The 144,179-nt window shown below is 40.3% G+C and overlaps 4 protein-coding genes across 12 annotated transcripts in view; 1 reads left to right on the top strand and 3 right to left on the bottom strand.

The window, feature by feature from the left end:
- Positions 1-6,616: 6,616 nt before the first annotated feature.
- EBAG9 (estrogen receptor binding site associated antigen 9) lies at positions 6,617-30,568 on the bottom strand. Of its 6 annotated transcripts, XM_075743467.1 has the most exons (9): positions 30,368-30,518; positions 29,327-29,421; positions 24,174-24,349; positions 23,152-23,249; positions 19,130-19,208; positions 18,767-18,925; positions 15,543-15,650; positions 14,474-14,565; positions 6,617-7,159 (listed from the first exon to the last, which is right to left on the bottom strand). In XM_075743467.1, exons 4-9 carry the CDS (start codon positions 23,232-23,234, stop codon positions 7,039-7,041), a joined length of 642 nt encoding a protein of 213 aa, XP_075599582.1. In that variant the 5' UTR covers positions 23,235-23,249; positions 24,174-24,349; positions 29,327-29,421; positions 30,368-30,518; the 3' UTR covers positions 6,617-7,038. The 6 variants fall into 6 exon arrangements, with proteins under 6 accessions (XP_075599582.1, XP_075599581.1, XP_075599584.1 ...); XM_075743466.1 differs by lacking the exon at positions 29,327-29,421 and having other exon boundaries at positions 30,368-30,557; XM_075743469.1 differs by lacking the exon at positions 24,174-24,349 and having other exon boundaries at positions 30,368-30,519.
- An 11,720-nt stretch (positions 30,569-42,288) lies between these two features.
- Positions 42,289-47,598, bottom strand: ENY2 (ENY2 transcription and export complex 2 subunit). Its single transcript, XM_010300894.2, has 5 exons — positions 47,555-47,598; positions 47,359-47,452; positions 45,440-45,510; positions 43,471-43,545; positions 42,289-42,548 (listed from the first exon to the last, which is right to left on the bottom strand). Exons 2-5 carry the CDS (start codon positions 47,424-47,426, stop codon positions 42,472-42,474), a joined length of 291 nt encoding a protein of 96 aa, XP_010299196.1. The 5' UTR covers positions 47,427-47,452; positions 47,555-47,598; the 3' UTR covers positions 42,289-42,471.
- Positions 47,599-48,049: 451 nt separating this feature from the next.
- On the top strand, positions 48,050-93,961 carry NUDCD1 (NudC domain containing 1). 3 transcript variants are annotated; one of them, XM_075743482.1, is made up of 11 exons: positions 48,077-48,272; positions 54,282-54,405; positions 57,009-57,163; positions 65,987-66,172; positions 69,743-69,926; positions 72,918-73,103; positions 74,231-74,438; positions 81,334-81,478; positions 83,689-83,814; positions 86,998-87,157; positions 90,894-93,961. In XM_075743482.1, the coding sequence occupies exons 3-11, from the start codon at positions 57,056-57,058 to the stop codon at positions 91,184-91,186; spliced, it is 1,596 nt and encodes a 531-aa protein (XP_075599597.1). In that variant the 5' UTR covers positions 48,077-48,272; positions 54,282-54,405; positions 57,009-57,055; the 3' UTR covers positions 91,187-93,961. The 3 variants fall into 3 exon arrangements, with proteins under 3 accessions (XP_075599596.1, XP_075599597.1, XP_075599599.1); XM_075743484.1 differs by having other exon boundaries at positions 48,144-48,272; positions 54,312-54,405; XM_075743481.1 differs by lacking the exon at positions 54,282-54,405 and having other exon boundaries at positions 48,050-48,272.
- A 46,433-nt stretch (positions 93,962-140,394) lies between these two features.
- The window catches only part of TRHR (thyrotropin releasing hormone receptor), an 18,984-nt gene continuing 15,199 nt past the window's right edge, over positions 140,395-144,179 (bottom strand). Inside the window, exons 2-3 of one of the 2 annotated variants that reach the window (XM_075747084.1) lie at positions 141,359-141,745; positions 140,395-140,516 (exon numbers count right to left, since the gene is read on the bottom strand). In XM_075747084.1, the coding sequence (XP_075603199.1) occupies positions 140,511-140,516; positions 141,359-141,745 (393 nt within the window). In that variant the 3' untranslated portion in view covers positions 140,395-140,510. Of the gene's footprint in view, positions 140,517-141,337; positions 141,746-144,179 lie in introns of those variants that run through there. The other variant, XM_075747083.1, reaches the window with a different exon arrangement.

The raw sequence follows: 144,179 nt of genomic DNA on the forward strand, positions 1-144,179 counted from the left end.
GGTTCTGAATCATCTATGTTTGCAACAAAGATTCAGGAGGATTCATTAAGCGTTACATTAAGGAAGAGAAATTGAACAGACAATGCGATGCAACATAGTCCCCAAGAGTTCACAAAGATGGCCATGAGAGCATCTTGCGTTCTTTGCCAGTAACGTCCTCTTCCGTGCTCTCCTGCCGCCTGGGGTTCCTGCAGGCCAGCTGGCTTGCCTTGTGACACTGCCACAGTACAAGGGTCACTTGCAAAAGCTTTTTAATGCCATGGACACTAGGGCCAAAATTAATAGTTGGCATGGTTAATGTAAATTTTACACAACCATGGAATTTCATCATTCCTAGACATCATTGGGGTGGAAGGGTACAGGCTCTTTAGGAAACACAGACAGGGCAGATGAGGAGGGGGTGTCACCCTCTATGTCAATGACCAGCTGGAGTGCATGGAGCTCCACCTGGGGATGGAGGAGGAGCCCACTGAGAGCCTATGGGTCAGGATTAAAGGGAGCACTGGGGCAGGGGACACCATAGTGGGGGTCTGCTACAGGCCACCTGACCAGAGAGACCGAGCAGATGAAGCCCTCTATAGGCAGATAGGAGCAGCCTCACATTCACAGGCCCTGGTCCTTATGGGGGGACTTCAACCACCCTGACATCTGCTGGAGGAACAATGCAGCTGAGTGCAAGCAATCCAGGAAGTTCCTGGGATGTGTCGATAACAAATTTTTCCTCCAAGTAATAGAGGAGTCCACAAGGAGAGGTGCCATGCTGGACCTTATTCTCACCAATAAGGAGGGCCTGGTAAGGGATGTGAAGCTCAAGGGCAGCCTTGGCTGCAGTGACCACAAAATGGTGGAATTCAGGATCCTCAGGGCAGTGAGGAGGGCACTCAGCAAGCTCACTACCCTGGACTTCGGGAGAGCAGACTTTGGCCTCTTCAGGGATCTGCTTGGTAGAATACCATGAGACAAAGCCCTGGAAGGAAGAGGGACCCAAGACGGCTAATATTCAAGGGTCACCTCCTCCAAGCTCAGGAGCGATGCATCCCAGGAAAGAGGAAGTCAAGCAAAACCACCAAGAGGCCCCCGTGGATGAACAAGGAGCTCCTGGGCAAAGTCAAACAAAAAAAGGAAGCCTACAGAGGGCGGAAGCAAGGGCAGGTAGCCTGGGAGGAATACAGAGACACTGTCTGAGCAGCCAGGGAGCAGGTTAGGAAAGCCAAAGCCCTGAGAGAAATTAGTCTGGCCAGGGATGTCAAGGACAACAAGAAAAGCTTCTATAGGTATGTCAGTGATAAAAGGAGGATGAGGGAAAATGTGGGTCCCCGCCGGAATGAAATGGGTGACCTGGCTACCCAGGATATGGAGAAGGCTCCTCAACGACTTCTTTGCCTCAGTCTTCCCTGGCAAGTGCTTGAGCCACACTGCCCAGGTCACAGAAGGCAGGGACTGGGAGAATGCAGAACCGCCCACTGTAGGAGAAGATCAGGTTTGAGAATATCTAAGGAACCCGAAGGTGCCCAAGTCCATGGGACCTGATGAGTTGCATCCGCAGGTCTTGAGGGAAGTGGCGGATGAAGTGGCCAGGCCACTCGCCATCATATTTGAGAAGTCCTGGCAGTCTGGCAAAGTTCCCGCCGACTGGAAAAGGGGAAACGTAACCCCCATTTTTAAGAAGGGTAAAAAGGAAGACCCAGGGAACTACAGGCCGGTCAGTCTCACCTCTGTGCCTGGCAAGATCATGGAGCAGACCCTCCTGGAGACTATGCTCAGGCACATGGAAAACAAGGAGGTGACTGGTGACAGCCAACTCGGCTTCACTAAGGGCAAATCGTGCCTGACAAACTTGCTGGCCTTCTGTGACGGGGTTACAGTGTCGGTGGATAAGGGAAGGGCAACAGACGTCATCTACCTGGACTTGTGCAAGGCATTGGACACTTTCCCGCACAACATCCTTGTCTCTCCAATTTAGAGACATGGATTCGATGGAATGACCATTCGGTGGATAAGGAATTGGCTGGATGGTCGCACTCAAAGAGTTGTGGTCAACGGCTCAATGTCCAAGTGGAGAACGGTGATGAGTGGTGTTCCTCAGGGGTCCATACTGGGACCAGCACTGTCCAACATGTCAGTGACATGGACAGTGGGAGCGAGTGCACCCTCAGCAAGTTTGCTGATGACACCAAGCTGTGTGGTGCGGTTGACACGCTGGAGGGAAGGGATGCCATCCAGAGGGACCTTGACAGGCTGGAGAGGTGGGACCATGCGAACCGCATGAAGTTCAACAAGGCCAAGTGCAAGGTCCTGCACGTGGGTCAGCGCAATCCCGAGCATGACTACAGGCTGGGCAGAGAATGGATTGAAAGCAGCCCCGAGGAGAAGGACTTGGGGGTATTGATTGATGAGAAGCTCAACATGAGCCAGCAGAGTGCACTTGGAGCCCAGAAAGCCAACCGTGTCCTGGGCTGCATCAAAAACATCATGACCAGCAGGTCGAGGAAGGTGATCCTGCCCCTCTACTCTGCTCTGGTGAGACCCCACCTGGAGTACTGCATCCAGCTCTGGGGGCCCCAGTACAAGAAAGACATGGAGCTGTTGGAGCAAGTCCAGAGGAGGTCCACAAAGCTGATTGGAGGGATGGAGCACGTCTCCTGTGAGGACAGGCTGAGAGAGTTGGGGTAGTTCAGCCTGGAGAAGAGAAGGCTCCGGGGAGATCTAATTGCAGCTTACCAGTACCTGAAGGGGCCTACAGGAAAGCTGGTGAGGGACTGTTTATGAGGGAGTGCAGTGACAGGACAAGGGGTAATGGGTTTAAGCTGAAGGAGGGTCGATTTAGATTAGATGTTGGAAAAAAATTCTTTACTGTTAGAGTGGTGAGGCACTGGCACAGGTTGCCCAGAGAGGTTGTGGATGCCCCCTCCCTGGAAGTGTTCAAGGCCAGGTTGGACGAGGCTTTGGGCAATGTGGTCCAGTGGAGGGTGTCCCTGCCCATGGCAGGGGGGTTGGAACTAGATGGTCTTTAAGGTCCCTTCCAACCCAAACCATTCTATGATTCTATGATCTCCTCTTCGGACTGGAACATGTTACAGAAAATGCCTTATTCCTACTTCAAAGTATGTCTGTTCAAGGCCAGGAGAGCAACAATTTATACCCGATGTTTTACTAACGTTATTACAATTTTGGATTTCTCTTTAACAGCCACTATTAAGTGATTTTCACTTTAAGTGGTGGTGAAACGGAGCATGATTTAGAAAAAAGGTATCTGCAATTCTAGGAGAGACATTCATCTGTGACTACAGGGGTTTCTTTTGCAGCAAGAGGCAACAAAGTAGCACAAATCTATACTTAACATTTAAAATTTCAATTCTAAATTTCACTTCAATCCATGTTTCCAGCAGGCTCCATTTAGCAGCAGTGTGTTTAAACTTATGTTTAAGACATAAGGCGCTAACACCAGAGTAACATCAAAGTTGCTTCCTGCCCTTAAAAATCTGTCTACTCCACTCTTGTAAGACATTTAACTATGCTCAGTGAGAGGTGACAGAGTTCCCATCACGCTCCTGATTACAGTCCTTGCTCTGATCTCTACCCAAAGTTCAGCTCGCTTCCAGGCCACCACCTTTCCTCCTCCATACCACAAGGGTGTAGACAGCTCAAAGGGGCCCTTTGTGAGAAGAGGCTTGAAGTACGATGATAAATGCTCCAGGCTTTGGAGGACTGGCCTTTGTTCCCCAGTCCACAGAGGATATGCCAGTTGTTGCTACAACCATCTTAGGTTTTTCCTCTAATACTTTGCTTGGTTATGTCTCACCTGGATCCTGCTAGTGCTGTACAGAGTAGCTAGGGGAGGCCATCAGCCTCCAAACAGTTCAATAAAAACTCCTCTCCTTTTTTTCTGAGTTTAGAAAATGCTCATACCCGTACCAACACCCCACTAGAACGTCTTGATTCAAAGCGTGCAGGTGAGGAGGACAAGCAGCTCGTGGGCTAGGTGTCTGCTGGAGTTCAGGCTTATAGCATAGGAACCAAGCCAGCTCCTTCCCGGGCTGAAGCAACACCTGTTGATAATCCCACTACACGTTTTTCTTTCCAGCCCAGGAACAAAAAAGCTGCTCTTTACTATTCAGCTGAAGAGGTACCTGACATGCCCATAAGCTGCTGAAAACGCTGAGGCACAGGCGCTGCCCGCCTCCCCACCAGACATTCACCTGCACCCTTACTTACGTCCACCCTCTCACACGGCTGGTCTTGACTTCTGCTTACTTACCCATTTCTCCTTCCTTTCCCCTCATATCTACCATCTCTCCTAAATCCCAACCTCTAGAAACATACTAAAATAAGAGCGCTGTTTTATATATGTCCAACATGAGAACAAGTGAGCGTTTTGCTCCAAAACCCTTCAGACAAATGAACACAGGACATTGCAAACATGAACAGCTATGGCACAGTCAAGGAAAGGATGATTTGTCAGTCATCCTGGCACATCAACCCTCCATAGTCAAAAATAACAGTGAATGCAATAAAGTCTAGCTTTCAGTAAAGAAAAAAAAAAAAAAAAAGACATGGCCAAAAGATCAAGCATGAGAGGGAAAAGGAGGAGCCTATAGCAGCAGGAAGGAAACAAAACAAGTGCATACAGTGGGTGTGCAAGATCCCTCAAGGAACTCAAACCAATGGAAAAGATAATCATGGAGCAGCAGCTATACAAAAGGTTTAGCAAAAGCATTTTCACATTTGTTGATGATAAAAAAAAATCAAGATATAGGAAGGCGAAAAGAAGATATAGCACAGGAAAAAGATGAAACACATTGCCTACAAGAGCACTGCATCCTTACTAGCTTTACATCAGCAAAGAGTAGGGGAGACAGGAGTAACCGCTGGAGCAGCTGTGCTCAAGTATGGGCAGGGAGATGGAAGGAAGAGCCACAAAACAGCGCGAGTAGGCAGCAGGAGATGGAAAAGTGATGCAAAAGGGCTGATGTGCAAGAAGGAGGCAGCACCTAAGGGGCTTTAAAATGACAGAAAGCTCAAAACCACATATGCTCTCATGATGTATTCACGAGCTTTGTTTCTAGCTTTTTATTAACTAGCCCATGTTTTGTTATTTTTAATAACTAGTATTTATTTGCATCTATTTTACATTGACTCAAAAATAGCAATACTATGCCCTGATTTTTTTTAAAGATGAGACGTAGCTTCCAACAGGTTTTACCTTAAACAGGTGATACTAGGTTTCCCTGCCCTTTGTCAGCAATAGTGAAAAAATTATGACTTGTACCTCCTCGCTTCATCAGTGCGGTTACAAAGGACAGTTACTAAAGCTCTTTCACAGACTTTCTCCTTATCTCCCATCCACTGTCAGATAGTTTAGAGGTGTGTACTAGCAGCCAACTTGCTTGCCATACCATGGGTCTGTAGTCATCCGGTTTACTCCGGATAGAACACTTCTGCAGAAAATATGCACAAAAGTGCATATTGTTGCCTTCTAAAATGTATTTTAAAAATTAACATTTCTCAAGGACTTCTTTCATATCTAAAAATTGCTGTCAAATCTCTTGTTGACTTGTGCAAGATTTTAAGCAACATGACAAGTAAACTAAACATTTTTAAAATCTTTTCTCCATGACTAAGGCTATTAAAAAGGTAATTCTTACTGTCTTGTTTTCTCACTTACTTATCTTTTAAGCAAAAACTTGTGTCAGAACCTACTACACCTTAGTTAAAACTATTTTCTAGGCAGTCAACTAGGCCCCCAGCCCTTTTCCATTCTTTTATAACTTCAGTGTTCCTGGTAAGCACAGGGAACAAGTCTCAGGCACAGAATTTTTTGTCCTCACTCCTCTGTGGTAAGGTGAGAAATCCACAACTCATGAATTCAGGGGTAATAGCATCCGCACAGCAGAAGATGGAAAAGGCATTCACTGAAGCTCTGAGCTGGACAGAAGGAGCACACAGACTCCCCTCCTCCCATACACCTTTCCTTCCAGCAGACTTTAAACTTTTCTTCTTCAAAGCACTGTTGTCTTCTACTACATATTTAGCATGCACGCTTCACCAGAGAAATTCCAGTGAAAAATATACACTAAGTGTACGAAGAAATGGAATTTGAGAAGTGCTGGTAACTGAACTGAGAATTTTCACACTGGCTTTTTTTAACAGAATACCTTTTTTTTTTTTCAATTACACTACCTATGCAACAAGTATAAGGTATGAGGATTTTTTTTTTCCTAACTGTAGGAAGTAAAATAATTTCTGCTAGAAATACAAATTTTCCAATACAAGTGATTAAATTGCTCCCCTATGTTCACAACATCAGCCTTCAGAAGAAAGGAGCAGGGTGCACCACTGCTGTGTAGCTATTGCAGTGTTGCATGTAAATGGGCACGGCAGCACAGGAAGCTGCAAGGGACAAAGTGACAAGAAACCCACTTTACTATTCAGCTTGACTTGTGTTCTACCATAGGGTACTCTACCAGGAGTACATTTAGAGTTGCAGGTCATCCATAACAAGTCATTTTCTTCTGCACAGCTCAATATGATCTCCCCTGGAAAACAATGAGGTATTTATAAATACTTTTATAAAAAGGCAAAAGTAGACATTCTTTATCAAACAGGAAGCAAAGGGTTCTTTAAAACTGTTTAATTATATGTTTCAGGTAAGCACAGACAATACAATAGATTTCCCATCACTGAATATTTACATTCTTTTCTCTAGGTTTGAGCTGTTCATTAAGAGTGTCTTTCAATCAACATCCTTGTTCAATCGCTTTTGCTGCAAAGAAGGGTGCTGGAATAGAACTATTGCAGGAAACATCATTCCATCAAGGCATGATTTTCTGGTTTGTTTTTTTTTTTTCTCCTTTAAGAACCACTTACTCGTAGTTCCAAGATATTTGGGAGAATCCTGGCTTCCAAGATGACCTGAAGAATGCATTGAAACCAAGCAGTGTGTTGAAGTCCTAGAAATACTTAAATCATTACCAATACGTATGTTGTAGAGCTGAAATTCTCTTTTTCACTGGCACTGCCACTGATGCCTGGTTTCTGTTAGGACAGTTTTACACCAATTTTGTTTTGTTCCTTTTTCATTAGCCTTTGGGCCTCTTTCTCCATTTTCTTTCGTTGTTGTTCTGCTGCTCTTTTTTCTCTTTCTGCTATCTTCTGTTGTCTGTAAGTAAAGAAAACAGGAATTACTAAACAACAGGAATCCAATTTTCAGCATGGTCATACCTTAAGTTCCTGTCAATAAACAGGTTATTATAACTAATAAAATCAGAGCTTCAGTCTACTGTAGTTAGGCTTAGAACAGTTATTCTTCTATTGTGCTCAAGTCCTTTTTTTCAGATTAATCTAGTCTTAGGCAGTAATATTTGTTCAATTATCTTACAATCTAAAAGCCACTCAATTTTCAAAGATTCAGAATAAGTGAATCAGTGAAAGTGTACAAGTTAAAAGGCCTAGAGCTATTTAGGAGGGAAAAAAAAATTCTATCTAATGCTTTGAGCAGCAAGATTACCTGTCTTTTCAAATTTAGACCAAAACAGTTTGACTTGTCTAGAATGCTGACTTGCGTCCCTCCTTTCTGTCAGCAGAGACATCAGTAGTTATCCTCTTTGTAATGCAAACACTACAAACATTTTCCTCATGATCAGATGAGATGAGAACTTCTAATACTCCCTTTCACATGTTCAGGATCTGTGTCGTACTCTATTATTCAGTACAAATATAAAAAAATAGCCTTTAAGGAAATAAAAAAAAAGCCTTCAGTTGCGTGTCGTTTTAGCATTATTTCTTGTCATTGCTATAAAACCCCACACATCACTATCTGCTAACTCAAAGAATCTGTCTACAGAAATAGGTTTCCAATTTCAACAAATACATAGCTGAGTAGAGCAAAGGGAAAAAAACCAACACAAAAATCCACTCATTTTATTCCCCTACTTCAGCTAGAACACATCACTGAGTGGTGCAAGGGCAGCAACTAGATCTATACTCCAAGCGGCACACTACAGCTCTCTTGTACTGCATAAGTAGTAACAGAGTGGCATAAGGAGGTCACTCCTGCTTTGGATTCAGTTTATTAGATATGAAAAATTTGCTAAGTTGTTTGCAAGAGGACTTTAAAAATAAAAATGAAGCTTCATCAACTTGAAAAGGTGAAATTGAACACAGATTCAGTAAGCATAATGGCTTATTAAAATAGAATAAAGAATTCTAACTGACAAGGCAGTAAGGAGTTAACTTTCAATGTATCTAAATTACTTGTGCATATCCACTTAAGTGTGTAAAACAGAATTAAAAACTATCATCACCTGAAGCAACCTTCTCCAGTAGATTCCGGCTATGGACCAACTGGGCACACAAAACAAATATTTCAGGTACAAAGACTACATATTATCTTTGTATTGGACAGAAGAGGGACTGCGCTTATTAAATACCTTCATGGTTTCCCTTGATTGATTATTAATGGCTAGAAGTTTTCCTCTACTCTATTAAGCTGCTCTGTTGTCTCTCATGGAAGAATGAAATGAGTGATTCATATCAGGATCTACCTCCCCAGTTAATGGAAGCCCAAACTTTTTTTTGAGATCATGACCTGCTATTCTACATTCCACCAGAAAGCCGGACAGTTAACAGTACTGTCAGTCTAACATATGCAGAATAATAACATTTGCCACTTTACAGCAGCAGATTTTTTTATATTCCCCACATCTCTGAACTGATGCAGAAGGGAAGAAGCTATACGTACACCAGCCAGTGTTTAAAGACAGTAAAGTTCCAAAAAGCCACAGGAGGTGTTAAGCAATGCTGCTATTCATTTGCAATTCGGAAGTGAGGAAAGTCATAGCAGATCATGTTTCTTTTCCCTCCTATAAACTGCACGACACGAACTCCTCTGCACAGAGGAGTGGTTTCCATGCCCTCTGCTGGCTGAGTAATTTTATTGGACTTCAGTTACGCCCAAATGAGAAGAGACCTTCGCATCACTTCAGATAGAGGAACTGAAGTCACAAAAAAATATAAACAAGTAGCTCACCTTAAAGCAATTATCTTTCCACTGCTCTTTTACTTGGTCATTATTCCAAACATTGATCTCTATTCCAAACTTCCTGCATGTTTTCAACATAAAGTTACTACCTTTCAGGCTCAGAAAGGTTTCATTTCTCAATAAAGGAAGAGCCTATGACGAACTGCAGTCATATCTGACTCACTTTTTCTGGGTTCCAAAGCAAGGAGTTCAGCAGAGTTTGGATGGAATGATACAAGTTGCTTAAACCAGCAAAGTATTCATTTCTGATATCAACTTTGCTTTGCATTCCTAATGCAAGTTATATCCAAAAAACCCCTAAACTTCTCTCATTGGTCAGCAGAACACAAATTATAATCAGAACACTGTTAGCAGACATTTTAATTCCAGTATGTTTTTATTTGCTGTATACTTTCTGAATAACTGTAATAAGAATGATTTCATATCATTCGGTCTTTCACTTCAACACAATGAAAAATGCATCAGCATTTATCTTAACTGTTCCCATGGCGGGGGGGAATCATTGGTATTAGAAAGTCTAAACATGCAGATAGATATCTACAATTTGCAGAAGAAACCAAGTTCTAAATAACGTCAATTAACTGAAAACCCAGTTTATCATCCACTATGCTGATTCATCACTGACTGGAAAATTTCAGTGCATCCCAGCCCAGAACCTGCTGGGGAGTGGGGGAAAAAAAAAGAAGAAAAACAACCCACCAGACTTCAGGAACTTCTCGGGCTCTAGCAGCCTACTCCTCAGGACTTTCAGCATGCTTTGATTACAGGAAGCATTTGGCTTACTATACATGCTTATTTCAACTGTTACATATATGTATTAAGTTACCAGAGAGGCTACAGGATAGATTTCTCTGCTATTTAGCAGGCCGCAGCCTGTTTTTGCATGATTGATCAGCACGCCACCACTACACAAAAATTATTCCAGTCCAAGATACTTCTGAGTGCTAACTGAGCACCGACAGGTACCCAGCCACAGCTTGCTAAGGGAGATCCTTACTATTTCTGCACACATTTCATTCTCAGCAAGCACTGCTGGCGTACAGTCAACATTAACACTCTGGAGGGTTAGGGGGACTTTGTCCCCCATTCAACAGTCTGAAATCTTCAGGTCATTTTGTAGACCAATATGCAGTCTTCAAGCATTGAGAAGAGACTCCAGATCACTTCCTCACCACAGTCTGTTGGAAACAGAGCCAGGTCTGTGAAGTACTATACTTAAGTTCTATGTTAAATGTCAGATGTTAATTACACCACAGATGTCTACTGCAAGAGGAACTGTACATGCAGAAGGTATTTCCTATCAATCTTGCTAAAAATCAGCCAGCACTTTCCTCAATTATAGAAAGACATTGTAATTTGATGTGTCATGAATAAAACATAGGTTTTGCTTCACACAGCTGGGATACAGCTTACACAATGACCAGTTGTACTGAGGTGGTCATTCATAGCTGGCCAAGCGGTATATAATACAGGCAGTTACAGTTCTGATCATGTTCTTTCTATTTACTTGAAATATTTGGTCACATACACATCCCTTCTAAAACAAGTAAAGTTTGATACGTTTTAGTGGGGCCAGGGAGTAATTCGATGAAAATTAACCACTTGAGCTGAAGCATTTCAATAGTAAAGATGCCAGGCTGAAGTCTTTAGAACAGCTTCAACCAAATAAGATGACACTTTGCAAAAGAGTTTGTGGGGAAACCCCACTGCTATCGCCACATAAGAGATCTCTCTTACTAAGTATTGTAGAGCACAAGCCTGACAATTGGTAGACAATATACCTCTGACCATTCCAGAAATATCCACTACACAAATTTTACACTCCAGAAATAAACTGGCATATGCACACAACAGATTATTTTTAGTAGCTAATTTGTATATAACAAGTTTCTGCTTCGGAGAGTTTGAGTAACTCTTTTCATAGTCCTAAAAACATCTGTAATGGAATGTGGCAAGGGTTAAGTAAAGTACAACGTGGCCTCTGCAGTTAGAAAGAGTACTTGTTGCATTTCTCAGTTCAAAAAAAAATAATATTTTTCATTGTCTTCCATTTTCTTTGTCTGGTGAATCATAGATTAAGTCTCAGTAGACTGCACTTCAGAGATTAAACATCTTACTGATCTATTATTTTTCTTTACAGGAAAAGGTACTATCCTTGGAACAAAAACAGCCCAAAGATACATCATTCATATCACAAAACTTGTATTTCTGTGATACATTAGTGAAAGACAAGACCTGAAACAGGTTCAGTACTTCAGTTAAAAAACACCCAAAATATTAACCAGAATATACACAAAGGTATCTGATTAAGTTTACAAAGATATCTGCATTACAACTCTATTCTCACATGCTAAGCTGCTGCACAGCGAGATTGACAGAATTAGAATTGACTGAATTTATTATCTATCATTAACGTATCAAAAGTGTGCTGATGACTTCCATCTTGTCTTGTTCTACTGGTTGAAAAAAGTAAATTTTCCGAAAATATGATAATAAATACCTGACCAGAATCCTTTTTTTGCAAAAATACATTTTTTCCTTTAAAGATTCAAAGTTCTAGAATGATTTTATTTAATGAATCATGTCCTTATTTCATATTTCCTCCAAGCTCAGGAGCGATGCCTCCCAACAAAGAGGAAGTCAAGCAAAACCACCAAGAGGCCCCCGTGGATGAACAAGGAGCTCCTGGGCAAAGTCAAACAAAAAAAGGAAGCCTACAGAGGGTGGAAGCAAGGGCAGGTAGCCTGGGAAGAATACAGAGACACTGTCCGAGGAGCCAGGGATCAGGCTGGGAAAGCCAAAGCCCTGAGAGAAATTAGTCTGGCCAGGGATGTCAAGAACAACAAGAAAAGCTTCTATAGGTATGTCAGTGATAAAAGGAGGACGAGGGAAAATGTGGGTCCCCGCCGGAATGAAACGGGTGACCTGGCTACCCAGGATATGGAGAAGGCTCCTCAACGACTTCTTTGCCTCAGTCTTCCCTGGCAAGTGCTTGAGCCACACTGCCCAGGTCACAGAAGGCAGGGACTGGGAGAATGCAGAACCGCCCACTGTAGGAGAAGATCAGGTTTGAGAATATCTAAGGAACCCGAAGGTGCCCAAGTCCATGGGACCTGATGAGATGCATCCGCGGGTCTTGAGGGAAGTGGCGGATGAAGTGGCCAGGCCACTCGCCATCATATTTGAGAAGTCCTGGCAGTCTGGTGAAGTTCCCGTCGACTGGAAAAGGGGAAACGTAACCCCCATTTTTAAGAAGGGTAAAAAGGAAGACCCAGGGAACTACAGGCCGGTCAGTCTCACCTCTGTGCCTGGCAAGATCATGGAGCAAGATCTCTCCTCCTGGAGACTATGCTCAGGCACATGGAAAACAAGGAGGTGACTGGTGACAGCCAACTCGACTTCACTAAGGGCAAATCGTGCCTGACAAACTTGCTGGCCTTCTGTGACGGGGTTACAGTGTCGGTGGATAAGGGAAGGGCAACAGACGTCATCTACCTGGACTTGTGCAAGGCATTGGACACTTTCCCGCACAACATCCTTGTCTCTCCAATTTAGAGACATGGATTCGATGGAATGACCATTCGGTGGATAAGGAGTTGGCTGGATGGTCGCACTCAAAGAGTTGTGGTCAACGGCTCAATGTCCAAGTGGAGAACGGTGATGAGTGGAGTTTCCTCAGGGGTCCATACTGGGACCAGCACTGTCCAACATCTGTCAGCGACATGGACAGTGGGAGCGAGTGCACCCTCAGCAAGTTTGCTGATGACACCAAGCTGTGTGGTGCGGTCGACACGCTGGAGAGAAGGGATGCCATCCAGAGAGACCTTGACAGGCTGGAGAGGTGGGACCGTGCAAACCGCATGAAGTTCAACAAGGCCAAGTGCAAGGTCCTGCACGTGGGTCGGCGCAATCCCAAGCACGACTACAGGCTGGGCGAGGAATGGATTGAAAGCAGCCCCGAGGAGAACAACTTGGGGGTATTGACTGATGAGAAGCTCAACATGAGCCAGCAGTGTGCGCTTGCAGCCCAGAGAGCCAACCGTGTCCTGGGCTGCATCAAAAGAGGTGTGACCAGCAGGTCGAGGGAGGTGATCCTGCCCCTCTACTCTGCTCTGGTGAGACCCCACCTGGAGTACTGCATCCAGCTCTGGGGGCCCCAGTACAGGAGAGACATGGAGCTGTTGGAGACAGCCCAGAGGAGGCCACAAAGCTGATCAGAGGGCTGGAGCACCTCTCCTATGAGGACAGGCTGACAGAGTTGGGGTTGTTCAGCCTGGAGAAGAGAAGGCTCCAGGGAGATCTAATTGCGGCTTTCCAGTACCTGAAGGGGGCCTACAGTTTATGAGGGAGTGTAGTGACAGGACAAGGGGTAATGGGTTTAAGCTGAAGGAGGGTCGATTTAGATTAGATGTTAGAAAGAAATTCTTCTCTATGAGAGTGGTGAGGCACTGGCACAGGTTGCCCAGAGAGGTTGTGGATGCCCCATCCCTGGAAGTGTTTAAGACCAGGCTGGATGAGGCTTTGGGCAACGTGGTCCAGTGGAGGGTGTCCCTGCCCATGGCAGGGGGGTTGGAACTAAATGATCTTTGAGGTCCCTTCCAACCCAAACCATTCTATGATTATTGCTATTGTCCCACTGAAACTATGTATTTGTGATTTTGTGAGCAGAACGAGAGCAGTTTAGAAAGCTAGAGCCATCTGAGGCAGGTTACCTGATGATGTAGCAAGCAATTAAAGTTTGATAAAACCTTGAAATGAAACAGGTTAACGCAAGTCACTGCCAATTCAAATCACTCCATGTGACTAACTTAAACTCAATCTGCATTTCTTTAACCTTCATACTTCTTCCACATGTTCTTAAGAGAAAAAAAAAAACCACGAATGGAATGCTATTCTTTGTAGTATTCACGCTAACTTTGTGCAAGACACTGATTTTACATTCAAGCCTTATCAGCTAGTTTAGTTCAGTTAGCCAGCAAAACATAGCTCCTACAGGGATTCCAAGAACATACCTATCACTTAATCTTCTATCCTGAACTATTTTTACTTGACAGCACATGATTATGATCCTTTTTATAAGGACACCCAGTGGTATTTTACTTAGTTGAAACATATTATTTGTGCATAATAAATTGTTGGAGTTGGGGTAAGCGTTGTTGGTTTGGGGTTTGAGGGTTTTTTTGGGGGGAGGGTGTTAATGTGTTGTTCCAATGTTCTAGTGATTCTCAGATTTCCCCCATCTCATCTACTAAATTAATTAAATCCAAAATGTATTCTGCTAGTTATAAAGAGATTAGATGCACAAAAATAATTTGTCTTAAGAATTGTTTAACAATTCTTAGCACTTATCAGAAAGGTGTTACAACAAACAAACCTGTATTATATTCCTTTACATGTAAAAGGCTTACATGGTTTTACACTATTTTCAGTTACCTAAGAACTTCTTCTGCCTGCCAGGCAGCATCTTCCTCTTCTTCCCAGGCATTAGTATTTTCTTGCCAAGTATCCAAGTCTCCCAGTTCAGGCTGAAACAAAAGAAGAGAAGCTCTAAGTACATGGAAAAATTAGATAAAACACTTATTTTTAACCTTGATGCTTCAGACTTCCAGAAATATTTGGGATATGACAGTACTTCTCAGCTTACTGTCTACATGTTTTCCTCTGCTCTAATACTGACTTTTTCCACTTAATTGTAGGAGGTTTTTTTGGATTCTCTTGGTAGGTTAACGAAGGAAGGAAGGAAGTACTGGAGTGCATTTGTAGGAAGGAGAAGGTAAGTTGAGCAGATGACATGAGTAGATAGTGTAAAAGATTTCTGGAAGTTGCATGGACAAATGAACATGCACATCCACATGTTTGTGTCTCCAATATCACCTGAGTGCTGCTTTTACTGACTAGAAGTCCTTTCCTGAATTATTTTCATTATGGACAGCTAAGGAAGTGGTATGACCATTCTGTACTGCTTTCTGCCTAGACCCTTTTGTGGGCTATGTTAATCAAAGCAGCAGCACTGTTAAAAAAGGCAAAGGGGAAAGGAGGGAGAGCATCTCCCTGTAAACTGCCAGGCTATTAGGTAACTACACTATTTTTTTTGAAAGCTAAAGACCACAAGTTAGGAGACTGTTAGAATATCATCCTTACAGAAAGGAAACAATGGTAACCCAGAGACTTTAAAAAAACCACTTCTACTCTTTTGTTAGGAACTTACTGCGTAGAATCCAAGAAAATGTATAGTTTGTTGCTTTAGAAGATTTGCAAGTATACAAGTGTTTGGAAGTTTCTTACCTTTTCATCACTGATCTATTAAGTTTCTCAGTAGAATAAATTAGTTAATTTAACTACTTCATTGCTTTGAACCAAATACTCAATTTTAAAACAATTTACATTATTCCACAACTATTCCTCTTGCTCCCCACAATGCAGACCTTAGGCAGACTACTCCTTCTCCTACAGACAGTCATTTAACTGTCAAATACAAGATCAATATTTAGAGCATACTTACAGACTGGTGAATAAAAGGAATATCTTGTGTAGCTGCTAATCTGCTAGAGAATCCTGTGTTTCCCTCTGGAACCCCAAAATTCAAAGGCTCTCGTTTTTTAACAACTATCTGAAAATATTAAAAAAGAAAAAAAAAAAAGGGAACAAAAAGTGGTAAGTCAAAGCACTGCACAGATTTCTTGGTGATCATTTAACTCTGTGCCTGTGAAGGTACAGCTACACAAACACTTTCAAACCTGCTCAGGTTCTGGAAGCTTTACAGCCAAAGGAACTGTTAAGTGAGAGAAGGTAAATGCAAAAGGCACAAGAACTCCCTCCTCCCCCCATGAGCTTTTGCTTAAGTCACACGGAAACCTATGACTGTATCAAGACAGAGAAAGGGCACAAAGAATTACAGATCAAATAACCACATCTCCCAGTACTGACATAAGCCACCAATTGCATGACATATTCCTTGGAGAAATCCTGCTTCCATGACAGGTCACTGTAAGATACTACTCTTCAAGATAGTGTTGTCTGTACAGCTATAGTGCTTTGGAACATGAGCTCCCTTAGCCACTTCAGTAGCATATCTGTGTAGACAATTTAAGTTTCAATAGTTGCAATGTAATTCACTATTACTTCAACTGTTAAAGCTCTGTACTGATTTGGCTTAAAAACATGCACTAATACTTCTCCTGAAAGGCTTATTAGCAAATTTAACATGGTTGCTCAGATCACATCTCTTACTTGTCTTGACCTCAAGATACGAACTTACTTATTTCGTTTAGCCTACTCTAGGTCTCTGCTGCTTCCAAAAAGCAGTAGAATCACAGCTCCACTGACTGTACAAATGCTAGTACCAATGCAAGAAAGGAAACAGGACTAGACCATCTTATTTCACAACGACACTCTGTTCTTTGACTGAAGTTCCATTTACAGACATTGTAGATATAAGCAGTAACAGCAGTAGATTCTACCTCAGATCTTGGGGTTCATATTGAGACCCGATTTAGTGGAAATACAAATGAAATTCATATTTAAGGGTGGCAAGAATGTTCTTTATGGTGCCTGCAGTCATCCCTAGAGATACATTTAAACTAAACCCAGTATACAGTATGCAAACAGCATGGACTCTGAGTTTTGTTCTGAAACTGAAGCTCATTCAATCAGGCAAAAAATATCATCAGATAGAAAGGAGAAATCTAACTCTCCCCAGTCCTCCTCTGCCCTCCAGATTTTGGGAGATCAAAATCCTCAGAAGAATTTAGTTCACAGAATACTGCAGATCCTGAACGTACAGAAAACTGACCCCAGTATGATCTCCAGTTCATAGGACCACAGGAAGTTGGAGGCTGGAAGGGGCCTCAGGAGGTCTGTAATCCAACCTCCTCCTCAAAACATGGTGAGCTCTGAGGCTGACGAAGGTATTCGGGGCTTATCCACTTGGGTCTTGAAAATTTCCAGAGGTGGAGCCTGCACAATCTCTCTGGTGACTTGCTCCAGTACTTGACTGCCTTTGTTATGAAAAAGGCTAATTGACTCAAAGCTCTGTAAGTACCCAGCTGGAAGATTTCCATATAGAAACAAAACTTGCAATTACCAGAAGTTTAATTTGCATTTATTTACAGTGTTGATGCTCTTGTGGATATGCCCTTATGTCTTGTGTCCACAATAAAAAATGGGTATTTGAAAAGCAAGCTATTTTGAAATATCAGCTAATTCCAGCCTTCCCAATATTACTTGGCAAAACAAGTAACCATTGTTTTCTGAAACCTCCGCACTGCTACCTCAAACTTCAGTAGAGGACGTGGAATGTCCCTGTTTGAATAATGGAAGAGTATGAGCACAATTATCTTAGTGTAGTGATTCCATTTTCAGAATTAAAGTGTCTTGAGGGTTGTCACATTATACCTCCCAGAGTCTTCAGACTACGAAACCTTTCATAAGTTTCCAATAACATTAAGACTAAAGATGTAAACATGAATTAGCATCAGACTTGTTAAGATCTTAAAGATTCAGTATTTTTAATCGGATATAGAATAGAATCATACAATTGCTTAGGTTGGAAAAGACCTTTAAGATCATCAAGTCCAACTGTTAACCTAACACTGCCAAGTCCAACCACTAAACCACGTCCCTAAGTACTACGTCTACGCGTCTTTTAAATACCTCCAGGGATGGTGACTCAACTGCTTCCCTGGGAAGCCTGTTCCAGTGCTTGACAAACCTTTTGGTGAAGAAATTTTTCATAATATCCAATCTAAACCTCCCCTGGCACAACATGAGGCCGTTTCCTCTCATCCTATCACTTGACACTTGGGAGAAGAGACCAACACCCAGCACACTACAACCTGCTTTCAAGTAGTTGCAGGGAGCGATAAAGGTCTCCCCTCAGCCTCCTTTTCTCCAGGCTAAACAACCTCATTTCCCTCAGCCACTCCTCATAAGACTTGTGCTCTAGACCCTTCACCAGCTTCATTGCCCTTCTCTGGGCACGCTCCAGCACCTCAATGTCTTTCTTGTAGTGAGGGGCCCAAAAGTGAACACAGCACTCGAGGTGTGGCCTCACCAGTGTCGAGTACAGGGGGACGATCACTCCCCTAGTCCTGCTGGCCACGCTCTTCCTGATAGAAGCCAGGATGCTGTTGGCCTTCTTGGCCACCTGGGCACACTGCTGGCTCATATTCAGCTGGCTGTCGACCAACACCCTCAGGTCCTTTTCCGCTGGGCAGCTTTCCAGCCACTCTTCCCCAAGCCTGTAGCGTTCCATGGGGTTGTTGTGACCCAAGTGCAGGACCCAGCACTAAGTCTTGTTGAACCTCATACAATTGGCCTCAGCCCTTCGATCCAGCCTGTCCAGATCCGTCTGTAGAGCCTTCCTACCCTCAAGCAGATCAACACTCGCAGCCAACTCTGTGTAGTCTGCAAACTTACTGAGGGTGCACTCAATCCCCTCGCTCAGATAATTGATAAAGATATTAAAGAGAACTGGCCCCAATACTGAGCCCTGGGGAACACCACTGGATTTAACTCAATTCACCACAACTCTTTGGGCCCGGCCATGCAGCCAGTTTTTTCTTATCCAGTGAAGAGTTAGACATATTAGACTACACATCAGCACCTATTCTCATTTCCATAGGACAGCTTAATTTTACCAGCAGCACCTTCTGTAAGTTGCCAATTTACTTATAGCCTATGTTAAAGGACAGAAAACATAAGTACAGTTTAAAGTGCAATACTTACTTTTTGAGTTTTTCTTATAGTTGGTGTCATATCTTTGAAATAATCAGGTTCCATTTGTTCCAAAGGATTTTGCTGAGCAGCCACATTACCATTGCCACCTTCAATCTTTACACTGGTAGGCGCATCCTCATCCCACGAAGACCAGTCTTCTACTTCAGGCTGAATAGAAGTATATGGCACAAGTTAATATTGTCTGCAAGTAAAAACTTGTCTTTTTGTATCTTGCTAAGATATATACTTAATATTATATAGCATATATAATAGTATTATATCTTTCTAAGATATATACCAATCCTGTTGTAGGACTGGTATAAACACTCTTAAGTGATTATCTATTAAGTCACCTACTACTTAAGCAATTACCTGTTTAGGAACAGATGAATAATCCACTGTGGTTGGCAAAGTTATTTGGTCTCCACTTAACTTTCGCCCTCTTCCAGACCTGAAAGAAAAACGTAGGATTCCTCCAAGCTCTGAAAACATGAGCACTAAGTTTAAAAAAAACAAAAAGGAAGTCTGAGAACAGCTCTACTGAAAATAGTCATGGCTAAAACATTAAGTGCTTAAACTACCTTAGTATTAACTACTGCCAGTAAGTGTCTGCTAACAAAGGAATTTCATCATGAATTTAAAGCAGTGTTCACAAGAATTTCAAAGTGCAATTTACTTTTCAAACTGCAGTGGAAATAGAAGAGAAGCAACTAAGAAATATGAAAACGAACAAATTAACTCAGTTATTTGCATACAGTTAGTCACAATTTTTAGATTGTCAGTGCTTCTGAAGCAAACACTATCAATCCACATTTGTTCAAAGATAACCGTTTCTATTGTAAGCCGAGAAATCTTTCCACTTGTCTTAGCTGTTAAACTGTCTAACAAATCACTTTGAGCTGCTTGATTTGAAAGCCCCTCTAATAGACCTTTTTCTTCAAAGTCTAAAGAGAGGTAATGCAAGATTATGGAAGTCAACAGCTTCTGTTCAATACATGCTTCTACTTACTTAAAGAATACTGTTTCAATAAAAGCATTTCAGCAACTATATCAAATAATTTTAACTGAAGACAAACACTAATGCATTGCAAATAAACCACCTAGATATTTAATGACAGCGTTCAAAGATCACAATAATAATTAAGATTCTTAGCCAACACTCACTACATTTTAAAACCTCACAACACAAGAGAATGAAATTCAGGCTCGCACACATTTTCCCCCAGGAGCACAAGCTCCTATAGCAAGACAGACATGCAATTGACCTTATGAACCTTGGAAAAGTTAAGTTTCTTTTATTACTACTGATGAGAACAAAACTGGGAAACAACAATCTGGAGTTCATATCCATTAGTTTTACTATTATAGAATATTCTACCATCAACTCAGAATATCTGAATTGCTTATAATACCACCTCTGCTGCATGCTGGTGAGCGATTAAATATATTTTTCTTGTTTTACACCCAACAGATTCTTCCTTAGGAAAGATCAGGTGCTATCATCAAATTTTCAAGCTTTATATAAAGGAACAGTTTTAAAATAAAATTTAAGCTGAAAAGCAACAGTTTAGGGGTAATGGTAGGTGAAAACACTGTTCCCTCAAACACATTAGTTCTGGCTACCTAGATTTAGTTGATGTCTCTAAAGGAAACCCAACCTTGGAAACATCCTCCTTCAGACCTGTACAACATACATATCTTTAATGCTACTCTAAGCCATCACTTCTGCAATTATATATATTTCCCTATTTATATGATCTAGAAGATTCCAGCAAGCAGCTTATAACAAATATTCATCTAGCCAAAATGATTACACTGACAAGGGTGAAGGTGGAAGGAAACAGCTTCTGTCATACAACATGGAAAAGAATACGCTACACAGGGCAGCAGTGAGGAAAGCTACATATTTCCACTTCCTTGTCTACAAAGGGAACAAGATGCTTATAGGAACAGTTGCTTCAAAACCATCATTAGACAGATATTAATCACTGTTCTGAATGCCAAAAGCCTCAGGAATTCTTGGGTTTGTTTCTCCTTACTAATTAGCAACATTCAGATTTTTCAGCTGGAGAAGACACCTAGAGATTTTAAACAGAATGAAGTTTCATCTCTTTTTATATTTATATCTTTTATTCCCAGGAAACAGTGGATTCAGGCAGATTGTGGTTTATCAAAAAAGTTTTAACTAAAGAGATGACTTGTACTATATGTAGGCTTTATGCTGACTAGAAAGATGAACGATCTCTACAGGCACTTGTTTAAATGAAAAAATAACGTAAACTACATAATCTAAATAAGCTCATATCCCTTGAATTAAAATGCACATTTAATTAAATCACATTTGCTGGTTATCAGGCATCCTCATATGCGAGGGTGCATTACAGGAAAACAAGATTTATCAAGCTATGCTTTGCAGCTGACTTTTAAACAAGAAAAACATCTGTAGTTAATGGACTGAACTAATTTGATCCACTGACTTGCTTATGTGAAAGATTTTAAATTTTCATTCTTTGTTATTCACAGAAGAAAAGTTCTCCTACTTTTTATTCCCAAGCAGTTCCTCAGTTGTTCATTTCAAGGATTTAGTTCCTTCAAAAGTTGAAAAACAGAGGAAAATACTGCCATTACACATACTAAACAATTATCCGCTTATAAAAGCCATCTTAACACTTACAGAGATGAAGGGTCCACGTAATATAGAAGCTATCATCAACTCACTGTTTTGACTTCTTTTAGAACCTCAACAGTAAGTATTCTTAGTTTAATTTTGAATTCAAATCACAGAACTAAGGTTGACATCTATATAGTTGCATGCAGCATTAAAATGTATCCTTTTAATGCCTCACCCAGATCTGTAGTGAATCTACCAAACAGTTGAGAGCTTCCTCTTATTCTTGGAATAAATAAAGATGAACAGGAAACAAACAGTTATTTTCTGTCTACCACATATTCTGCATACGCTTTAACCTCACTGGCAAAGTAGTAGTCATCATACACAAAAGGACAATACATTTCTCTAGATTGCTATTTTTTATGTAAAACAACATTCTGCAAGAGTGGCAAGAAGCAACAGTAGTTCACATGACAGCACAGCGCCAAGATCTACCTCTGGTACTCCGCTACTGTACTACTGAACTCTACTATTATACAACCATAACTCTTGAGGGGGTTTTGAACATTTCTAGGCACTGCACTAACTGCAATGTTCTTGGTCTGCAACTCAAAAGAACACTAAGTATGAATTACAAGAGTAAGCAAAAAACAAGTCATTGTTGTGGTTTATCCCCAGCTGGCAACTAAGCACCACACAGCTGCTCGCTCACTCCCTCCCAGCAGGATGGGGGAAGAGAATCAGAAGAATAAAAGTGAGAAAACTCGTGGGTTGAGATAGGAACAGTTTAATAATTGCAATGAAATATTAAATGTAATGAAAATGAAAATAACAAGAAGAGAGTGAAATAAAATCCAAGCAAAGCAAGTGATGCAAATGAAAAACAATTGCTCACCACCTGCTGCCCAGCCAGTCCCCAAGCAGTGACAGCTGCCTCCCAGTCAACTCCCACCAGCTTTATATGCTGAGCATGATGTCATATGGTATGGAATATTCCTTTGGCCAGTTTGGGTCAGCTGTCCTGGCTGTGACCCTTTCAGCTTCTTGTGCACCCTCACTTACTTGCTGGCAGGGCATGAGAAGCTGAAAAGTCCTTGACTTAGCGTAAGCATTGCTTAGCAACAAGTAGAACATCAGTATGTTATCAACATTATTTCCATCCCAAATCTAAAACACAGCACTATACCAGCTACTAAGAAGAAAATTAACTCTATCCCAGCCAAAACCAGGACTGCCATGTTCATTTAAAACAAACAAAAAATATCAGTTCCTTCAGTTCCCTTGAACTTTAATCACTATCCTTCAAAATTTTTAAAGAATCTTCAATAGGCAGAAGAATCTGAAGCCTCAGACAACTGTTTCTTGACAAAGCAGGATGAGAATCAGATTTATATTGAAAGCCTACTGAATGACTGGGTGGATGCTGCCATTAACTGCATTTCTTCAAAAACAACGTATCGCTTGCCAAGTACTTCTAGAAAATGTGAAGAACAATTTTCCTTAAAGTTTGACACAGGATTGTTATAAAAGGAAATTTTAAAACCCTGTCACAGCTGTTTAGAAAACATTCCTCATTAGAGCTATCATACCACAACTGCACTACACAGACTTTTGAACTCTGAAGGAATATGCGGATTAAAGAATGAATCAGACCTAGTTTTTATCTGCCTTGATTGTTTTGCAATTAGTAAAATTAGAACTGGGAAAAGCAGTGGATGGGTGTTTGGAGAAGGAAAGAACCTGTAATTAAAAAAGAAAAGGTAACCAAATAAGACATGTTTACCTGCATATTAACTTTTTAATGAAAGAAAGCACTGCTGCCAGGCAAGTACAGATTTTAAAGAGTCGAAACTGCGTTATGGCCATGGTGAGAAACCCTTCCTGCAAAAGAAAAAAAGTTAGATGTAGAGGATTATACACCTTTACATAGTTTTAAAGTCAATTTCCTTAGTTGCTGATAAGCAAGGAGCATTCTGTGAAACTATATTAATGCAAGAAAAGAGAGGAGGTACCTGAAGCAAAGACACTACCTGTCTACTATCAGGATATTTCACTGATGTAAAGAATACAAGTACCTAATGTATAAGGCCTTTAAAGAAACAGCACATAATCATAAAGTCACAGTTAAAGACACTGTTAAAGGGGAAGTGTGGGCAATCAGTTGCAGTGATTATACAGCTGATCTGTTTTAGATGCTAACAATGGCACTGAACACTAGCAATGCAAGGAAAACAGAATAATCATCAGGAAGAAGCTCACACTTGCTTGAGCGAGTCTTGCATATACAAATTGTAAATTTAGTTATGAAGTCAAAACTCAAAATTAGCCATTTAAATTTAGTTGCCAATTTGATGGAAATGTATGATGAGAACAAACATCCTTTATTTTAGAACCAGTGTCACTGAAAAATTATCGGCAAAGAAGGACTCTGTCCATCCTCTGTGCACTATAGCACCAGTTAACCCCTAGATCTGTCAATATTCCCATGCCAGACTGGATCAAGCTGCAAACCCAGCCAATAAAAAAAACCCTCATCTTTGGCTGTAGCAACTTATGTTGGTAGCAATTTTTCAGTGTCAATTTGATAATCTAGAAAATTTACTCAGTACATCACATTATTCCAAGAGATCCTCTCAAACAAGTATAGACTGAATCAGAATAATCTGCTGTAACTCAAGGATCCCTTTTCTCTCTTCTACAGGTGAACATTTCAGAGTAAAGAATAAGAGGTTAGGCTTCACAAATAGCTTTTCATTATACACATCTACACTTGTAACAACATTTTCTGTGGCAAGTTTAACATACCTCCTGGTGAGAAGAGAAGGCAGCCCTGTGACATTTTCCTCAGGCCATGAGTATTCCATGGAAGGACAGCTTGATTTCAAATATGCTATGGCATTTAAATCACTTTTTATATTCCAGGCTTTAAGTTAGGAAGAGTCAGGAAGGTGGATCATTAGGTAGGCTGCTCCAATATTGCCCTGAGGATTTTATTAAAAAGTACATAATGGGATTTGTGAGCTTCATGGAGCTTAGATTTATTTTTTATTGGTACTCATTTGCTAGATAATGCAACTAGTATTAAACACTGTAGTAACATAGTACTGGAAATATTGCTTCACATACAGTCCAGATCAGGAATTTCTGCTAGTGAAAAATTATACAGGGTGGCTATTAAACAAATAGGCCCTTTTACTGTAAAATGGAAGGCTTAAGTCAGTAAGTAACCACCAAATTACAGACCACACTACCAAGCTGTAGCTCAGGAAAAAGGCCTCACAGGACCCATTTCACCTCTACATCAACACTAGCATTGTCTTAATCTCATTTCATGGTGGACAATGTAGAGAAACTTATACAAGAGTGGGTATTAAACGGGCTCTTCATCTACCAGGAATAGGAAACAGTCAAATTTCCCACAGAGAAGCAAGAACAGCAGACACTGTCCAACCTATTTAGCTTTTCGTTTTAAAGATAGGACTATCATTTCATATTGTGCTCAAGGACTTCCTTATCTGCTGGAATAAGCAATTTTGACAATATCTAGGTGACAGATGAATGCATGAGTCAAAAATTTGGATTCCAAAATAATGGAAGTTAGTGGAAAAAAACAGTGGATAGTAATTAGATGGAAAGTTCTCTATTCTAAAGGTAGAAATTATTACAAACTAACACTGAATTGGTGAAAGAAATTATTATTTTTAAAAGAGGCAACTAGAAGCCATCTACCTGGGATTTGAGGTATGAAAAGCAGGTGACCTGCTGAAATGAAAATAAAGGTACGTCTTTTCTGAAGTGAAGTTTGTTTAGAACCTCACTCCACTCCTCTCTATCAGAATTCACTCTTCTATCAGCTTGGGGGACAGGAAGGGAAGAACTAGAAAAGTACTCAATGTTAGAAAGAGTAAAGCTGTTTTCCCCACTATTTAGCCTACCTAACTGCCACACTGGACCATCCAGACAGATCCTAAATCAAAAACCAACCATTCCTCAAAAATCTCAGCGGACTCAATATTATTTGTGCCTAGGTTCAAAGGACTGGAAGTTTACTACCCAAGCATAAAACTGAAACCAAAACAACGTTCAAGTATGTCAGCTACATATATATATATATGATATATATGTGTATATATGCATATATATTTGTATATAATACCCCAGTTTTTCAACTCATCTCAATTTTTTTTTTTATATATCAAATTGTATACTATATTGACTTCTCAATATGAAGTTAAATAACTAAAAAAAGCAGAATCCACAATAAGTCTGGCTTGCAAACTTGCTAAGTCCACTGCTGACAAGAGTTAGCCACCAGAAGTTAATCCATTTTCCCCGGGTCATTCCTATACATGAGTGACTACACTTCCAATATGACCAGCGTGCCTGTTTGGCAGGGTTCAATAGCTATTGTCATTCCCCATAACAATCAGATAACTTGTCTGTCTCCACTTCCTATGTGTCATACAAAAATTTCAGAGTTATGATCACACACACACAATCGTGTAACGTAGTTGTGTTAGAGCTGCATTTCACTTCAACTGTGGAAGCGCTAGGCCCTTCATGACAGTAAGTATTGTTTTGCCTGTCTCTTCTCTGAGCTTTGACTGTAGTTTTCCCAATTAAGTTAAGCTCTGTACACTACACATTGTCAGATGTGCGACCAGAATTTTGGCAACAATATGCTGGTAGCTAGCCATACTAATATTAGCAATCATCCACCCTTAAAAAGTACTCTCATCAGTGTATCCAGTTTTTATACTGCTAATTAAGATATGAAGCAGTATATATGCATTAATTTTAGCAACATGCTAAAAGCTGTTTAAAATAGAATCTTGAACCAATTACTGGCTGAAGAGTAGGATAAGTTAAGCATTCTCCCCAGTGTCTGAAACAGAACTTAAAGCATTTGCATTACTGCTCTAAAGGCAGCACTACACAAAAAGAAAAGTTAAAAGTAAGGTAAAGGTTTTGAGTTTTGTTTGGTGCCTTTTGGTGGGATTATTTTTGTGTTTGTTTGGGGTTGTTGGTTTTTTTTAAGTTAGTTAATTAGTTTTCTCAAAGGTAAATAATTTTATATTCTGAAGCACTTGTATGAATACAAATGTATGTGGAACCTTAATATTTCCCAAGTTCACTGCAAACTTAATTCACCTCATACTATTACACTAAATTTGTTAAAGTGAAACAAAGTATTCATTCTTTTCTTGTCCATCTTTCTCAAACACTGGAAAGAAGCATAGCAATGTATCTTCCTTATCTCATGAATGGGAACAAACACTGAACTGCTACATGGCAGGGCCACAACCTTCTTTCTTCCTTTTCTTCTCTTAAGCCTTTCCTTGATAATCAATCACAAAAGGAACTACAATTATATCAGCAGGTGACTACAATACAGGACGGTACAGAGACATAATACAAAGTGGCAGTGCTCCAGCAAGAATCCTAAACCACTTCCTAACAGGTGGAGGCAAAGGTGAAACACTGGACTAGAATTCAGAAATGTGATAGAGTTGTCTGTCAGCCAGATACACCCTGGTGCATATCACACCTCGTGCCTCAGCTTCCCATTTGTAAACTGGGATAGAGCTTTCCTTTTCCCATTATTGGGATTGCTTCTAATGTATTACATTTATCAGACTTACTGTCAACTAAACTTTTAAGTTCCATTACAACAGATATAAATATGCAAATAAATCAGGACATGAATCCTAATTAATTTAATTCTAGAGTCAATGCAACAGTTTTGTAACAGACACCAAATTTAGCTGGAGTTTGACTTGTTGTGGCTCATACTGCCTGCTATTGGTAAAAAGTCACAGCAGTTGCTCACATCAAAGATGAGCACAGAAAAGATTAAAGCACAGCAGCAGCAAGATGTTAAACACATAAGAGCCAAGTCAGAAGAATGAGACAGCTTATCCCCAAAAACATTTTATGGATCCATAAAGGAAATATAGTGAAGGGAAGGAAAGTTCAGAAGTTTACTGAACTGAAACATTTTCACATTGCTTTCAGCTTGTGGCAGCGCCCACGTCAGAACTCCTGGCACTTCCGATTTCACTGACACTAGTCAGCAAATCGTTCACAGCACACATAGCCCGAGTTAGTCAACTATGGTGCAATAAGCAAGACTCTCACTGGCCATCACTGCACAATGAGCATGTCACCTGGAGAAACACTTCCTCTTTCACACCTAACTGCACATACAAACACCACTTAAACAGTATTTCAAGAGACAGAGCCAATTCTAAAATAAGGTCGTTTTGTGGCCGTAAGTTTGCTTTCGGGACTTGTTTTATCCTAGTGAACTCATCTCCTACTGCCAGTGGAAAAAAGATGTCAAAAATTCATATTATAGAGCGCCTATCCTGTTCTCTGTTCCTCTACAATGCTGACTGATTTGTACTGTGTAGTTTCCTTTAGATATCACCATCTTTGAAATGGAATTTCTGCCTTGAATTACCAATGCTTTGTGAACTGATTACATTTTCTTTCACATCAGCTCATCTGTGATTCCGGAATGAATACAAGATGACATCTTGGAAACAATGACTTTAACTTATATTAAACACAGCTAACTAAATAGCCAAAGGATGGCATTTAAATTAAACTTGTCTGAAACTGAAAGGTTGCCTGCCAACCACATATTTACATGAGTAGCCACAAAAATAGCCTCACTCTCCTGAAGCAAAATGAGAAGTCCGTTTCCTAGTATAAAAGACTAACATGGCCTTGAGCGCTTACACGTGTCAGCACCAAAACTCCACAAAAGCACCACTGAACCAGTATGTTTTCACTGAAACTGTTGATAAAAATCTAGCAAGTACCACATAATTAGTCCAAAGTTTCACTGGCAAGGATAGAATTTCTTAAAAGTTCATTTTGTATGAAATTTTACAAAAGTAGAGTGGTCACATCAATCTGAAGATGCCCAATTAGGTTTAGAGGAAGATGGAATAATATGAAGATCAGTAGACAGAGCTGAAAAACCTGTTTATTTTCAAGCACGCAAACCCTCCTCCAAATCGCGTACAAGATGTACAAAGACATTACGTTTCCTTTGTTAAAATAAAAATGATTTAGGAACAGCATTCAGTCAGGTACTGAAAGACGCAACCAGCATCTCCTGCATTTCAAAGAGAGCAACAGGGATTCTGTAGACTAATGAGGACGTTCCCTCTTCCTGGTTGACCTGTGTTTGTTTTTTGTTTGTTTTTTTTTTAATCACTTTCTATATAAACATAATATAGGGAACACTGAGGGAGGAGGAAAAAGCTTACCAGGTCAATGTCTTTACCACCGAGCTTGATAAATGGATAGATGAAATGGCAGCATGACTGAACCTTGAAACCATGCTACTATGCCACTAGAGAGAGAAGCAGAATCCAAAGGGATGATGTGCAAAATAAGTACTGTAGTTTCAACATTAACGTTTCGACTTCCAGTGCAAGCACCCTAACGACGCAGTTGTGAGGTATCTGGGAGAGAAGACTACTCCGCTTGTGATTTATGGGAGTGAGCTAAATCATCCAAGGTGCTCAAATACAGGAAGATATTTCAAAACTATCAGAAGCTGCAGAAGACATCAGAATTCAAGGAGTGCTTGTCTCTCTAACTAAAGACAGTAAAAATTGGTGCACGATGGCGATTCCTAAGTTATTCTTAGACACCTAACACTGTTACATGACATATAGAATTGCAACTTTTTTTTTAAAACATGCTACTTCTAGAGCCATAAAACTTCTATAGTAATACTACCTCATCTCACTCCTTCCTTTCTAAGAAACTGAATATAGTTCCAATCTTGACAATTCCTTATCTATATATGCTACTGCCTTCTGAAAACCAGCATACAGAACATAAAGATTGAAGTCATGCAATCCCATGATACTACACTACAACTTTGTTCACATTTGCAAGAAGTCTTTGACATAATGCACTAATTCATGTTAACTCACTTCGCAACACTGGAGAAGTTCTCAGACACAGAACCAGAGTTCAAGAGAGCCCAGTCCTGTTTCAGTCCTTATTAGCCATCCTGGACTTAAGTTATCTGTATTGACACGGAAAGCCAGAGATGACAAATTAACACACCCTCATTGTTATTACCACAAAATCATCTTGCAACATCTGCTTTCTCAACAAGCACCAGCTATTTACAATCAAGGCACACTAAATGACATGCTGCGCAAGATGGCTTAAAGACATCTCTACACAGCACACCTGTATTTCCAGAGTATTCAGGAGGACTATAAAGCAGCAAGCTATACTATTTTTCATTAGATGCGCAACCAAAGCACTTACATTGTGAATTCATGACCATGAAACACTGCCCCACCGTTCTACAGAACAGCCCAGGCTCGAGCGTTATTAAGAGACAGCACTGAAGCCAGATGGTAGCATTTAAGAATCTCTAACAGGTCACAGAAAATTTAAGTCTTTAAAAGTGTACTAAGCAACTTTCACATTAACTTTTATGCAGTTTGTCAGTCAGCATGAACAAAGAAAAAATTCAGACTAGGTAATCCCAAGCAGTGTAGTTGCACAGAGACCCGAGGAACACCAAAGAAAGCTTAAACCCCGCCAGCTCTCACAGGACGTGCCCTCCCCAATGCTTTTCCACAGGGCGCCAAACCTCCCAGTCAGTCATTTCATGTTTTTCCCAGCCTGTGGGATTTCCACCCCTCCCCCCGCCCCAGATGGGGTCGGGCCGGGCCAGCCGGGCCGCGATACGGGCCGGTCGCGGGCCTCTAGCTCCCCGGGGACGGCCGGGCAGGCCTGCCGCTGGGCGAGGGCCGGCGGGGCACAGGTGCGGCGGCGGCGGCCACACCGCCGCGGGGCCGGGACGTCCCGAGGACGGAGGGGAACGTGGCGGGGGGTGTTCCTGAGGGAGGCGCGGGAAGGCGCCGAGGCCGGGCCCCCTGCCCAGCCACGCCGAGGCGAGGCGAGGCGGAAGCGGACGCCCGGCCGCGAAGGAGGCGCTCCCCCCCCCCGCTCACCTGCCCCAGGGAGGAGGACCGAGGAGGAAGAGAGCTCTTCGGGGGGCGCGGGGCGCCAGGGGCCGAGGCGGCCGCTCCCGCAGCCTCCGCCCTCGCCAGCCGCCCCTCATTCAAAGCCAGGCGCGCGCCACTGCGCCGCCGCCTCTCGCGCCGCCATCTCGGCCTCCTGTCACCCGGGAGACCGGGTCCGCCCCTTCCGGCCGCGCCTCTTCCTCCTCGCGCCACCAACCGACACTCGCGCCTGTGCCCGCGGTTCCTGCTTTGGGCCGTTGGGCCAACGGCTGCCGAGGCGGCGGGCCGGGCCAGGGCGACGTGGCCTCTCTGCGGGCACAGCGCTTGGCACGCAGCACAGGCGCGCCGGGCTGCCCCGCGGTCCGCTCCCGCCAGCAACCTTCACTCTCTTCACAGCCCTCCTTCCCTCCCGCCCCCCGTACCGCGCCTGGCGAAGGCAGCCGTGCGGCCCGGGCTGCTCCCCGCTCGCTGTGGCCGCCCCCTGCGCCTCCCCTCAGCGACCGCCTAGCCCCAGGGGACTCTGAGCTGGGTCTTTGTCACTTCGGGGAACTGTGACAAAAAAGCGTTGGTCTTTAATGTTATCAGGGTGCTGAATATGTGGCTGGAAAGGAATTCCTATGTGGTTGGCTAGATGCTGAGCTGTAAATTTGGAAGCTACTAAAAAAAAAATTTGCTGAAGTCGCTTCTGACAGTGTAGCCTCAGCTGACAGCAGGTCTTGCCAGTGCCTCAGCTTGTTCACCCAGATGCTTTAAAAAGTGCTTGTGCACATCAAGTGCCTGGCCTCTCTGTGCAGTGTATTCATTCACTGCTGATGTGCAGAAAAGGGAAGGAGGAAGATGTTAAGTAATCTAATGTAAGATTTTTCCAAAGCTCTGTGTGTGCCTCCAGTTGCATTACATTCGACAGACTCAGTAGATGAGGTAAAAGGAGGCTTTGTCCCCTTCTCACTGGGGAGAGAGAGTCAGCTTCTAAGGCAGCACTGATAGAAACTCCCTTCAACTCCAAACTGTACCACCCAGTTCTTTGTGCTTTCTTTCAATACCTTCCCTTAAAGACTTCCTGTTCTGCCAGTAGAGCTAACCTGCTAGCTGCTGTTTCCTGTGCCATTGCTTCCAGGCAGTGAGGAGATGGATGCCGGGAGGATGGCTCTTGGCAGGGGGACACGGGTATCACAGAGTGTCCGTTTCCCTGTTCCCATGTCCTGACAGACACTGCAACTGCATTTCATTTTCACTGTAACTTCATCAGGAAGCTAGCCCCAAAGGGACAAGGAGCGGAGTGTGATGCAGCTGGCGGCAGGGCAGAGGCCTCGCCAGCCAGGCCCGGAGCTGGGCAGGCTGGGGGCAGCTCAGAGTCCGGGCTGTCAGGCAGGTTTCTGATGATGAGGCAGATCCGAGGACAAGCCAGGGAGTCAGGTCCAGGATCAATGGAGTCCATAGGGAGTCAGGGCACAGCTGTGGCCAAGATGAAAGGCCACTCTCCTATGGTGGTGTTGACACCATAGGAGTCAGGTGGGGACTGACACCCTTACGCCTGCAGAACCTGCATTCAGTAAGAGAAACTCAATATATGCAATGCTGGTTTTAATTTTAAGCAGTATTTCGAAACCATTTGTGTAGCAGAGTTACACCTTTCAGTACAGCTTTCTGTCTAAAGCAGAAACTGGAAAACAATCTTCATCTGCATTCACACATAAAAGCAAAACTGCAAGCATGGCACACTGGGAGAGGTCAGGTTATGAAGATACCCGGTGACATTTCCTTTGAGAACACATTCAGGTTTTGGCATTACAGTCTATATTCTCAATAGGGAATATGCCACAGTGAGAATGAAACATTTTAAAATATGCATATATTTTATGCATACTTAACACAAAAACTGCCAGAGTGGCTCACCCACACTATCCCCCTAAATGCAGAACACACCCGTGTGTGGCTGTTGCATTAATGGGACTAAATGCCGTAAACTGCCAGACTGCTAATGCAGAATAACTGTCTTCATAAAAACATAATTATGCAACTTCAAATTTAGGAATAATATAACTTAATTTCTAAAATAAATGTTTGCAGGGATAAAGACTTCCCTGTTCAAAAATGTCATTAACCATTGGGTCTCAAGTTTTTAACTTGGTTTCCTTTGATTCAGTTAGTTTTCCCAAAGACATCTTAAATCTTAGATACTTCATTGCCACAGCAAATATAATACTGCTACAACAAACTAATGAAGTTTGTTAGGGAACCACATTTTTTTAAATTAGTGCTTTTCTTTTACAGATATTAAGGATTAAACATATCAATCACATCACCAGACAATTTGCAAGTTTGCTAGTGTCACTTCTTTACATCTGAAGCAATTTCCATCGCTTCATGGTTGATTGTTCAACAGCCACTGGGTAGATGCCATCCTGATACATTCATGTTTCTATTTAATAACTTCATTCTGTCTATAAAAGGGATACAGTTTCTCTTTCAATATGAATTCTCCTTCCTACTGTCTATGTGCTTCATTTATTTGTGTGCTCTCTCACTGTTCAGTCATTTGTTAAAGCTACAAATAGTTTTTTTATCTAAGGGTACCTTTTGTCAGTTACAGTCCTGTTGAACTGTGCAGTAACTTTATATTTGCAGAAGAAATTTTCCCTCAACAAGTGTTTGATTCTGGTCAATGTAGAGTTTTTATGGTTTCAACCACAGAAAAATTGCATGGTTTTACTATAAAATTCAGAAGTAAATTTCTATACTGCTGCTACAAATTCATATTCTGCTTTTTGAAATTTCATCATTAACTGTGTTGAAACTCTAGATGAGAGGGGGCAGTTTCATTGTTAGATACATTTTCCATTCCATTGTAGTATTCCTGAGCACCTATTTTTGGTAAAATCTAAGTATTGTCCAAAGAGTTTGCCTAAGTTTAGGCAAACGTGTATCCTAATGTGTATGAAAACCTGTCCCCTTTGCCAAGTAAATAGGCAAGCAGTCATGAAAGCCTCTCTTCTCTCTAAAGATCTTCCCAGCTGAAGCTCTACTCCGCTGCCTCTGCCAGCATACCTTAAATTCCTTCCCTCATGCACATTAAGGCTTGATGTGCTTTGTAGAGGAAATGTCCAGACTGGTGATCTTGGTGAGAGGCCTTCGTAGGCATATTCAACAAACTGACTTTTAACAAGCATATAATATATAAAAAATCATATTTGATACTATGAAAAGTCGCACACCCAAAGTAGTTTTTTTGGAAGCAGTGGCCAAGAGAGGCCAAAGAGCAGCGTGACTGCCAAGGTCTCCCTGAGCTCAGAGCAGACTGTGGAGGTTTGACCTTCTGCTGGACTGGGCAGTTTTCGTTGCTCCCCTGAGAATGGTCCAGGGGTTCTGTCTCCTTTAGCATCTCTGTCCAAGACACTGACCTTCACACTGGAGCCTGGCCAGCTGACAGGACCTCCTGCGGGGCAGCACCTGCAGTCAGCCTAGAGGAATACCCACCTCACGTTGAAAGAGGCTGGTTGGTTTGTTCAGTACTGTGAAGAACTTGGAGGTGATAAGGAATACGTGTTTAGCCTGATGATGTGAAATTTCCTGGAGAGACGATCCTGGGTTCTTCTCTCTACTGATGGCATCAGCTCCTCCTTCCTAGAGTGTTTCCGTATTTAATGATGGTGGGTTAACGTGCAGAATCGATGCTGGCAGTAGGTACCAGAACCCAGTTTTCTCTGCCTGTGCCAGGCAAGTGAGCTAACCAAGAGGCTACAGAGCCAGGCTTCCTTTTGCTCTCTCAATTATTATTTTTTTCACAGTAGCACAAGTGAACAGAAGTATTGGAGTTCCGCTTCTGCCTAGGACTCGTGACAGAAAAGACTGTAGCTTGTCAATAAGACCATTCTCCCAGGTGGCAGAAGATTTAAAGTGAGGGATTACTTACATTTCAGAAAGTCAGGAAGGAGGTGACCAACCCATCTCTTCTCTTCCCCAAATAATCTACCAGTTCTTTATATCTTGACTGTGTGATTTAACTATTAGGCTCTATATACAAGTTATGCCAATTATTTCCTCTTCATTCAGCTGCATCCTAAAGAAAGCAGTGCCTGCTGCTGCACTTTGGCAGGAAGTAAATCCCCTTAATAAGCAAGTGGAAGGTGTGCTTGGGATTCAGATCTCAGGGGGATTAAAGCATTCTGTTCCAGCTCCTAGACCTCAGTTTCCTTTAGGTGCCAGCTGGATTCCTCTGCGTACCTTTAGCTGAAGACACTGGGGCAACTCCAGCATGTAGAGACAGGATTGTGAATAGACTTGATTTTGCATCAATAAATGTATCTACAGTTACAATACTTAAGAACTTCTGTAACTGCCATTTGGTTGCAGTTGAGGAGCTTTTAGACAACAAGTGTGAATATTTGTGCTTAAACTCCACTTAAAATATATTCTAGGTGATTATGATCCATATTGGCTCTCTGTCGTTACTGATTTTACTAGACAAAATAGATGCATAAACTAAACTAGCAAATAGTATTAGAATTGCCAGAAAAAAAAAAAATTACCTAGCTTTTTTATATGGGAAGAAAGCTTATGCTTTGTATTCCATATAATCCTTATATTCCTCAACTGCAAATTAAGGAGAGGATAATGGGACCTATTCTTTATATAACTAATTTATTACTTCATTACTAAATAGAAAATCTTCTTTTTCATCCTGTAGTGTGTAGCCTTTAAGTAATCTTGCTTGGCTTACATGCACAGCCTTTCTTGTGTTTCTTATTAAGGAAAAAAGAATTATATGTACTAAGTTCAAGTTATTGGAAGATGGATCCTAGGCATAGTGTTAGCATTTGAATTCAAATCCTCTAAATACTTGAGTATCTAGCATATTGCTTTATAAAATATTTATCTACATGGATATGCTTGTGTGTGTATGTCTGCATGTGTATGATACGCATTTAGGGAAATAGGAGAGAGAGTGCCCAGCATGGAAAGGTAAGGTCATGAAGTTTTGTTGGGGAAAGCATTTAGGAAAGCAAAGGATTTTGTTTCTAGTTTTGGGGGTTTTTTTGGGGGGTGGGGGGTGGGAGAATCATGCAGCTGTTCTTTGTTTCTTAATACTTCACCATTTGTAGAAGAATTTCCACCTATTGGTAAAATGTGAGGTTTTTTTTTTCTTTTTTTCATGCTCTTTGCCAGATCTAATAATTTCATTTCAAGAAGAATTATTCTAAAGTTGGGAAAATAACTTAACAGTAAAAAAAAAAAAAAACCATGAATCCTCCCTTTTCCCATTTTAAAGCAAATCAGTTCAGCGAAAAGGACCTATGTTATAGCTCACAAACTTCAAAACTCACATTCTTATCTGAGCAGCAGTCAAGGAAGGGGAATTCTTTATCAAGTTTTCCTGTTTACCTCATGACAGGGAGGAAGCGTTGTAAGTCATCTTTATCATCGAAGCAGTCATTAGGCAGAAACTAGGCATAGATAATACTCTGATCTTTATTCAACAGAGGAAGAACAGTCCTGTTCCATCCATTGACTATTTGATGAAGCACCTCCTTGCAAAAACATATGTCAACAGGTGTTTTGAAATGTAATCTGAACTACTCAAATACTAGCAAACTGATCCAGGATTTGGGCAGAAACTTATCTCAGAATGAAATGTGCATGAAAAAAGTTAACAAACAGATTAGCCAGACAGCAGCATTTTTCAATCCAAGTTATAAAAAAAGATTTTGTAATGCTTGACTGCTACTGCCACTTCTGTCGTAGATTCTGAGGGCTTTGTGTTCCACCCAGTTACACCTGTACTGGGGCTAACAACTTCTGCTTGTGTTCACCTAAAGCAGCATTTCTCTTTATGGAAACTTCATTAAAGGGTTCACCTTGGAAAGTGTTAGAAAGTAGCATTTAAGATGTCGCTCAGCTTTTCCAGAACAGAGGAGTTAAAAAGCAGAGGATATTTATACAAATCAATGAACTGCTCTGGACCTTACATTTTTGGGGGGATGCCTCTGTTTCTTTTGCAAGGGAGCAGAAATATAAACATGGAGTATTTATTCTGGTTTTCCTTTCTCAGCTGGAAGAAACTGAGCTGCTGCTGCCAGCTCCAGGGAACACTGACAGGAGAGTACTGCATTTCCAGAAAACTTGAGTAACTCTGAACTGAAGCAGCTCTTCCAGAAAGGCATCTTGTACTCGGGAAAGCATTGAAAAATGAAGTATCCACCATATTTCTTCATAGTTTGTTCCAGTGATTAAGCAGCTGTACTTTTACAAATGCCATCTTGTTTTAAATTTCAAATTGTCTGATTTCTATTTCCATCTACTTTTTATGCCTTTGTTAGATTAAAGTGCCCTTTGTTTCCTGTTTTCTCCCTGAGGAGGTTCTGACACATCACAGCCATATTTTCTATCTGCTTTCTTTTCAATAAACTAACATCGGGAGATTTTTAAATCTTAAGTAGCAGTGCTAGCCCTCAATAATTCTTTTTTCAGTATTCCATTTTTTCTTCTTCCTTTGAAAATTGCGAGTTGCACTTCATGAGTGTCAGTCTCACCAATGCAGTATACAAAGCTAAAGTGTTATGCTCATCTCTGTTCATATGTATTCAAAGATCCCATGGAAGCAGATGATTAGTTTTTCTCTATGATTTCAAGTGTCAAGGGAATTAAGCGTTGCTTTTGCCTTCTACACTAAATGTAAAAACTCAACACTGCGCTGACTTTGTACACAGGCAATTGATGGGAGCCAGGCAACAGAAGAGGCCAGGTTGCTCTGCCCTCATCAGTATTCACCCACGGGCTGCGAGCCGCAGATTATATCAGCAGCAACTTTACCTCAGGATCAATGATTGAAAGAATGGATAACCTCTTTCCTAGTAACTCCAACAAACAGAAATCAGCAGGGATATCTTACAGGGATTTTTTTTTTATGATGTACTACTAAACCACTAGTTATAAGGTAAGCACAAAGAATATTTTACTGTTCAGATGGAAAGCACCGTGGTAAATGTGAAATACACTACAGCAAGATTATACCTTTTCTCATACCAAGCAGAATGCTGATTAACTTATTCATTACACTGAAGTGGTGAAGTATAAATTATTTATGAGGAAAGGAATTTATTTTTCCTCGTTTTGGGCTCCAGTCATTACAAATTTGGCTCTGCAGCCACAGCTGTTTCTTTTAGAAACTGAATAGCTGAGAGAAACAGGCCAAGTAGAACACAATTCTGATTTCAAATGCAATTATTTAGAAATGTACAGAAAGCAAGCAGGTAAAAGCAGTGGATATTTTTCATTGCTCCAGTGAAAACTCAATCACTACATAAGTTAAAGCCAAACTATCAAGGTGCCACAATCACTACAATTAAACGTATTCCATTATGTGAAAGAAAAGATGAGGACATGGACTAGGTAGTGCAGAGCTGTCACCCCAAAGGACTCTCCAGAGAGAACAACAGAGAAGCAGCAGTATTTTTTTAATAGCATGCGTGGACTCTTACTGGATTTAAACAGACTTCAGACATACTTGTTCTCCTAGTATATCTCTCCAAATATCTCTTTCTGTCTTGGCTGGATGGTCACACTCAAAGAGTTAGAGTCAACAGCTCGATGTCCAAGTGGCGATCAGTGATGAGTGGTGTTCCTCAGGGGACAGTATTGGGACCGGCGCTGTTTAACGTTTTTGTCAGCAACATGGACAGCAGGATCGAGTGCACCCTCAGCAAGTTTGCTGACGACACCAAGCTGTGTGGTGTGGTCGACATGCTGGGGGCCAGGGATGCCATCCAGAGGGACCTTGACAGGCTGGAGAGGTGGGCCCGTGCGAACCGCATGAAGTTCAACAAGGTCAAGTGCAAGGTCCTGCATGTGGGTCAGTGCAATCCCAAGTACAACTACAGGCTGGGTGGAGAATGTATTGAGAGCAGCCCTGGGGAGAAGGACGTGGGAGTGTTGGTGGATGAGAAGCTCAACATGAGCTGGCAGTGTCCACTTGCAGCCCAGAAAGCCAAACGTATCCTGGGCTGCATCAAGTGTGACCAGTAGGTCAAGGGAGGTCATTCTCCCTCTCTGCTTTGCTCTCATGAGACCCCACCTGGAGTACTGCGTCCAGCTCTGGGGGCCCCAGTACAGGAGAGACATGGAGCTGTTGGAGCAAGTCCAGAGGAGGCCACAAAGCTGATCAGAGGGCTGGAGCACCGCTCCTGTGAAGACAGGCTGAGAGAGTTGGGGTTGTTCAGCCTGGAGAAGAGAAGGCTCCGGGGAGACCTTATAGCAGCCTTCCAGTACCTGGAGCTAGAAAGGGACTGTTTATAACTGGTAAAGGCCTTAAGCTGAAGGAGGGTTGATTTAGATTAGATATTAGGAAGAAATTCTTTACTGAGAGGGTGGTGAGACACTGGAACAGGTTGCCCAGAGAGGTTGTGGATGCCCCATCCCTGGAAGTGTTCAAGGCCAGGTTGGATGGGGCTTTGGGCAACCTGGTCTAGTGGAGGGTGTCCCTGCCCATGGCAGGGGGGGTTGGAACTAGGTAGTGCAGAGCTGTCACCCCAAAGGACTCTCCAGAGAGAACAACAGAGAAGCAGCAGTATTGGGGGTTGGAACTAGATTATCTTTAAGGTCCCTTCTTACCCAAACTATTCTATGATTCTATGATTCTAAATGTTAAAGGTCCCTACTGAAACATTATGGCAGTAAACAAGAATGAAGAAGAATGTTAAAAAAAAAAATGAAAAAAACAATTAAACATACACAGTGGGTAATGATAAGGTTCTATCTAAGATGTGAGTGTAAGTTTGACCTCTCAGCGAAATTTGTTACTGTTTTATAGCATTTTTTGACTGGACTGTCAATGTGGGGAAGTATTCATAGGGAAATAATTATCAAACAAATTAGAATCTAACCAGTTTCAATTCATTGTGTATTTCAGACCCCTCAGGGCCTAAGGGAGATGCCAAGCCAACTTTTTTCTATTGGTCTTTCATTGACAGCAGTAGGACTATTCAATTCACTGTCACATAGAATTTGGATTAGCGTGCATCCAGAGCTATACCAATTTACTCTAGCTGTTATCTGACCCATTATTTCAATGTCAATTTACAAACTGATATATATTTTTTTTTACAGGCTTGTCTATAAAAAGTCCAAGCTGAATCAGCTACTAGAGTGTATATATAGGGCTGCCATCTAAAAGAAGTATATGTCCATAGCTGAGGTAATTCACATCAATCCTAAATTGTCACTTCTTGGCTATCTACTTCTGGGTACTGTCTGCCTTTGTGACGAACAGATGCATTTCATGACATACAAAAGGCTGAAATTTGATGAAAAAGTAGTTAATGTATCTATCTGTATATGCTATACTTACGGAACCTTTAACAGCACAGATTAGGTCATTTTTCAGTGTGCAAAAAAACCCCAAACCTCAACAGGACAATGAAGGTCTGGCTGAATCCTGAATGTTACCGATTGTTTTCAATACTCAACCAAATGAGTAGAAACTGAGACTGTGCAGAGAACAGTTTGCAAAACAAAGCCACCCTGTGCATCTGAGAATAAAACCTGCAGTTAAAACAAAAATATGAGGCCACTAAGGGGACCTATTTATTCCTCAAGAAACCGTCTCCCATTGCTGGTATCACCCCAAATCTGACTTCATTCTTAGAAGATCTATCAAGATGCCTCTGGCCAGTGTGCTCCAGTGTAATTTGGATCTGCACATGTTGTCAAACATGCTTTTTGCCTAGCTACTGAATGACGGCTACACGAGTGATTAACAACTCACTGCGGGAACATGCAGCGTCGGGCTGTTTGCATCAGAGAGCAGCCAGTGTTACCCTGAGACGGGAGTTGCTGTTCTGTGTCTGGAAGGCAGTCACTCACTCCGATTTCTTCTGGGTCTCTGAATGCTTATATTTTAAGTCAGTCGGAGCAGAACTTTACAACTTACTTTTGGAAGCATGTGAAAGAGCTATTTGTCAAGCCTTTAATTTTGGATTGGTCAGCACAACTGAAAAGTCATACAATGTTCAGTCTTCATTCTGTGCCAAGCATGAGCTGCCTACAGAGGAGAACTACACCACGCGTACAGCAACTGCTCTTCAACTGTCATGTTCTAGATGGAATCTCAAATGTTTACTAATCAGAAAACAAGCCTTCCACAGTTCGGTGTACAAATACCTTAGTCTGGCCCTCTTCCACTGCAGTGAGGGCAATCAACTGGAAGCTCTGGAGCAAGTTATTGTGTGTCCATGACACACTGCAGCCATTCATCAAGCAAAGACTTTTAAAGTCACATGTAAAATATCGAAGAACATCAGCAAAGACTTCTAAGAACACAAGAGTACAGAAGGTATTTTACAGCCTTGCCATATATTAAACATACACTCAGCTAGCATATTTTCTTCTAGATTGTGTGAAGAAACAGTCTGTACTCCATCAGTTACTAGCACTGGGTAAATCAAGTCTAGAATGAAAAGCTCAGAATAAATATACATACATGCAATTCAAACAGAACACGCTCAATGCAAATGAAATTGCAATCAAACACTGAATTAACATACTCAATGCAAATAAACTTTTTAAAAAACAAGATGGACTTTTAAGCAGAAAAATTTTCTTCTGACATCCACCATTATTTAACAGTGTGGAGACAATGACATGCAGCAAGTTTGCTCAAACTGGCATGAAGGTGGATTTAAAAGAGCACAGTGCCAGCCAAAGGAGGAGTAGCTGGATACTGCACCAGATCCCTGGTCCTGGCTCCAGCAATGTTCCAGTCTCAGCATGAACTTGGTCTTACATAGACAAAAGCTGTTCATGACCGGTTACACCTTGTCCCAGCGAGCAGGAGCTCTCTAGCACAGCGCATTATTTTTCTCTTTGCAAGCCGAGGGCCTGGGAGGTGGCAGCGGGGCCGGAGAGCGGCCGGGAGCAGCCACCACCCTCCCCACGCATGGGGTGCAGGTGCCCCCAAGCAGCTCCTCGGGTAAGAGCTCACAGCAATGATGGGCACGGCCCGAATCCACAGGCACCGGCACAACTTCCTAAGCTCCACTCTAAGTGCCAGTTTTTAGACTATGCTTCTAATTAATTCTGAAGATTTATGCTGAGCCAACTCATTTTTCAGAGTAGCCGAGCCACAACAGTATCTAATTGCTTATTCAGTTTCTGCTTATGCTTCTATTCCAGTTCATAATCTATCAGACACCTCAAATTGAAGCTGGCAAAAATGAAAACATTCTCACTTGAAAGCCCCTTCCCTGATCCTCTCTATTCATCAACTTTAATTTTGCAGCTATTTATAGACTTGGCTGATGCCACAGTTCCAGACACAATAATTTAAAATGTATCATCTTAAGAGACTTACGTTGGCAAATTATTGAATTGCACTTAAATTTCAGAAGGCCCCAAAGATCCACATAATTAAAAATTACCAGTAATATAAGCAAAACTAGAAAACAGTAGTTGTCGTGGATCAGAAATACTGACTCTTTGTAATAAAAGTAAATGTGAAGAATTATTGATGAAAGATACAACTGCCTTTTTTTTTTTGTTTGAAGAATTCAACCTCTTACGAATTATTGAGTGAATATTTGCAACACAAGTCAGAGACTTCAAACCACTCACTCTAGCAAAGAGGTACTGAGAGGGATGCCACCAACAGTTTCACATAGTCTTAACTTCTTCGTGCTGTCCAGGTACTTTCTCAGGGAAAGTTAAGAAGGATATGCTCAGTATTATGTCATATCCTATTTTCCACAGACTTTATTCCCCCTTCTGCATTTCTAGTTAACATACTTGTTAATCGTGCTTCTTTTTTGAAAACCTGAGCAAGTTTGCACAAGCATATCAAATTATGGTTCACTAAAAACTGGACTAGGTGAGACCATATTATAGTACACTGATAGACAGAAGAGCTTTAGAACCACAAGTCCGCAAAATTTTTTATTAAAATAACACCAAATTTAAGAAATTGATGCAGTGCAAAGAAACTTCAACTCATCATACAAAAAAAAAAAAAAAAAAGATTTTTCCATCCTTAAGTATGTAAACTGCATTCCAATCCTGACATGATTGACATAATACAGAAACACTATCCCAGACGAATGTCAAAGTTAAAGACTGGCATGCTGGGCAAGGAAGGTTCTTATTCTTTGCAAGAGTTCTTTCTTTACACTGTCTGGTACCAAGGCTGAAACACAAATAAGAAAGCAAGAAGTAAAAAAGACAAAAATGGAAAATATGCTAATACCAACCTTTTATAACAGCTACTTCTATTGTTTGTTCTTGCAATTCTGTTAATACCTAAAGTAACTGCAGCTACTTGATCTTCATATAGCACATCTACGTGTTTCGCATTTAAAGTAGGCTAAAATAGAAGTCTATTGAGAACACTGTTGTTATTAGTAGCTTTTCGCCTAGCCATAGTCAAGAAAATTGGAAAGTTTGAGGGAGAGGATTGTTCAACAGTAAACAGGATATAATGACCAGAAATTAGTTTGATTATCCTAACATTTTTCTTCATGAATTTAAAACAAAAAAAAACCTCAGCCATGAGGTCAGAGTAAGGGGCTTCAACATGTTATTTTGAAGGCCTGTTTTTAAGACTTAATGAAGTTTCTCCCACTAACAACAAAGCCTAGTAGAGAGTCCAAGAACTATATAAAAATGACTGCAGTATTTCCTTAAGAGATTCAATTTTTCTCTACCTGTATGTTATGTCCTTTCCTCTTCCTACTTCCCATTACACTAGTACTGTTAATTCAGATTTTTCATCTTAAAAAGAACTGGAATTTTTAAACATCTCTTCTGCACACCCCAAGTTTTCTTGGGACCACTAAGTCAATTACAAAGATGAATACGGACTCATGACTAAATAATATATAATAATAAATATAAAAAGTAGTCTACACACACAGCTCATTACAGATTTTGAATGGCTGTTACACAATACAAATGCACGTTTTATTTGTAGTTAATGTTGAGTTATTAACATTTTTCCTTGAATCCAACACAGGCAAGTTCATAATGCTGCTTTCAAAGTAAAATATTAATAAAATACAGGTAGGTATGTTTATTGATGTACTGCGACATCTGTGTTTGTATTTCCTTACCTCTGCCTTTGGGAGTGATTTCTGCAACCAAATCATCAACAGTAACGTGCTCTAATCCTTTTTCTTTAATGACATCTGGGGAAGACCAAGACCAATATTTTAAGTCTTTTAGTCCATTCATTAGAAGACAAAAATCTGTGCCAATGATTAAGAGACAAAACCTGCATGTGTAGGTCATCAGAGAATATGAAGTAGCATGTGACCTAGACGTAGGTTATTAATTCAGTACCTACTGCATTGTTCAGTGGATTTCGTCTCTCATTCATGCTATAGGTTTAAGTATGGGAACTTGTCACTACTGATGCATCTTGATCAGCTCATATTTTAAAATCAAACGTTTCAAAGTTTAAGCTTATCTGAGCACTACCAGATGTGTATATTACTGAAGTGCTATAGCAGTTCCCAAGTTGGTCCACTTATCTCTTCAAACACACTATTTACATACCAGCAAGAAAGACATGCAATTGGTAAAAGACTTTGGAACATACAACAAGGGAGAGCACAGAGACAGTAAATACTTACTACTCTTCCTAACTGGATTAAACTTCTCTATATATATTTCAGCAAAGTAAAAAAGCATATCTGAAAGAAAGGTATATATCTACAGCAAAATAAAAGCTATGATTAAGATACACTGTATGATTAATACATACCAGTATTTAAACAATTGTCTACTTATCATGCCTTGAAGACTACTGAAAAATGCAGAAGTCAATGCTGAGAATAAACTTCAATTCAGTAGCATAAACCTAAAATATTGTGTCTAAATGTGATTGTTTTTAACTCTATGACAGTACATAGGGATTGATTGTCCCCAAAACACTAAATATGTTCTCTGAACTGACATCACATGAACTATTTGTAAACTGGTTTTCTTGGCTGAATTCCCTGTAGAAATTCATCCTGGATTGCTTAATTATTGGCCCTAATCCACAATGGCAAGAGACTCTGGAACAAGCTACCAAACCTGTCCCCCCTCCAACAAAACAACAAAAAACCACCCCAAATTCCCAAAATCCCTCTCTTTCCTTTCTTTTGGAGGTTATTAGGCCCTTAACAGGGACAAATGAACTTGTATTTGCATTCTCAGCAGCTGCAGTTACAGTTCAAAGTACTAATGTAAACCAAGTAACTTTACATAACTTTACTATAGCAGAGTATAAAGTCTAGAATTGAGAAGGCACATAAACATCCCTTTCGCTATCTGTACTACTGAAATGGGTAATCTCCGACAGTGGCATCAGGCAGACAACTGCAAGTGTGAATCATTTCAGCCTTCTCTGCAAATCCACCTATGAAAACAGTTTAACACACTCAGCCCTACAAAAATAAAAACTTTGTAATGGAATATTGAGTTGGCAGGCACAATGGACAAAATCAGAATTAAAGCGAAAGCTCAAGGGATCTGTTATTTACTTTAAGGAAATTTCATCAGACATTAATATTCCTAGATGCTTAAATACTATTCATACCAGTTTCATACAATTGGGTATTTAGAGGTTCATATGCTTGTTTTCTCTCATTTAAGTAGATGATCTGATTTTCAAGAATTGCACACAGAAAGGGTACAAACGCACTTCTTTCTCTCCCATAGGCAGACAACAAAGTTCTCTTAAGTGTCTAAGTTGTGTACCACTGTACTTGCTCCATTTTCATTCACCTTGGTTTTTATTCTCCTGTGGTACAGAAGTCATCTCTCTCAAAACAAAAAGCTGTATCATCATGAATATTTAGGGAATCAGTTCCAATACTTTTCTCAGAAGCTTAATAAAGTTCAGACCAGAGAAGAAGTTTCAAGATTTTTTTGCCAAGATGCTTTCTTGCACGCAAAACCAATTGCCAGGGATACTTTCCTCTTGCCCAACTCTCATTTAAATAGACTGTGAGGCAGTAAAGCTTTCATTTGGGACTTTATTCGGCCAGAACCTCAGTTGACTACAAAGGATACTAGTTATTTGACCACTGTTACCTTTGCAATGTGCCTTCAACTGATCCTTCCAGCCGCATTCAATTAATTTGGCTCTCAGCAACTCTTTAAGGCTGTTAAGACAAAATACAAACTTGTCAGGAACACCAAACATTCCTGACACCTTAAATATGCTTCAGTGTGAAAGTTAAGCTTACAATTACTACTCATAGCAGAACTCCCAGCAGAAACAGCTGAAAAACATGGGAATCCTAACCCAAATGAGTACCAATTTCAGTTTACCGTGGTGGACTATGAGGAGTCAGCAGCTCAGGAGCTAATGCACCGTATTTCTTCAGGCAGCATTGATGCTGCAGCCACAGAAGTAGCAGTTCTTGAATCACTTGAACTGCCCGAGTCTACTCTGTTAGTGAACACAGGCTAACTCTCAAAGTTAGACTATTTCACCTGAAACCAGGCCTTCAAAATAAATAAAATCTTCCCCCCTCCTTTCCGAAAGGAGAATTCTGTACTACTGTTTTCAACTGCAGATTTCTCTCCCTAGTTACACTTTATCTCAAGTTGGGTGAAGATGAAGGGATAGTATATCTTATCCTCTTAAGTGTGATGAGCAATTAGAAGCATAAGCAACAAGGATTCAGGCATTAAACGGAGAAGCCCCACAACAATCTGCCACAATGCTACATCTACTCCACGTATCAAAAGAGAATATTGAAAACAAGCTAAAAAAATGTGAAAATTAGTACTGAAAAACAGAAGGGAAAATGAAAGTAAGGTATGATAAAATAAGCTTTAATATCTTCATCCTTTATTCCATCAGCTAGCAAGCCTACTTATTTTGTACCATTCTAAATAACTCTAGCAAAATTCTGGTTTTATGAATGAAATGATTGCATCCAGAGGCTGAATTGTGTAGGTCTAATCCTTTTTACTCAGTGAATTGTGTAGAAGGCAGATGAACTGATGACAAAAAGAAAAGTAACAATGCAGGTGAAATTCACTGCTTCTAGGTATTTCTTAATTCAAGAAATCTGAGTGGTCTGTCTCTGATCATAGTACAGCCCTGATAAAGCTTGTTTACAATACAGCTTTTGACATCTAGTCAAAACTTTTCTTACTCTTAAATTAGAGTAAACCAGGTCCCAATACCATTTCAAGAACTTGTTTGCTCTGCTGAAGCTCTGTGCTATCTCCAAGGGAATGGTCACAACCAGGAACAAAACAGAGCAGACACCGTGTCAGTCTACAAGAGGTTACACTAGGTACAAGGCTATGCGGTAACCTAGGAAGAAGACTCCTTCTCATACAGGCCTTGAAAAATGAAGGAAATTGAGATTTTGGTGCATGGCATTACAAATATAGTGAAACGATGGGGAGGGAAACATCATAAGCACGCTAGTGATGTGTAAATACAATGCAAATAGAACAGACTGAAGAGACAAAAGGCTAAAAACTAGCTGCCACGCCACACCGTGTAATTGTTTGCCTTTATTGGGATCTCTACAATGACTCTCACGAGTGCTGTTTTGTGTGTTTCACTGTGTATTTCTTTCCCTAACAAGGGAAGGGATCGGAACACAAGAAAAACTTAAAAGCAAAAAAGGAAAGTTTTGTCTCATTATCAGGAATGAACAAGATTTAACTGCAGCAAATTGTGCTGAATGGTGACTTTTATATGAAAGAAGAGCTTTCCAATACAATACACCAGAATAAGAAAAAGCTTTACAATTCCTAAGCCAAACACTCCATCATTTTCTCAGCTTCCCAAGTGTAAAACTAAAACAAAACTGTTCAAAAGGCAAAAATAGGGGTTTTTTATATAGCTTTATATACCACAGAAGACTTTCACTTGCAGGCATTTGAAAAATTTGGAGTTAAGTTTACTTAACCTTTACTTCAAGGAATAGTTCACGTTTGATACTTAAAGCCTCTCATTGGCTCGGAGGAGGCGGCCTACTTACCGTTCCCGCTCTCCCGTTTCTATCAGCTTTTGGTTAATGGTGGCTCTCATCTGGGCATCTTTATTCATTCTGGAAATCTAGGTTTTTCACAAACCTACACAGAGCAGAAAACGGTTTTGACAAATATCGGCGTCGTTAACACAACAAAACGAAAAGTCACTTGCAGCGAGTCACGCGCAGCGCCACGCCCATTTACACATCCCCGCGGCTAATGGTCACGCACCAGTACGCGCCCAGTACTAAGTACTGGGAGTACCCAGTACTCCCGGGTTTAGCGCCGGGGAGACCCGTAGGTCACCGGGCCGCTCGCGCGGGCACGGCCCACCCTCACCGGCCGCGGCCTCCCCGCAGCCCGGCCCTCCCGCCTAGCGCCTCCCCCCCCAGCGGCCCCCCCGCCACGGCCGGAGCGAGGAAGCGGGCGCGGGGAAAGGCGCCGGCGGGGAAAGGCGCCGGCAGACCCGGGCCCAGCGCGCTGCCCGCTCACCCCCGCCGCGGCGCCGCCAGTCCCAGGCGGCAGCAGACGGAGCCGCCTCGCGGACGCACGCCCCGCGCCTGCCCCGCCCTCCGTTCGCGCGCGGGCGCCGCCGGGAAACGTAGTCTGGGGAGGTGCCGCCTGCTCGGCGACTACAACTCCCGGCATGCCCCAGGGCTTGGTCCCGGACTACGGCTCCCAGCATGCCCCGCCGCCGCCGGGCGTTAGCGCGGTCCTTCCCGTGGTGCTCCGCGACGGTTCTCGCGCGTCGCCTGAGGGGCCGCGGGGTTGCCGCCTCTTCCCAAAGTTGTCCCGGACCGCGGCATGGCGGGCGCCGCCCACTGCTCCCTGCAGACCAAGCGCCTGCTCTTGGACCCCAAGTTCGAGGGCTACAAGCTGTCCCTGGAGCCGCTGGCCTGCTACCAGCTGGGCCTCGACGCGGGTGAGGAGCGGGGGGTGTGTCTGGCAGCGTGCGCGGCGCGGGGGACTACGCCCGCTGGGCCTCCCCGGCCTCCCCTTCGCCCTGCGGCCCGCCTGGCCCCTTGGGCAGCGGGGGAGGGCATCGGGTCCGTCCGCGCTTCTCTCCGTCCTCTTGCGGCGCTCCACGGCCCGGCCCGGCGGCCCTCGGTGCCACCGTGCCCTGAGGTGGGGAAGGCCTGTCCCGCCCTACCGGGAGGCTTGCCCGCCTGTTCTCTGTCGGGAGCGGCGGGCGTTTAAGAGACTCAGCGTCTCGATATTTCTCGTTATAATTGGCTGCAGTGTTGTCACTGGTTCCCTCCCCCAGCCTCATGTGGCTTCGTGGTGGAGCAAGGTCTGTGACTGTTGTCAAATCACTGTCTTACACCCGTCTGCCCTGTGAGTTTGAACTTAGTTCCTAACTGGCTAAGAAAATCTGTGTGCTAAACCTGGTCGTGGCTTGTGCACACGTGGTAAGGCCAGATGGCCAGCTAAGGTAATTCAAAGTGATGGTGTCTGAAGTGAACACATGTGATTTAGAGAACTGTATATGAAATTAGTGTTTTCTACAACGTTTAACAAATTGGCCACTTTTCTTCTTACTTTGCCCGCAGTTCAGAGCTGGATTTTCAGGCCATTCATTCCATGCTCTGCGTTTTCTATTAAGCATTATTAGCATTTGAGGTTCCAGTTCGTTAATGGATGAGAAGAACATTAACACCAAGTCATGTTGGGTGGGTGTCTACAACCTTGGCCATGCCCCCTGAAATCTCTCAGCATTCTAGCTTTATTGATTTGGAAAATACAGGTTTTTTTGTAAGGTGGATGAATTAGTTTCCTTTTTTTACAAAGCTACGACAGTAATATATAATTTGGCTAGACTGATCTCTATCTCTGTATATTTACTGAACAGTATACCTGTCTACAGAGTTTTCTGTTACGTTTTACTTTAGTTTTGTGTTGAATACATTGTATTAATAGTGGAATAGAAAGGTATGTGTGCCATGGTGAATTGTCAGCAGTAAGATGGAAGTTGTATGTAAATTTTGTATTGAAGCGTGAGTGAACAAGTTAGGTGATACTGTATATGTGTCTATGATAGAACTGGAATATTTAATGAGAGTAACGTTTTTGTTTACATAGTTTGCCATTTTTACTGTAAGACTGATGTAGGTGTTGCCTTTCGAAAGACAGTCCAAATGTAAGCCAGTGTACGTGTGTTAGGAGCGTACTACAGCTGTGACAAAGATGGCAACAGTATAGCAAAGGTACAGTCCCTTAGTTTGTTCTTTATTTGATGTTCTGCTGATGGTCAAACAAGTTAGGAGGTTCTTCAATAGTCAGTTGTGCACCTATTCTAAATAAATGAGGATTACAGATTTTTCACTAAAATATTTGAATGGTGGAGTTGCTAATGGAAAGATGGATCTAGTCAGTTCTTATCTGTGCAGATATTTTACATAATAGTTACAGTAACTTGTATGATAGGAGATGGGTATGTATGCCTGTGTTCTCCTCTTTCTCCACTTCCCACCGCACAAAAGACCCTGACTCATTTCACTCCAACTTATTTGGTTGTCCTACCAAATCATTAATACCAACTCACTCTGTTCTGCGTGGCTGTGTATACATATAGATATCGTTCCTCTGGAGAGCAGAAAGGCTTTTTTTGCTGGTTTTTTTTTTTTTTTAATTAGTAACCTGAAATATGAACCAAACCGTATCTGTCTTCTAGATGTTTTGTTTGTGCATGTTTCAGCCTGCTCTTAGGCCATACAGCTGGCACTCTGTCCTTGTTGGTTTTCTTCTGTTTACTTCAAGGTAGTTTCCTCGCAGAACAGAGATGTTCTATACCTGTACTTTGTATTTCCTGGTGTCAGTGGTCTACATATGCGTTAGACTGAGGGCATCCTTCCGTAATTTGACTTTTATGTTGCACAGGAATAATGGGTTGAGTTGTAGAGACCATGGATGGTGTCTAGACTGTGGCTTTTTCAAATTACTGCACAGGAGAAGAATTAAATACTGTGTGAGAAGGCCAAGGACTTCTGGTTTCTAGCATATTTGTGAGCAGATTAAAAGTCTCAGGAATATGATGAACAAGTTGGTTCTTTCTGGGTTATTAAATTAATATTTATCACTGAGGAAAGAGTTCGATTTCATTTCCTCAGAGTGGGAGTGAGCAAAGTACAATAGCTGAAAAAAATGTCAAATGTTTAGGAACACTGTCAGCATGGCTAATTTCTGATTTTATTCACAACTGTGTTCAAAAATGCGATAGTAGCATCTGGAAGTTTAATGTAAAAAGGCTGTTGACTTTTTTGTTTGTTTTCCAGGAAACTATTTCAGGAGTGCATGTCTCAAATGATCTGGGATTTGGAGTTCTGCCTGTGTGGCATCCCAAATTTCATGGCAGTAAGATGAACATGTGGGGTTTAGAGTGCTTGGAATACGTGACAATAAATAGAAATAGGTACTCATTCTTAAGCAGAAGTGAGTTAACACAGCTGTAGTTGCATTATTTATGCAGGGTTACTACAAACTCGTGTATTAAGCATTGGAGTATTAATGGTTTTTGTCGATACTTTCATCTATATTTTTATGTTTATCCATTATCATGAATTTCACCGCTAGCTATAAAATGACATGACCAAAAAAAATTGACACATGGAATTGATGTGGGCTGCTACTACTGGAGCAGATGGATGGCAGCACATGGTATCGCAGAGCAAGTTGTGGTGGTTTTCATGCTTATATGGACTACAATGAGCTTAATTTTCTGACCATCGTGTAAAACTTAGTATTCAGTTCTAATTTGCCTTTAACTATTAAACTGTGGTTGCCAGGAATTTGCTGTGGTCAGATATGCAGCTGAAGCAGAAAGAAATGTAAAACACTTATTTATTCAGTCTGTGGTAGAGGGGAATTTTCTAGTGAATTTCTTAAATATATGGTCACAGTGAGGAAGACTGTTGAAATTCTGATATCTTGCGTTCCTTTTTAAATACCCTGATTTGCATGTTGTTCTTTTATTTCTTCCTTGCTCCTACCCATTCTGTCCTAGTTAATCTGAACTTTCACAGTTATTTTTCTTTTCTCATCTGTCATCCTGGTAACATGGTTTAACTAATAATGACTCCCACACTATTATACCTCTACGTTTCAAATCTTCGTTCTAAATTTCGTCTATTTTTATTTTCCTTAGTTTATTTCCATAACTTATTTTCAAATGCTTCCTTTGCGTTGAGCTTTGCAATGCCTTTCTTTTATATTGCTGAACCTTTAGGAGGGAGGAGAGAGTGCCTTGTTTAATGTCACCTCTTCTGCCCTGCCCTGATCTAATCTCAGCAGAGCCCAAAGCCATGATTGTGGGGCAAATCCTTGTCTCCAACAGGGACTGTGTCTGAGATGCATGACGTTTTTAAAGGAATGAGAACCTTGCTCTTGACTTCCACTGGTCAGATGTAACTTGATTCCTTTTTTTTTTTCCAGAGGCCAGGAATTTGTTGGAATGTGGGTATCCCTCATGCCTTTCTTCTCTATCTTGTCTATTCAGCAGAGCCATTACACATATGACGTAGTGTATGCTTTTAGATTTAACAACATCTGAAAGGCACAGTAAACATTCACTCTAACATGAAGCTCCTGTTGCAAGCCAGGAGAATATGCAGAGAATGCATTCCTTTGATTATGTGCATTTATGGGGTTTTTATCACTTTTCTTGAAAAATGGTGTTAATAAATGACTACCTTATTTGTAGCCTGTTTATACTAGAAGTGGAAAGTAGCTGCCCTTTAGTAATGCTACATGGAAAACGTGCATTTGTGTCATTTTATGGAGCCAAAGGCACTGATGTATCTAGAATCATAGAATCATAGAATGGTTTGAGTTGGAAGGGACCTCAAAGACCATCTAGTTCCAACCCCCCTGCTGCGGGCAGGGACACCCTCCACTAGACCACGTTGCCCAAAGCCTCATCCAACCTGGCCTTGAACACTTCCAGGGATGGGGCCTCCACAATCTCTCTGAGCAACCTGTGCCAGTGCTTCATCATTCTAACAGTAAGGAATTTTTTTCCAACATCTAATCTAAATCGACCCTCCTTCAGCTTAAACCCATTCCCCCTTGTCCTGTCACTACACTCCCTCATGAACAGTCCCTCACCAGCTTTCCTGTAGGCCCCCCTCAGGTACTGGTAAGCCGCATTTCATACATTCATAGAGATTTCCATTTGCATTTTCTATTTCTATTTGAAAAACTAAATATAGAAAAAAAATATCTTTAAAGTAATGCATTGGAAATGCTAAGAAACTGTAAGCCACAGCTTTTTCAGACATTTAGAGCTGTAGTTCATAAATATAGGTTTAGGTCTCGGGCACATGGGTATCTGTTCTTGTGTTGTACTGTTAACTGCTTGAGAAAGAAAAAGATAATGTAGAGAAGAGTTCTGCCTTGTAACTATTGATAAAGAAAATGGTTCTTGCAGCTGGCACAACTCCGTGTATAAATCAAGGCATTGCTATAGTGATACTTTCACAAATGCGTTGCTGTTTTTCGGATTTTGTTCAATTTATTTGTTCAGTTTAGTGCATGGTAGATCCCACTTACTTTTCACACCTGTGCAAGTAATTTGATCAGGCAAAAATACTTCATTACGTGGTATCTGTCAACCCGTGCTTGTTTTCAGCAAGCTATGCGTTTATTAAGCAGTAAATTTTTGTGTTTAGTCTATTAAGGTACTTATTGCAGTAGAATAAACAAGACTTGTACTTTTACTCAGCAACAGCAATGAGATGATGCTGCCATTAGCAATAAAACCATATTTGTTAATATTAAAAGAAAAAGAAGTAATATAAGGTTAGACAGATCTTTGAATACTGATACTAGAAAATAAATTAATGTAATCTCTTCCATTAGTAGATAAGTTATATGAAATACTGAATTGCTTCCACTAGGTGGCATTGCAAAACAAAGTATGACATACAAGCATATAACATTTGATGCCCCAAAATAATATGTTGATATAATTATTTAATGTATTTTCTGGTATTGTAAAGTTGTTTTGATGTATTCAGTAAACATTTAAAAATGAGAGGGAAGAGGGGGGCATTTCTCACCCTTTTTCTCTATTTTTTTTTCCCCAATTCTGCTTTATAATGTTTGATGGCAGATGTAAGACTTCACTATTCATTTAAAGTTTAAGTCCCTTGATAGTGTTTTTTATTCAGAGGAGATTTTTTTTGGGGGGGTGCAGAGTAATAATTATAATAAGATCCAGTAAGGATGTCTTACTCCTTCTGTTGGTTCTTATGAGTTGCTTTGTATTTGGTGCTTTTGTTTTTAAGTAAAGGCAGTGTGAGTTAAAATGTTCGCTTAATTATCTTTGAAATATTTTGAGTCAAATTACTTTTTTAAAGCATGGAGCTGGACATAAATACAGTTCTAGAAAAGGGCATAATTTTCTTTTTATTCATCTGAAATATGACATCTAACTAGGGTTGTTGGGAAATAATACTGAAAGCTGAGATTTAATTTATATATTTTGTATATTTGCTTCCTTTTCTGATGTGACAGAGTACAAATCAATGTTCCTGGATTTTAGTAGTGCAGATTTATTGATCAGAAACTTCAAGGAGACCATGTATCATTCTGTTGAATAGCTATCATTAACTGCTATTTGTAAGTGAACCCAAAAAGTTGAAGCTAGTGAATTAGTGTGACTCTTTTAAAAAAAAAAACAACAACCAAGCCAAAACCCCCAAAACCCCAACCCCCAAACGACCCCCCAACCCCCAACTATACAACAACAAAAATCAGCAAAAAATCCTGACCAAACAACCAAACAAAACCCCACAAAACTATGTGACCAAATAAGGTGATGATCTGACTGTAGTAGTTCTTCTTTTCCCTTTATATTAACTTCTTTTTTTCTGAATTTACTTTATTAAGATTCTTCATTTCTTCTCTCTTTTGTCCTTCCTTTTTTTGCACTCAGCTCTGTTGGTTTTCTCCTCATTTTTCCAAGGACCATCAAGAAAACTTGAACGTGGAAGGCTGTAGAAAGGAAGGAATGAACTTCATCCTAGTGTAAAATCTTCTATAAACTATCTGAGCACATGGTATGTGATAGCAGGTGGCATTCGTGCACAGATTTCACTTGATCACAGAATGGGTTTCAATTAATCGAGGATGGAATAGTTTCTCTAATTACTTCTTGGCAGAGAGCTATAGATAGCGGATACACTGTGCAAGCAGTTGATAACCTGATTTGAAGAGTTGCATGACAATACAGTACACATTTGTTTGATTTCCTGATTTAAAATCACCTACAAATTGTATAGTTTCTGACTTCTGTTTATGAAGAATGAAGTATATATTGCAATTATGCAAGTGATTTGAATCTCCTGTTCCCGATCCCTTATTATTCAGGACTTGTCAGGACTACAGGCTGAAAAACTCAAGGACAGAGAATTTATTCATGTTCTTCCAGCTTTTATAAAGCTTATCACCTTACAATCAGCTAACCAATTAGTATATTGTTCCAAGAATTTTCTTGAAATGTTATATATTTGTCTTAGGAAGCATCTAGTTTGGACTGCTTTCACTATTTGTATGTGTTTTAGTTACAAATCTGACAGTAGCAACATGTCTGGGGGGTGGGGAGGGAGAAGTGGAGAGAGGAAGCTTTACAAAATAAGACAGTTTTAGGTTTTTTGTGCTGCAAAAGCTTTACATGCTTCCACATGTGTATTCTAATTGCAGAAGATAGTTAATGCAGCTATACAGGAAGGAGATGACGTGCTTGGTTTCACTGAAAATAATTATCCTCGATTATATTTGGTTTTGTCTTTAATTGTTTACAGAATATACACAACATCTCTTGTCGTGTTGGCAAAAATATCTCTCTGATAAAGCTTGATCGTACAAACAGCTTTAAAACACGTTTTCACAACATATCCTTCTAATTTCTTTTACAGTGTAATTTACTGTAAAATACTCTAATTAGTTAAAGTAGAAATTGGAATGGGTAACAGTCTTTCCCATTATGACAGGTGCATTTTCTTCTCACTCCTTTGTTGATATTCTAGCTTTTTTTGAAGGGCCATGGCTTGGGGAACAGTTATTTATTAATTGCAGAGATACGGAAAGCCCTCCTGTGTGGTGAATATGAATAATGATTTGAGCTGAGTGGAATTAATGCTGTTGGTTTGCAAATATCAGCAGTGATTAGGAGACTAACTGCTAATTATACTGTCATTTTGCAAGCATTTTGTGTAGTATGACTAGATTTTTTTGTTAGCCAAACAATATAATCTTGCATAGTTTCCTATAGCCACTTTTATGTTAACAGCTAGTATCTCTAATAGGGGGGTCAGCTCTGAGCCATCTAGTGAGTATCTGATTGATGATATTGTGATAGCTATGCAGTGGCACCGATTGCCCTGCCAAATGAACTACTGTTTGCAGTAATTAGTGTTCTAACAGAGTAGAATAAACTACTGTTTCTTCAGTAGGTTTGAAGTAGATGCTAAAGAAGAGTTAAGAAATCTAAGATGAGGACTGCTGCAGAGAGTTGTGAATGGTCCCTGTTACGGGGGGTGGATGGAAGTGAAATACTAGGAGTATCTTTGCTCTGTTTCTGAGCAGAAAAGAGAGGAAGAAAGTGGAAGCTGAAAAAAAGGAATTAAAACAATTATTGCTATGGGAAGGATTAGCCTTGAGGTACTTACCCCATACTGCAGGTTTGAAGGCTAATCATCATGACCTTACAGAGTTTGCTTATAACTTTCTACAGGATTTTGCTTGTTGTGTGAAGTTAAGGATAAACTTCCTGCAGGGAAGCTAAGTATCCTGGGATGACTGTACTGGAGAGACAGACTGGAATGGATGGACTAGACCTCTGCTAATGTCTTTGCTAAAACTTGAGGATTTTCTGTATTTTGAGATGTTGAGACTACAGTGGCTTGATCTCTGTATAGATACGGAATAGGAAGAAAGAGCTGCAGCTAGTTTAAATAGAAAACTAGGCTAGACTTAGAAACATAACCCCAGTTGTGCTTACTGGTAGCTGAGGAGAGGTTTTTTATTTGGCAAAATCTTGCTCAAGTGGATGATTGTAAATAGCATGCTTCTTGCCTTGAAGAAGGTACCATTATCGTGAACAGCTGTCTTTGCAGCCTCTTTCAGTTAGGAAAAACTTCGTCTGAAATTTTGATGGTATGTTGGATACTTCTCAAGATTTCAACCTTGGTGGGAGTGCTAGGAACATAGTTTGGTTTTTTTGAGTAGTGACCATATACTAATTCTGCTTTGTACTGTTTTACTCTTTTGCTTTGCAAGTGTTGATAGCTTGGTTCAGGCTGAAATCCGTGTAGTTATATGGGATATTTCTTTCGGCTGTTTTCTTGGAGTTACCATAGAGCAAAATTTTTTTTCCCTTACTGTAATACTTTGTACATATCAGGAATGATTTGTGCTCTTCCCAAGCAGACTTAAAAGTAGGTTTTGCTTAGTTGTTGTATCTGTTATTGACAAATTGGTTCTCAACACATGTTGAGAAGAGACAGTATAGGCCACTGTAAATGGTAATAGTTATTACATGATCAGTGTGGATGACCTGTCTTACAAGTTTATGATGAAATTTTAAACTATGTATACATAGTGTATTTTTCTACAAATAAACCAGACCTATTAAAATAGTCTTTCTTTTTTTTTTCCCCAGCTGTAGCAGAAGTGAAACTTCGTGATGATCAATATACCCTTGACCACATGCGTGCTTTTGGCATGTATAATTATCTTCACCTTGATTCCTGGTACCAGGATAATGTCTACTATGTTGATCAGTGTGGAAGGGTTATGAATCTGTCAGTGACTCTGGTAAGAATAAACTTATTTTAAAAATCACTTAAATTGAAAAGGTAGGGGATAATGAGGTAAAAAATGTGGCAAGGAGGATTCAAATGCAAAAAACTGGGAGAAGCTATTGTCAGGAAGACAGATTAACAAAAATGCAGTTAAACAGGAAGGGTGAAAGGATTTTAAGTGAAGTTTCTGACATCTTTTCATTAATAGTATTGCATTAGTATTGAAATAGTATTGCATCTGCTTCCATCCTGAGGAAGATCAACATATGTTGACAAGCTGAAGAAAAGAATAGACACTTCTAGTTGATGGCTGTTTCTCCCCTACGTTATTTGATGTTTATCTGTTTGCTACTTTGAAAAATCCAGTCATTGTTGATAGAAGGAGAGAAAGAAGCTGTACACATTAGAATTAGGAATGAAAGCTTTTATATACTACCAGATTAATTTGGGAATCACTCATTGGAGATAAAAAGGTGGTGCCTACGCTGCTGGTCCTGCACAAACTTGAAATTGAGTGTAAGCAAGCTAGACCAACTCTGAAAAACATGACAGTTCTCTGATTCTGTACTGATGTTCTTAAGTAGTCAAACTTTCTATTTCTTTTGAGCCATTTTAATGCATGGATGCACTAATTGCCATTATAAAGTCATTCATCATTCTGGAGGGGAAAGGACATGGCTGTATGGACACTGTGTTTCTGGTACATGCAGTTGTAGTGCTTTGTCATTAAGGAATAGGGACTGTGTTACTGGCAGTGATTTTTCAGCTATCGTGATGTCTTCTCAACTTTAAATGTATAATTTAGAGTAAGATTATCTTTCTGACAATTTTAACTTGTATCTGGTTGAGCAATAATTGTATGCTTACAGGTTTGCACCACAAAGTATGATTTTTTGTTTTTATGACTTAGATTAACTCAATCCTTTTGACTCATCAGGTATAGCTTCTTAAATGTTCATCTATGCAGAAGGAAAAAAAAAAGTCTGTAATTATATCCAGTTGATAGCTAATTTAAATAGTGGTGCTCCATTCATAACCAGTTACTTGGTTAACATTTTATGTTGAGAAAGGTAATAACATGTAGATACTCCGTTCTAATAATTATAAGATTTGCTCTGGCAGCAAATTATTCAGGGCTGCTGTTTGATTTTTACATAAAACAATATTCATTTTATATAACAGGTCAGTTGAATTCTGCTATGCGATTAATATAATTCTAGAAAATACAAAAATTGTCACATATTAATACTTTCCTTTTCCCTGTTTCATTCATGTATTTTGATGTGGCAGCTTTTTCCAGATCCTGTAATCTGAGTTTTGGAATCATGTTGGTTGACATAAGACTAATTAGACAGTGTGAGCGTTAAATAAAAGGGAACTTACTAAATGAGTCAGTTGGAGGAGAAAGTCTTTAACCTTTTGTTAATCAGATGATTCAGAGTGATTGTATACTGCTGAGATGTTTAAAGTTTGAGGAGTCTCTTCATACTGTTCTCTCTAGGCTCCACAGGACATTTTGTTCTGCAGTCCACAGAGTACTGGCCTAGACTTATTTCCTTGCTAAAACTGACTACATGTAATTTTCAGGTTTGGAAAGGAAAATATCTGTTGTCATACTACCAAGGAATTTGACTTGTAACACTGTGGGACAAAAGAAAACACAGGGCAATGTGTGATTTTTGAGTGTGGCTTACTCTGTGCAAGGTTCTGGGAGTGGAAATTACTAGGCTAGGGCTAAGCTGAAAGAAATCTTGAAATGGTAGTTCTAGATTTTCCAGGAAATACAGGTTTCTAGAGGGTGGTAGGCTGAGAACTGGAGCTGCAAAATAGTTCCTTTACTTTTCATGGAACATATAGGCAGTTGGAGCCTTTGGCAGACTTGATGAGAAAGAGTAATCTTCTGGGACTTCTTCCAAATCTTTTGAGATCATCTGGATTCCCAGTAGGAACATCTAAAAGAAAGAAGCTTGTCAGGGAAAGCCTTCTGTGAACTGTGGCTTGTCAGTTTCATTTTTTGTGTCTTGTGGTTGGTTAACCTTGGCTGGCTGTCAGACACTCTCTCACTCCCCCTCCTCAACAGGATGGGGAGAAAAGAAGACAGAAAAGCTCGTGGGTTGGGATAAAAACAAGAAGGTAATTTACCAGTTACCATCACAGCAAAACAGACTCAACTTGGGGGAAATTAATTTAATTTATTGCAAATTAAAAATAGAGTAGGATGATGGGAAACAAAGCCACACAAAGCTTCCGCCAGGTGTTTGCTCTGGCACGGGTTTTCCATGGACTGCAGTGTGGATATGTGCCCCACCGTGGTCCTCCATGGGCTGCAGGTGGACAGCCTGCCTCACCATGGTCTTCTCCAAGGGCTGCAGGTGAACCTCTGCTCTGCATCACTGCTCTGGTTGCTGAGCTTCCATTGGAGCCAGTCGGAAGTGGCTGTGCGCAGCATGGGCCACCCCTGCAGCTCTGCACTGCCAGCATAGCGCAGGCACCCAATGCTTCCCTTTATTAGGAGGGCACTAAAGTGTGTAAATTTCTTTCTTAGCAGATAAACTAGATAAAGGATTTTACAACAGGCAGTAATTTGCATTTTTATATGCAGTAAATTGAAATAATAAACATTCTTCCCTAGGACTGATGGGTCCATTGGAATCTTCAAGAAAATGGCACTTGGTTATTACCTTGTCACAAGTTTTAGTTCCACTGGACTGTGAAATAAATAGCCTCTAGCTTGTGTCTTTGTGTCAGCAATACAGTGCTGCTTTGCCAAGGAAACGTGTTTGCATATGTATAAAAAGTAATGTGTATTCAGAAATATCAACAAGGTGTCTCATTACAAATGTGCCTGGCTGTGTATTAGTCAAATGTGTATTACAAATAATGTTTTCAGCCAAGTATAGCTTACAAGTTAGCAATGGCCACAATTAAAATTAGTATCAGTCTTTAAAACAAAAGACGAAACAGGGTAACAGGTTATCCTAAATCCAAAGTGAAAGAACACACAGGCTTTTTAACACAAAATTATTTCTAGTTCTGCTTCCTATTTCTGTTGCAGCTTTGATTCTAGCATGGTGGTGTGTTAGTTATCCATAAATCACAAAATATCCATGCAACTTAAGTGTTTAAAAAGATGTCATCTGTGAAGGCAAAAAGTATAGATAATACCTTGTCACTTACTCATAATCAAACATAATTGAAAAAAGAAAAGTGATCATGAGCAGTTTTTCTAAATTGATGGATGGGTATTCAGGTGTTGGGTTTTTTTATACCAAATTGAGAAAGTTGTTACCCTAACTAGGCTGGAAATACTATATAAAAGCTTTAACTTCCTTCTATTATAGCTATTGGACTTCTTTCATTCAATAAGCCAGCTTCAATACTTTGTTTTAAAGACCCAATGGCTAGTGTGACAGGATTACTGAGTTGGGTTTCCTGGATTGTTGTGGGGTTTTTTGCATCTGACTCAACTTTTTAAATTGCTTGATATTTGTAATACTGGAGTATAGCTGGAAAATAATTCGAAGTTTTCACCTCCATCCAGCAGTTAAATACTTGGACTTGATTTCTCAAACTTTAGCTCTTCTTGCAAAGACAGCTTTGTTTCTTTTTTATATTCAAATAATGGAATCGAGAAATTGTGGGAACTCTAACTCTTCTCACACTTAATTAAAATCCTTAATGGTATCTATATTTTCATCTTTCTGAATTCCAGATAAGAATTAGCTATGGAATGCTGTTTCCTTAACTTTCAGTTAACTTCAATTCAGAACAACTGTTAGTGGCACCCGAAACAACCTGGGAATCCTGTTTGAAACAAATCAGAGTAAGGAAGCAGATAAAGTAGAGACAGAACTCTAAAAGATTTTGTTATCAGAGTTACGAATACTTGGCTCTTCGTTATTTAGAATGCTGGGTGTGGACATTTTTGCTTAGTTAGAGAGATGTGTCCAATACCTAGATTTTTTGATTTTTCATAAAAATGAAGTTTTGTATTTCTTATGTCTACTTTGTGGAAATTGCCACATAACTTACAGCTTTTATTTTTTCCTTTCTTTTTGATGTTTTGTCTTTTCACATTCCCCCTGTCTTTTCCTTGGAAAATTAATTCTTATTTTAAGTCTCTTATAAAATATCACCTGTTTGTACCATATGACAAACTGTTTGTGACTTTGGAACAATACAATTTCTTAATAAAACTTAAAGAATTTTAATCTTACAGGCATGCCAAATAACCTAAGTAAAATGTCACTACCTAACTATGTAAGCTAAGACACACTTACTTAAAGGGAGCCTGGTGCAGTGGTATCAGGAACAGTAGAGGGAATTTTTTTAAGCTTGCATTTTACATTTTGATTCTTGTATCTGCACACTGGCTCCTCATCCTGAGCAACTAGAGTACACCTTGGCTTGGTTTGCTTGACTTTGCCTGCGGAGGAACAGTTTGCTCAGAATTTCTACACAAATTTGAAACCTAGGCTGCTTAAAAGGCTCAAAATCAGGGTTAGTGTCATAGGCAGGTGAGGCAAACGAGCTGCTGAAAGGAAAGGGGTGATTGTCCTAGTTAAGGCGTGCAGATGAAATCTGGAATAGATGAACAGAATAATGGAGGCCAAAAGGAAGCAGAGTACACTGTCAAAAAGTATAGAAGTGGGCAGAGCTAGAATTAAAGGCCCATGGAAGAGATAAGAAAGAGACTTGGGAGTGAAAAATAGTTGAACAAAGGAAGAATCTTGGTAGAGAAGTGAAGGGAGATGAAAAACTGAGTCTGACAAGAAGCTGCACCTAGTTTTTTCTTAAGCTGCGTTGTTGTCATTTAAACCTAATTACAGTGAGTACTGTTAAAGTTACTATCGTTGTTTTAGTGAGTTTTTACTAGTATAATACGTAACTAAAGTACCTCAGCATCCCCTCATACTTCTGAATTAGGCAGTTACTATTAACCTCTGTTAACCAGCTGGTGAAGAGAGAAACAGTAAGTCAAAAAGCAAATCTGACACAGAAGTGTTTTAAAGACAGGTTCTGTTTCAGCTTCAAGTAAGTCTATCCTTTTCATTCTCGAACTGAGAACATTTATTAGAACAGTTGGAGATTGTTCTAATAAATGCCTAAAGTTAAATTAGTGAACAGAAAGGCTGTGAATAAGGGCATTTCCTTTCTTGCCTATTGAGAGGGAGGCTTCGTAACATGTAGTGAAGATTATTTTTCACTTTTGTCAGCAGATGTATTGAGTCCTGACATTCCTGATCAGTGCTGATAAATCTGATGTGGGCTTTAGAAGATTAAATGGTTGATAGTTGATTTTTTTTTTTTTTTAATTACATCTAAAGCCATTTGAAGCTTACTGTTACAGTTCATTTGAAGGCTGACAGCAGTGGTCTTCTGTAATGTGACATAGTACAGCCCTGTAAATCACTGTTAGCATCACTGTTAGCAGGGCTGATGTTTCTTCTTTCCATGACAAGATGCATGGGATTTTGATTCCCCCCCACTCCCCCTCTTCACTGTGTTATAAATTAGTGGAATGGTTCAAGGGGCATAGTGATGCAGCTGAATCTACAAAGTGACTCTGAATGCTTCCAATAATTAAAAATCAAATTTGCATCTTTTCCATTACAGGTTTTCGTAATAGCTCTTGTGCTTTTTTGTAGCACACAGTAGTAATCTCTAATACGAATTCAAGTAGGCCCAAAAGGCAAGCAGGCTGTTTGTCATCTGGTCTTTTTTGCTGTAGCTTATTAAAATGGTACTTACCCAAATCCAATTTATCTTACTTATCTTTGAACATGTTTTAAATGCACATCTGATTTTAACAACATCTAGAAAATACGAAGGATTCGAAGTCCCCTCAAATACAGGATTCTCAACAAATGAGGGTGTAGCATGCTTTGCATGCACAAATGTGCTCTTTCTGTGTTGCATACATGTGCACAAGTGGAAAGAACTCTTTTAAAGACAGTGCTTTGTATGTATATTTTTGACTGCCTTATTTCATAGCTCAGAATGAGTTTCTTTTACTAGAAGTAGATATGTATATAGATGATTTCCCACTCCCCAAGCTTGAGTGAAGATAGAGACAGGAGATATTTTTAAAAATGTATTTCTACTTAAATATCTCTTCATTTTAGTGACACTAATGCTGATTTTTAGTTACAAGGGAAGAATTTCTTTATTGTTAAGCAGAGTTTTTTCTGATTTGTGGAGCTTCTAAAATAATTGTAGATTAACTGATTGGAAATGAGCATAGTAAAATAAAACTGAAAATAGTTTAACTGATATGAGCATTAGTTATGTTCTCAACATAGTCTATTTGTTGTTAGATTAAGAAGATAAATTGGGTTTAGAAAAGGAAATGCCAATCTGTAAAGGCCAGTCAGACACCTTCCCCTTCCACACCCCCGTGTGTATGAAACTTTTTGTATTTTGTTTTATTTATGATATATTAAAAAACTGTCTGAAAGATGAGGGGAAAGGACCATAACTTCATGAGAAATGTTTATTTAAGATACAGAAAAGAAACACCAGGAATTGGTTTTGTTTTTTATTACTGGAAGACCTTTTTGGAGACCTCAAATCAGATCCTGAAGTCTGTGAATCAGTATAAGAGGCAAGGTAGTGAATATTGGGTTTTTTATAAATTATATTGTTAGTGTCCACTATTTGTTTTAGAATCACAGAACAGCCCAGGTTGGAAGGGACCTCAAAAGATCATATGGTCCAACCTTGCATGGGAAAAGGAGACTAGATGAGATTATCTAGCACCTTGTCTGGTTGCATATTGAAAGCCTCCAGTGATGGGGGCTCTGCCACATGCCTGGGGAGGTTGTTCTAGTCACTGATCGTTCTAACTGTAAAAACATTCTCTTACATCGAGATGAAACCTCTCCTGGTGCAACTTTTACCTGTTGCCCCTTGTCTTCTCTATGTGACTTCTTGTGAAGAGAGAGCCTCCATCCTCTTTGTAACTGTCCTTTAAGTACTGCAATACTGTGATGAGGTTCCCCGTGAATCTTCTCCAGGGAGACAAGACCTAACTCCTTCAGTCTTCCCCCATAGGGCAGGTTCTGCAGCCGTTTGATCATCTTCATGGCCATCCTTTGGACCCTTTCCAATCTGACCATTTCTTTTTTTCAGTTGTGGGGACCAGAACTGGGCACAGTACTCCAGGTGTGGCCTGACAAGCAATGAGTAGAGTGGGATGATCACGTCTGTATCTCTGATAGTAATACTCCTACAGATGCAGCCCAGGATACGATTTGCCTGTGTTGCTGTAGCAGTGCGCTGCTGACTCATGTTCAGCTTGTTGCCCACCAGGACCCCCAGGTCCCTTTCAGCAGTGCTGCTCCCCAGCCACGCAGATCCTGGCCTCTACTGGGCTCTTTGGTTATTCCATCCCAGGTGCCAGACCTTGCACTTGTCTTTGTTTAACTTCACAGTGTTCTCGCCACCCCAGTCTTCCAGGCTATCTGGCCTCAGTGCAAGGTGGCTCTCCCTTGTGACTTGTCTACCTCATCACCCAGTTTAGTGTCATTGGCAAATGTGGTGAGAGTGCTTTCAATCCCATCATCCAGGTAATTTATGAAGATGTTGAATAGCCTGGGGCCCGGTATCAATCCCTGGGGGATCCCACTTGTGACAGACTACCAGCCCATTTTAGTTAGCAACTATTTAGTTCATTTGAAAAACTCTAAGCAATTCTGTTTCAGTTATTTGAAAGATTATAAAGTAGAGATGTGACTATCATGTTGCTGAATTTTTAGTCTGCATCTTAGGTTTTTCTATAAGAATATTTTGCTTGTGCTTTTAATACCGCAGCCTGATCTGCTTAGTAAGTAGCAGATCAAGCTGTATTGCTGATAAAGCATGTCCTGACCAGTTTTTAAACTGTGATGCGAAGTTCTTTTCAAATCATAAAGAATTGGTCACGAGTTTTTTTTTTCTATCAAGCCTCTTGGATATCCAGAGATTACTTCAACTCACAAAAGGGAAGTAAATTGTAGTCCTAAGCAGGCACTGGTGTTGCTGGCTTTCTGCAAGCCAAATAATGAGCAGAGAGTTACAAAGCCTTATTCAGCAAAGAAAGGGCTGTATGTAAGAGTGAAGATAAAGAATAATCCCTAAGAGATATCCTGAAGACATGCCTTTGTACTTGATGACAACGGTTGGAAATCCAATATACGGCACGAAAGCAGTTTCTTCTGTTAGAATTAGCTGGAAATGAAGAAGGCAACACTGAACTAAGGCAGGAATTCCAAGAACAATTACCAGAAATACAGAGTAAATTGGTAATCTAACATTAATTTTGCACTATTAATCAATCAGACTGATTTGTGTAAAGTTCGTACAGCAGGAAATACTGGATTTTTCTTTTTTTATGTGTGTAAAATTTGGTGATATGTATAGTTTTAAAAAATATCCATGTATCTTTTTTTTGTTCACTGAAGTAACTTCTTTTAAAGTCTCCTTATTCTTACTAGTACTAGAGTTATCATTGGTAAGTGATTAATTATATGGGAATGCTAGGGGAAAAGAAGTGAAAAGCCTTTCTTAATGCAAAATGTAATTAGTGCTGTAAAATGGAAGGGGAAAATTGCTGAAATATCAATTATAGAACACTCATGTTTTAAGTAAATAGAAACCAACTCAATGGTGAAATTCTACCACCTTTTCCACACATGAGGAAATCATGCTTCATAACCCACTTTTTTCAAAATATGCTCAACTGCACAAAGAAACTGATGAATTGCTACTGAGTTTTGTTATTCTTAATTTGTCTGTAATACTTACTGAAATTGCATAATACTTCATAAAATCTTAGTGCGTGACTGTTCGCTTATAGGATACTGCTCTACAAAAACCAAGAGAAGTTTTCAGGCTACCTACAGACTTGACAGCTTATGATAATCGCCTTTGTGCCTCAATACACTTCTCATCTTCCACATGGGTTACCCTTTCTGATGGTACAGGAAGACTGTATTTAATTAAATCAGGCAAGCGTGGAAGCAGTGCATCTGAAAAGTGGGAGGTAAGTCTTGCAGTAACATATTTAAGAACTGTATGCCTACCAAATAATTCTTATTCTTGCATTTCATATGAGAATTGCATGTATGTAAGGTTGTGAAGAATTAAGCTTTAAATCCTAACTCTGTATCAGTGATACAGGATTGTGTTGAAGTATAAAAATAATTTATTTTTATACTGATGAATAAATGATTTCTTTATGCCTTTTGACTGAAGAAGAACCTGTCTAACTAAAAGTGCGTGTTTCTAAATAGGTGGCTAAGTGCTTGTCTAGCTGAATTTTTTTCTAAAAACCTTTTCCTCTTTCTGTTCCCTATTCGTATGTGTCTGTCTAGGATTTTTCCCCCCATCTTTTATTGTTTGCTGTTTCAACTGGTCTGTGGAATAATAGATACTTTTTAAAAAGTCTGAAGTTGTTGTCAACCAAGCTAAAAGCTACTTTTGTTTTTAAGTTAGGAGATTTCTGGTTTGTGTGATGTGTGTGTGGATGTAATTGTGCTTAAAATATTCACCATTTAATTTGCCCCATCTTAAAAATGCATTCACAGAGACTAGAATAAAAATTAAACAAAACTGCTGGTTAAAAAGCTTTGATAAGTTTTCCTCAGGGTTATCTGCAGAGCAGGTATAATGTAAGCAATATTATCTCCGCCTCTCTGGTAGGGAAAATCTTCATACTGTGCACTTAGCTATGGAAAATTATTGGTGCTTAATATTTTCGCTTAAAATTGTTGTAACTGAAGTATGTTTTTAAGTTTCTCATGATTAAATTCTTTACATAATTAATTCTGTTAGAGTCTTGATAAGGAGTATTTTTTGATCCATGTTGAAGTGATCCTACTACACTAATAATGGTATTGGTTATCCTGCTTGGACACAACAAATATAACTAAGTTATATTTCTACCTGAGCTACTATGAGTGATTAGTTCCTCTTTATTCATAAAGGACGAATCTGGGATAAATTGCCCACATTTTGCATGTATTTTCTTTATTAGAGGGCAGTTTCCTAAACAATCAAGGAGGTTTTAGTATTGTCAGGAGCTCAGGTATATGTCTTGAAATGGAAGATTTCAGCATGATGGATTAGCTCCTTCCTCTACGTCCTCTGAGAGTTCAGTAACTAGGAAATTGGTCATCCTGTTCTTCAGACAGTTGGCAATAAATACCAACTGATTTTCATTCCATTGTGTGTGAGAATGCTGAAACATAAATAAGTTACATTGCAGTTGTCCGTGTAACAAGAACATGAGATTTGTATGTTGAGGTTCTGTCACCATTTAAATTCGCTTTTTGAGTATTTAGAGCACACGGTGGTTTATAGTGACGTTAACATCCTAACCCCATAAATCCTCAAACCTTATCAGGTTTCAGTAACTGTTCCAGTTCAGGCTGGATTGAGCCTATACTCATTCAGCCATGTAGCTTGAATTCTTTGTCATCTATTCTTTCATTTTCATGTGTTAATGTTCTAGCAAATACAGAATGGTTTATTTCTTCTTCTCTGCTGTTTGGATTAATTTTGTTCTTATCTTCTTGGGGGTTTTGCTGAATGAGTACTTTTTTGAGAAAACCTGAAATACATAGTTTCTAGAATTAAAACTTGCAGCTATAGGTACCAACTGCTAAATGTCTCAAGCTACAAGACGTGCAGTCCTTCTGTGTGAAATTATTTCATGTTTACAGTGGCGCTTATTAGCATATCTAGACCCATCCATATACGGACGGACTTTTTCAAACTGGATATGTAAAAATTCAAAAACTTCTAACCCTAGCTCCTCCTAAACACGAATATTTGTGGTGGGTTGACCCTGTCTGAGGGCCAGGTGCCCACCAGAGCTGCTCTATCACTCCCCTCCTTCATTAGACAGGGGAGAAAAAGTACAACGAAAAAAACTTATGGGTTGAGATAAGGACAGGGAGAGATCACTCACTAATTATCATCACGAGCAAAACAGACTGAACTTAGAGAGAGAATTCATCTAATTTATTACTAAGCAAAACAGAGTAGAGGAATGAGAAATAAAACCAAATCTTAAAACACCTCCCCCCACCCCTCCCATCTTTGCAGGCTCAACTTCACTCCCGGCTTCAACCTCCTCCCCCCTCAGCGGCACAGGGGGACGGGGAGTGGGGGTTACGGTCAGTTCATCACACGTTGTCTCTGCTGCTTCTTCATCCTCAGGGGGAGGACTCCTCTCATCGTTCCCCCGCTCCAGCGTGGGGTCCCTCTCACGGGAGACAGTCCTTCACGACCTTCTCCAACGTGAGTCTCTCCCACAGGCTACAGTCCTTCACAAACTGCTCCAGCGTGGGTCTCTTCCATGGGGTGCAGACCTTCAGGAGCAGACTGCTCCAGCGTGGGTCCCCCACGGGGTCACAAGTCCTGTCAGCAAACCTGCTCCAGCGTGGGCTCCTCTCTCCACGGATCCACAGGTCCTGCCAGGAGCTTGCTCCAGCATGGGCTTCCCATGGGGCCACAGCCTCCTTCAGGTGCCTCCACCTGCTCCAGCATGGGGGTCCTCCACGGGCTGCAGGTGGAATCTCTACACCCCCTCATCCTTCCTCCATGGGCTGCAGGGGGACAGCCTGCTTCACCATGGTCTTCACCACGGGCTGCAGGGGAATCTTGCTCTGGCGCCTGGAGCACCTCCTGCCCCTCCTTCTGCACTGACCTTGGTGTCTGCAGATGTTCTTACATCTTCTCACTCCTCTCTCCAGCCGCAAAAGCGCTCTCTAACTGTTTTTCTCTTTCTTAAATACGTTATCACAGAGGCGCTGATTGGCTTGGCCTTGGCCAGCGGCGGGTCCGTCTTGGAGCTGGCTGGCATTGGCTCTGTCAGACACAGGGGAAGCTTTGAGCAGCTTCTCACAGAAGCCACCCCTGTAGCCCCCCCGCTACCAAAACCTTGCCACGCAAAACCAACACAATATTATACTCCTTCATTTAGTTACAGGGTTTTGTTTCTTACTCCCCTTCATAAAACTTTATAGAGAAGGAAAATTGAATCTCTTTGTAAAGACAGTAGCCAAATAAATAGAGCCCCCCCTCCCCTCAGTACTGGTTGATGATTAAACACTGGCTGGATTGCACTGGACCTTTTTATCTCCTTGCTTGCACATGTCAAGGTCTACAAAGATTATCAGGATGTTGGGGTGTGTAGAGAAGTAGTGGTGAAAAGTCTGTATTTTCATCTTGAGTGTGAAACTGTTTTCCCCAGTGTATATGCTGTCTTTATGGATCCTGCTCTGTTCATCAGTTGTTGTGCCTCTACTTACTGCAGTAGTAAAACAGCCATAATGCAAATGATTTTGTGGATCTTTGTGTAATGGGCCATTATAATGATTTTATAATACAAACAATGATAACTAAAAGCATTTCAGAACAGTGGCTTGATAGCCAAGGAGGGAGGAACCAGAAATGTATGACATTGATGGATTCATGTTGGCAGAGAAGTTTGTGGCAAGCAAAATTTAACTGCTTTGACATTCACTGAAGCCTTTCACAGCTTTCTAAGAAAGAGTAAGACTTCCAGTTTTAACTCACTGACTTTCGTTACAATTTTGTCTTCTAGATTGTGTTTAATGAAGAACTAGGGAATCCATTTATTATAGCACACAGCGTTTCATTTGTAAAATCTGATATGCATTCAGTAGCTGTGCTGCTGCTTAGGGTAGAAAAAGATGAATTGGACACAAAAGGAAGTGGTTTTCATATTACCTTGGAATGGGTTACAATTGCAGAGATAAGCAAAGAGGGTAAGTGTTTTACATTTATATTACTGGTAAGTAATTTAAAAAAAAATAGAAGTCATGCTTTTATTCTTTGTCTTAGAAGTTGATTGTTCCTTAGGTTCTGATATTTCTTTTCCTCAAAACTTCAGCTTGGATTTTACATAGGTAATTTTTTTTTTTTTTTTTTTTACATTTTGAGATAGTTCTTGGTTGTAGTCTTAAATTCTGACAAACATTTGGAAGACAGGAAGTAAGTAACCAACAACGTGTGTGGTTAGTGTAATTAGAAAACAAGACAGAACTTTGTGACATTATGAAATGCAATTCCCGTTTAGCTTGATCTGGTAAGAGCAAGGTTATAAAGAACTATTTCTAACTAATGTCTGTTAGACTTTTCAAAATGTTGTACAGCTGGAAAGACTGTGATACTATCTTGTTCTTTATTTTCCAAAAAGTATAATTTTGATACCAATGGAAACAAGTTCTTTAACTACTTGAACTGTTGATTGCATACCGCGATGTTACTATCCAAATGTTCCTTGGTCTCCTACATATACAGTATGGATAGGAGAATAAGTGGCTTTATTCATGTTGTCTGCTGTTGAAATCTTGGGTGATGGAAATATTTCTAAGAGAGCCAGAAAGCAATGTGAGATTGCCTTATGCTTTTGTGGCCAGCTCAACAAGAGAAAGAAACCTCTGAACATTATTGGTTATAACTTGTAAGAAAAATTAAATCAGTAATACTGCCAGTCTAGAACTGAAGACCATTGCTTAAAGAGAGCACTAACACAAACTTTTATTATACTTTCTAATACTGTAGATTTTCATAAATCTATTTTACAGTGTTGTTTATAATTTAAGACGAATGTTCATAGAATGAAACTTTTTCCATAAAACTGGATTTAAAAATCTTTCAAAAAATCTTGCCAATTCTCCAGCATTTACAAAGAACAGACAAAATTTTTGTAATTACAGTCAGCAGAGATGTAAATAACAAGATTTTAAAGCAAACCTTAATTATGAAGAGGATAAATTTTTGATTAATCAGTGATGTATGAACCAGTCTCGAAGATAAAAACTGTTTTGAGGAATTGCAGTGCTTCACATCTTCATCAGTATGCAGTTGCTATGCTTAACTTTTCTTGAAACTCTGTCTGTGGGTACAGTCTATCAAATCAGAATGTAGTAACAATATGTAGTTTATCAACAAGCCATTTCTCAAATTACGAAAATCTATGCTTCATCAAAGCAAAACCTTAAAATGTAGTTATGTCTCTTGACACCAACAACTGTGACAGTCTCTGCCGTGTCTGGTTGGCTAGACAAAGTGATCATACCTACCACTATTGTATCACCAAAGAACAAAAAATGGAAGCATGAAAATAAATCTGAATGGAGGCAGTGGTTAGGTCTGCTCACATCTTGTGTGGTACTTCAGAGGGTTGTGACAAAGGTATGCCCTTCCAAAGTTTGTTGTTTTCTTTAGTTAACTAATGTTTTAGGAATTCTTAATGTAAAAGCTTGAAATGAAGAACTACCCTGCTGCTTTATTGGACTCTGCAAATGTAACATGCTTAGCTTTCTTCTGATCTTCTTTACAAGAAACATCATGTAGTATAAACTTACCGAAAAGATCATAAAGACTTACTTAAAAAATTTAAGTGTTGATGATTGAAAATACTCTGTAGAAGGTTTGGTCACACAATGACAAGTTGTGAAGTTGTAGAGCCTTTAAGAAGTGAGCAAATGCTGTAAAAGAGACATGCAAACAAATCTGGTATGTTTCAGTGCACACTTAAATTTGGTCAGTTAAATAACAGGTCGTTCAATGAGTGACTAACTACCCACTACAACAGACATACTCTTTCTGGTCAGGTAGCTAAGATGAGGTAATTTGTTAATCTTTTAAAGCAGGTTAGCATGTTGTCTGGAGTCTTCTGATTGATAGAAGATCATCAGATAATTAGAATGGTTGAATCTCTTCAGTTAATACCCACTTGCCCCTGCCCTGACCAAACTTTTTAGGAAAAAAGAGGGAGGGGCTTTAATTAACACCACTAAGTACCAGAATTACATTATAGTCTGATTATTACTCTTTACTCCACTTCTTGCTTAGCAAACAAGATAACCAGTTGAGAGGACCTAAATTATACACGACTTATCCATTATTAGCTGTATTCTCCTATGACTTTCTCTAAACTAAACATTGAGGTCAAACAGGAACACATTTTGGAGTACCAGAGTGGTATAGATGATTTTTACCATCATAATCTGGTCTTGTCTAATGTCTCTGCTAATGAGTTCCCAGCTGCTTTCACGTAAAATTGTAATTACAAGTACAATCATAACTTTTAATGAAGAGATGAAGCATAAATGTGAAAACCTAAACAATTCCTGGGGATAATTTTATCACCCGTGAGAATTTTATCAAGTTTCTGCTAAAAATCCGTTCATACAATCTGTTATTTTTTCAGAAGTTGATCAATTACTGAGGACTCTAATCAGAAAAAACCCAAACTTTGTCGTAGAACCTGTCACCTTACTGGTGTTTTCAGCCATCAGTACTTGTGCTTGGGAGCGCAGTAGTTGACATCTGGAACCTCCCTTTTAAAGGGCAGTGTTTTACAAAAGTTGAGGAAGATGGGCATTTTCCATTATGAACAAAGTTTTACCACTAGCTATATCATTGCTTCTCAAGTTTTTACAGCAGCTCGAAAAGTATGTGGAAAACTTGTTTGTACAGAGGCTGTGAGTGGTCTTATAAATTGTTGGGCTAGCTGTGATCAACAAAGACGTAATAAGAAAGAAGGGCAATATTAGATTAATTTTTGGGTCTGCATATTTAACAAACTCATTGGAAAACAGAAGAGAAGTATTTTTTTCAAATTACGGTACTGTGATTTAACTGGTAGGATTGCTTAGTATTTTTAAGTGTAATGAGATTCTCTTATAATAATCTGTCTTCTGGAAAAATACTATGGCTAAGATTTTAATTTTTTTTTAATTTTATAGGTGATCATAGATACGAAATCTTTAAAAGGAGAGTTTTACAAGGAAAATCAGTCCCCCATTATGCAGCAATAGAGCCGAGTGGGAATGGTCTAATGATTATTTCCTACAAACCATTCAGATTTATGCAAGATGAAGATGACAAATTAGAAGAAAATGATGATGCAGAAGCAACAAATGAAAAGAAAGGTAAGACTTATCTGGCAGATTATGATAGGCTGCTCTCTCTTTTGCCTTAGAAAATAGCTTGTCAGTTTAGCACCTATACGTATAAGTTGCTCAGTTTTCTTATAAATTAAGACTTTTACTATCAGATATGATCTGTTCCAAAGTTTAGAATTTTGAAGGCTGTCATATCTCAGATACTAATAGTTTCTGGGAAGTATATTTGTAGCACCTGTGACTGATCGATTGCAAACAGGAAACTTGTGGTAATGAGCAACAGTGGAAGTCTTTCCAGAGTCACAGTTGCTGACATGAAATTTAGATTAACTAAATCTTGTACTGCGTTGTGACAACTCTAGAGCTTCCAAAGGGTCTATCCATACTTTACTTTTCCTCTAAATAGGGAGGTAACATGTACAAGATGGCTGTTTAAAAAATGAATGCACCTCTATTTGTGTTTCCTGTCGCCAGCTGTCCACTACCCAGTCATGCTGTCATAGCCTTCCTTTTGTATAAATATTTCTCTTAAAAGGCCATTTCTTGTAGCAGTTTAATAATCAAGATAGGCAACAGGCAGATTGTAGACCCAGGAGCAAAAGTCAAGAATGACCTCTAGGCAGGCAGTTTTATTTCACCTCTGTCAAGTGAGGCAGATGAAGACTACTTGGTTTTCCGTTGAAACTTCAGCACAGCTTCTGGCAAAATAGGTGAGAAAAAAATGTTTGCATCTCTGAACAGCATATACTTCTGAGCATGCAGTAGCTTTTCAGTACCGCTGCACCTGATGTCTCTTCAAACAAATTATTAATCATTAATGTTTCAGGGCATTTAAGTACATTTTGGTTATCAATTTTGTAATGCTACAGTAACCTTAGAGTAATATTTAATGCCCATTGTATAACTATCAGCATACTTGAGTAGACATGAATATGAATTGCTTTCCAGGCAAGGGACACAAATGAACTTGATTGCTTAAAAAAAATGCTTCTCTGTTTTATAATCAGCATATATTTTATGTAAATTGTTCAGAGTAAAAGTTAATTTCCACTCCTCCACAAATTTTTTTCCGTATCTCCCAGCATTGCATGCTATGGAATCCAAGACAGCATTTGTAATCTACTTTGTATTTTTCTGCATGTTTCCAATTTTAGACCCTCTGTATTACTGGCAGCAGACTGAAGATGATGTGACAATAACAATTCACATTCCCGAAGACATGACTAAGGATGACATAAAAGTACGCTTTTCTCCTGATAACATATGTGTCACACTGAAAGACCAGCCTCCTTTGATGGAAGGAAAACTCTATTCATCTGTGGACCATGAAAGCTGCACGTGGATAATTAGAGAGAACAAAAGGTGTTGTATATGGTTTCTAGTTTTCATATTGGTAGGAATTGATTTCGAAGTATATACCATATCTCTGACTTCTGGCCCCTCTGGGAACGTACTCATTTAATGCTGACATCCTGTATCCCTCTTTACAGGAATCTGTCTTCTCTGCTGAAAATAGCTCACTGGGTTTTGCAATGCTGTCTCACAATACTGTTTCTTTAGCTAACAACAACCTAGAACAGCCTTTCCAAAATAATAAATTATTTTATTTCAGAAAAAATATGTATAACTGCCTGTACTGACAGCTATACCTGTATGAGACCAGGAAATTAAAGAGTTTCTGTTGCTGAGCTGTGAACCGCAGTTCTTTGCAACATTAGGATACATTGATACTCATAATGTTAACCTCCTGGCACTATTTTCACATACTTTGCCTGTGTTTATTGGCAGCCAGAGTTAATGTTCTCTTCTGATGTTGTCAGTTGCCTTTCTAAAACAGTGGTTGGTGATATCAGCTACTGGAGATAAACCCATGCATGTCTGTATGACTACCTGGGGTTTTGTTCTGTTTGAGAATAATCTTGTCCATTCACTTCTTGTTGATTATAGTGGAAAAGTGATTAGGTAAACTGTTAAATGATTTTCATAAAGATAGTATATCATATAGTTATGAAACTTTGGTGATAAATTCTATAAATTCATTAATATTTTGAAGTATTAAAGAAAAACTACATTTTTTCCAAATAGAGAACAAAAGTGAAACAAAGTAAACTGAACTGGTTCAACAATTTTTTTCACTAAATTTTAGGATTGATGAGCCTGACTTTTACCCTGTTGTATGTGTTAATAATTTCTCTTCTACTTCTGCTTTCCACAAACAGAAAGTAATTTATTGGTAATAATGTAACAGAAATTATTCAGGTTTGACTTATAAATTCCTCATTATATTTTCCTAATCCATTTTACATTATGTACACGATATAAAATTAATCTATGTGAATTTAACATGCTGTAGAGCTCAAATAGAAATGTTCATGGGTTTGAGAAGTAAATTTTAGTTATCTCTTTCTTTCTGAAATAAAACCACCAAAGAATGGAGAGGGTTAAAAAAAAGAATTCAGAGCTCCCTAAACAATAGTCAAATTTACTTTTATTTATTTATTTATTTACTTTCAAAACCTGATACTTCTAGAGTTTTAGTTCTGTGGTAGAGAACTGTAACCTAATTTTGGACATCTAATTTTGCTTTCTACTTAGACTCTATATTGTTGTTAGAGCCTCTGGAGGGCCCTTCAGAGCCCTGAACTGATCTCGGTGACAAGACGTGTTCAACCGTTGTTTTAGGGGTTTTTGTGGGTGCAAATTGTCTACAACATTTGCATCAATGAAAGTGTTTCATATCTGGAAGGTGACATAAGTATTCAGATTTATTTCCATGTGTTTCTGCATATGTAAAAGGCAGCACAAAATCCCCATATATTTGGAAATGTACCCTTCTGAGTTTTCTGCTTGAGACTTGAAGCTAAAAGCTTGTGTTATAAGCCACTTTCTTTGTTGCAGTTAACAGATGCAGTGAACACTTACATGTACTGTTTTCTCCTCCCTTGTAGGACGTGAACTGAGAGAGCTGTTGCATGCTTAAATACTGCTAAACATGCTCCTCTTGTTCCTTCCACAAGTCTTTGTTCGTGTTTTGCAGTTGTACTTTCCCTTGTGCTACCTGGTCAGAACAGCTAGAACTGAAGCACTATCTAAATGGTTCAGAGTAAGACTGAAGTTGTGATGAACAAAATGCAGTATGTGCATTACAAAAAAAAAAAAAGTAATTGATCTACGCTTTAATGATCTTCTTCTAAGCCCGTATTACCTGTAAAAGTACATTGGAATTTTTATAGCTTCTCTTGCCAATTGCACTGGTGGGTTTCTGTTTGTCTGCCTGAGGGAGGTGGGTTTGGAGTCTGGGACAGACTAAACATTTTCTGCTCTAAGAACTTTTTGATTATACTGCTGAACTTTGAAAAGTTCATAGTTTTACTATCTGTGACTCAGGGCATCATTTATTTAACCTAGAGGTGTCTCATGTTAGTCTCTTAAATGTTCAAGTAGGGATTTGTGCATAAGTCCACAGCTATCAGGTATCAATATATATAGTCTTATTGTAAGATAGAGTTGTCCAGGTTTTTCAAGTATTGTATTATTAGGTAAAGTTTTCTTACAAGTGCTAGCCATCTATACATTTGATAGTTGTAGTAGCCTTAGTTAATATCACAGCTATTATAATTAATGCGTAATCAGAAAAGAAGTTCAGAGTAATAGAAGTGTCCATACTTAAATAAGAATGAACTTAAATCAGTTATTTTTCAGTGTCTGTTACAGTACTAAATTTGTGATGTTTAATTTTTTTTTTTTCTCAAACTTGTTAGGCCCCATATTTGCAGTAGTTGGCTATGGGATGAAAAGTTTAAATTTTTTTTTTTTTTAACTAACTACCTCTGGTACTTCTTTTATGATATAGAAGATATTTGGATATAGAAGGTATTTGTGCTGGTTTGTTCACTCAACCAAAATAAGACTGAGCTGCAGCTGTTACATATTGCTCTGTCAGAGTCCAATATTCTCTGACCAGGTTCTTTTAGATATTCCACGCATGGAGGGTATAATCATCAAATTCATTTATTTGAAGACAATTGATACTACACAGGATTTCTGATTTAGCAGAGTGATACAAAATACATTTATATTGAGTTTACAATGTAAGTTAGACTTAGCAAAATATAGCAATTGCAATGCACGGTTTAGTCAGAATACCAATTACCAACGTGATTCCCATTACCAGTCCCTCCAATATGCTCACCATCACGACACTGGGCATCCCTGCTTTCCGAAAGGAATATGTGGATTGAATCCAGCTCCAGCCCGTTGCTCTCTTCCAAAGTCCTTTGTCAGCTGTCTAGCTGTCTGAGCCACGTATTCACTCCGCCATGCTGGTCTGGTTAACTCAGGGAGATACTCACATTCTTTTAATGAACTCAAGGAGAAATACACCACCAGTTGATCCACGCAACTGTTGATAGCTTTTTATATAAAACAAAGGCCACCATTTGTGTTGAGATAAGGTCAGCTTCTTTGCATTTTTTGCTGAGTTTCATGGGCACATTGCCCTTGCCCATCTCCACCAGTGATCTTCTGTTGTAGGGGTTTGTTCCATGAGTCACATTCCACCCCTTGGTGTTTAGTCTGTCGCAGGCTCCGTGACATGTAACACTTTTGCAGACTGGAAGCACCTTGTGTTGATCATTCTGTAAATGCAGGAACCATAGGCTAAGTCCTGAACCAAATAAATTATTTAAACATAAGATAAAGGGTGGGGGGAAAAGGGTACAGGCCGATGGTGGAGGGGGAATGCAAGGAAATGACTCAGTAAGTAAAACTATGTTTCAAGTTTCATTGTACATCTGTGGTTTGTGATGGAATTTCTCTTGGATCTTGCAACAAGTACAAGAAAAGCAACAAGGTCTGTCAGTATACCATACTTGTTTGGACATTTACTGCTTTTGCTCTCTCCTAGGATAACATAATGAACCACTATTTCTTGAAACAAGCAGGTTTGGTTAATGATTACTTAAAGAGTAATTTCCATATATGGTGTCATCATGTGAAAAAATATAAGAAGAAAAGAGTTGTTTCTGTGGAGATAGAGGTATTTCCTTTAAATTAGATAAAAATTACTTTTTCTCACTGGGAAAGTTTTGAAAATAGTCTGTGATAAAGGACATAAATTTAGCAAAATACAAACTTGCCTATATCCCTAAGCATATTTGTCTTTTATCCAAATCAAAACCAAATCAAAACATACCACCACATGAGCTAAATGAAGAAAATTAACTCTATCCCAGCCAAAGCCAGTACATGAGTGCAACAAAAATACGTAAATCTATTTACAAGATTTAAGGATCAAGAATTTCTTTGGTTAAGAAAACTTCTGCCTTAAAGTTCCTAATGTATGAATGACAACAGTATACCTCCTGGACATGGGACAGGGGTGGGGGCAGTGCATTAGTTGTGTCCCTTTCCAAGCCATTTTGAAATGTCTTCCGTTCTCTGCTTGACCTCTTGTTTTCTGATACAAACATCCAATATAGTTTTACTTTGAAGAGATAAAGACCAGGTAATAATATATGCTACTTGCATTATAGTCCTTTTTGCATTTCCACAAACTAAACTTACTAATAGCAAACTTTGAGTTCTTAGTTACTGACTTTTTTACTTTTTGAGCCTTCTTTGATGAACAGTCACCCAATACTTGCTTTGAGCAAAAATGTACAAGTGTTGAAAGAAATTCCCAATATTCTAGTAGTGTAGAAATGGTTCTTGCTGTGCATCTGGCAACAAAAATATGACTGTGCTGTAGTTAATGATTTCTTCTGAAGAAAAAATATCCCTTTGACCATGCATATTTCTTGGAAATGTTGGTTTTGACTTCAGCAATTCAAGAGCTGAATGTCAGTGGTATAACTTTGTAAAAGAATCTTTGTCTGTCTTACTCTTGTTTTATAATCAGTGTTCCTTTGGGATTTTTTTCCTTCTTACTGTAGATTCATTACTGGTTTTACAATTTAGTTATTCTGAATGCACTATATTGTAATACAGGTAATCATATAATAGGAAAATTGCACTTTTTTTTTTTTACCAGGTAGAGCCTTAGAGCAGTGCAGGTGGTTTCATTGATCCCCTTTACTTTTCAGTATCTAGTATCTGTTTTATGAGAGTGTATATGCACTTCAGTTTTCTGTCTCGGAGTCCTGGTTCAAGAAGTTATTTCTGCATATGTGAAGCTTACTGATATGAAAACAAACCCTGTAACTTTTTGTGTAGTTCAGATCTGTCCTTGGGTCTCCATTAGATGTTTTTGATCCACAGTTTCCTGCAGAGTTTCTCCTGAAGAATTTCCAATTTAGTTTCCTCTGAGAGGTTTTGAGATGCACACACTTTAATCCTATAAACCGGAACCAGCATGCAGTAAGTAGGGAGAATACAGATTTATTTCAATGGCATAGTAATGTTCCCAACCGTAATGTTAGGGAAAATACGCGCATCTAAGGAATGATTGTGAGAAGACTCAGTGAAAAATAAACTTTATATTAATCATAGCTTTCTGACACGATGAAGTCTGAATTTCAGGTAGAAAAAAAGGAAAAAAGTTATTACAGTTTCAAATTACAACTTTTAAATACATAGATTTTCCCTACTGTTCCCCAAGTGTGGAAATCGGGGAGCTGAGTGTTATACATTTGAGACATTGTATCTTATGATAGGTTTGTCTATTGCTTTGTATGTAATAAATATGGCAGTAGTTATTCTTGCTATTAGAATAGTTTAAAATACAAAGTGAAAAAAGGTAAGAAAGTGAAAGAGGTAATACTGATTTCTGGGTGCTCGGACAAGCTTGATGTCAATATTTTTCATTAATACATTGTTTGAACTTCTATGTGAAGTATATAGGTGTATATACCTTGTGAGATTTGGCTACAATAAGAAAACTAGTGTAGCATTTTCTGCAAGATGTTCCCAGTTAAAAATTTTTGTCAATCTGATAGTCATATGGTTTAGTTTTAGGTAGTCCTGTGAGGGGCAGGGAGTTGGACTCGATGATCCCTATGGGTCCCTTCCAACTTGTCACGTTCTATGATTTTCCTTTCGTTTCCCTCATAAAAAATCTTGGCTATTTCCCAAAAGGTTAACTGTAAAAGATAGTTATTCTCCAAAAAATAATTAAAGGGACTAATATTTGTGTATAGGTTATACTAATACTGTATACTAAAATGTGACTTTTCACTTGTTGATTATTAGATGTCACAGTGAAAAAATCTCAGCTGAGTAATTCAATTTTTTAATTACTCAAGTGAGCAATACTGCGTGAATCTCAGGCTTCTATTTTAATGGCCAATAGTAATTACACATTTCAATGGAAGAAGTAGCACTCGATTAATGTTGGTACTGCAGTACCACTTTAAATCTGTTGATTAAAAGTCTCAAACTTGTTCCAGTTATCTTCTGTAAAAGTATGCTATTTCTAACACCAGTGTAATTGCTTCAGAAAGTGATCCAGAGTTCACCAAATAGTTATTGCTATGATGCAGTGGTTAGCACCTTAGAAGGTTTTCCTGTTCTAAAAAAAAAGTTAAGATAATAAAACTAACTCGTTTTGTCGTTATGGCCATGTGTTGGTATAACGCAGTAATTAAATGGGATCACTGTGTTGGTGCATCGGGCTGTCTCTTGTTTTCTGTTTAGTTAGTCATTTCTAATGGTTATGCCAGATTATCTTAAGTTTGTTTGGGTTTGGGGTGTTTTTTTCTTTTTACAGGTTACAGAAATCGTATCTCTTCTGAGATATTTTTGATCTACAATGTAGGTAATTAACTGTTGTAGTATTTCTGAGGTCTATAAAATACAAATATTTTTGTCCTAGCTGTTGTATAAAAGTAGTGCGCACTTAAGTAGCCCTAGTAAGTGCTTCTTAGGTTTCACATAAACCTCTGTAGTAAAATTCTGTCACCATTTGAATAGATATATTTACAGGTGATCTCCTGTGGTATTTAAAATATTTTAATAAGACTACTTCAGGGGAAACTGCATTTAAATTGAAAATTCTGAGGACATTTACACGAATACATTCTCTTTTGATATTAGGCTTTTAGAAATCACATGTCCTTGGTCTGCTTCTCTTTAGAATATTTTCTGTTAGAATAGTTGATTTTATAAATTGAATACTAATGTTTTCTGTTATGTGATTTTCATTATTAATTCAGTTTGGAGAGGAAAAGTGCTCAAATCTACACGTAGAGCTTTTTGACTAATCTGAGAAATAGATGTAGTGTGTTCATGTACTATTCTTTATCTTCTATTTGCATTTTAGTTTGGAAATTTCTCTAATTAAGAAAAATGAGGGTCCCAGGTGGCCAGAGCTAATAGTTGGTGACACAAGAGGGGAATTCATTATGGACTCTTCCCAATGCTCTGCAATAACCGAAAGCCTGATGCACCTTACCTCTGAAGTAATGGTAAGGAGTTGAAAATAAAACATTTAAAATTCTTGTACATTTGCATGTTGTCTTTTCTTGATATCCTAATTTGCAATTCATTGACATAGCTTATCAGTTCATTTGCTATTCAGAATCGTATCTCTACATTCATTTTTAACTGAAACTGTTAACAAACTAATGGCATTCAAGTTGTGAATATACTTTGAACAGTAGTATCATCTTCATGGGGAATTGAATTTAGCTTACAGGATAGAGTCTGTGCACCAAAACAGAAGCCTGATTTAACGCTGAAAATAAATTTTGTTCCTGCCACTTGCGATATGGCGGTTTGTTTTAAAGGAGTTAAGTAACTTTGAAGGAAGTCTGTTTCTTATTTATCAGTAGGTTAGCAACACTTTTATACTGTTTTCCTAGGGATACTGCACTTGACTTAGAGACTGTGAGTGTAAATGACATTTTTAAAAGGAAAATTTAGGAAAGCATAAGCATGACTCATGAACCTTTTGCCATTATTGTTACACAGGGAGTCTACTTAAAATAAACTGTAGTTTTTAACTGCTGTTTGCATGATACTTCCCCTTTTTGTTTAATTAGAAAATAGCATCTCGTTTAAAACTTGTGAAGTGTAACTCCCTATTGGTCTTGATATATTAGTTTTGGATTATTACTTTTTTTTTAGTGAGGTTGAAAAGCGTTATTAAAATAAATTCTCTTTAGTGCTTAAATTGATTTCCCTCCTCTCTCCCAAACTATTTGTGGGCAAGATATTGTAGTATATCTTTTGACCATGGCTTTATTGGAAACTTCAAATTTCTTTTCTTTTATAACTCATACTGAGTTTAAAGTGATGATTTTTTTTTTGTCACAACTTTTTAGCTTGTGTGTAATAATGATCATGTAAAAAAAAAAATCTTACGTAACTGTTCATTTAAATAAATGTTAAGTATTTTGTTATACTGCAACTTCAGCTACATATGTATAATAAAGGCATGGATTCTTTTTGGCCATCTCAATTGCTTATGGTAATGATGTTTACCTGGAAGATTTTTTTAAAAACCAGAGGCCATCAAGAATGCTTGGTAGAGGAGAAGTGAACCCCAAAGTCTAGCTTCTAAAGAGACAGATACCCTGTTTTAAGTCTTGTGCGTTAGCCTGCAGTATATGACACAATTTTCCTGGTTTCTGTCATTTAAGGACGTTTCTTTGTTATCTCTTCATATTTTTTTCTTTAAACTTAAATTATCTTAGCAATTAAAAAAAATTGTGCTGATCTCCTTCACTTTGCGGAATGAACCAAATAAATTTTCTTAATAATCAGCTGAAATGGATGAAAAAATGAGCACAGGAACTGAAGAACTGACCTTGTCAGATGAATTGAGTCAGTGCCCTGTCTAATCTTTCCTTACACACTGTGGCCTCAGCTTTCAGCTTATATTAGTTGTCAAAACGGTGTCTTTTTTGTGCAAGAAGTGACATTAATTCATACTTAACGAGGAAGTGTATATTTTTGCCTTCTGTTAAATAAGGGTCCCTTTCTAATTTAATGAAATTAGTTCTTAATCACAAAGGTAACATAGCTGGGTTGTTTTGAAAATTATCCAAGGAAGATGTCATTAGCAGAAGTAAGCTGTTTCTGTATGCAGTAGTGTTAGATCTTGCTCTGGAATTACTAGTAAAAGTGGTATTTTTTTTGTCTTTCTTTGACTTGTGGGATGTGAAAAAATACATGTGCTTTCTTCTTGTTTTGAGTACATTGAAAAATACACGTAACAACATTATTAATTTAAAATAATTATTAGCAAAGCTAAAAGGAGGCATGTATTTAGAGCTACTTACAAAATGAATTAATCCATTTTTTAAATATCATTTCTGATGGCAACCTGAAAGAAGCTTACACTGATTTAAATTTACTAAACCTGCATAGGTTTTCAGAATTGTGTACTTTTACTACTTGCAGAAGGGAATTTGTTGTCCATTTTTTAGTGGCTTATGTACCTTATGTGAACTGAAGTGGATGATGTTGTACCTATGACTCATACTATCCTCCCCCACAGAAATGGCTCTATTCATTTTGAATAAGTACATAATAGCTTGATCTTTATGTAAGGATATGCAAATGATTCTTCCTGTTCTATTTTTTTTTCTTTATGAAAAGGGATTTATTTATATACACACATTTTTTTCAGTAGCTCAGATTTTCAGTGTAGTTCATTGTCTTTTTATTTCAGAATCCAAACCCTGAAAAGGAAAACCCACCTTGTAATGCTCAAGAATTAGAAGAATGTGATGCTTTTCTGGAAGACAGCGCAAGCTTGTGCAGATTTGATGGTGATACCTTGAAAGTTACTCATGTAGTAAGTGCTCCAAATTATTACAGAAATATTTTTAAACATTTTTTTTATGATATGCAAGTTGCATTCTATTATCAGAACAAAACATCTGTGCAAACTCTTGAAACCACATAAATTTCTTCCATAATATAAAATTACAGTAGCAACAGAAATTATCAACCAATATGTGTTCTTCAATGTTATTTTAATGTAAAAACAAGGCTACTTTTACTCTGATTTAAAATAGATATATACTTTCACAAGTGAACCATTTGAAAAAGCAAAGTTATGTCAGAATAATTATAAGAAAGAGGTCTTTTTCAGTGGCATGAAATTCTTCTAGATTCCTTAGCTTGCATTTTACCCAGTAACTTTTCAGATGTCCTCATAGAATGTTGACCCTTTTTACTAAGGAGCTGGAGCATAGATCACTTGTTTGTCAGTCACGCTGGAAATGCAGTAGTATGTATGACATACAGTTTGCCTTCTGTGTTATGTAGATTAATATATATACTACCATATGTTTGAGTTCTGTATTATGCATCCTGTTAAAACCAATTGCAGGTGTGTATGACAAAATGCACAAAAATGAGTAGTTGAAAAAATGCTGAAAGATGCCTGAAGTACAAAGTGGTGCTGTGTGCTTGCAGTAGAGAAACCCAGGCATCCCAATACTTAGCAAAATTGGGGTGGCTTAAGGGAAGAGACTGCTTGTGTTTACATACAAAAGAAGAGAGTATTCCCAGTGATCTGTGGAGCAAGGAGAAAATAGGAAATGGACTACGTAGACCTAGTCTTTGAATAGCTAATTGCAGTAGGCAATTTCAGAGAGCAGTTGATTTGTGGCAGGAGACTTTTCTGGTTGACAGAAGAACTTCCATTCATTTTCAGCTAGCTGACATACAAGGTCACTGTTTTGTTGCTCAGATGTCTGTGTAGAAGCATGAGTCTGCCTTCTCAGTAGGTGCCAGAATGACCTCTGTTAACTAAAACTGCATGTCATTCTGTGAAATACATCATGCTTACATCTGAGCTATGGGAGTGTGGGAGGCATGTTGTGTATTTGTGCATGTCCATTGGAGTGGAGATGCTCTAATGGTGCTAGACAAGAGAAGAAGCAAGGTCTTCCTCAAGCTCCTTTTCTGGTTCTGGATACTTTGCCTGAATAACTGCTTCAGGTTTGAATGGTTCTTTATTGCAGTTGAGTTTCTAATGTTCTGATAATGCTCACTAAACTTCTTTTTGTTTTTTGCATTGAGGCTGTCTGTCCAAGTGATCTGTATCTCTGTTGCGTGTAAAATAGGCAACTAACCCAGCTTAAATAACATTTACTATGTTTTTCAAAATATTGTAAATTACTTCTGGGGGGGGGGGAAATAATCAAAGTTCAGAATTACTTTGCTGAGGTGCTGTACATTTGAAATATTTCTCTACATATTCCACAAACTTACTGAAACGTGGAAAAAAATTAATTCCTATAGTCTGTTCAAAACTGATGTAAAAATTAACAATAGCTAAGTAACATGATACTTGGACTTATCATACATATAAAATAATGTTATTGTTAGGACACATGTAGATTTAAATTGCATGCTGGGTGTTTGGGGTTTTTTTACTTAACTACAGATGTTTATTAAAACCAAAATCTTGATGTTTGTATAATATCACCTTTCTGACATGATGCATCTAAAATAATATATTTTTTAAATTTTGATATGCGCTTTACTAGATGAGGCATTTACAAAATACTAAGTGCTTCACCCTTAAAAATATATGTAGCTGCTATTGAAAGACATCTACGGATTACTCAGTGCTGTGTGCTGTAAGGCTTACTTCTTGACATATGTAAATAATTTATATAATGTTGTACCTTTGGCTGAAAATGGTGATTGCTGGTGACTACAAAGCTACTTTTGTGCTAATGTTTACTGTGGTGTCGTAAACATTTGTGCAGTTTTTTTATTCTCTACAAAATTACTTCTCAGTTCAAAGAAGTTTCGTAAGAGTTGATTCCTCAGAGTCCAACCCTCTCCCTTAGCTAAAGGACTGATGTACAATGAAGTGAGCTGGGGACGAGAAGGGCGTTCTGTCTGTTATCCGTCTCAAAGATGATTAACTTCTGTCAGTTGAGGTACAACAATAAGAAAGAGGAGACACCTATACATGGTGCCTCAGGTTGTAGAGCTTTATTGGGTGTTCATACCCAGATGTTGGCAGTGGGGCAACTGCAGGGGTGGCCTCTGCAGGAAGAGGCTGGGCTGCCTTGTGCCAGGTGCAGGTGGTTCCAAACAGCTCCAGTGGATTCTCTGTAGGACACAGCTGAACCCATTTAGGGGTGCTGATGGCCCCTCAAGGAAGACATATTTAAGAAAGGGTAAAAGATGATGTTCAGCGGAAGTGAGAGGGAAGAGTGAGAAAAGTGTGAGAGGAACAGCCCTGCAAACACCAAGGTTAGAGAAGGAAGGAGGGGGAGGACGTGCTCCAGGTGCTGGATCAGAGATTCCCCTGCAGCCCATGGAGAAGACCATGGTGAGGCAGGCTGTCCCACTGCAGCCCATGGAGGTTGACGGTGGAGCAGATAGCCATGCTGCATCCCATGGAGGACCCCACACCACAGCAGGAAGATGTGCCCTGGTGGAAGTTGCAGCCAGTGGAGAGCCCATGCAGGAGCAGATTTTCTGGAAGGAACTGTGTCTCATGGAGGACCCACACTGGAGTAGTTCATTCCTGAAGGACTGTACCCCTTGGAAAACACCCGCACTGGAGCAGTTCTTGAAGAAGGACTAGCAGAGAGGAAGCTTTGTGGACTGACCACAGGCCCCATTCCCCATCTCCCCACACCACTCTGGTAGTGGGGCAGATAGTGCAGAGGGAGAGTATTTCCTTCACTGTTGGAACTGCAGAAAACCAGACGTGCTTACTTGCAGGGAATCTTTTCCTAACATCAGAAGTTGTAGGTTAGGATCCTCTATCCTAGAAAACCATTTCTACTCAAAACACATTATCTGCTTGAAATGAATTAGCTACGTGTAGTGTATTGAGCTGTTGATCAGTGGGGTGTAGCATAATGTATTCAAACTTTTTGTCAACTAACAAACATTAAGCTGTTGATCATCTAACTTTGGCAGTATGTATGTGTGACAGAATCTGCTATTTATTTATGCTGTGAATCAATATTTTGCATTTCTTATTTTTGTTTGTTTTCAGATTAATCTTGGAAGCAACCAGTATCTTTTCTCAGTTGTTGTGGATCCCAGAGAAATGCCATGCTTCTGCCTGAGGCATGATGTTGATGCTCTTCTCTGGCAGCCCCACTCTGACCAGCCAGAAAACATGTGGGAACACATAGCAACTTTTAATGCTTTAGGTAGGAAATTAACTTCTGTGTCACACTCCTCTATCTGAGACTTTTCTACCTGAATACTTAGTATGGTTTCTGTTGGTATTTCGTTTAATTGAATTTGAGTTGAAAGGTACTATAGTTCTGTTAATGGCAACACGCTAGCTTAGTTTTAGAAATATTAGAACATAAGAAATAAAATATTGGTGCCTTGGGAGGAAAATAAGCCTTTTCAGACCATACACAGGATGCAAGCACAGTACTGCATGGTAAAAAGTTGAGTTCCTTGGATAAGTGAACTTAAGTTAAAGACTTAAAAGCATAATCAGCGCCTTAACGCTCTCACAGAAATCATCAGGGAAACAGCTGCAGTTCATTGACATGTCTAGGTGTATATATGCTTATAGTAAGATGTTTTAATAAGTGACCTTTAGATTTTTCCTATCTTATTGTCCCAAGTGACAAATCTGAAGAATTGGAAATGATTGTTCACTGTTTCCTCTTACAAGAGCTAGGAGCATCAAATGATGCTGGTACATAGCAGATTCAAAAGAAGCTAAAAGAAATACTTCACATATGCGCATCTGACCTGTGGAACCTTCTGCTGCAAAACTTTGTGGACATGGGAAGTTTTCATGATTTTGAAAAAAAAAAAAAATCATTGTGACAAGAAAAATCAATCAAGAGCATCACTGCCAGCTCTAGCTCAAGAAGGCCCTAACTCTTCTGAAATTACAGACTGCCAGAACAGTAGAAAATGTGATTGTGAAGAATTGTTAGTTATTGCTATATTCTTGCATTCAGGACTAAGAATTTGTTTTTAGCCACTGTTGGAACCAGAATCCTAAAGCTCAGAAGCAGAAAGTAAAAAGCTGAAAAACATGGATGCAAGAGTAAAACTTGCCATATTAGATCAAATAGGATGGTCCATGTAGCCCAGTATTGTACCTATCAAGTAAGAAACAGATAAATCTGTTTTCATGAAAATTAATCTGGTTCAGAATTTAAATCTGCTGTGACAACTACAATCTTTGTGCTCTGTAGGTGTTCTATAGACTGCATCCTTCAGTAATGCCAGGAGTGTGACAATTTATTCCCTCCTTCCCCCAAATACAGTTGCTTGACCACACCACCCTCAGTTAGTCTGGGCCCAAAATGGAAGGGAAGATATTAGCTGTTTTACAGAGCTCGCATAGGTTACCATGACACATAATTGGTTTTGTTCGGAGTTTTTGCGATATATTTAGTTTTGTAATACGAATGATTTTTAATAGCCTGTTATTTTAACTTAAGATCAAATTAAGCTGTAAGCTTCTAAACAAAGACCTCTAACAAAAGAGATTAATTTCACAATTTATTCTTTGTTTATTCCTGTCAAATTCCATTATGCTGGGGGAAAAAAGCAGATAATGAGGATTAAGATGTTTTTTCAAATTACAATTAGTTTCAAGTTTCTATGCTGACTCTGTAGTACTGTTTTAAGAATGTGTTTCTGTTGTTTTGAAAATAACAGGAAGGAAGTAATGATATCTTTGAGCTTTCTGTACCTATAATGATAAAAACCAACATTGTTCCTCTACTTCTTTCTCATTGTACTATCATTTTGCAGTATTATATTGAAGTTTACATTTCTGTACTAATCTAGTTCACCTTTTATGTGCCAGAGGTGATAAAGTCATCGGCTTGTTTTTCTACAACCAAATTTAGAAGTACTTTGCAAAAGCTAGTAGTAAAAATTAGTGTTTTCTAGATTAAAAGGCTAATTTTCCAAAACCTGCAGTAGTCATTATATTGACCAAGGCAATGGTAGTAGCCCTATTTCCTCCTCTTTCTGCTTGAACTTTTGGAATTAGTTTTTAACAAGCTATACAAAGATGATGATTGAAAAAGTAATATTTTTCAGTTCGAGTCTTGGCCTGAAACATAAGGAAGGAACCACAGGGAATCTGAAGGGACCAAGTTTTTTGTTCTGTATATCTGTCAAAACAACTTCTTGTTTGGAAAAAAAAAAAATGGTCTTGAACAGATCTTTGCTAATTTCTGATGATTTGATGCCACTTGACGGACCAGCTGTGTGATCTCACCCATTCTTACCACAGTTTACTAAAGAAGCTTCTATCTTTCACTGACTACATTAGTTTTGCTATATAAATCCCCTGCTCCTAATAGGGTTGTATCTATAAACGAGAAAAATAGAGGACAGTGACATTTTTTAGATTTGTTTAAAAAAAAATAAAATTAAAGAGCCTACGATTTCTTTCTGGGAAGTCCCATTTAAATACAAGTCCCCTGGCTCAAAAGCCTCTCTTACCTGCAAGCCTATTCTTAAATCCTCCTTTTATTGTTCGTGCCAGTGTTTAAATATATGAATTGAATTAATGAACTTACACTTGGAAAATTTTTCTGGCTATCCTAATATTGCCTAGTACAGCAGTCATGTCAATTGATAGTCTAGCTGTATATTTACTAATTATTTTATAGTGAAAACTTTCAAGCCAGATTTGAACAGAGATTGTGTTTTGAGGACAGTAGCAAGCATTTGTAATTTTAGAGGTCTGAGGGTTAACATTTTAAAAAACAAAACAACCAAAACACCCTGAAGGCATGAAAATGCACTGTTCTAGGCACCGCACAGCTGCTTGCTCTCTTCCTGTTCCCCCTTCCTGCCCCCAGTGGGACAGAGGAGAGAATGGGAAGAACAAAAGCACAAAAGCTCATAGCTTGAGCTCTTTGGGCAGTCTGGGTCAGCTGTGCCTTCCCAACTTCTTCTGCACCCCCAACTTATGGGGCGGGGAAGTTGGAAAAAAGAGAAAGTCGTGACTGTGTGCAAGCACTGCGCAGCAGCAGCCAAAAATTTGTGTGGTATCAACACTGTTTTAGTCCCAAATTCAGAACACAGCACCTTATGATCTGCTGTGAAGAAAAATTAACTCCATCCCCAAGTACTTTGACCTCTACCCTATGATAATAAGAGGGAGAGCCAAAAAAAGTAAACTCTGGCCTGCTTGCTGTTCTCAGAGGTGCTGTCTTTCAGTGATGACCATTGCCATGCATTGTTCAATGGAAGTGAAGCAAATAACCTTTCAGAAAGATGATAGATCACTTTGGAAAGGTTGTGTCTCAAGTCTCTCTACAAAAGTGTGAAAGGAAATCTATTTGAAATAAGTCTGTTTACTAATTGAGTGCTATAATGGAAGAGGAAAAGGAAAGTCTTTGCTTCTCAGTGAATATTAACAAAGATTACAGTGTGTTGAAAAGTAACATGTGGGGTTTTTTCCCCAGTCAGTTCTAAATAGAAGACAAGTTTTAAGTGTCCGTTCAAGATTAGGTAGGCTCAGAAGTCTGAAATTGTAAATGTAATGACAAACTGAGCAATGAGAAGAGGGTTATTTTGCTTAAGACTACTAATATTGCACCAAGATATGTATCTGTGCCTTATGAACTTGCTGGGGAAATGGAAGACCTTGTGACACGGGCTAGATGTGGAACAGTAGCCATACATGCATACACATTAAAAACACCAGTTAGGAAGATATATAGAAGAATTGTATATTGGTGTTAAATTGGTTAATGCATATCTCAAAAAAAACTATTGGCTTATTTAACAACAACACATCTCCTTTCTTTCTTTCTTTGTTAATTATATTTTTAAATTATTTTTTAATATTATTTTTAAGCTAAGCTTGATTTTGTCTTAGCCAGTTAAAGTGCTGTTGAAATCAATGTATTACTTCTCCCTTCTACTTCTTTTTGGGCTATGCAGGTTATGTCCAAGCATCAAAGCAAGACAAGAAGTTCATGGCTTGTGCTCCAGATTACTCCTACGCTGCTCTTTGTGAGTGCTTGCGACGAGTTTTCATCTATCGTCAACCAACACCTCTGTCAACAGTTCTCTACAACAGGAAGGAAGGAAGACAAGTAGGACAGGTTGCTAAGCAGCTAGTAGCAACCCTGGAAGCCAATGATCCTATCTTAGGCTTTCAAGCTACAAGTGAGAGATTATTTGTTCTCACAACAAAAACCTTATTTTTAATAAAAGTGAACTCTGGAAATTAATTATTCAGTATATTCTACTGTAGTTTGTGTTAACAATTTGTTAAAGAACTGGCTAGGTAAATGATCTGAGACGTTCAGTACAATTTGCTGAAGTTTAAAAAGGAGATATTTTACAGGGGAATCAAAATTTTTCATTAGAATTTTTCTGTAAGATGGAAAGTTTTTCAACTTTGCTGTCACTGAAGTAAGCTTTTTCAGACCTATGGGAAAAAGTCTTCTGCGCTAACAGCTTTCTCAAAGCAATTCTCAGAGACTGGTATTGTGTAGGTGAATAGATTTCTGCATTGTTTTTTTTCCAAATGACTGTGTATGCCATACTTCTGAGTTTTGAGAATTCACTTCTGTTTTTAAGTGCCACTGTTTACCTATGAAGGAACTAGTCTGATAAAGAAAATAAAGCCTTGAGTTACAAACCTATGATGTGCAAAGTAAAGTAGTGTGCATCATGAAGAAAAAGAATCCCAAATTCAACTACTGTTGGCCAAAAAAGGATTTAATATTTCAATATTGAGTAGTATTGAGTGAAATGTGAATGGAACGAATGGAGTATTATGTTTCTTAGGTAATTAATTCAAGTGGAATAATTTAATTGTATATGCAGATTTTAGATTATTGACGTGGGCCTTAGTCATGCTTGCAGTGAAATCTGTTCACACTTTAAGAGACACTAGGATAGCTTTTAGTAGATATTTCCTGAAGCAGAGTAAGGGTGAATGTGTAGCTGGCGATTACATATCGAATGGTATTAGTGCAAGGTCTAATTATACTCTCAGTTGTGTCATTTTCACTTGACATTGTACTTCATCTCAAGCGGCTAATTTAGAATTAGAACATGGCTAACAGAAAAAACACCTGTATAACGCGAGATGGGAAACTCAGAAGTGCTGCTTCTGCCTCAGATATCACTGTAAATACTGTGTTGTTAGTTAACCATTGTGTCTGTGATGCACAAGTCCAAGTGTGGTGTATGTGCAACGTTAGAGGATGCAGGCCTTGAGGATGCTTCAGTTTAACAAACTGGCATGGTCAATTGTATCGAATAGTTTTATCTGAAGATTTTTACTTATTATTTTAAATTGACATTGTCAATACAGTTAAACCAAAAAAGGATCAGTTGTGACAACTCCACCCTGGGTTGCGGTTTGTTTGTTTTCATAGTTTGCTTACAACTTCATAGCAAAGAATGCCTAATATATTGTGTGCTGGCAGGAAAGCTGCTGTGTTCTGTGGTACTGAAGTACTGAGACAGACACAAATACAACAAGAGGCCTAATAGTTTGCATCTCTTCCAATATTATTTCAGAACGCTGTAAGAATCTGTTGAGAGGAAAATAAGTGTTCCTTTTTAATGGACTAACAGTTTCTTAGGTGTGATTGTTTTGACTCTCCTGTAAATTCTCCAGTCTCCTACCAGTGAAATGATTAAATAATATAGTGAGGATTTAAGAGGGAGACAAGCAGTTCTGGCTTGCAAAAAACCCTCCGAATGCAGGAGCTTTTCAAAGAACCTTATTTTCCTCTTCCTTATAGCAGTATTATATTGTATATCCAATACTGAAAAGTTTTTCCTTACTCTTACCTGGGTAAGTTAAAACAGACTTAATTTGCAAACATACTCTTCTCATTCTATTTTTTTAAACTGTCTTGAAAATGCTTTTTAAAAAGCCTCAGTGAATGTGTTACTGTTTCATGACTGTTTTGCATCTAAATTTTCACTGTTGGGCAATAATGTCAAACAAGGTGCAGAGGTCCTTTAGAAAAGATTTTATGTAGTTGATTACTTTGTAGCATAAAGTGCTTTGAGATTTATATGAATATTGCTTAGTAACCTGAGATGTAATCATTGGGAACAGAGTTAGGAACACGTGGTGATATTTGGGGAATGGAGGAATGAAGGAGGAGTGAAGGATTCATAGGCAACATGCTTTTGTCACCTCAGGTCTATTGCAGGAAGCTTCAGTATAGATGAAAATTTCAGCTGTTCTTTGTCAAATTCTCCTTGCTGTGGGTTAGATATCTGGAAACATACTCTGGTGTCTCCTGCAACAGAGGAAACAAAGTCAGGTAAAATGGTTACCTCTTCAGAGGCTGTATTAAAATATGTAATGACTAAAACTCACGTTCTGCCCAAATGTGTGTCTGTTTCAAGGGAGTTCTTGTTTGCTCCTGGGAACAATGGAACGTGGGGAACAGGTTCATCCTTTTTTCCATGTTACTCATCTATTTGCAATCATGGTGTTCTCAGAAAGGATATGTCAGATAGTCTCTTTTTTATTTTGCTTTCTATGAGAGTTAAGGACATTGTATTATTTAAAAGAGTTGTTGCCTTGAGGAACCTTGCATGCTGTTGCACAGCAAGCTTCTATAATTAAATGGCTGCAAGCCACAGGGAGGCACTTACTGTCAGCATTTCCATTTCTGTGTTCACTTAATTGTAAGGCTTATTTGTTTAGCATATTAATGTAGGCTTATACAAAGTATAGAATGTGGATATTTAAAAGAGGGGATTTTCTGAGAACCATACTTCAATTTTGCTAGGATTTTATTTCTTGAAATCTTACATTTTAAGACACAGTACTTCCTGAGAGGTCCAAATCACAATCTGTTTACAGAATTTCTGAGAAAATATTTGGATATTAGAGCCTTGCATTATTTATTTCTAATATTATTTTTCAGTGTTTTCCTTGGCTGCATATTTGGAATGTATCATGTATTCTTCTACAAGTTTAAATAAATGGAAAAAATGTTAAATTTATTAATAAAGGGTTTTAAAATGATCTTAGGATTTCTGTTTGTTTCAAGCGTGCCTCCTTCCTATGCTACTGAAACAAAATAGAAAAATAGAAACAAGAAATTTCTTAAAATAAGACTTTTTATATGAAGGAGTTTTCTGTTAGGGCGAAGCTCCGATGGGTGTCTGCACTGCAAGGTCACAGCTGTTGCCAGGACGTGCACTATTGCGCTCCTTGTTCATTTCTTTGAAAATGCCTGTACAGTTTTTTTCCTATCTCATATCTGCCAACATACAAATTTATGGAGGTAGTTACTGAAGGGAGCTGATACGTATGCAGTGTGTTCTTGTGCTAAAGTGTACATTGCATCCTCTCTTCCCGTGTCTGCGTTGTGCACAGGACTCAGATGATCTGGACAGACCTTCTAGATAGAAGAAGGAGAGAGATCTGCACATCCTTCCTCTCCCGCTGCCTTAACCCAGGAGTGGTTTTTTGCTGGAGAGTGAAGGAGAAGAGGAAGGATTTTGTCTGTACATGTGTCCTGTGTCCAAAAGTGGTTCTTCATTAGTGAAACAGCAGACCTTGTGACAGTAATAGACAAGGTTGAAGCTTACATTTAATTTCAGTTTGCTGTGCTTCAATAATGGATGTTATTACCACTATAACGTTTAACTTTCCTTGCCTTCTGTCAATTTGTGTTTTCTATTCTCATTACACAGATGAACTTGATGCCTGCAGTCAGTCACACATTAGTGTGTAATAACTTTTACTTGAATTATTGCTGAATCTGCCACATAAGATACTTTAGATAGGTTTGAATTTTTTGAGTTAAACTGTTAATATCCCAAACTTACATATTGCCGCTTGCTTATGAATTAAATTGCTATAATAACCATGGCAATTGTCAACTTCTGATTCTCACTTCAAGTTTTTCTTCATTCTGTGGGAGAATAAAATGTGCATTGTCACCTCTCTGATAATGGCATCAGTGGTCCTAGATGTTTCATGTGCTGCTCCATCTTGCTGGGTAGGGCAGATGTACATAACTGAAGTAAGAACTTACTCCCCTTGTCCCAAGAGGAGTCTTTTATACCCCAATACGAGCTGCTTCAGATACTAACAGCTGCACTTTGACTAACAGGATTGCTTTTGCAAACTGCTTCTGCAGTTTGGTGTAGAATTTTGTGTAGGCAGAGCTATGTGCCATTCATAACATCTTTCTGGAAATCTGGTGAGATTTGTTGCCCCTCCTCCCCATGCAAGGCATCTGCATTTGTGGTATGGATAAAGATCAGCAAGGGCAGAAGGTGACTTAGCTGCAGTCTTTGAGGTAGAAGAACCAAATATCACCCAAGTGTTTTGGTCAAGACTATTGCAATAATTTCAAAATCAAGGTTTAGTACCATTTTGCTTGGAGAAGTATCTGCTGGTGTCTTTTTTTTTTTTTGTCCTCTCCTTTAAAAAAGGTTTAAGCTACTTCTGAAAAATTACTCTCTTTTAACAAAAGTGTTTACCGTGATGTAGTAGCTGGGTATCGATTAAAATCTGACAATAGATATAATCAACAAGTTCAGATGTAGACCTGGAAAATATTTATCATAATCATTACTGATCTAGTGGTCTAGGCACAATAGCCTTTATAAACCATTCCAGTGTGGTTTTGCAATTGAATTAAATTGGCACTTGCAAGGAATTGTCAAGGACAATGAAAGAAACTCAAATTTAAAAATTAATAATTTTAGAGTGTCACTCTATCTTTGGTATTTCTTTTCTACTGGTTTTGTGACAAGTTTTCCTGTGCGGATTGTCCCACTTCAATATGGAAGGACCTGTAAGTCTGGCATAAATGTGTAGTAATGTGATGAAAACTGCTTTATGTGAAAACCGTGGTTATGAATCCTGTGGAGTTCTTCCTCTTCTGAGGATTAAATATATAATATCTCAGTATTGCATTATACCCAAACTTAACCAGCTCAGAGGTCAAATATTGAGCAGATGCCTCAAGTTGGAAGAAATGATGCAGGAGTAATGAGCATTTCTTTTTATCAAAACAAGTGAGGTTTAGTGGGGAAAAGATATAAGATCCACTGAGTACTAATTTGGTCACTTTATCACTGAAATTGCTGCTGATTGGCCTTTAATGATTTTTCTCTTTGACACTCTTCATTTTCCCTCCTCCATGCGTCCCCTCTAATAAATATAGAGTACCATATGGTAATTTAAGGTTGAGCAATTTATTGGAATTTCCTGGATAACTGAATTTGATACCCCATTTGCACATGGGGTATCTAAAATATTGACATGAGGTACAAGATGGATACGTCTAGTTGTAAAGAGACCGGCAACACTGGCTCTTGATTTGATCAAGAGCTGATGACCATCTAAGCAGAAATAAAAATTGATGCTGTGAAGACATTTTCTTGAGTTGCAATGTCAGATTCTAAAAAGAGTAAAAACATGGGAACCTGTGCAGAACAGGCTGGCTTGGGCACGATCAAATATACACAGCTTACCTTTTAAAATCTCCTGGAAATATATGCAATACTCCATTCAAAGCAGTTGGATCAACCAGAAGGAGAACATGTGTGCGATCAACACTTCCTCTGTTCCCATTTCATATGCGTTTCACAAGGGTAAGTCATCTGCAAAACTACCTGGATGCTGCTGTCATCGGTGTTACTCCTTTTGTGCCGTTTCTTGTCTGATATAGCTCTGGGTGCTCGCATAATAGCTAACAAGATACTTAAAAAAGTATTGGCTGCAGTTTGCAGTTCTGAACCTCTTTGGATCCAGTGATAAAATCTGCCTTTTCACATGAAAGCAAAAAAAATCCTAGAACTTGGGCTGCTTTATTGTTTCAGGTTTTTTTCTGGGAAATAGATCAATAATCTTTTTCTCTCTTACACTTTAAAAAACAAATGCAATATCCTCAAAGTTTGAACCTGGTGTGTCTTAATGCCATGGGGACATCAGTGCATCTGTCACTGACTCAGTCTGTGTTTCAGAGAAAAATTATCATGCGAGTTGCTTGAACTGCTCGCTCTTCTGTCAGGAAGTGGGGAAAAAGTGAATTCAGCTTAATTTTAATAGGTTCACCTTGTCTGTTTACATGGCTACAGTCTCTGAGCTCCATAGACTTCAACGTACTGGAAGGTCTCAGGTGCCCAAACAAAGGGAGCTGCGGGCTAGTTAGCGCAACGTTTCACTGTGTGAACACATCTGATGTATCTACGCAAATTCTAGTGCTCTTAGAGATTTATGACCTTAGATAACTATTTTCTATGCTGGCGGAAATAAGTTAACTTGCTAACTGACTGCAGTATCTACTTTGGAAGGAAAGAGCACAAAATAGGCTCTTGGAGATACATTTCTATATCAAATGCGATTTATACCATGACAAATCATTTATGTGGTTTTTGACTTTGAGTTGATTAATGTTTACAATTAATGAATTCCCACAACTCAGATTATCTAGAGGAATTATTCGCAGACCTATAAGTAAACATATGAGAACATTAATTCAGAACTGGAGATAATTAGCACTTCTCATTAGTATTGAATTTTCAGTTGGTTACTCAGTCTTCATTATGTGAGCTAAACTTCTTGAAACCTCTAAGAACTAGTTCACTTTGCAATTCTGGAGCGCTCCTGACTAAGAAAGTGGAGCTTTGCTGCCGAAGTACTGGCAGTGGTCAAAGTCAACAAGGCCAGAGAGGACTAGTGAGCGGTTAGCTCATGGTGCTCTGAAAGCAACCTGCCAATGCAAAGGGAGTGCATCTGCTTAAATCCTACCGCTTCTGGATGTTTCTTGAGCTTCGCAGTCCTCATCATTCCTAAGTAAGGTTATAGCCTAGGAAGAAGCAACTTGCAGAACCTAGCCCGTGCTGCCTTGCAGCTCTGCAGAGGTTCCAACTCTGTGAAGTTAAATAACAACGTATTTGTACCAGTGATGTCCAGCTGTGCCCATATGCACAGGGCTTTCCCCTGAAATGTGTGTGGTTGGGTCTGAAATACAAAATACATAATAAAGTGGTCTGGCCAAAGCTCAATCTTTCTGTCTCTCGTGTTTCTTAAGCAACTGCTTTTGGGTACTCGATTCCTCACACTTTGTTACAAGCAAACAGGCACAGCGCTCTGCTGTCTGCAGCCCCACAGCTTTGGGATGCTGGCTCTGGAATCAGCTGTGGCACTGCTACGAAATGGCATGGCTCCAGTTTTCCTTCTCATCGGCCAGGTCACGCTCAGCTCTTGGTGTCTCTGCCGCTCGGTTCAAACCACCCTCCTCACCCACCAGCCCCCTGTGCCCCACGTTGCAGTACTTGCTGTAGTCCTCTGCCTTGGGTGGGTTATGCAGAACTGAGCCCTCCTGGGCTTCAGGCAATGGGTGCATGTCTCCAAGTTCAAACAGCCCCAGGGGGTTGTGGCCCTGCCTGCTGGAGCATTTCCCTTCTTCCTACACAGAAAAACTCTAAACATTTTCCCAAAGCAGAGGGAGGCAGACTAAATTGAGGATGGGATTGAGGAATTGCTAGAAGATGTTTGAGGGCTGCACGATAGGTCATGAGCAGGTCTGGTCCTAAGGGCTCCCAGGAAGACAACGTGTTTCTGAGCCGTGCTGCCTTCGTGTTCTTCCTGGGCCAGCTCTCTCTCTTCCTTCTCTGCTTTAATGGCGGAAACTGTTACGTCTTTAACTGTGGTGGGGGTTAGGGTTCCTGTGATGGCAGCACAGAGCCAAAATTCAGAGAAACTCTTCAAAAGCCAGAACAAGGAAGGTGTGTTGCTTTTTAAGCTGTTCTGAATTTTTCCCATTCAAACACTTGAGAGGAAACAATATATAATTGCTGCCAAGTGAGGAAAACATTCAGAGAAAGCTGAGGATATATTTTAAATAAATTGAGTATTGTATGTGTTTATATGTATGAAAATGTGCACAGAAGATGAGAAGCTAGCCGTATGGCAGTAGGTTACGAATGGCTGTACTGCTTAGGGAAATTAATAACTCTAAGCATTGATATATATGAGCCTGCTGGGGTTCAGATGTTCACATGCTGGCGCTTCAAGAAACTAGCTGAATCAATAAACAAACATTTGAAACATAAAAAACCCAAGCCAGCATCCAGCTTAAAAACTCAGAAAAAAAGCCCTTAAAAAGGACTTAAAAAAAAAAAAGTCTGGACTTCTACTAAGACTGAAATACAAATAAGATTAAAAGGAGCTTGTTTATTTTTATATATTTGTGCTGCCCTGTTGCTAGTTCTAAAGCATCTGTTTCCTGATGTTTACACCTTTCTGTCTTAGACTCTAAAAATACTCTGTTAACATCAATATTAACTTCTTTAATTACTGAAGCAGTCATTCAAAAATTCCTTTAGAGCCATCAGTCACTCTTACTCATGGACTGCAAAATACATGCTTTCTTCCTTCATAAAAGATAAAAAGGTTTTTATACAAGTTGCCTTCATTTCCTCTGTGTCTTTTGTTTGGCAGAAAACCCAAACTTTTATTGGCAAAGAAATGCGCTAGAAGCAATGCACAAGGGTAAGCTCAAAGGAAAGATGTTTGGAGCTTTCTCTTCAGGACACCTGACCATAGCAACAGGGGCATGTCTAAAGATCACTGAGCTGGGATTTGGGCATTCTTCTAGCAACACTTCTGTTTTCTCTTTGAGCCAGAAAAAAAATAGGTTGAAAACTTGATTCTTCCTTTTGCCTAACGTGCTCTGTGGTGTCCGCTTTCCCTGGAATCTCGTGACCACTTACAGCCTCCCCGAACATCTTATGAGGGATGTGGTTGACTTTGCTGTTGGAGCTAATATTGTCCCTGGGGGAAAATGTGGAAACTGTTGGTTACAGCACTGGGGTGGGAGCTGTGTGGAGAACGTTCCAGCCACCTCCATCACAGAACATGAATGACCTGGCAAAGCTGCACGGTAGCGTGCTGGTTTCACTTCAGCTGAGACTTTGCAGGGCCTGTGGGCCCTAACCCACGTCTGCTGGACTTACTAATATTGTGCTTTCCTAGAAAGAAGAGAGACATCCATGGTAAACAGTGCATCACATTGTTTATTTAGATTTATTCCGAAGGAATATTAAAAATTACTTCATATTCATGTGAGAATAGTATCACTAAACTCACAAGGAAATGTAATCAGATTTTAGTTAAATAAAATTAACCAACAACCAGCAGCATTCAGTGTCCCCAGTAACCTGAACAAACAGCTTTAGCAAGCGTACTGGTGAGAGATCAGTGCAATTTTTCACAGGCAGTGTGGGAGCACCGGTGTAGGTCTAGGGAACACGTGAACGGACGCTGCAGAGCTCTGGCCTGGCCCCAGGCCGCCTTGCAGGGCTGAGGCAGAACGGCAGCCCGAGGGGCTCCTCAGGGCTGGCACCCAGCTGGAAAGCAAACACCCCGCCACCTCCTGCCAAGCAGCTCCCGTCGTACCTCTGAAAGCAAAACTCAGCCTGAGATTTAGCAACTCTTGTCTCTATCAACATCCTTCATCGAGAAAGTAAACCTGAGTGAAGCAACTGGAAATGTCCTGAGCACCCGCGTGTTCCGTTTCTAACACAGGAATAACCCTGGCTGCTGTGAATCCGTGGCAATACAGTTCTTCAATCCCTCTGCAGAGAAAACGCTGTATTTCAACACAGCAATCTGCTGAAAGAAGTTTGTATTTTTAATTGTTTTAGTTTTATATGGCTTATATTTTATAACTTAAGGTGATTTAACTTGCAGTGCAGAAGGATTTTAAGAAAGAAATGCATGTTTTAGCCACATGTTCCTCAACTTTTTTTTTTTTAACGTCTGATTCCTGTTTTCTGTGAAGCTCTGGAATGGTTCTTAGCCTTTTGTTACTGCTGCTTAGTTTGCTCTGTGTTTGCATTCAAACCGGGCACCAGAACAATAAATTGGTGAACATTTTTACACTGGTTTGTTGGATTGATTTCTATAACTCTTATTTTTATCTTCTAGGAGGAAACGTTTTCACTTGAAGAACTGTGGCCAGAATTGTGCTCCCAGTGAATAACCCAACAGAGCTACTGGTGCGACTGTACTCCCAAAAATGCACGGGGAGGGAGCAAAGGCTGAGGGTTTGTTGTGTTAAACTGTCGGTCCATTGGGGCTGGTGTTCTTTGCAGTAGCAGAAATGAGTAACGCTTTGACATAGGAATGAATGCTGACTTTTTAATGAGAAAAAGGTGCAGTTAAGCAGCTGTACCTGTGTGTAGTAGCCCACACCAGCTGGCGTAATGATGCTGTCAGTGGAAGGCTTTGTCTCATGTGCTTAGGGAGCTGCCGGGTGTTGGGTTTTACATACATTGCCCTTCCAACCCTGATCGTCCCTTTTCGTTCTGGCAGCCCTAACATACAATGTGTCCGGGAACATGCCCTCACAGAAGATGAGTGGTCTTGCCCTGTTGGGGTATTGCTGGAGTCATTGGAACTTGTCTGGGTTCTTAGCACAAGGACCCTATGCTAAAGGGTGATTTAGTTATCTTCTCTTCCAGCACTCTTTCCTCTTTCTTTCCTTTCTCCATGATTCTCATCACAGTTACCTATTTATTTTCCTTTCACTTCCTTCTGTATTGTTCTTGAAACATCATTCTCTGATGCAGAAATTGTCGAGGCTTTTTTTCAAGCTTACTCATTTTTATTGTACCAGCTTTACAGAATCTGACTTTCTATGTAAAATTTAGTTCTGGTTTTACTATAAATTAAAGTGTCCTTGTCTCCAGAAAATCTCCAATTGCAAGCCAGAACTGTGACCATGCTATATTGTATTTCAAACTTAGAAAGTCTGTTGCCTAAGTGAGGTCATGGAGATGTTCATCTGGTTTGAAATCTAGATTAACTCGTGTATTCATAGCAGCCTGCTGGTTCTGCTTGCTGTTGTTATTGTACACATGCTGATTGTATATACTAATATGTATTATTGCCCTTCCCCCTCCACTCCAGGCTGGGAAAGAATAGCTTAATTTAGTGGATAAAGGCTATACACTCATGTACTTCAAGTTCCTACGTGTCTACTGCCTCAGATAATTGTGAAACACCTTCAGATTGCAGAGAATCTCCCTAAATGTCCTTACATGTCTGATGCTCAAGACTAGCATTAGTTTCAAGAACAAGTCTATGTTTACTAATGCTGTTAATCCTGTTGGTTGATGTACTGCCTAATATCTCTAGTACCTACAGACCTGAAAGAGCAGAAGACATCCATGTGAAGAATGGGTTCTAGTCTGAACTCATCGCTCCAACCCACTGCTCATGTGATTGTCAATAACTTGTGTTCACAAGCACTTTTTTACACATGTACGTCATCTGGAATTTTAATTTTTTGTTTTCTCTCTTGAGGAGAGGACACAGGATGCATTTAGTTGCAGATGAAACAGCTGCACGTATCCATCAGGACTTCAGTCTCTAACTGTGTTCTTTTGCGTGGACTTCCTCGTTTTTCTGTCTGCAAGACCATACTCTGTGGCCACCCTGTCCAGGTGACATCTCCTGCTTAAGGGCTAGCCAGCAGACAGCTGCTTGCCTTTTTTTTTTTTTCTTTTTTTCATTCCAGCTGCTTGGTAACATGCATTGCCAGCTGAGCAGTTACTAGTCAGGCTGAGTGTCACAGCATGGTGCTATACCGAGTTCTAAATTTTACTGTAATCAAGAGAGAGGCATGTGTCCAACTCCACCTCGAAAGCAGCCACTTCTTATAAATGTGGTGGGTTGACACTGGCTGGGGGCCAGGTGCCCACCAGAGCTCCTCTATCACTGTCCATCCTTCACCAGACAGGGGAGAAAAGGTACAACGAAAAGCTTGTGGTTCGAGATAAGGACAAGGAGAGATCATTCTCTAATTATCGTCACGAGCAAAACAGGCTGAACTGAGAGAGGGAATTCATCTTATTTATTACTAGAGGAATGAGAAATAAAATCAACTCTTAAAACACCTCCCCCCACCCCTCCCATCTTCCCGGGCTCAACTTCACTCCCGGCTTCAACCTCCGCCCCCCTCAGCGGCACAGGGGGACGGGGAATGGGGGTTACGGTCAGTTCATCACACGTTGTCTCTGCCACTTCCTCCTCAGGGCGAGGACTCCTCTCATCATTCCCCTGCCCCAGCACGGAGTACCTCTCATGGGAGACAGTCCTTCATGAACTGCTCCAGCGTGGGTCTCTCCCACGGGGTGCAGACCTTCAGGAACAGAGTGCTCCAGCGTGGGTCCCCCACGGGGTCACAAGTCCTGTCAGAAAACCTGCTCCAGCGTGGCCTCCTCTCTCCACGGGGCCACAGGTCCTGCCAGGAGCTTGCTCCAGCGCGGGCTTCCCACGGGGTCACAGCCTCCTTCAGGTGCCTCCACCTGCTCCAGCGTGGGGTCCTTCACGGGCTGCAGGTGGATATCTGCTCCACCATCATCCTCCATGGGCTGCAGGGGGACAGCCTGCTTCACCATGGTCTTCACCACAGGCTGCAGGGGAATCTCTGCTCCAGCACCTGGAGCACCTCCTGCCCCTCCTTCTGCACTGACCTTGGTGTCTGCAGAGCTGTTCCTCTCACATCTTCTCACTCCTCTCTCTGGCTGCAAAAGCTCACCCTAACTTGTTTTTTTCCTTCTTAAATATGATATCACAGAGGCGCTGATTGGCTTGGCCTTGGCCAGCGGCGGGTCCATCTTGGAGCCGGCTGGCATTGGCTCTGTCAGACATGGGGGAAGCTTCTAGCAGCTTCTCACAGAAGCCACCCATGTAGCCCCCCCTGCTACCAAAACCTTGCCATGCAAACGCAACACATAAATCACCAAACAGGGGCTGCAGCAAGTCAGGGGAAGAAAAAAAGACACAATTAAGATGTGATGACCTCAAAATTCAAGGAGCTTTTGTCAGTCAATAAAAATTAAATGGCAGTAAGAATGCTGAAAGAGGTCCTTTGTTGCTGCTGTGAAGACCTCAACCTTAATTTTTCTGCCCATGACACTACTAGCCAGCTTAATTTTTTGAACTGCTTTGTTGATCCTGAAGGTCAGGAACTTAATAACCCAGTAATCTCCACAACAAACTATAAAGACTCAAAATCCATTAGAAATCTTCAGGTTAGCAGTGTGAAAACATAGGTCAAGATCCAATATGGGTAGAAAGCTGTGTCTGGTAAGGATATGACATAATTCATCAACTATTGGGTTCAATTCAAGTTCTCCATGTGGATCTCACTTCTTTTTGGTGCTAGGGTTTTGGTCTGGTTTTCACTTGCATGCCAGAAAGTAAATATTGGCAAGTTCAGGCCTTCACATCATCAGCTGTTCGGGATCCATGTTTTAGTAAAGTACTGTGTACACTTAGCTCTATATACAAATACAAGTGACTTAGCTACCACTTACTGAGGTTTAACATGTAGGATGAATTACAGCTTTATACTACATTCTAGTTTTCCTAATTGGCTGTTTTAGCTAGAGGATTTATTGGTTCCTATTTATGCAGAGCTACTTATTTACGGTGCTTGCTGATAAATAAGAAATCGGTGTCTTACTTGGCAGAGTTTGCTTTTCTCTTCTCTTGTTTTTAGGTTTTAAACACAGGTATGTGGAACTGTGACAAGTTTTCTCTGGTGGCATGGGCAGAGAGACGGGAGAAAAAGAGCTATACACCTATTTGGCCATCTCTCTCATGCAAAGTTGTATTGGGCTGGATTTTCTCTTGGCTTCAGATACTATTGACACAAAATGGTCCCAAGGGGAAATGCTGAAGTTTGCTGGTTTTCAGGCTGCTCTGGCACTGACTGAGATGAGCAATGCCTAGGTGCTAGTGAGTCAGCTGGAGAAATGGAGGTATGATGAGCTGCCTTTTCCCTGACATACGCTGGCTCAGGCACACCTGGCACAGACCATGGCACTTTGCAGCTGCTGAGATTTCTCCTTCCTGGGAAGGATTCAGACTTACTCATTTACAGTCAGACTTAGCCACTCTAGGATGAGGCAAAAGGAGAGCTGAGGAACTGGCTATAGGCCAGCATCATTAACAGATGGGCTCTGGAGTTCATCGCTGCAGCCATATATGAAAGACAGAGGAAGGGCTGTTTGACAAATGCCATGAGAAATAAATTAGTGGTTTGCTTTCTCAGTAAATTACATTTAAAAAGGCATTTGATTTACAGTATTAAACATTTTTTAGTGAAGCATTTGGTCTTGTGGAGAATACCCAACTCCACATGCGTCCACTGAAGGCATACTAAAATTTCTGCCATGAATGGTGGCTGGAGACCCTCCATCGCACCTGGCTCTCCTTTTGGGGTTTAGATGTTTCTTTATGATGACTCCTCAGTTAAGTAGCTGAAAAGAGATGGTGGTGTTCTCCTAGAAAGCCCAGGAAGCTCACAACTAAGATCTGCCATGGAATGAGTTGAACAATGCTTTTAAAATTTTTTTGGATTCAGTTTGAAAGCTAAAAATGTAGTTCTTCTGGGAAAGTCTCTTTTTCAGTGTGTTGGGCTCCATGCATGGATCTGACCTGTCACTGCTGTTGTTTGCTGTGGAGTCAGAGACATCTCTCCTGCGTCCGTCCTGCCTCTGGGACCCTCACAGCAGGCGTGGATTCATTCAGAGGGGTAATTCTCTGGTAGGAGAGAATTTTCCTTTGCTGCTGCCAGAGCACAACAAAATATTGAAGACAGTCAAAACTACAACATATTTTTTGTGGTTTTTATGTGCCTTTACTGGCAGCAAACCAGCTCATGAGAGATCACTTTCAGCTCAATATTCATCCGAATAGCTTTCTCTGCATGGGGAGGTTTGCACCTGGGGTGGGGTACTAGAAAGGTCTGAGGTGAAAAGCTAGAAAAAGATCAGTCTGAACCTGAGAAGCAGCACAAAAGAGAGGAGATCTTTTGCATCCTAGAAGTATCATGTCTGTAGGAATACAACCTATCACCCCTCTCTCTGTGACTCTTGGGAAGGCTCAAGTTAACAGTTTTTTTCTCTTACTACATCAAAAAACATGGATGTCAGCAACCTGATTTATTCTCTCCTTTTTTCATCTTTTTATCCCCAAAAGAAAATTGATGTGTTTTCTGTGGTATGGTTGGTGACACAAAGACTATACCTAGCGTGTTGCACACTAGCCATTCACTCCATGAGAGAATCTTTGATTCTTTGATATGACATGGCTTTCAAGTACCATTTGCAATTGTTGTTCATTAAATTTTTGGGAGACAAATATTTTTCAAGAAGTGTAAAGGATGCTCTCAGCTTGATTATGTTCTCCGCTAAATTTAAAAACGTGCATTTTACTGAATGAAAAGTTAGTTTACTTTTTGCCTGGTTTTCTATGATGTTGACTGTTTTCCACCCAGTTCAACAGAGACATGCAGAACTCCACAAAATGAGATTTCTATAAATTTCATTAAAATAAGCTGCTGGGAAGAGGAAAGAAACCCTAGAAATACCACAGCTGAGGCAGAGGCATTGGTCAGAGCTACTTTTCTTTCACATCAGTATCAGGAAGTCCTTCGAAGAAATTTCTAGGAAATAAGACTGATTTCCTTATTCTTAATATCTGTGGAACAATTTGTTTCCAAGAGTGTACATATCATTAAATTCTTAAAAACAAAGAGGCACAGTCTGTGTCCAGTTCTGAGTGTGACTGAATTGCAGAGACAGTGTGAAAGTGCATGAGGATGGAAAGGGTACCAGGCTGCTCAACAATACGGATTTATACTGGAGGAGAGTTTCAAAAAGGGTGGTGATGCAGATTAGCTGTAACTGGCCCTGAATGTCAACCTGTAATGTGGAAATCTTAGAAACTCAACATTTGATAAGATACCCTAAGCCTAGCCTGGGAGTTGGATCTCCCTGCGTGAAACACAGCATTTGTGTCTGTATATTGGCACATCTGAAATGCAAGATGAATTTCAGATGGGATAAGGACTGGAAAACAGGAGTTCCTCAGCTTTGATTAGTGCTTGGCTAAAGGTAACGAAGAGAAAACTCACGCTGAAGCGCCCAAGCACTTTGTTCATTTAGATGGCTTGTCTTTATTGACTGAGAGAGTTTGTTCAGGCTCACTTTCAGCAGTGATGACAGGAAGACATCACAAATTACACTCTAAATTATCATGGCTAAAAATCTAGCTAATTATCTAGGTCTGAAATTAATTAAACCTGTGCCTTTTCAGGTCCTGACCCAGTTGCCTGTTGGTGGGTTGTGGTTTTTTTTCCCCTTCCCTGCTGCTCATATCTGTTTTCTGTCACTTGGGTTCTGGATGACATCTGCTTTCCCCTGCAGGTCTGGGATGGTGCATCGAAGTGCTCCAAATCAGGTCTTTCCTGGAGGTCCCCTTCCCCGTGCGTCTCCACCCTACCTGGTGAGCCTGTTTTGGGTCTGAAGTGCTTAAGAGTCACAGGCCAATTGCAAGCCACAAACCTGCCTTAACATGCCTAGAGATGACAGGAAATTTTTCAGGATTACTTTCTGGGTACCCAGTACAAGGTTGGTCACCACGACAAGCAAAACTTGCACTGTGGCTTGAGACGCTGTCGCGTCACTCCTGTGGGTTTATTCTGACCCATGAAGGAATGCGGTAATGAAGTCAGCACAGACGTGGTGCTAGTGCCCCTAAGCCTGCTCTCAGGCACAGGTCTCGCCCCTCAGGAGAAACGTGGGGAGTCCAGGCTGGCCACCCCAGCCCTCCATCTCCTGAGCCTGCGAACACTATGCTGCCTGGGGATGTACATCAGGGCTCCCGAGGGCTACCCAAAACGTGGGGCCGCGCAGCCTGGAGACAGCTGTGAGCATCGGTTTCATACCGAAACAACGGCGTTGCAGATTGTGGGATCAAGCTCCATTGACAGAACTTTCTACTGTCAGAGAGCGAACCCGCGTGGTCCCAAACTCCTGCCACAGCCACCACCAAGGGACCTACGCTTCAGCGGTGGGTGAAGCGACTGATGTGCAATGGAACCTACATATCGTGCTCGTAGGGCACCTGAGGGACAGCGTCGCTGAAGGGAGTTCAGATTGAAGAGTAGTTGTGCAATATCAGTTCTGAAGCTGAGCTTCCTGGTTTTATTAGATATTCCCACCCTTATTATAAAGAGAAGAAAGACAGCTCTTAATTGTTTTTGGTTTCTGGCTGTTGTTTTTGCTTTCCTTGTGTTATGTGAAAGAAAGGATGAGAAATTCCTTTGAGGAGAGAACAGACAATATTTGATAACAAAAATTCCAGCTTGGAAACAAGCTACCAGGGAAGTGATTGTCCTAAATAATAGTACCAGATAATAGAATATACTTTAAACTAAAAGTTATTAAAAATGTGTGTCTTTCTCTTCCAAAGTTAAGACGTGATGCTGCCTATCTCTAGGTGACAAACGAGAGTTTTTAGAGAGATATTTATCAGCAGAGGCACAGCTACACAGCAGAAGCACTGCTAATACCTTCCAGAGCTAGAAGAGAGGGAAGCTTGACAAATAGCTGACTGTCATTTACCTTACTGACACAAATTTACCTTTAAGGTAGAAATGGATAGCAAAATCCACCTTCTGAGATGCAAATGACAATTGGGTTAGTAAATCTGAAGAACTATCACACACCTGTGTTGAAATGTTTCTACTGTTTTTAAGTGTTTCAAAGAAGAAATATTCCAGTTTTCGTAATACAAGAAGATTAGGTTTCAAGCCTTAGACAGCTGAGTTTCTAAAATTTTAGGCAAATGTTAAATTTCTCCATGCACATTCTCCCTGGTTAATATCCTCTTTAGTAGTCCTGGGTCAATGTACACCTGTCCTAGGTGAGAAGAAAATTCTGATTTCTGTGGAAATAAATTTGGATCCTACTGCTCAGGCAACATAATGCTTCTTCAACAACAACAACAAAGTGTTTTGAAATAATGTGCAAATGCCACACCTTTGGACATTTGATTAAAATGGAATTTAGTTGATCCCAATTTTTCCCTGATTTGGAGAAATTGAGGAATCAAAGCTGTCTTTCGAGTAATTAGGCCCTAACTGTGTGTACCTGAAAATGTTCTATGCAAAATGTATGCATAGTATGCAATGAATGTATAAACTGTAAAATAATCTATAAGTGCAGTATGAAAACAAATGCTAGATCTTGCTGGGCTTCCATCCCATTTGCTGCTTATTATGCAAGCTGATACAGTATGAAATCAGGCTCATAAATGTTTTGTGCTACATGATAAATACTTAGAAATTAATGTATGTATTTTACCTTGCTAACACCACAAAGACTGGATTTCCTTTAGAGCATTTCTTTGCTACCAGTTTTTAAGCTTTTGGAGATTTTCCTTGTCACATGGGATATCTAGCACAAAATAGCTGGAAATTGTTGGCTTCCTTGTGTGATTCCTTAACTGAATGATACCTGCTTAAATGAAGCCTGCAGGTAGTGTTGTGGGGATCATCAGTGATAGCAAGAGAGGAAGAATCACTGAGAAGGGTTAAAGTTCAGAAACTTTTGGAAATGTGGTGGGTTGACCCTAGCTGGATCCCAGGTGCTGGATCCAAAGCTGCTCTGTCACTGTCCATCCTAAGCTGGACAGGGGAGAAAAAATATAACGAAAGGCTCCTGGCTTGAGATAAGGACAGGGAGAGATCACTCACCAATTACCATCACGGGCAAAATAGACTTGACTTGGGGAAAATTAATTTAATTTATTACCTATCAAATCAGAGTCGAGTAATGAGAAATAAAACCAAATCTTAAAACATCTTCCCCCACCCCTCCCCTCCCAGGCTCAGCTTCTGATTTCTCTCCCTCCTCCCCCCCAGCAGCACAGGGGGACGGGGAATGGGGGTTACAGTCAGTTCATCACACGTCTCTGCTGCTCCTTCCTCCTCATGGGGAGGACTCCTCACACTCTGCCCCTGCTCCAGCCTGGGGTCCCTCCCACAGGAGACAGTCCTCCACGAGCTTCTCCAACATGAGTCCTTCCCATGGGCTGCAGTTCTTCACAAACTGCTCCAGCATGGGTCTCTCCCACAGGGTGCAGACCTTCAGGAACAGACTGCTCCAGCGTGGGTCCCCCACGGGGTCACAAGTCCTGCCAGCAAACCTGCTCCGGTGTGGGCTCCTCTCTCCATGGGGCCACAGGTCCTGCCAGGAGCCTGCTCCAGTGTGGGCTTCCCACAGGGTCACAGCCTCCTTCAGGTGCCTCCACCTGCTCCGGCGTGGGGTCCTCCATGGGCCGCAGGTGGATATCTGCTCCACCATCATCCTCCATAGGCTGCAGGGGGACAGCCTGCCTCACCATGGTCTTCACCACAGGCTGCAGGGGAATCTCTGCTCCAGCACCTGGAGCACCTCCTGCCCCTCCTTCTGCACTGACCTTGGTGTCTGCAGAGCTGTTCCTCTCACATCTTCTCACTCCTCTCTCTGGCTACAATTGCTCTGGGTTTTTTGGTTTGGTTTGGTTTGGTTTGGTTTTTTCCCTTTCTTGTAGGACACTTAATAAGTGTGTGTAGGTGTATGGAAGATCATATACAATTACCACAAGAGTTGTTGCACGGTTTTGGTATGCCTCCAAGAATTTCAGTAAAATGTGTGCCAGAGAATTTGTCTGTAGGCCAGAGGAAGACAACTTCATTACCTAAATGTGGTGTTTATTTGAGAAAATTCATAAATATTTATGATTTTCAAAAAATGGCAGAGAATTTCCCTGAATATTTATACGTAATTGAAAATGGAAAAGATGTAAATAAAAATGCATACATATAAAAAGCCAACAAACTTTAATTTCTAAATAGTAAAAACGTTTTGATACACTTGGAGTTTTTGGCTTATCACAAAACAACATCTGACCAATCTTTCTTCTTGAGGCCCTTGTGAAGAACCCTAAGTACTTGAAATACTGGAAGACCAGAGGTGATAATTCTTGCTTCCACGTTGGAAAGATTTGTTTCCAGCACTGGAAAGCAAGAGATCTTTACAGCAGTGTAATATTTTTGCAGTGATAGAAGTTTTCCAGAGAATGTAAAAATACAGACAAGTGGATAGAGAAAGAGAAGAGTTTAGTAGGAGGGTGTGGTGGAAGGAATGAAATGAAACAACAGATGGAGAATATTGTTCAACATCGCCCCTGTCTATCCATCTTTACCCTATTCCGGTATGGGCTTCGTGTTTCAACATGCACTTCTTTCTTCTTCCACACACATTTCCTAGTTATGGACCTCCTTACAACCTTTTCATCAGCTCAGACTTGAAGCTTGTCTGTACTTTTGCCTACCTCTTGGATAAAGGACCTCAACTTCTGGTTGGAGCCTTCTGTGATGTTACCAAATATTTTCTTATTTTTTCCTTTTTTCTTTACTCTCAAGCTCATCATATTTTAAGCACATGACAGTGGCAGTTAAATGGAGAACACCTCAGGTGCAGACTTGAAAACAAAACTGCAAACATCTATGGTCTGTTGTTCAATTGACAGGCGAATAGGCAGAGCTAATATTGTTTAATTTCCTGTGGTGCATGGCTGCTGAGGGTGAGAAAAATATTGTTTACAATAAAGATACTGTTATAAACTACATTACAAGGTCACAGTATATTTGCAATAATGAATTTCACATTAATGCTCTATTACACTAGATATTGGCTGATCCAGCAGCAGTGTCATCCAACATCGTCCGAACATTTTGCTTATGCACCGTGATAAGATTTGAGCCCCAAACTCCCAATGTTCCAGATATAATTGACATCCTCTGTTTCACAGGTTCCTGTTGTGCTGTGCTTCAAAGATGCTTTGATCTAGATGCAGCTGCTCAGTTAACAGGACACTGGCTGTGTTTTCCTCCTGCATCTTCTATCAGCAGCACATTTCAACGAGCACCCCAGCATGCAGAAAGTTTGGATGTGAAGTACTAAGCAGATGAATGTGACTCAGGTAACTTTGTAGAGTGCACTTCCTGTTAAGGCACCAACTGAAATGGTAAAACTCTGTGCAGATTAGATAGATCTAAATTAGATCTTCAGAAGTGCTATTTTAGGATTATTTCTGCTAATGTGTGAGGTTCGTTTGGTACTGAAAGAAAAAAGGCTCATTTGGACTTGAATAAATAAAGAAATAAAGAAAAGCATATTAATTTATTTATTATTTTATTTTGGATTAGCATTCTTGGCAGCCTTGGGTCAGCCCAGTAGTAGCTGCAGTTAATCAGGATTGCTACTGGAGCACCGTTTCCAGGTTAGTTTTATCCAGAATGGATCTAGATCGCATGGTCCAAACCCTCCAGGATGCAAACCATTGTGAAGGCAATTGGGAATTTCTGATCCAAGGTAAAATTCTTTTAGTGACTCCCTTTGGTTTTTTGAAGTGCCTGAGTTAACATCTATATTTGAGTTAAATACCTGTGTTTTTCTCTTTTTACAGTAATTGAAATGTAACTGAAAATTAATTTATACTTCCTTTCATTTATATTTGCTTTCTGTCTAAAGACATCAAATATTTGTTTACGAATGGCATTTTAAACCCAAAGGAATAAGCCCAATCTTGCCAGATTTATTAGTTGTGGGGTTTTTTTTTCTTTTTTTATGTGGTTTCTTCTAGAATGTAAGAAGGTAATTCCTTGGCTGGCTGCTGAGGACATCATTCCAGACAGTGTCAAAAACCCTTTTGAATTTCAGATATAAATGTAGCTCTTTTTGTTTCTCATTATTGACTTTTTACAAAAATGTTTTGGCTCCTGTTTTGTTAGCTGGCTAGATCTATAATTTCCAAAGCCGCCTTCTTCCCTTCTCGTAAAAGGTAGGCATTGTATCTAGTTTTCCCTGTTCTTCCTAGAGCTTCTTACAGTAGAAGTTTTTAAAGATAGTCAACAAAGGTTGAAACAAAGAGGAAGCAGTAAAAAAGCTGTCTTTTAAAAGTGCTGAACTGTTGCAAAGTAACCAACCACAGTTCTCTATAGAGGCATCCTTATATCTGCATTTGATTTAAATTTGCATTTATAGTTGTAAATTCCACTACCTTGGTATTCATTCATAAACCCATAGAGCCTGTCGCTCTCAGTCCAGCGAAAGTCAAATGACACTGCCATGGGAAAAATCCCTGTCCCATTGACATCTGTGGGGATTCTGCCACATTCGTGAGTGCTTCACTGCCTCTGTTTAATGAAGATACATCCAGCATCTACATTTCTTCTTGTGCCTAAAGCTCTGTATATTTAGCTTTGACAATGCTTGGTCTGGTCAGCTTTGCCTGCCTTTCAGAAGTGCTAATCGGTGGGACGCTTTTCTCTCAAGCATGGGAATTTGAAGGGGAAGCGTCTTAATTTAGCTTGGTCCAGCAAACTGTTGGCTTGGAAATTTTTTGAACCTCAGCACACAGCAAAGGGATAAGGGATTAGTACTGCACTAAGGTAAGAATGTGCAGTTCATCTCCCACAACTCTGAGAGAAAGGGGGCTTTATTTAAATTACTGTGTTTATGTCAACACGGAGTCAAATGCCAGGCATAAATAGCCAAGCTAACTTCAAACAACCAGCTCTAGAACTGAAGTTAGATGGTAGCTGTATAAATTTCCCTGTGCAGTCTTTGGGGTCAGAAATTTTGGGTATCTACTAATGACTTTAAATTTCACTCAATTTTTGGATCTGAACATGTCAATCAAAATTCTTGTACTTAAAGCTGGAGAATCAGAGGGAGATCGTTGCAGAGTCATATATGCTCAGACTCTAAAATGAAGCCACTTTTAAAGCCCAGTCTATAGCACAAACTTAATACCTGAGTCCTGATGATGATAAATTAGTACTTGCAAAAGACTCAGAATTGAAAAGCACTTCAGAAGTACCAGGCTTTGATGCTCAAAATTACCAAGTCCTCCATCACTCTGCTATTTACTGTGACTGAAGCAGGTGCACCTGATCATATGGATTTATTTTTAATCTTTCCTGGCTGAAACAGATGGAATCTCTGAGGAGCAGAGTCATTCTTTAAGAGAAATCTTCCCCAACTTTGATTTCTTTGAAAAGCTAAGCTTCTGATGGGGGAAAACAAAACCTAATTCAAAGCCTAGATACTTATGGGGCTCTTTAGTTCTTCCACTCTAACCTGATAGAGTCTTCAATCTGCTAATACTTAAATATTTTGCAAATTAGGCCCTGAGTATCTAATTTTCCACAGGAAAACATTCAATTTTAATTATTCAGCTGAACATGAAAGTGTGTCTAACTCTAAGCAACCTGACTGTCTGCAGCTCTGATTAGCCACCCAAGCATAAGCATTTTGCAGCTTTGATTATTCATCCAGTTAGGAAGAGTTTCTAGTTCTAATACAGAAAGATGTTATTTTGCAGCAAAATTAAAGCAAAACTTTGATTTGAAAATGACAGAGATGAAAGCTTATTTCTCCTTCTCAAGAGACTTGGTGTGCTCTGGTACATTTGATGCTACATCATGGAGAATTAAATATATTTGCTCTGTTGTTGGGAAAGCTACAGTAGTTTTTGCTGTAAGAGATTTACCTGTTGAGGTTGAATTTGTTATAGGCAACCTCACCATAATTCTAGAAGTTCTAGAAATGACACTAGAAATTCTAGTTGGCATTCAGTGCTGCTGAGACCTGCCCCCATTAAGGGCCTTTAAAATTTCAGATTTAAAGAGAATTTTGTTTTGAATGCAGGTTGGACTCTGCCTAATGAACACAGGCCTCTGCTTTTCTGTGGGAGGATCTGGGATGTGATCTCTTGTATTCCATGACTGCTCAGGGGTGGTTTGGGATCCCTCACGTCACCTTGTGTTCCCTTTGCAAATATTGTAAATGAAGCAGGTACTTTCCCTGCTTTGTACTAGTCACCTCTCTATGGTACCCTTCTCTTCTACCTACAGCAAAATACAACATGCCTTCTTGCCCAGGGATTTCCGTGTCTCCCCTTAGGATCTGTGAGGCTGTCTTGTTTTGAATCTGCACTTTCAGCCAAGGTGCAGCTACTAAGGGGATGACAAATTGAGAATGCTGCAGGTTATACTGGATAAAATACTGTAATACTATACGGTTAAAAACCATTTTACTCTAGGACAAAACGAGGATGAAGTATAAAATAAAGAAAATTGTGATCATGAAAAAAGGAAAGTATGGAAAAGTAAATAAAGAAGTAACTGATAAACAGAGAGACATTAGGAATGAAATCTTGAGGCCATAGACATTAATTGTCAGAATACTACTTTAAAGACTGCCTTCATTAGCAAAATGGTTGTTATGCCTTTCTAGTTACTGTAACTCCTAGACAGCACTGTTACAAGTAGGGTAGTTAAATCTTAAGATTTGGCTTTGACCTGAACCATTCTTTCGAATTATTTAATGTTTCCCACAGTCCAATCATTCCTTACTTTCTATTCAGAGTTTTCTGCATCTAGAAGGAAGCATGTCAAACTTGTCAAATGTTATCTTCAGTCTACCTAAATTACAGGTAAACCACTTCTCATCTGTAACCTTACTTCACCGACCTTGAAATCAGAGCAGAGCTTTCTGAACGTATGTGGAGGGAGGTGGTGGGAACTTCAGGCAAGACTTTCACTTTCAGCCACAGAAATGCATGGGAAGTCAGACCTTCTTACAAAAAAGGTTGGATCAAGTCTCGAAAGAGTACATTAACTGCTTGAAAAATGAGTTTCAAATTTAAAGCAATCTTCAGTTTGCTCTGAATCTTCTATGCTATGAACTTAGGAAAGACTCAGTTTTTCTAAGTAGCTGACCCCAGAGTTTTGAGCATAAATATCAAACCCTCCTCTAGAAAATGCATGAAACAATCTGCTGAAGAAACATAATAAACTGCTGCTGGCAAGAGTTTCAAGTGTGTATTGGGTTTGCGTGGCAAGATTTTGGTAGTGGAGGGGCTACAGGGGTGGCTTCTGTGAGAAGCTGCTCGAAGCTTCCCTATGTCCAGTAGAGCCAATGCCAGCCGGCTCCGAGACGGACCCGCCACTGGGCAAGGTTGAGCCCATCAGTGATGGTGGTAGCACCTCTGGGATAAAATAATTAAAAAGGGGAAAAAAAAAAAAAAACCAACAACAGAGCAATTGCAGCCAGAGAGAGGAGTGAGAAGATGTGAGAGGAACAGCTCTGCAGACACCAAGGTCAGTGCAGAAGGAGGGGCAGGAGGTGCTCCAGGTGCTGGAGCAGAGATTCCCCTGCAGCCTGTGGTGAAGACCATGGTGAAGCAGGCTGTCCCCCTGCAGCCCATGGAGGATGATGGTGGAGCAGATATCCACCTGTAGCCCGTGGAGGACTACACCACGCTGGAGCAGGTGGAGGCACCTGAAGGAGGCTGTGACCCCATGGGAAGCCCACACTGGAGCAGGCTCCTGGCAGGACCTGTGGCCCCATGGAGAGAGGAGCCCACGCCAGAGCAGGTTTGCTGGCAGGACTTGTGACCCCGTGGGGGACCCACGCTGGAGCAGTTTGCTCCTGAAGGTCTGCACCCCATGGGAGAGACCCACGCTGGAGCAGTTCATGTAGGACTGCAGGCCATGGGAAGGACTCATGTTGGAGAAATTGGTGAAGGACTGTCTCCTGTGGGAGGGACCCCAGGCTGGAGCAGGGGCAGAGTGTGAGGAGTCCTCCCACTGAGGACGAAGGAGTGGCAGAGACAACGTGTGATGAACTGACCACAACCCCCATTCCCCATCCCCCTGTGCTGCTGGGGGGGGGAGGAGGGAGAGAATTCGGGAGTGAAGTTGAGCCTGAGAAGAAGGGAGGGGTGGGGGGAGGTATTTTAAGATTTGGTTTTATTTCTCATTGCTTGACTCTGATTTGATTGGTTATGAACTAAATTAATTTTCCCAAGCTGAGTCTGTTTTGCCCATGATGGTAAATGGTGAGTGATCTCTCCCTGTCCTTATCTCCACCCATGAGCCTTTTGTTGTATTTTCTCTCCCCTGTCCAGCTGTGGATGGACAGTGATAAAGCGACTTTTATGGGCACCTGGCCTCCAGCCAGGGTCAGCTCATCACAATGAGAGTTATGATTCCTTTGACCATGTATTCCTTCAACAGCCATGGAATCGAGATCACATTGTCACAATCTTTTATTATAAACTGAATTTGCTCTTGAGTCAGTGCCAGCTGCAGTTATCAAACCCAGCATCTTCCCAGCTATGGAAAATTGATCTTATTTACAAGGCAGCCCAAATCCCCTTCAGCACAACGATGCATTATTATTATCTCATGAAGGTGAGCTGTCATTCAAAGTGGCTCTCCGTAATATGTTTCCTCTTGTTTTTTTGTGTACTTAGAGGGTTTTCAAATTAATTGACAATGCTGACATTTAACAGTATTATCATTGGCATCTTAATTTTCACCCAGTGAAAAGAAGGGTAGGTGTTTGCACTTTGAAGCTGCTGTTTCTTTCTGTCTGAAAGATCAGGTAAACACTGATGCCTCTATAATTACGGAATGTGTTCCTCAAAACTAGAAAAGTCAAGGCTTATTTTTGCCTCTATAAAACCTCTTCTGTCAGAGAGAAATTGAGATGTGTCTGGGATTCCTTCTTAGCCCTCCATATTACCAACAGGGTATGCTCCTCTACCACTGGGAAGCTGCTGATGTAGCTGACAGTTTCCATCTCCTCTGGTTTTAAATTGATTAAACTGCAGAAATCCTTTGTAATTTCCAAAAGTCAGTCCTTTTTCATGAAGTGCTGTTGAGCCTGCTTGGACCTCTCATCTTCTCCATCCTGGGATACAGCATGCGAGCAGATCCACATGCCAGGCTCCTAGTCCAGCAGAACTCATGCAAGCGAGTCACAGGATGCCCCATCTGAGTCTCCATCAGGAGTAAAGTCCACACCATTAGGCTGTGTCTTCTCTGGTAGCATAACTTCTCTGAGAGCCCCGTTGCTGGAAGGCAAGTTTCATAGCCATACGGTACTTCAGTGTCTGTGCGGCTCCATTTACTGGAACAACCTGTAGATGTAAATCAGACTGTAGACCACCACAGCTGGGAAAAGTTCAAGTATCTTGAGGGGCGATAGGCAAGAAAGATGAACTGAATGAATTTCATGCATAATATGTAAGAATTGATATAGCTTTATTGCATCCTCAGGGCTTGCAATACCAGAAGGCGACTGTTTCAAATGAGTGACATGCTCTTTGTATTGATCATCTGTCTTTTTCATTCTATTCAAAAGCAAAATATTTAACAAAGGACTAACATTAACTCACGGGACTGAGCAACTTGCAGGTCTTTACCCATAACAGCTTCCAGTGAGCACTGAAGCTGCCACATAGAATCAGATCTGAAAAATAAACCCTTTTTTTCAATGTGACTGTGAGATGTAATTAGCATACAAAGTGTAGCATGAAGCATACAATGGCCCCTTCCTCAGTATCGACACAAAGCACAGAACTACTGCAAGTACGTGACAGCTTCCCCTACTCGTATACTCTTTATTTTATTACTTACTGAGAGTTATTCTGTAGTAGTTGAGTACTGCTTCTAGTTCCTCAGCCTAAAACCACCTACTGCTGGGTCTAATGCTCACTGCCTAGCTACATCCCTTGAGTTGTCTGGGAGAATTCACCACTGCACTACACTTGAAGGCAAGTGCAGGATCTGGCATTGCAGATGGTAATAACAACTCTAAATTTTTCATTTATTTTGATATTTTACATTTTTGAGATGCTAAAAAGGTGTTACTTGAAGAAAGCAATTTCTGAACTATCCAGATGCACTATCTCAGAGCACATCTGCTGTTTATCTGCTGTGAAAGAGCCTGCAACAGAAACAGCCTGTGTATAATGAAGGATGCTCCTTGACCAGTCCTCGTGCTGAGCTATTAAAGACGCAGTGGAAGCTGAAGGGAGGGAAAGGGAGCTGGACGTGGTGCATGTTGTGACGGACTGATAGCTTGAAGGCCTTGGGGAACTAGGTCCAGAGACTCTTGTTTTCTCAGAGTAAGTTTGTAAGTTCTGAACCATGTTCTTGATATAAAATTCAGATTAAAAAATATTTAATATCAAACTTTATCCTCAGGTTTCGTGTGGCATTATGAAAGGAGACATAACATAGTGCAATCTTGTGGTTTCCCTTGCTCCAACCCCTTGCATTCTGAAACTACTCATCCTGAAAGACAAATGATATGCTACACAAATCTTTCACTGCTTTCTTTCATTCCTACTACCAGATGGATCAACTGTAGGAATAATTGCTCTATACATAAGTAATTAATACTGTATCTTCCAACCAAGTTCTGAAACTGAGAAAATCTCAAACCAATTTTTGATCTATTTCTATTTATTGATGGCATTGATGGTGACAGATGTAGAAGCAGAAGGTGTTTTTGCCTTGCCCTTCCATTCCTGATCGGTAAAACATGCCTCTAATTTTCAATTAATTTCAATTAATTTTCAATTAATTTCATCAAATGAGGGACTATGAAAAATGACATTCTGAAGATTGTAGCAGTGATGGATTAGATTGGTACAGCTCCTGGTCATGCTGGCAGGGAACGATTCATGTGACATTGTCTCTTCTTGTCCCAATAATTAGATTCAAAATCCCTTAGTCATTCTGTAAAAGATGACACAGTAACACACCACTTTGACCTTTACAGTGGTTAATAATTTAATTAGAGAGAAAATTCCCCCCTCTCCCCTACAGTACTTGTTTCTCTTTTACAGATTTGCTATCTGGGGAAAATAAGCAGCAGGAGTAACTGTACTGATGATCAGCACTTCTATTACTCCTTTCCCAAAGGAGCTTTGCAAACTTTAAGTACTTAAACCTCCTAAAGACACAGTCCCTGCTAATGCAAAGCACCTGTTGATTAGCCATATGCTTTGAATTCATACCTTGGCCTGTTCCAGCCACATTATTGGGGAAACAATAAATAAACAGCTCAAGAAAAGAAATTAAATAAAACCCAGGACATAAATAAATACCCTACACAGCCTCTTTAAGTATTGGAAACTTTCCTGAAAATGAATGTACAAACCGGGAGAAATTTTCTGTTGGACATAATCCAAAGGCACTAAGAAGACTAAAAACTTTAACTGGAAGCAGAATTTCTGTGTACATAGAACTTCCTCATCCGACGTCAAGCAAGTCCTCTGAGAAGCTGATTTGTTCAGCATCTTTGCACAGATGGGGCTCCCCCCGCTTCCTCCCACCCCTGGGGACCTGCGGTGGTGCCTTGGAGGCAGCTCCTGTCCTGCGGCGTGGGGCTGAGGGACCCGGGCAGCCTGGCCACCGCAGCCCTCCTTGTGCCGGCAGCTCCAAATTGGGGTCGAGGGCAGATGCAGCAAGCCGCCTAGGTGTCTGGTTATAAATGTGTTGTGTGCCTTCATCACGGGCACAGCCTCAGCCTCAGTTTCCCATCTCAGAGAAGTGCAGTGACAATGCGTGCTGTAAAGACCAGGAGCTGCTCAGAGACTGCGATAACCGAAAGATAAAACAGCAGATAGATGACTAGCACTCATGGAAATAAAGACATTCAAAGGTGTTCAAAGACATTTTTTGCATGGAGGTTCCCATAAAGACGAACTGCATAACTGTACTGGTAGAGAGCACACGCCGCGGGATACTGCCCCTACAATGTCCTTAGTGACGCCAAAATCAAAAGGTAACAGCTTTCATGAAAATGAGGCATAAGATTTATCAGTGAAGTGTAAGCCTTGCACAAAGTCAGTCTCTTAAACCAGCAGTTTTACAAAGGAGCGGTGATCTGGAGAGCAGAAGGGAGCCTTGGCTTGTGGGGACTTGCACTAGTTTGTATGTGCTCTAAGAGTTTCACTATTTTATCTTGATGAACTAAGGAAACGAACCAATGTCAGAAGCCAAACTCTAACTCCCTCTCAGCCTCAAACCATCAAATGGGATTTGCAGCTTGAACAGCACAGTTAGGGGATAATAAATGGCCTAGAGCAAAAGGGAAAGGATGCGTTAGGTAATATTCTTAGGAGGGAAAAAAGAAAAAATCCTTCTGACAACAGACTAAAGAAAAAACCAAACATCTTCACTCAGAAGTCTGGAGATTGAATCCCTGCTGCAGAGCTCAGAGGTTACTCATTTTTAATTTCTTTTATGGATGTCGATGTATGTGGATTGAACTCACTGTTAATAAACATACGTTTTAGTGGTTAGCCTTTCAAGATATACATTATAGATTTGCATTTAGCTGCCTTGCTGATAGCAGTGCTCCTACATACCCAGCCTGTTCACTTGGGTTTACTGAGGGATATCACTTTAAAGAGTGTCTTTTGAGCACTGAAATAGAAGGAATTAAAATAACTTCTTTTCCATTTGAGATATTATTCGATGTAGATGAGATATTATTTCCCGCTGTGTAGATAATACATTCGTACAGACCTGCTGCTTCTGGCACAATCTTAGAGATAAGATTTCTGTAATACTGAGAGAAGTCCACCATTTTTTGCTAAAACCATAATCAGAAAAATCTAACTCCTGGCAGCTCTCATTAAGTGGGAAGAGAGAATTCAGACCAGTGTCTTCTCCTGTTGTGATAGTTGCCCCCAGAATGAGATTAGTGTTTTCAAGCCATGAGGCTTGAAAAGTCTGCCATGTCCTGTTAGGGGGGTAAGAACAGAAAATAACCGCCTATTCCAGATTTAGGCTTATATTTTAACATGATAGAGTTTTCTCTCTCTCATCTATTGTTTGCTGTAGGCATGTCACGAATGATGCTATAATTTCTGGTAGCATCACAACCCCTCTTTTATCCACATACACTGCAGTGTACTCACGGCAAGCGGCATGGGGGAGTGAGAGGAAGGGGGACATGTTCTCTGTAAAGAGACTGGCTCCACGTAGGTGGTGATGATGCCCCCCCCTGCAGTGGGGGGTCTCAGGCAGAGGCCACGGTCTCAAGAGCTGGTGTGTGTGGTCAGGGTGGAGTTGTGCTGTGGTTTTCTTGGCAGCAAATGGGACACCAGTGGTCAGCTTTTTGTGCAGGAGGCAGCAGCTGGAGTTGTGAGCTTGACCTACGGGGTGCAAAGGGAAGTGGATTCATCTCACTGAAATGGCAGGCTGGGGGATTGCTGTACAAGCTGATTTCTTACCATTATTATGTCCTGAATTTTGATAACTACCTCGGTCCACAGAGTTGTTGTTTATACATACTTATTTTAAAAGAATGTTCCGATTCATTAGCCACTGTTGTTCTGCAAAGCTTTTAAGTAGATAGCATACGCTTGTGTTTGATGAACTTGGTGATATGAAGAATTTTGATAGCACTTCAGCACAAACTTGGAAACTTTGAGAGAAGCACTTAAAAAGCTGTAATTAGTTACTGGCATAAGTAGAAGGCGTTTACCCCTTCTGTAGTGTTTTTTTAACCGTGTTCAATTGGTCTTCTTTCTTTGTATTGTACTGCTTATTTCTCTTGTCCTTTTATTAGCTTCTGGGGAACAGCACAATCTGCAAATAGTATAAAACAATTATTCTGTGAAAAATTTAATCCGTATTATAGTAAAGTTTATTTTCTTCTTCTTGTTTATAATAGAAGAATGATAAATGAAAGATAATAAAGTTATTTAGTTCCCATGAGGAAGAGTGGCTGTGCCTATGCTAATGCTCAAACTAGACCACCATCTGCTTGCTAGCTTCAGATCCAAGAGGCACCGCATGGTCCGTGTCATATAAATTCTCTTACCCTTGCAAAGAAGGTGGCAACATCTGAAGTGCTTATTGGGAATATTGCCAGGCCAGGCTGTCTCCTGCCCTTTTCCCGTGACAGTACCACTTGCCATAGGGCAAGGTGGGCTCCAGAGACTGTACAACAGCTTAACAGTGTTGATGGCGGCAGAGCAGAGCCTGCGCCAAGCTGCCGCTTAATTCACTACTAACCACTACATGCAATTATCGCCTGCAAAACAGTTTTCCTTAACATCAAAACATTTAATTTAAGAAGTCAAAATAAGAAATAGCCTATTGAACTTCAGTCTGATGCTCCAGAATGTCATATCACTGGAGAAATAAAACTAGAGTTTGTAATGTAGAAAAATACAGTCTTACGATCTGAGCCCACTCCGTGCTCCCTTAGTACGTCAGACACAGCAGCCTCTTTCAAGTATCTTCTTTCATCCTATTTTAGTACAACAGCAACAGCTTTTGAAGTTTCTTTGATGTTCAACTTGTTACTAGACATGACCTCTAAAACATTAGACCAACCCATTCTCACTGCAATAGAGACATAGCCATCTGCCTCTTCCACACGTCCATTGTACGCCCTCGCAGCACTGCTCACTCCTCTAATTGTTGTTCTGCAAAACAAGGTAGGCTCCAGAATTACATTTAAAAATTTCATGTTTACATTATAAAGAGTCAATTTTTGAAGAGGCTTCCACACAACAGAGCTGTCTTTTCCCATTTAATTTCTAAACATGTACCTTATGTGCTGAGTAACTCAGTGACCCTTTGTAATTTCTGGTCGTTGTCCTCCTGAATGACAATGTCTGCCCAAACACAGTACAGCCTGCCTTTCAAGAAACCATAAATCTTTCCATAATCTCCTTCTAAATGTGCTTTGCTGTATTTCAGATATAAATCAGCGGAATATGAGACTGATCTGTTATCCCGAATTGCTGCCTGTAGATCCTCCAGGCACTGGGAGCTGCCTCATGCTATTATTTATTTTCTTTCGTATAGTTATTGTCCAGAACTTGAAAGAAAAACATGTTTGTGGACAAAAGAGATTTGTTTCGTTGTTACAGGACCTATTTCTGCTGTGGAGCTGGCAGGAGACCTTCATCATTGTGTTCTGAAATTGATATAAACTCAGGGTATACCCATCATAGACAGGGAGATCTCTCGTCTCACAATGATCCTTGTTGGATGGATGCCACTTATTTTAGAATCTACCAGTTTTCTGTATTTTTTTTTTTTTATTGAAAAATCTGAGTCAAGTGAAGCTTTTGGGTGAAAATCTCTTATTATAAACGTATTTTCATCATTGCCTATTTGGATATATCCAAGCTGTAGGATATGACAACGAGAAGGAGCATTCATCTACCCTACACTCAATAGAAATTCATAATATGAGATTGTTATTATTTTCCCATGGTTTCTTGGAGAGCTCTTTTTTTTTTTTTTTTTGTCTATTTGGATGTGAAATATGTGCAGAGCAGAAATATCTTGCTGTCTGATGGAATACCATACTCTCAGCGTACCAATCTGTCAGCACAGATACAGCTTCGCTTTCCCTTAATTTTTCCCCACTGAAACCAAGCGCTGAAAGAGACTCCGAATGCCAGCATCAGCCCGAGAGCTCTCCGGGCAGGGGAAGGCTGAGTTCTGCACGAGAGAGAAAAGCTCTATCAGGCAGGTTTAATCTGTGTAGGTCAGTGCTGCCCTAGTGCACTTCTGTAGTGTGTTCTGTGTTGCATTATACCTCCAAAGGTCCACGTATTTAATTATCCTATTAAATTTACATTATCTGATGTAAAATTTCGCAAGAAAAAATGAATTTCCAAAAGGGTTCATTTTTACAGTGCTTTGATCTCCTTCTAGTTCAGTGCAACAGAAATTAGCTACTGATTGGGCTGCTTATTGCAATTTTAGATTTAATCCAATTTTGCTATGAATTATTAACCACTAACTTTGCTGGATGCCTACCTAGAAATTGTCTCCCTCTAATGAAGAAAGATTCCACATGATTTCACATCAGGTCAATCAATCAAAACAGTTAAAATTTTAAGGTAGCTGGTTCATTAAAAAAAAAAAAAAAAAATTCTAAATAAGCTACAAATCAAAAAGTAGTTTTTCTTGTCCTTATTACACTTCATAGCAGAATTTGCCCAAACTCTTCCTTTATGACTTTAACCATTAATTTTATGACTTATAACTAATAATTCTCTGCTCATTCTGGTGTCTACTTACCTGATACCAGTGATGATTATTAGAGAAGCATGCCATAAATTAAAAGGTTTTTGATCCTCTGTTTCCTCTTATATAGGAGAAATTGTTACATTTCTACTAGAAGTGAGACTGTGTCTGTAACTTCTGTTTCTTCTCTTTTTTGTATATCTAAATGTCTTTGTGATATTCTGACAGTTCTTAAAAAAAAAAAAAAAATTTACCACAGTAGTTATGTATCCATAGGCATCCAGTAATAATGCAGTAGACTTATTGGAGAGGAAAGTATGGTTTCAAATTAAGCTGTAGTAGATATACACATATATATGTCTGTGTGTGTATAAATATATATGTGTGTGTATGAATACAATCAAGAATAGCAATCTAGATGACCTTTTATTGATCTCTTTAATTAAAAAAAAACCCAAACACCTTACATTTGTATTTAAATGTTTCCATTTTAAGCTTTTCATCCCTGAATTAACACCAATGCGAGTTGCTATATTTGGTCAGAGTTGTTTTGCGGGTTCAATACCCTATCTCCAGCACTGACGGTATCAGAAGAATCCTTCTTTCTAAATAGAAGCACATGCTGGTTTTAAGTGGAATTAAAATTTCCTTTTAAATTTAAAATTATTTTATATTTTAAAGGAAAATTTAATTTAATTTAAAAATTAAACTCCTTTTAAATTTAAGTTTTCTTTAATTTCAATGTTGTGTGCACATTCAATTTAGTATAAGATTGCAATGTAATAGTATACAGTAAATGTGAAAGGAATTCAGACTTTTTAATAAACCTCATATTGCAGTAAAAGATTGAAGTGTTAATTACACTTAGCTTTCTGTCAAATTGTTATCTCACACTTTTTTGTTAGCTGAAAAGGATAATTTTTCTCCCTGACATGGAAAGTATTTCAGAAAGTCTCTTTGTTTGAAATGTGAGTACAGATGCTTCTACCAGATTTCATTATTTATTACTGTTTATTATTTGGAGGATGGTTGCACCCAACCTTGAGTCCCTGGCACTTATGCAGAGTCCAGACCGGGTCATGCTCTCATCTTTTAGGCAAGAGGTTCCTGAAGTTCCCAGTTTAGGAGCGTGGTTGTCTCACGCTCTCTGCTCAGTGTCTGACCAGCGTTCGTTCCCCTGAGAAGCAGGTAAGAATCAAGAAAGCAGTTTTACCTGAAATCACAGGGCAAGCTCACAAAATAATTCACAGGGTCCAAACAGTTCTGTTACAGGGTAGAGAAGCAACTACAGTAGCACTGGAAATTGAGATTTCATACAGGAGTTTGTAACTGGGACACGCTCAAAGCCAAAGCATATTTCTCTGCAGATATTCCTGATGTAGATGATCCCTCAGAAGGTTGGTGGGCAGCAGCTGCTGGTCCAGAAGGAGGAACATTTTTTTCATTTCTGTTCCTTGTGGTTTGTAACAGCTGTGGAATTATTATCAGTCATCAAAAAAAATCAAACTAGGATTTGGATACTAGTTTTCCTTCCATTTCTAGTTGTTAATGCCTTTCAGAAGAAAACACGTTAACTTACACTGGACTTAAACTAGCTGGAACAAATATGTTGGATTTAGTTCCAAAAGAATGACACTTACTTGTCTTCCCCCCCCCCCCCCCCCCCCCCCCCCGTTTTCTTTGTTATGTCTGTATCTTAATTACAAATGCCTAATGATTCACCACTTTCAGATTAATGGTGATAAAGTGTCTATGTTTTGCTATCTTCAAGTGTTGTCTCTAAATGAGCTTGAATCTGTGTCTGTCTATTATCACCCCAGCAATGATTTAAAAATCATAATAGCATTTGTATTAACTGACTTTTTAAAGTACATTAAAAACAAACTAAAATGCATTTGACAAACAAAAATGAAGTCAAAGACAACAGACAGGCTGTACTCTTACAATATTTGGCACATAGAACTTCTGCTCTTTTTGAACTTCTGCTTGTGTTTTAACGGAGAGAATTGAGGTTCTTCTCATCATACATTCTTTTGTTTTCATGGCTGATTTGGTGACGGTGACTGAAGCTAATTCCTGTTGATATTCTTTGCTTGCCTTCGTTTGTACTGATGTCCTCCCAGATGTTCCTTCCAGCAGTGTTTTCCTAACACTGGCCATTTCCAGCAGAGCAGCAGAACTGTACTAGGAGCAAAGAAATCAACAAACAAATAAAAATAAGAAATAACATCATTTATATTTTGCACTTTGTGAGTCTCTTGTGGAATCAGTGTACAATCTGTACATAAAAGGAGAAAATCTGTGGAAAAACCCGATGCACTGAATGTTCTGCCGTGTTTCTCAGAATGCACCACAAACCCTGCAAATTATGAACTCCAGTTTTTCAGGTGATCTAACACAGGGTTTAAGAGGTTTTCCCAGGGCAAGGTAACAAATCTGTGGCAGAACTTGAGCAGCAGGAGAGCACAGGCAAGTGGCCTCTTTCTGTGTCTGTCTCCCAGCCCAGGTGGTTCTTCTCCCCACCACCCAGCACAGCTCTACCAGCAGTGATGTGGGGACTTGGGTTGCACAACACCCAGGGTCCCATGGGTGGGACACACTTTGGGCAAGGAAGAGATGCTGCATCTGTGGGATGCAGCTAACAAATATTTACTTTTACTTAGAAAACAATGATTTAGCATGATACACGCTTGGTAAAAAAAAAAAGAAAAAGAAAAAAAAGAAAAAAATCCCCTGAAGGAATTCGCACTGGTGCAAAAGTGAACATTTCTCTCAAACTGTTTTGGGTACTCTTTTGTTCCTGGACGGTTTCCAGGCTCAGAGTTTGCAATGAAATTCTGGTATAGCATGCTGTTAACTGCTCCACTTTACATGTCAGGAGAGCAAAGGTGAAATGCCCTCCATGCTCAGAAAGGCTGGCTGAAAATGAGCCATTGTCCTGTTTTCAGCTGGGATAAAGTTAATTTTCTTTCTAATACTTGGTATAGTGCTGTGGTTTGGATTTAGAATGAGAATAATGTTGATAACACACTGATGTTTTTAGTTGTTGCTAGGTAGTTGTAGTGCCTACACCAAGTCAAGGACTTTTCAGGTTCTCACACCCTGCCAGGTGCACAAGAAGCTGGGAGAGCACAGCAATTATTATTTCCCCCATGTTCCATCAAAGATTATTCCTAAATGGATTCTTCCTACATGTAGTTTAGTTTTGCTGGTTACTCCTTGTCCCCTTGAGCAACTCAGCTGGTTTGAAAGCAAATGGGTCAAAACCTCCTTCAGCTCCTCAGTCTGCTGATGTGCGTTGCAACCCATTTTGGTCTATGAGGATTAGAATTACACCAAGATGTTTATATCCTGTTCCAAGCTCTCCTTCTCCAGAGGGATAGCAGATGGCACACAAGGTGAACAGGAACATTGGCAGAACCTGTCAGACCTTGAAAGAAGCAAGTCTTTCCTCCCCAGAGAGCTTTTCCTTATTTCAGGATGTAACACCTTGAGTGGTTTGTAAAACAACACCCCAATGCTGTGTTGCGCTGCCATGAACCGTACCAATGCCCAAGGCACACCAGGTGGGCAGGCTATTTCAGAATAGCTAAACCAGTCATCCCCTAAATAAATCAGTTCTCAGCATTAACTAACAAAACTGTTGCAATGTTATAATCATGTCTAATTTATAACTTCTGTTAGGTTATTTATTTCATTTTATTTCAGCTCATTTATTTTTCTATGTACAATTTGTAACATTTTTAACTCCCTAATGAAGCAGCAAAGACCTCTAATTACTACTAGTTATTGTTTTTAATAATTATTAATTAATTCGTACTTAATGATATTTAGCTACTTGTCCTTTTGGACAAGAACAGTGAAGAAGAGGTTGTGATAGAGGAGCACATAGGCATATACCAAATTATAAGTTTGAAGGACTTTTTAATATGAGTGATGGCTGAAGAGGTGAAAAGATATCTAGAAATAAGTAGTCATGTGGCCAGTGTTAGGTGTAGTAGTGGGAGGGGGTTCAATGCACCATGAGGACACGCGACCCAGACCCAGTGGGTCATCTGAGCCCAGAGGGGTACAAGGGTGGCCACCAGTGAGCACGACCATCTGGGAGCCCTGAGGCCTGGCCACAGTTATAGGACCCTGACTGATCCAGGAGCCCAGCATCTCTCTGGTCTGGTGTGGTGGGTTGACCCTGGCTGGGGGCCAGGTGCCCACCAGAGCCGCTCTATCACTCCCCTCTTCAGTAAGGCAGGGAGGGAAGAAAGGAAGATGGAAAAACAACCCCAAACTGATGGGTCGAGATAAAGGCAGTTTAATGTAGCTAAAGCAAAAAGCCGTGCGCGGAAGCAAAGCAAATAGCAAAAGATTATTCTCTACTTCCCATCATCAGGCAATGTCCAACCACTTCCTCAGAATCAGGGTTTCAGTATGCATACCCCTTACTCTGGAAGACAAACACTAAAAAAAAAAAACAACGAATGCCCCCGCCCTGTTCCTCCTCCTGTCTCTCCGTTTCTTATTGCTGAGCAGACATCATATGGTATGGAATATGAGGGGTGGAATATGTTGGGTTTGTGTGGCAAGGATTTGGTGTGTGTGGGGGGCATCTACAGGGGTGGCTTCTGTGAGAAGCTGCTAGAAGCTTCCACTGTGTCTGACAGAGCCAATGCCAGCCAGCTCCAAGACAGACCCGCCGCTGGCCAAGGCCAAGCCAATCAGCGCCTCTGTGATAACATATTTAAGAAGGGAAAAAACAAGTTAGAGAGCGCTTTTGCAGCCAGAGAGAGGAGTGAGAAGATGTAAGAAACTCTGCAGACACCAAGGTCAGTGCAGAAGGAGGGGCAGGAGGTGCTCCAGGCGCTGGAGCAGAGACCCCCCTGCAGCCTGTGGTGAAGACCATGGTGAAGCAGGCTGTCCCCCTGCAGCCCGTGGAGGAAGGATGAGGAGGTGTAGAGATTCCACCTGCAGCCCATGGAGGACCCCACGCTGGAGCAGGTGGAGGCACCTGAAGGAGGCTGTGACCCTGTGGGAAGCCCATGCTGGAGCAAGCTCCTGGCAGGACCTGTGGCCCCGTGGAGAGAGGAGCCCACGCCAGGGGTTTGCTGAAAGGACTTGTGACCCCATGGGGGACCCACGCTGGAGCAGTTTGCTCCTGAAGGTCTGAACCCCGTGGGTGAGACCCACACTGGAGCAGTTCGCGAAGGACTGTCTCCTGTGGGAGAGACTCACATTGGAGAAGTTCGTGAAGGACTGTCTCCCATGAGAGGGACTCCATGCTGGAGCAGGGGAACGAAGAGAAGATGAAGAGGAGGCATCCCCTGAGGATGAAGAAGCGGCAGAAACAACGTGTGATGAACTGACCGTAACCCCCATTCCCCATCCCCCTGTGCCGCTGAGGGGGGAGGAGGTTGAAGCTGGGAGTGAAGTTGAACCCGGGAAGATGGGAGGGGTGGGGGGAGGTGTTTTAAGAGTTGATTTTATTTCTCATTCCTCTAGTCTGTTTTGCTTAGTAATAAATAAGATTAATTCCCTCTCTAAGTTCAGTCTGTTTTGCTCATGACGATAATTAGTGAGTGATCTCTCTCTGTCCTTATCTCAACCCATAAGCTTTTCGTTGTACTTGTTCTCCCCCGCCTAGTGAACAAAGAGAGTGATAGAGCGGCTCTGGTGGGCACCTGGCCCCCAGCCAGGGTCAACCCACCACATCTAGCTGGTGCACCAGACAGGTCCTGAATGAATCTGATCATGGAGGATGTCTCTGAGCATTTTTGTAGTGGAGTTTCTTCCCCCCTTCAGCTACTCTGAATAAAACTGTGCGGGACTCAGCCTGCATCTGGTAGTTGCTCCTTTGGGAAATACCCCCCAGGTGTTTTTATTTCCAGTGAATCAATGTCAGAAATTTCTGCCGCTGGTTCTACTAGAAGCAGCAAATTTCCTTGGAGATGTGTTCATCCACAGCAGACTCGCCCAGGAGCTTAGCAGGGTTGGCTACCCTCTGAAAGACACCTTTTCATCTGGTGCTAAATCTGGTTTTGTACCAGAACACTAAACATGTCTACTTACCAAAATAAATTCTTAATACGTTAGACATTACTAAGAAATAATAACTATTTAAATGCATGAACTGGATCTGGCTGGGATGGAGTTAACCTTCTCCATAGGAGCCCATATGGTGCTGTGTTTAGCATTTGTGGCTAAAACAGTGTTAGTAATACACCCGTGTTTTGGCAGTGCTCCCACAGCATTGAGGCTTTGTCTTTTTCCAGCTCTGTCCCCATAGCAGTGGGCCAGGAGTTGACAAGAGGTTGGGAGGGGACACAGCCAGAAGAACTGACCCGAATTGGCCAAAGGGATATCCCATACCATATAACGTCATGCCCAGCAATAAAGACAAGTGATAGAGAAGAGGTTGAGAGTTTTGGCTTCCAAGGTGGCTGTTGCTCAGAGACTGTCTGTTTTTAATTTTTTTTTAATTATTCTTTTTGTAGAGGTCCATTCCTTCACTTCATATGCTTTTATTAAGTCATGACAAAATCCAGCTGGCTAGCTGGCTTGTCATCAGCCTCTTAAGATCTAGCTGATTATCCCTCGGGATGTTTATCCAGTTGTTATAAAACATACCAAGAAAGGATTCAATTTCCTGTTCTTTCTTGAATACTAGCTTTAAACTGAGAGCTCAAAAAACCCCACCATGTTCGTGCAAATACATGCAATAATTGTGGATTTGAAGAGGGATAATTGTTGACAAATGCAAATAATTCTTGGTAGCAGTGTTTTCTATTTCAGAAAATTTGAGAGCAACACCACTGGTCTCAGAGTCTTCAGTGCTGGTACTCTTAGTCTCCTCACACCTGTGCAAGCAGTAATAGCTTCAGCGTCATGAACCTCCGTGGTCACAGTCTGACAAGGATGTGTGTGTGTGTTGTCACTCCCGTTTCCTTACAGCCCTTCACAGTGGCGCACTGGCGTGCAGTGTGCTACAGTCAGACAGTGCTTCACTAGTTCTTCATCTTTACAAGAACTTTTTTTTAGCATGAGGGAAGATCACCTCTCAGGTGTTATTCCTCTACCCAGAGGAGTCCATCTCCACGACTTCTAAGAAGTCTCAGAGCCATGTAGGCTTGTTCTTTTGACACAAGAGCATGGAAAAGCAAGCTATGATATCAAATATTGTGGTATTTCCCTCTTAATATTGTGGTAACATCTATTACGGAAATAAAACTGAAGCAGCTCTCAGAAAAAAATATTTCATAGATTTATGTCCAAAAGTGGTAATAAATGGGAACTTGAATCTTCTGAAGTAGCACAAATCATTATGCCTTCAAAACTAATAAAATTTACCAAATACCTTTTTCCTCCCTGTTTAACTAATAAAGTGTACCAAATGCCTTTTCCTCTCTGTTTAGCTCCATACATCAAATCATCAATAAAAGCACATGTATGGTAAATGTCACAAAAAAATTCCCCAGTATGATTTAAATTAGAGTGATGTTATCATTTTGTGAAGGCATTTATTTCTCAGTTCAGTGATCATCAATAAAAAATGCCTGTGTGGAGTGGATAGCACACACAAAACAAGCCACACAAATCATGCCAAAGCCCTCTTGACTAAGATTTTGCTACCCTGTTCGATACTAGCTGGCACCACTAGCTGGGTTGGCACGCTCCATTAGATGGAAAGAAAGCAGAAACAACCAATAAGTATTTTTAATATTTCTAAACATTGCGCTGTTATTATTTCAGACAGCAGTTCCAGGCAGTTCAGTCTTCTAAAACTTTACTTTCAGAAGGAGATTCAGTCTGATTAGGTAGAAGTGATGGTTAAAACTGTATCTGGCACCCATTTGCCGGAAGCTGCCCCTGGCCAGCCTTGCTCCACTGCCTTCCCCAGGGGCTGGGGACTCCAGCTGCCACTCCAGTCCCTGGCCCTGGGGGCCTGGACCTAGAGCACCCTGCCAGCATCCCGCAGGGTTTCTGACACTTCAGGTTGATGCCAGCATGTGAGTGAGTGAGTTCTCACTGTACTGGGTTTTTTTACTAAGTAGACTTGGGTGTCCTAAGCAATGCTTAGGTAAGATCAAATATTCCCTTGCTGTTCTTTAGAGACAGTGCCCCAGGGTACTTGCAGTGTAAGGATGAATCTCCCCACAGAAATGAACAGGTTTTGCGTTTTATACCTATGCATTGTAAAATTTTTGTTGTTGTTGTCTTGTTTTTCTCTTCACGAGGCTTTGTAGCTAGTGAATTGATGATCTCTGGTCACTTCATGGCAACTAATTTGAGACAGCAGTGCCATTCAGGAGGGAAACCTATTGTGTGGGGTAGATTTTGTGCTTTAACAGAAAGACAGATATATGAACTACTGTGTCCTGGTTTCAGCTGAGAGGATTGATTTTCTTCATAGTAGCTAGTGTGGGGATACGTTTTGGATTTGTGCTGGAGACAGCATTGATAATACAGAGATGTTTTTGTTCTATGGACTTATTGTTGAGCAGTGTTTACATGGGGCCAAGGCCTTTTCTGCTTCTTGCACTGCCCTGCCAGCGGGATGGCTGGGGGTGCACAAGGAGTTGGGAGGAGACACAGACAGGACAGGTGACCCAAACTGACCAAAGGGATATTCCATACTATATGATGTCATGGTCTGTTTATAAGGAGCTTGCGGGAAGGGGGGTGGGGGGAGTGGAGGCATTCAGAGTGATGGCGTTTGTGTTCCCAAGTCACCATTATGCATGATGGAGCCCTGCTTTCCTGGAGCTGGCTGAACACCTGCCTGCCCATGGGAAGTGGGGAATGAATTCCTTGCTTTGCTTTGCTTGTGCGTGCGGCTTTTGCTTTACCTATTAAACTGTCTTTATCTCAACCCACGAGTTTTCTCACTTGAACTTTTCCAACTCTCTCCGCCATCCTGATGGAGGGGGGAGTGAACGAGCAGCTGCGTGGTGCTCAGCTGCCAGCTGGGGTAAAACCATGACACACTGTCTCAAACCAATCAGAAAAATTGCCTCTTGCACTTGCAAAAAAAAAGAGAGAAATGAAATATACTGCAGAGGAGTAGGACAATTATGCATCTTCACCAAATAACAAAGTTCATCTGAATGGGAGCAAATAAACATTCAGTTAATACAACCTAGAGCTGTTAGGGAAAGCTCAGAGAGAGGTTTGTAGGAAGGAACTTAAGCTTGACCTGACAGCCTCTCTGAGAAACCTGCTCCAGTGTTTGGCTACCTTCACAGTAAAAGGGTTTTTTTCTAAGGTTTAAGTGGAATTTCCTGTCACTTAGCACCACTGAGAAGAGCCTGGGTCCAGCTTGTCTCCCATCAGTTATTCATACACACTTGTAAAATTGCCCTGAGCCCACTCCTCTCCAGGTTGAACAATCCCAGCTCTCTCAGCCTCTCCTCATACGTCAGATGCTCCAGTTCCTCCATCATCTCTGCAGGCCTTCACTGGACTCACCCCTGTATGTCCATGTCTCTCTTGCACTGAGCAGCCCAGCACTGGGCACAGTACTCAGATGTGTCTCACCAGTGCTGAGCACAGGGGAAGGATCACCACCCTTGACGTGCTGGCAATGTTCTGCCTAGTGCAGACCAGGAGGCTGGTGGCCTTTGCTGCAAAGACTTATTGCTGCCTCCTGGTCAAATAGTTCACCAGGATCCACAGTGCCTCATATCTGCTTAGCTGCTCCTCAGCAGGTCAACCCCCACCATGTACAAATGTACAGCGTTATTTATCCCCATGTAGACAACCTGAGTTGGGTACCAGGTTTCTTAGTCAATGCATGAAAGGATTAAGAAACCTGCTACATGGGATTCCCAAAAGTCAGCAAGATCTGATGGGAGAATGAGCCATCCTCAGTACTGGTGACAGACCATTGACCCAAGACGTGAGAGACCTGCATTTGACTTTAGTTTAGCCTATAGGGAATTCAGCCTTTGTGTATATCCTGCTCCCCAAGAGAGTGAGTTTCCTACACATTACATGGAGGAAAATCGGAGTAGACCAAGTACTTACACTCATCCTCTTGAAGCTGGGTCCAAGTGCAGTTGGCTGACACTACCAGAAAAGCAAAGCAGTACCCATCAAGAATGGAAATCAACTAAGCTGATTGTGGAGACCAGAGAATAAAGTGGCTTCTGGTCTCAGCCTCTACTCCCAAGGCGGTGTTGTTTTGGTTTTGGTTTTTGGGGGGGTGGTGGGGGTTGGGGTTTTTTTTGGGTGGGGTTTTTTTGGTGTAATGCTGTCTAATGCAAAATGCATAAATAATCCTTGTAGCAGGGCCAAGGATTTACATTAATCCCTTCCCGTTTAAGCACTGTAACTGCTAGACTACTGGCAAACTTCTCTTCCTTCAGGAGACAAAGCTTGCTTTTTTTAGGATGCTAATTCCCCTACAGAGGACAAAGGATCTTGTTACATTGTATGTCCATTGCCAAGGACAGCGGGGCAAAAAAGGATGTATTCAAGTGCTTGTTAAAAAATTAAAGTTGCAGTATAATTATCTTGCTTGACACTTTATTAGAGTAGCAACAAAAATCCATCACAAATTAATCTCCACAGTGGCATGCATCAAAGAATTACAAAATACTTCTTTTGAACAAAAATTGTTCTTCATTTTTAGAAGGACTACATTTATCAACAGTACATTTCTCTGAACAATTTCTCGATCATATTAACAAATTTATAAACCGCATGCAATGACAGAAGGAGATCAGAATTACTCTGGGTAGGTGAAAAAGAGATTCCTTCTAAACCAACTGCTCTGGAATAGTTTGTGTGAATTCAAATTTCCAGAATTCAGCCCCTAAATTCTGGAGTCCTAGTCACTTCAGCTGAACCAATTCACTGGCTTTTGCTGTATCACTATATCCCAGTAGTAATGAAAGAATCAGGAGAAAACAATCTCTTACTGAAAAGAAAAAAACTGCAAAGAAACAATTCTGTCTGAAGAAGAGATACCAAAATATTGAAAGATCATTTTGAAATTTCACTGCAGTTTGTAACAAATAAAACAACTACATACAGCAGAATTCATACAATAGTGGAGAGATATATAAGCATATGCAGCATTGTTGAAAGAACAATTTAGCTCTGCACACTCTTGAAATAATGTTTTTTTCCATGGTGCCAATGCTTAGATCTGGGGTTTGTATTTTTTTTTTTTTTTAGAATAGCTTTTTCTTTTAAAAAAATAATAATATTTTTCTGTTTGCAAAGGCCAAGTGACTGAACTGATCATTCACTGTGTCATCCAGAGCTATGGCAGCAACTCCTGAAATAAGGTCAGTCCTTCAGTCAGTTGTATTGCACAATTGTTTTTTAAGGGAAGTTAGTGAGAGCTTTATCGTTTGCCTTGTGCCATTCACTTCCACAGGAACGTCATAAACCCCTTCACAATACATCAGAGCTGCTTTGACCTCAGCTCTGACCTCAAAGAGGTCATGCACTAATTTGAACCGTAGAGTGTTTTAAATACACCTAACATTTCTCAGCTGCACAATTTACCAACACTGAAGCATCCACCACCTCAGTATTTCACACAGGAAGCAGTGTAGCTCGCAAAGCCAGATGCTACAGCAGCATCTCTTCTGTTACATGCTGGGTAAAGCTACAAATAAAAATGCAAGAATACAATCTCTTACATTGAAGCCATTAAATGAGGATACAGGTAGACATGGATTTCAATATCATTACCCATCAGACAATTCTTTCAAACTAAATGTTGCAAAGGAATTTGTTATCCACAAAATAAATCTATAAAGAGAAATAGTTATATTACTGCAGTCACTAGTTGACATCCAGTCACTTCCACTTCTAGCACAAAAGTTTGCTATATTATTAAAAAACTTAAATCACACCTTTTTTTTTTTTAAATACATGCTCACATATCTAATCTACAACATCTAGGTACAAGAAAAAAGGTTGTTGCTGCTATAAACAGAAGGGCAAACACAGAAATAGATCTAAAATCACATTAGCACCATATCTAGCAAAGGTTCATAGCGTTAGCTGTAGGAATCAGTATGAAATTAGCATGGATTTCATGAATAACTTCTATAAAGACATAGTCACAGAACATTGTGAGTTAAAATGACACCTTAACTTAAATCTGCATTTTTAGATGTTGCATTTGTGCACACAGTTTTGCATGCATAATCATTTCTGTTTGTGTAAATAAATATCAGCATGAAATAATTCCTTTTCATTTGTTATTCCAAGTGATGGTGCATACAAAATCACCTACACAGATTTTAGCCCTTGATGAAGCCTCACTAAGAATATGGGCTTAAATACCTCACCTGAGCATCTGAAAAAAACCAAAAAAACCCGAACAAGCCTATGGAGATTTATCAAGCTGAGAAAGCAGTGAGTTACTTTTTGAGCAAAGAGGCAAATAAAGGAGAGAATTTACTTTGGGTATTGTCAGTCTGTAAGAGTTGTAGTTCGGTCTGTACTGTGAAAACGGTCAAGATAAAAGTGTAAGTTCGTGTTTCTGTTATTACACAAATACTTGTCTCAGTTCTTAGTGCAGCCAGCTGTGCTCCAAACACTATAATGAGTTTTCCGTGGCATGCACTCTCTTTGCCTGCTGCTTCTCCTAGAGGTCTGCTCGCTTTTTAAGTGAGAAAAGGACCTAGTTCTGTCACCTCTTTGTAAAGACTGGGAGGTAGGAGCTGGTCTGAAAGCAGTGGATATATGCCAAACTGATAAAAGTATTTGAGGAGCGAAAGGATTTCCACACGCTGGCTCCACCGGCAGCTGCCTCCGCTCTCCCTCCAGTACTGACCCAGGGATCTGCTCGGAGCAGCTGCGAGTGGTGAGGGCTGGCTGCACACAAGGAATTTGCTCAGTCAGACACAGGAACTTACTTTCATTTTGAATGTGTCTCTTGGCCAAGTAAATGTAAATGCATGTTTAAGATATCCCAGATAATTTCATTTTACTGTGACAGTTACTTTGGAGGAAACATTATACAGGCTGTGGTACCTCTCCTTGACTTCCCCTTATGGTGACAAACTGTAGCTCTAAGCAAGCATGAGCAGTAAAATGCCATAGAACTGTAATTTCACATCAAGATCTACAAGGGAAAGGTTTGTTCAAAGTATATGTCACTGCTATGGTATTTATGAGATAGAATTGCTAGGTACTCCCTCTAGAATAGCATTGGTATTCATCGAATCTCAGAATCATAGAATGGTCTGGGTTGGAAGTGACCTTAAAGATCATCTAGTTCCAACCCCCCTGCCATGGGCAGGGACACCCTCCACTAGACCAGGTTGCCCAAAGCCCCATCCAACCTGGCCTTGAACACTTCCAGGGAGGGGGCATCCACAACCTCTCTGGGCAACCTGTGCCAGTGCCTCACCACCCTCATAGTAAAGAATTTTTTCCTTTATATCTAATCTAGATCTACTCTCCTTCACGTTAAAGCCATTACCCCTCGTCCTACCACTACATGCCCTTGTAAACAGTCCCTCTCTAGCTTTCCTGTAGGCCCTTTTAGGTACTGGAAGGCTGCTATAAGGTCTCCCCAGAGCCTTCTCTTCTCCAGGCTGAACAACCCCAACTCTCTCAGCCTGTCCTCATAGGAGAGGTGCTCCAGCCCTCTGATCATCTCTGATATTCTTCTCTTTTGACTCTTTAACCTTGGTCAGCATTGCCTGCTTGGCTGCCATGTGACTTACTTTGTAATTTATTTTTTTTTCCTTATTATTTTAAAAGCAGCAAAGAGTCCGGACATCCCCCTTTCAGTTGTGTGGGCCCCCACGGAGAGGATTTAGAAAACATTACGACACAACCCACCCAGGTTCAGCTGCTGGCTCTGCTCCAGCAAAGCTCTGCCAGCTCCTGTGCCTCAGAGGAGAGGCTCCAGCGGACAGCCTGTAGCTGGTCTGGTGTTCTGCCAGGTTGTAACACTGACTGCCTCTAACTTGAGGTAAAAGCCTCAAGAAGCTCTGCCGAGCTAGAAAGTACCTGGGGAGCTCTGCAAGGTTTAAACAGATGTTAAAGCAAGGATGCAGACGGAGCAGGATACTGTTCTCTTCCCGCTTGCCATCCAAAGAACATCAAATGGAGGCTTTTGGATGCAGCAGACATGGGTTTGCATTGAAATTTAAATCTAAGAGCTATTTGAGTATTTTTAGTTCTCTAAGTTTGCAGTTGTGGCTGAATGTAAGTGAAAGTGGTTTGAATTGGGGAAGCGGCTGTATATTCACAGAAAAACTGGATAGGAAAGCCTTACAGTGCTAGTGAGGCTCCTTTTATCCCACACTGGATGGGACTTTTACTAGAACAATTAGGTTTTTTACAGCTTTTTAAATGTCGCGTACGAAAGCAGTGCAAAACGTTCATAACAAACACGAACAGGCATCTTCATGAGTTTCTGTTACTGCTGCACAGGAATGGGAAAATATAATTCCAGCAAGAACACAAGCTGGTCTAGAGCAATGCCAGAGTGATACGCTGAGTTCAGACCGCACCTGGGGATCGGGGAGATTGTGGCCCCAGGCTGCTTGTCACCGGCCAGTGCTGGAAGAGCATGCAAGTGTCTGTGCTGGAAAATGAGAAGCCATGGTGACTTCTCGCAGGGAACAGGGATGAGCTGTGGAGATCGGTAACCTCAGCTGCAGCCAGAGCAAGCAGGGGGTACGGCCTAGGAACTTATCTTTTATAACATCATTTTTTGTCTCTGGCTCCAGATTATCAAAACGTGTGCTAAAGGTCATCATGTAAAGGGAACATTAAAATGAACTAGAAAAATTAAGAACAAGTAGCAATGCTTTCACAGTATTTTCTCTTTCCAGACAAATATATAGCAAATCAATCTTTCAAAACAATTTTTTTTATGTCCTGAAGTATTCTAATGGATAACCTTTGAGAGCTAAAATGAAAAAAGTGACATTTTTCACTAAATTTTCCTCTTTTCCCTAAACATTATCTATATTGAAGCTATAAACCCCCCTGTAGTGATCCGAGACACAATTACTATCGAACCAAGATAAAACTAACTAGTAAAAGCCTGTCCAATACTCTTCAATACCTGTCAAGTGCAGACAGGATTCAGTATTAGCTGAGACTTACATTTAAAGTGGTACATCTATAAACTAGCTTGCTGAAAAAAATGAGATTTTTTTAGAGCTTCCTACTGACTCTTTAATTCGTTTATTCCCTGGGAATTCATGGAATGGTCTTCCTATTTCATGCTGTTCAAGGTAAAAAAAAAAAAAGGGGGGGGGGGGGGGTTGTGGTCTTTGCCATCAGATATCTGCTTGTTAAAGTGTGTTATGACGCCTGCAATTAGATTTGCCCTGCTGTGGGATGCGGGGGTCAATGGTGGATAATTACTGTAGTCGGCAGCAGTTCTGGCTGCTGAGGGACGGGCCCCGCAGCTCGGCCCAGTGCGGTGCGGGTGCTCTCGGTTCCGGCAGCAGCCATGCAGGAGGGCAGCTCCTCTCCTCGCCTCTCACCTTCACTGGGAGCATCATCCACTGTCCTCTGCGTCTGTGGAGACGTCCTGGGCAGCCTTGCTCTCTCTGAGAGCGCAGACCACTCTGGCCAGTATGTGAGATGAAGGATTTGGGTATTCCACTGAAGTCAACTCACCTACTTAAAGTTACGTTAAGTGCTTCGTTCAGTTAGACTCAGTAGTATATACTTTTTGCTTCCCAACAGGCTGCTTTTCCTTGTAGGACACAAACAGGTGTGTAGAGATATATGGTAACTCCTGCAATTCAGTGAGCAGAAATGCCTTTACATTTCATACAGGTTGGTGGGAACAGAGCATCCAAAGTTTTTATACGACTGCATACTCAGAACAAGGTGGGCTTCAGGCCTGAAAGTTAGGAGAGAAGCAGCAAACTGAAAAACGAATATTTTTCTTTTTCATATCAGCTGCAAAAGGAAATGAAAAACTAAGTCTCTCTGAGGATCATCTATATTGTAAGATATACAAGGTACACAGGCTTATGAACATCATTTAGGTAGTATTACGTAAAAAAGCATTGTGAAAACAGTAACGTGCATCATCAGGTAGAAGACAGCTGGGTCAGAAAGTTGTGCTATGTACGGGGATGATGCAGGTAGCATGGAAATGGATGTGGCTTTCAGCACTCTCAGGACCAGAGTACTGGTGTGGGGCAGATCCATGTCTTCACTCCAGCTGTGTGGTGTCACCGGGCTAGCTAACCCCAAGCTGGAGCCAGGGGTTGAGGCACAAGAAAATGCCCCGTTGCTCTCCTGCCAGCGGCCAGAGCAGGCCCAGGAGGAATCACTGAGCTCAGACACCAATGCCCACCCTCCTGCCAGGCACGGATGTGAGGCACCATCCCCAAGCACTACTCTTTAGTGCTACACCACTGTCCTCTACTCCTCAGGGAGTAAGGCTTAACCTACGTGTTTCTCCCCATCCTTCCCCATACCCCAGATCCTCCAGTCACGTCGTGCTGGGCACAAGGCACTTTGAGAGCATCACTTCCCGGAGCCAGGCAGTTCTCCCTTCCTGCCATGCAGTGACCTTACCCTGTTTTGGTGGGGCATCATCTGTCACTGCCAGCTTTCCCTGGTCCTTCACTGTGCTGCCCCAGCTGTAAGCTATCCCACCACAGCCCCCTGCACATGAACATGCTCTGGTTCATGGGGACTAAACACCAAATATTAAAATGTATTAACTGTTACCTCAGATGACAAACACCTGTCACCAAGGGACAATTTTGCAGAGGACAGATAGGTATTGGTGACGGTAATATCTTCTAGTTCAGTGCTGAAGTGATCAGACTCTTTGATGACGTTATAATTTAGGGCCATGCTGTAGTTGGCCGGTTTCTTGTCGTGTTTCTGCTGGCAGTTGCAGAGTTTCTTGAAAGCTGCTCTGAATTTCTGGGACATGAGGTTGTAAATTACAGGATTGATGGCACTATTTAAATAAATACAGATCCTGCAAAATAGCAGGAACCAGTTTTCTTGGAAGGGGCTGGAGAGAAAAGAATTCACCACCACCAGCGTGCGGTAGGGCATCCACAGAAATGCAAATAGGACTACCACCACGGCCAACATCTTGGTAACCTGGGGGAACACAGAGGTAGACAGAAGAGGGGCAGAAGGTTAGTACTCATCTTGGAAGGAACATGTGCATTCCTACACCTCTACGGCCAAAGCAAAACTACAGACAGACCCTTCAGCTAGGAATTTCCGATCAATATTTTATTCAGAAAGGTATTCTGCAGTAAGAAGAACAAAAGAAATCTGGCTCCAAATTCCTCCTACTTTTTGTTAAATTACTCTTTCTAGGTGACATCCCAGTAAGCTAATTTTTATAGACCTGAGAATTTGCAGTTTCTTAAGCTGGAAGGAGGTCTTGATTCAAATGGGAAAAAAAAGGGGTCTAAAGCCATTTTTTCCAACCACATTAGATCTCCTCCTATAGACTAGCATAGTCTGTAGAGTAATTAAACCTGAAGACTATCTAGATTATCTGCTTTAACAGCCACCCTAAAAGAATTTCCAAAAGCCAAAGGTAATTAAAAAAAAAAAAATTATTCCTATTCCTCAAATCCTCAATATTTAATTAGATCTTCATTATTTGATGTTTTTTCTGAAATGTCAATTAAAGTTTACAGAGCTGGGAAAAAAAGGGATTTTTTTTAAGTACTTTATTTTAAGTACTTTCATCTATTGTGTAAATTTGTTTCAAATAAAGAAAAAAACCCCAGCCTTTGGGGATACCCAGGATAAATGAAATTAATTGAACAAGAAAGAATTAAAAAATTAGGACAAAAACCCCAAAACACTGTAAAAAGACCATTTCTCTTGTAAATAATTTAATTCTAGTATATATGATAGTCCCTATTCTCTACATTAAAGAAGGTTTGAAAGGTGTTAATAAATGAAGTAGAAAGTACAGTGAGATGTGACAGTAGGATAGTACGGTGGCATGGCTTCAGGTAAGTCAGGAGATAACTTAGTTAACTGTGTGTTCATGAATAGGAAAGCATTGGCACTGATTTGGGTGAGCTATAACTGCTTCTTTTGATTGTGGGGTTTTTTTACTATTTGCCTTTCTTCTTGACATAAACCTGTTGTTGCCTATTGACAGACTAGTTTAAAGAACTTATTTTGACCTTTGCTTTAGTCCTTCTTTCTGGGTACCTGAAGTTATACTTCAATAAAACAGCAACTCCTGTAATCACAGAAAACATTCTGGCTGTATGGGTTATCATTTCATTGCTTGCAGAAAGGATAGGTGTAGATTGATAAAAGTTTCAATTGTTTCCAGGACAGACAGATAACTCTACTAAAATCACTCATAAATACATGATAGTTTTAGGTGTGTTTTTTAGTTTGAAGTTATAAGAGAGTATATCATTCTCTGGTCTTCTGATCAGATAGCTGATTACATAGAAAGCCTGCAATCTCATTGCCTGAGGAATGTATTTTCTTCTAGCTATATAGAAAGACACATACACATATAACCCAATTTGTTGTTTTTGTTATAGATATTATGATAAAGAATGGGATGAAGAACAAAGTTACTCTACAAATTGATGTATCTGTCTTTAAGTGTGCATATTCAAAGGCTACAATTTTATCCTATAATAATTCTCCTCCCTTTACCCTCACTTTTTATTTCTCTACAGCTGTGTTCAGCAGAAGTAAAAAATGACACTGAGATAGATTATCTCCTTTTCTATCACTTGACTGATACATTTCCTTATGGCTTCCAGGCTGCTTTTCCTGTTTGCTGTGCACAAACAATCGTCGTAATAGAGTAAAATGAAAATGTGAATGTCTCAGGTAGCTAAAAGGATGATTTCTCCTTATCTGTGACCTGCTTCCAAAAGGACCAGTCCTGTAAACATGGCTGCAAAGAGCGAGGTGACCCAGTACTGACCCGCTCCAGGACTCAGGACACCTCACCTGCTGCCTCTCCTCCCTCCAGCCCCGCTCCAGCCTGTGCCTCCAAACTGAGCAAATCCATTCAACTCAGAATAATCATTCATCATGGAAAACAATCCACATTTAAAGGAAGAAAGTAACCATTTGTGGAGCTTGGATTAACAATGGGACTGAGCCCAACTAACAGATGTATTGCCGCAGCTCCGGTGTTCAGAGGGCGGGTGGGTAATAGTCTACGCAGGCATCAAAGTACTTCACTACCAGAAGCTCAGCAGGGAACTCTGTTATCATACCTACTGATCATTGGCAATTTACATTTCTTCTGAGCATGTCTTTAACAAACAATTGCTCAGAGAATCACTTGCAATGCTGCAGCTGTCTGTTTGAATCCTGGGTTGAACTAGAAATAAATTGATCTTACTGTCAGGAAGGGGATATTTTAGAGTCACACATTTAATACTTTGCAGCAATGAAAAAAAAGCTGTTACCCTTCAAGTGACTGTGCCTATATGTCTCAAAGACACATATGTATGTAGTGTGTGAACTATTAGCTGAATTTATATATACTGGCAGCTTGATGTGCATTTTGTTTCTATCTAACACC

This window comes from Balearica regulorum, chromosome 2 (genome assembly GCF_011004875.1).
Source record: "Balearica regulorum gibbericeps isolate bBalReg1 chromosome 2, bBalReg1.pri, whole genome shotgun sequence".
In the NCBI taxonomy this organism is placed as follows: domain Eukaryota; kingdom Metazoa; phylum Chordata; class Aves; order Gruiformes; family Gruidae; genus Balearica; species Balearica regulorum.

Excerpts from the sequence above, each read along its gene's own strand:
- EBAG9 (XM_075743465.1), bottom strand. The coding sequence starts at position 30,477 with ATGAGGGGCGGCTGGCGAGGGCGGAGGCTGCGGGAGCGGCCGCCTCGG. Across the intron at positions 18,926-19,129 it reads ATTCATCTGTTCCTAAACAG|CCTGAAGTAGAAGACTGGTC; the intron begins GTAATTGCTTAA and ends ACTTCTATTCAG. Across the intron at positions 14,566-15,542 it reads TTCCTTTTATTCACCAGTCT|CCTGAACTGGGAGACTTGGA; the intron begins GTAAGTATGCTC and ends CTTTTGTTTCAG.
- ENY2 (XM_010300894.2), bottom strand. The coding sequence starts at position 47,426 with ATGAATAAAGATGCCCAGATGAGAGCCACCATTAACCAAAAGCTGATA. Across the intron at positions 45,511-47,358 it reads GAAACGGGAGAGCGGGAACG|CCTTAAAGAGTTGCTGAGAG; the intron begins GTAAGTAGGCCG and ends TTGTCTTAACAG. Across the intron at positions 42,549-43,470 it reads AATCACTCCCAAAGGCAGAG|CCTTGGTACCAGACAGTGTA; the intron begins GTAAGGAAATAC and ends TTTGTGTTTCAG.
- NUDCD1 (XM_075743481.1), top strand. The coding sequence starts at position 48,155 with ATGGCGGGCGCCGCCCACTGCTCCCTGCAGACCAAGCGCCTGCTCTTG. Across the intron at positions 74,439-81,333 it reads ATAATTAGAGAGAACAAAAG|TTTGGAAATTTCTCTAATTA; the intron begins GTGTTGTATATG and ends TTTGCATTTTAG. Across the intron at positions 87,158-90,893 it reads AGCAACTTTTAATGCTTTAG|GTTATGTCCAAGCATCAAAG; the intron begins GTAGGAAATTAA and ends TGGGCTATGCAG.